Source organism: Odontesthes bonariensis, chromosome 1 (assembly GCF_027942865.1).
Source record: "Odontesthes bonariensis isolate fOdoBon6 chromosome 1, fOdoBon6.hap1, whole genome shotgun sequence".
Classification (NCBI taxonomy): Eukaryota; Metazoa; Chordata; class Actinopteri; order Atheriniformes; family Atherinopsidae; genus Odontesthes; species Odontesthes bonariensis.
Window position 1 is genome coordinate 10265002 of NC_134506.1, and position 115444 is coordinate 10380445.

At 40.9% G+C, this 115444-nt stretch overlaps 3 protein-coding genes across 3 annotated transcripts; 2 read left to right on the forward strand and 1 right to left on the reverse strand.

The window, feature by feature from the left end:
- Positions 1–47334: 47334 nt before the first annotated feature.
- On the reverse strand, positions 47335–73034 carry mmp15b (matrix metallopeptidase 15b). Its single transcript, XM_075469883.1, has 10 exons — positions 72040–73034; positions 62870–63018; positions 62307–62429; positions 61707–62014; positions 58617–58778; positions 58176–58372; positions 54908–55046; positions 52173–52323; positions 50461–50579; positions 47335–50178 (listed from the first exon to the last, which is right to left on the reverse strand). The coding sequence occupies exons 1-10, from the start codon at positions 72157–72159 to the stop codon at positions 49673–49675; spliced, it is 1974 nt and encodes a 657-aa protein (XP_075325998.1). The 5' UTR covers positions 72160–73034; the 3' UTR covers positions 47335–49672.
- Positions 73035–75908: 2874 nt separating this feature from the next.
- LOC142384148 (adhesion G-protein coupled receptor G2-like) lies at positions 75909–90164 on the forward strand. The gene is made up of 13 exons (XM_075470150.1): positions 75909–76067; positions 78391–78543; positions 78645–78777; positions 79476–79586; positions 80773–80883; positions 80984–81035; positions 81148–81242; positions 81447–81562; positions 81848–82116; positions 82203–82299; positions 82574–82703; positions 88501–88657; positions 89124–90164. Exons 2-13 carry the CDS (start codon positions 78392–78394, stop codon positions 89225–89227), a joined length of 1527 nt encoding a protein of 508 aa, XP_075326265.1. The 5' UTR covers positions 75909–76067; position 78391; the 3' UTR covers positions 89228–90164.
- A 636-nt stretch (positions 90165–90800) lies between these two features.
- On the forward strand, positions 90801–114261 carry LOC142384155 (adhesion G-protein coupled receptor G5-like). The gene is made up of 14 exons (XM_075470162.1): positions 90801–90869; positions 91348–91409; positions 91921–92139; positions 97221–97389; positions 98468–98633; positions 98846–98968; positions 99172–99291; positions 99450–99489; positions 103390–103484; positions 103574–103689; positions 103958–104226; positions 112434–112539; positions 112965–113293; positions 113408–114261. Exons 1-14 carry the CDS (start codon positions 90862–90864, stop codon positions 113518–113520), a joined length of 1935 nt encoding a protein of 644 aa, XP_075326277.1. The 5' UTR covers positions 90801–90861; the 3' UTR covers positions 113521–114261.
- Positions 114262–115444: the final 1183 nt, after the last annotated feature.

Sequence of the window (115444 nt, forward strand, 5' to 3'; positions counted from 1 at the left end):
CTCAAAAAGTATTTTTTAATTTTTTTTTAATTAGTTTATTAGTTTTAAATCCATAATTGAACAGTGTTTGTCTATGTTTGTCGCTCCTTTTTGTGTAATAAACTATTTGAATATCGTTAATTTGCTTTTGGAGTGCGTTATATATGCGTTATACCTCGGTTATATGAAATTTTATTACGCTTTTAAAGACTGTATCACATCTGTACACATGTCTTAAAACATGCAAAATGCATGAAAGAAGGGACTCACCTGTTGAGTAACGCACATTTCCTTATATGGAAAGCCTTGTCGTAATGGTGGGACGTTTGCACATCGGAATGGTGGGATGGCGGAATGGCAGTTGCCACCCGAATAACAGAGTGTAATTACAGCCAACGTGAATAACTAGTTTACGGTATTTACGCTTATCCTTAGCTAGCAGTTTTAAATGGGATTTTATGTCACCCGCTCTCAATCAGTGTAATTGTTGAAAGACCAAAGTCTTTTCAGTCTTGCATTGAGAAACATGTTTTGGAGCCTCTTGGTGATTTTCTGATGGAGTTTGGTGCAATCAGGTGAGCCATGACTAATTCTCGCTTTGAAAGGCAGGGCCGTCAGAGGATGCTCTTTTTATACCCAAACCTGACACCCTGACCTGTCACCAATTATTCTAATGGTTGTAGAACCTTCCAGAAAAGCATTACTTGCAAACCAAATTTCCTCAAATAGAAGCCAAGGCTTTTATTTACTTAAGGGTACCAGGCCTCAATTTGAGACTGGCCATTTTTAGAGGCAGGCCTTCGTTTAAAACCCCTTGTGAACGGAACCCTCAGTCTTGGGATGGCTTTTACTGCGAAGATGTGCATCCATACCATATGCAACGTCTTACCAGATTGATCCAGAATGGTTTGAAATTAAGAAATCAACCAGGGACTTTAACAATTGCTCAATCCAGTACAACAACATATTCAAAACACGTTTTTTCCCCCTCTAGCCCGAGCTGACTGCCACAGCCAGAATAAGAGGCTGGCCACTTTTGGTATTATATTATCTATTTTGCTTTAAAATGTGTTGCAGCGTCAACTAAAATCTCTATTTTTTCTCTAAATACAATAAAGTGCAGACACTGAAAGCCATTTCCTTTCTATGTGAGCCTGTTAAATAAATGTCAAAACAAATTGAATAATTTCAGTTTAAGTCTTTGTTGCATTGTAGAGAATTTCCTAACTTTTCTGGAATTAGTGGTTTGTGCAATGATTGACTGGTCCTTTCCTGCAGAGTGTTGTCGGTCAATTCTATATATTTTTAATTCATTTACTTTAATTAGCAGATATCTCTATTTTGATTTAACATTAAAAGGTATTCTTTCTAATCAATAAAAAAGTAACATTAAATCAATTTTGATTCAGTGTTCTGAACATGAATACACATCTATCTGAACTGCCTTTCCCATCAGCAGCTGCCTCAGTGATCTATTGGCAAGGCTTTGTGGCTGAGCTGTTTTTAGATGGAGGGCGTGTTACCGGATTTATGTGGCCAATGCAAAAACAGCTGCTGCCGTGAATAGCTAAATGAGGCCTCATAGTTAATATCCACATCCAGATCAGTGTCACACAGGAAATATTGTAGATAAAGGTTAAGACAATAGAAGGTGACAGCGGTGTGCAATGATCTTCTCAATACTCTAGTCTTTATCTTCTACTTTGACACATACACACTTAAAACACACACACAGACACACAAGTTTATTTTGCCAGCCAGCTGGCATTGTTCCAATCTGAGTCCATTTTGAGGCCTGTCTGCCATTTATGATCCCAGTTCATCCATATCTGTGTGTGTGTGTGTGTGTGTGTGTGTGTGTGTGTGTGTGTGTCTTCCTGTGGAGGACCAGTCCCCTGACGCAGATAGCCACATTTCCACACCCTGCTCTATCCGCACACCTCCTCATTCATCCCCATTCACACACTGTCATAGTACATCCGCCGCGCACATTTACAGGTTAGCCTGTTAGCTGAGCCTGCTGTTACTGGAAGGAAGCTGTAGGCGGAGCTTGTGTGTGAGTGATGATGAGGTTATTTAGGTGTGTATGTGACACTGTGAGTGTCTGGAAAAAGAAATTCATTAAAAAAAGAGAGAGGACATGCAACTGACTTTTTATGTTAGGCCTATTAATTATTTTCTTATTGCCTGAGAAACTGTGTCTTGTCAGATAGAGTCCATTGACAATGTATACTGTCTTTTTAAAGAGGTGGTTGCAGATTGCTCATATTGAATGTTGTTGGAAAATTGTTCAAATTAAGCTACCAACAGAGACTGGGTTTGGTTATGTGAACAAATTACAGGAAATTAGCAAAACATTAGCAAGTGAAAAAACAAACAAGTAAGCAACAGCTTCCTTTGCATCTCGAAGCTAGGATGAAAAGCTTTTTTTTTTCTTTAATGACGGTATTCATTATGTCCCTTCTGCCCGTCAGCAGTGAAACCCTTGTGGGTTTGTTGATGTAGATTAATTTTGGACTGTTTTTTTCACATCAGACAAAGAAACCAGGCTTAAAGATAATCTTGTCAGTGGTGTAGAAAAAGAGAGAAAAAGGAACTGTTCAAATTAAGTACGATACAATTTGATAGAAAGTCGCAGTGCAATACTAGTGTTCATAGAAGCAGTTGCCATAGGGAGTTTCTGTTTTGTGTATGTGTGTGTTTGCGTGTGTGTGTGTGTGAGCGGTATCATTTCGCATGTGGGTGGATGAATCCTTTTATAAATCTTGGCTGTTAAGTGGGGATGCGGTGTATAATGCATTTTGACAGTAATGGATGTAGCTGGGAGCCCAAAAAAAAAAATATAAAATCCCCCCACACACATATAAAAATCAATCGGAGCTTGTTATGATCCAGTATGCAGCATCTCATTACAAACAACGTTAACAGCAATCAGTCAGGTGATCAAAGCTCTGGGCTTCCTACAACAGCTTCCTCATTGTCTCTCTGGGGTTCGGTACAACAGTGAGTGATGAAAAAAAATGAGATGATATAGATACGGTACAGCAGCTGTAGACAGAAACAATTCTTCTTCTTTGTTTGCTTCTGTCGGTTTAATTTCATTACCAGGACTGAAGATGTCTGAGTCCATGTCGTCTACCCAGACGCTACTCAATCTTGTACTTGAAATTCTTCACTTTATGCCATTTCTCTCTATTTATTTGCCTAAGAACTACTTAGGCAGTTGTTTACGTTTTCAGAGTTGGTTTAATCCCAGTATTAATCATGCACAGGCTGCAGCTTTAAATGGGCAACAATGTTTAAGTCATTTTAGCTTGAAGAGAGAGTTTCATCACAATGAAAAATAAAACAGCTTTTAAATTTTTTTTATTTTTTACTTCAGTACAGAAAGCCTCACAGTGAAGAAAATTTTAAAAAGCATTAAAAAGGTGTCAGCAGGATAATTGTGACTTATTTTCATTCTAATGAAGCTAATAAGAGATTTTATTTTCCAAATGAATGAACACTAAAAAAAAATGTCCAATTCTTTTTGTGTTGATTAATTAATCACAACAGTATTCATGGTTGCCATTTTCAGCCGAATTGATAAGCTCCGTTTGCTGATACATTTACAGACATTGTAGGGTCCTTTAGTTGGCATTTAGAGATCCCGCTTGAAAAGATTGGTCTAAATCTCTCTTGCAGCGACGTTCATGTGTCTAGAAACCCCGATCACAGGTTCCCGATATGCACACCAGTGTGTGATTTGAGAGAAAAAGCACTAAGTATAAAGAGTGCAAATAATAATAAGAATCACTGTATGAATGTCTGTGTGAAAGAGTGAATGAGAAATACATTGCAGACATCCCAAGTCTCCCGGAAGTTCCGGGAGTCTCCCTGATATTGATAGTTCACGGATGCCCGCGAGTCGGATAAAATATCCCGGATTTTAGACTATGCGAGGGAGTGTTTTTTTTTTTTTTTTTTTCAATGCGAGTGAGAGCGTGCAGGCAATACAATAAAGGGCAGATTATAGTTCTGCGTCTATCGTCTTGACGTGTTGCTTTGCTCTGGTCGCGAACCACTTTTCATGTTATGGTTCTGCAACCTCGGTCTGGAATTTCTCGGGACGCACAGCAGTGCAACTCGCGAGAATTTCGGTGGGCGGTGACGAGAACTTCGGCGGCGCCGGCGGAAGTGTTTATTTTTCAAAAAAAAAAAAAGTGTATGCAAGAGATGGATTTGGAGTTGCTCGACATCGAAGAAGAACAGCTTCTTTTATTGGAGTTGGCGAAAATGCAAAGGAGGAAGCCACACAGACAACCGGAAAGGCACACCGAGGAGCAATCACAGCCGCTTTTGTCTGCGCACTTCCGTTGGTGGTCTGCGTGCGTCTGTCGCGTAGTCAGGATTTTTCTGAGGTGCACGACAACGCGCGCAGAACCTCTGCGTGGGGGAGTGGTCAAGATTTTGACGCTCGCAGACTCTGCGTCCCAGCGTCAGAGGCTTTGCGTCTGAAGCATAAATCAGCCTGTAGGCTAAGTTGAACGCGCCATCATTTGCATTTTATTTCTGTAGGTTAAATGCTGTTATAAAGCAAAACGTATCAAACATTTATTTGAAGTATCAATACACATTCAGTTACTAAGTTATGTAGGCCTATATCTAACTAACCAGCTACAGTATCTAACTATCTATATCCAGCCTGTCTAAGCCTTTTAAAAAATCCCCAATTCAATATCATAGGGGGGTTTCGAGCATCTCCCTGAAATGAGTTTTTGGAACTTGGGATGTCTGACATTGTAAAGCACTTTGTAGAACCTAGATAATATTAAAAGGGGGGATAGAACTGTGGACTATTTACAGAAGTGCCTCGATGGCGCTGAATCCACCCAATATTACATCAACTGCTGTGACAGCTCTGGCACAGGCAAGGCCGGTCGGAAATCTGTTTGAATATGACAGGGACCAGATACATTCGGCCAAAGCGAATGAAACACAAGCTCTTAGATTTGTCTGGTTTCCTTGCTGTGGGCAAGGCTTCGCAAAAACTAAATTACAGAGGGCATGTTTTCCAACAGATCCACCCCAGTCTTTTGAGTGACCTTTTGTAGCATAAGCAGCAGACATATATTACACAAAATATTTACTGTTTCCAAAAAAAAAAAAAGACAGATTGAGTGAGATTGCACCCTCCGGGATTCTTGCATCCATGGATTCTGTTCAGCTGCACTATTTCTGTTGATTATTAGTTGTGCCAGGCCTGCCGTCTTTATTATTCAAGAATGTTATTAAGTAGAAAGACTAATCCTCAGAGCAGCCAATTTGACAGCTGTTGAGTAAGGCACAAAGTTTTGTGATCTAAATCTGACTTTAGCAGGCAGAGAAGTTAGTAGTTTTCATTATCTTTTCCAACTCATGACAAGAAAGCAAAAAAGCTGGCTTGTTCGACGTATTTTTCCCACTTTCACATGGAAGGAAACTCTTAGGTTTGATGCTCCAATTGTCCAATCAAATCATCAGCATGGCAGAGTTATGTGTTAGAGGCAGTAAAAAGCAAACACTGTCATTCCGTCTGAATAACTGTGTGCTCAAGAGGATTTCCTCTTTTAATATTTGGTAGAAGGTTCCTTTGACAGCTTGCTTCATCTGGGTCACAAACCTGAGTTGAAAAGTGACAGGGAAGCTGGCAGCAAAAGTATGAGGCAGAGGAGGAAGAAGAGAACAAGAACTGTGCTGCTCAAGGACACGTCCTGTTTGTACTTTTTGTCACTCGTCCAAATTTCTGCACTTCGGAGCGTAAGTGGAAATAAATCAGCCGACAGTCCCGTGTGTGAATGAGAATCAGCCGTGTGTGTGTGTGAGATAGCCAGAGAAGAAGAACACACTCATTTGTTACCTTTGGGTCAGACAGACTGTAAAAAACCATTTGTCATCTTGGCCCCCATCACCTGCTTGACTCCTCCCCCTCAGTTTCCACTCAAACTGTAGTTCCATTCTCACCAAGTGGTGATTATAATGGGCAAACTGTCTCCGCTGGGTGACAATCACAACAGTGATCACTTTTTGTTTTTCTTTGATTGTCCATCTAAAAGTATTATTTCATTTTTCTTTCCTGTGCCTCCAGCCATCGCATTTGCTTGTTTATTCTCCTCTTTCAACTCCACATGCACCCCCCACCTCCTTTCTATGTATTTATTTAACTCTGTGGCCCAGTGTATTGTGGGGAATGCTAATAGGTTCCCACGCTCACAAGGTACTATGCAGTGAAGAGCAAATGGCTGTATGAGTGTGTGTGTGTGTGTGTGTGTGTGTAGGAGGCTGGGCGGTCAGTCCATGGTTCCATTAGCCTGATGGAGTTTCTATTAAATTAGAAAGCCAGCCTCTCTCTATCTCTGTCTCTCTTTCTTTCTCTCTCTCTCAATCACATTAGTGCGCTTATCTCATTTGTGGAGGCTGTGCAGGCGGGGAGGAGGCAGGGACAGCGAGGGGTGGAGTTATGATTTGAAAGTGGACATGAAGAAGGACAAGCCCTTGTTAAACTGAGATGCAGGGCAGGCAACTGATGTGTATCTAAAGTATGCATAGTGCATAAACGTGCATGGATTGGGCCTGCGTGTACACGCTTAGTTGGTAGATATGGACTCATGCATTATGAGTTAAATTTTGTAATTGTCAGGGATGTTTAAAAAGGAATTGGTCCATTAAGAACTCTCTGATAGATCTTGCAGATAGTTAATGGATGAAAGTAGAGCTGAGACAATTAGAGTGTGTGTCTGTGTGCGTCGTTCTGACGAATAAAGTCTCACTTCAGTGAGAGTCACAGCAAGAACTGGTTGGTTCTTACTTTAAAAATGGGCTGTTTTAGGATTTGAGTTTGGGATTGAGATATAAACAGGAAGATATGGTTTTAGACCAAGATAAAAATGAACTATTTCACCTTTTGTTTTAAACGAGGCTTGTCATTTGAAACAGTTGCATGTCTGTCTGTTAATGATTTACACCGTCGGAGAGAGGAGGTTCGACTGTCTTAGCAAAAAGACTCAAAATAGGAGGAGGGTATCAGAGATAACAACAAATTGGTTTAACTAGTACTCAGACAGTAATGTAAAAACAACTCTGCCATATTAGAGTGAGCCGTTGGAAGCATATCCTCATTCAGTATATATCACTCTATCTGCTTGCACAGCCCCTCTGTGTTGATGGCCTGGTGACCTCAAGGTGACAGCAAGACTCAGGGAAGTTCATTGTTCTCGTATGATGTTGGTTTGTGTTAGAATCAAACAACAAAAACCGTGTCTGAAGTAGTCAGGTCTGGATGAGATTTGGGGGCACCGCAGTTTTTCGTCCAAAATGAAGGGAAGTGCCTCCTAAATATAGTTTTATATTCATTAAAGAAGAGGGAACGTTTGGAGCTGCTTTAGTATTTTCATTTTTTACCACTTTATTTTGCTCTATATTTCAGAGTGACTGAGTGCGCTCTCTAATTCCCCTAATATAAAGATACTGTATCACAAGCTTTAATTGCAACATTGTCTGAAAGATCCATTGTGCAGAAAATATGTTAATCTATTGGTAGAAGCACAATATAATATTTGTTTTAATGAGTTGAGCTTCACATGAATGTAAAAAACATTGTGACCTAGTTAACTTGAAATAAGCCTTTTACAGCAGATATAACAGGTCCTAATGCAAGAGATGGCCATGTTTCTACTGTAGCCTAGAATGGACAAACATTATATGCAGGGGTTTTTCTTTTTTTTGTTTTCTCCTATAGTTTAAGGGGATAGAGGGAGACGAGGGGCCTTTGTCTGTTTGCAGTCCACAGCATCACCTACAAATGTCATTAGATTCTACTCCTTGCTCTTAAATTAAACTACCACTAACTAAGATTATTTTTTAAATACTATGATTTGATTATGATTTAAAGATTGTCATCATCAAACTTATTACTTTTGATCATTTTTCCTGTTGCTTATGTTTGTTGGGGGGAACTACTGACAGTATTTTTTCCTTTTGTCTTGACTTGGTTTGGAGGTTTTTGTTTGTTTGTTTGTTTGTGAAGTCCAACAATAACCAGCTCTTGTATGAAAAAAAAATCTGTATCATAATATATAAGACTTTTACTTAATTTTTCACTTTACATTATTTACATTTGTAATGAATTGGTCAGTTCTACTGCAGAACTGTTTATACTGAGACATAAGAGCGGCACGAGTGTGATCTGGATCAGGATGTTTACCAAAAATGCCGAGCTGTCTCTTTAATGAGAGACAGTTTTGTTTGTTTATTGTTGTTGACTAACGGGGATAACTGAAAATTACAATAACCCTCTGTGCAGCAGATAAGTTCTCATCCAAAAAACTTCCACAAGCTGCTGTGTGTTCTTTACTGTAGTATTATTTTAAAAGATTAGTTCTTGAGCCAGACGTGGCCATCAAACCTGCCGGGGGGGTCAGGCACCAGGTAGTTCCTTTAGTGTCAGACGGCAATATCAAAGAACAGTCACTGGCAATTCCCGTTCCTTTCATCTGGCAGCCATCTACATTTTCCTTTTATCCTCTTGTCTTAACATTGTGATGGCCATGCTCGCTTAGGGATTGATGCATTGGATTATCTTAGTCCTCTGAACATTATCAAAACTATGTGGACTATATAGTAAAGGCTGAACAACTTCACTCAGCCTATTTGAAATGTCCCGAAAGTTTAGATTACAGTAGAGGTCACGCAGTGCTGCGTGCGTGGACAACAGCAAGGGCACAAATTGGCTTTTGTTAATGGATGTAGTCTGTTATTTGAGAGTAGAGGATACTGCCCCGTGTCTGTGAGTGTAATCACCACCAGCCATCCTGGATGACAGAAGGAGCAACCGTGAGGGAACTTAACAAGAATTGTAGTCAGGCGAGGAGAGATGGACACGTGGAGACAGGCTGGCATGGAAACCTGTTAAACCGAGACAATGTGTCCCTGGAATGTATAATTATCAGTGTGAGTGTATGCGTGTATGCGGTTGTGTACGGGTGACAGTGAGCCATTAGCCAAGTTGAAATGAAGGTCTGCTTTAACAGCAACTATTCTAATAAGGACTGTCTTTGTCACAGACGAACTAATGCACCGCTGGCGTCTCCTGTGTCCTATTGTGTTTATGAACGTGTGCATGTGTGTTGGTGAGCACACACACGAATGGCTGAGTAAGGAAACATACCTCTTAAATTGTCCAAGGTGACGCTCGGGTCTCTATGTGCAGAGATTGTTTATAATGCACCTCTGGCAGAGGTAGGGTTTCTCTCCTCTGCTGAGCACCGTGAGGGTTGCACATATAAATCAAAAAGCATCGGACACAAGTTCACCAAAAACCTTTGTTTCTTCGTGAAGAAAAAACGTTTTTCAAGAATAATTTCTTCATAAAGTATTGCCTCCTAAAAAGTGACCTCATGTGCATGCACACACAGCTACGCGCCCTTATGCAAATACTCACATGCACATAGTTTCAGGGAAAAGCTTCTCACTGCTAAAGCACTTCACCACAGAGATTAAATTCCAAGGTCACATGTAGTGACCTCACTGCTTACCTCATTCGTTAAAGGTGATTGGTTAATGGTTACTGTAAGTCATTTTGTGCAACCTGTCTCAATAATTAACTTCTCTCTGTTCACTGTTCTCGTGTCTGTTTTTCCAGCCATTCTTTCCTTTGTTATTATATTTCAAATGCTTTTTCTAGCAAAGCAGATAATCAATTTGTCCTGCAGTTCTACTAGTTTTAGCTTTAAAGCCCAGTCAGCGATCACTGCAGCATTTAAAATGGGGGCAAAAATAAAGTAAGAGAGGGCCCGCTGCCTGAAATATCGGCAAAATATATCAGCAATACATTTTCTTGCTGAGTTCTTTATGACTGTGACCATCACTTAAAAATGGAATTTAGTTTTCATTACATGTTATATTGTTGAAAGAGCAATGATATAACTTGAGTAATTACTCAGCAACAGAACATGAAAAAGATATTTAACTCTTTCATTTATGTTTGTCATGAAACTGAGATCCATCATGTATCTTTAACCCCTTCCCACTCAACTTCCCACTTTGGCTTCACAGGGCTCATCCCAACACCTTGTGTTTTTATTGCACTTACAGTTATGTTGTCATTGTCAACTCAAGTCTTTATCTTATCTTCACCTCCGTACCAGTTCTTCTGAGCTCTGTCACGGACACAAATCCAGTATGAAAGAGGAGAAGGGGAGGGACTCACATGACTGCGAATGAGCTAAAACGTAAGGAATATGCACAAATTGGGTAAATAACAAAAATGTTAGACTTTCAATTCAGAACTGTGTTCAGAACAGACAGGAAACACTGGATAGCATTTATTTATAACATATTTGTGCTTGTTTGTTTATTTCAATATTTGTTCAATATTTTATATTAATTCATTGGTCAGTGAATTAAGTCACTTGTCACTGGAGGAACAGGGTATTTAAGAAATACACAGGGGATTGTGACCATTTAGTTGCAATGAATCAACAACATTTGATTTATACTGTAATCCAGACAAAAGATACGTATAATTTGGACTGATTTTATATATGCATGGTCTTGTATATCACTAAAAGTGTTTTTTTTTTGTTTTTTTTGCAGTTGTTGTTCTGTAAAGCAGCCCCAGTGCTGATTTGGAGCCTGGCTTAAAACCACTTCTTTCTGTTTCGGCCACCAAAGCTCTGGCTTCAGCACAGGACCACTGGCACAGACTTTTTGCCAGGCCAGGGCAAATATATGTTGGCGGCTGGCCGCCAGATAATGGAGACCAACCTGATCGACTAAAATTTTGTGACCCTCAAATTTCAAAAATCCAGAACCAGCGCAGCATTTGGTCCGCTTAATTAAAAAAAAACAGCAATAAGAAATTCAGTTCCAACATGGTTGTGATGTTAACAGTATCAGTGGTAGCACAAAAGCTGAGTTCTCTCTCATTTTTCTGCTGTTTGATATTTTTATGTAAGACTGCTGGGAAAAGAAAAGAAATACTGTTATGTGTTGTTGTTTTTGTCATGATTAACTGTCTCCCTGCACTGCGGTCCTGAAATCAGAAGACAGTGATAAGGGGGTTAAACATATGTAATGATGTGGTTCTGTCGTGGCTCTCTGACTGCGCACAGATCACACCAGTTTTACCTCGCATCACCGTGGAAAATGTTATACATGTTTAGTGTGTCCTCATGGTCATGGTCCCTCTGCATTGTGTTCTCACCCATGCACCCTCCAAGGGTGAAATAGGATGAACGGGTAATGAGAAAGTTAAGAACAGACAGACCCCTACTTTATGGTAACATTAGATGCACAGGGGAACAACAAGCTATTTTACAAAGGTTAAAAAATAATTCACTGGGCAGTTCCAGAGAGCACAAAGACGGTATTATCATTATCATTCAATCGATTATCCTCCTCTGTCCTAGCCCTAGTATTTTTTTTATGCGTGTGTGGTGTGTGTGTGTGTGGGGGGGGGGGGGATCTGTGTATTCTGGTGTTGTTTCTCTCAGGATCTCCTATCCATACAGGTCATGAGAATCAAACACAGTAGCACAGAGTAAACACACCTGGGGTCAGATGGGTGGAGGACATAGATTTTATGTGGTCATGGTCATTTTAGCAGAAAGTTGAGGAAGGGGTTCCAACTAAGTGTGTCACTTGTAAAAAAAAATGAAGTAGGGGCTGTTCTGATGAAAGATGTTTAAGAAAAGTAAGAAATTAAAAAAATAAAGACAGCAAGCATGTCTATCAGTTCAACTGTATATTATCTTTTGTTCATTACTGTGTACCTCCATACAAATGAAATAGCAACGACTGTCAAGGATTTATATTCTTTACAAAGAAGGTAATGATTAAACCCAATATCCAAGAAGATGCATCCAAAATACAATAAATCTGAAACAGCAAATACCTCTAGACTAAAACTGAATGCTGAATTATTTTTATTGTGACACAATTGTACAGACTAAACAAACAAGACACAAAGAGTTTGCATATTTTCAAATGCAATTGGACACCATTTGTCAGAACAAGGTTGGCTATTTCTTGATGGTTTCATTATTTGCTCTGAGTTAAGCTAATTATCTGTTGTTTATAGAGGACAGACAGTAACCATTTTTGCCATAATATGTTTTTTTTTTGCATTTAACCATCAAAATGGCCTCCACAGAGGTGATGACTGTGTAATAAAAAGGATTAATTTATCATTTCTTACCCTAACCAAACCCAACCGGGAAGTGACAAAAGTGTTTTAGTGAAGTGTTGTCTTATTAAAGGGGATGTTTTTTTTTTTTTTAAACCTGGACCTTATTTCTGGCATAAGATACGTTCATCTGCTCGCCGATAACAGTTCAGTGAAAGTCGGCGTCCCTCGAACGATATTCAGATCACTCGAGATCCGCGTATATCCATATAACGGGAGTGAACAGGGCATTGACAATACAGACTCTAAATAAGGCATTATCTGCCGTGTTGTTGTTATCCGGGGCTCAAGGGGTGCTGAAGGGGGCTTTCTGCACATGTGTGTAGTGAGATGACTTCATCGACACGCGCCGCAATTAGCAGATCCACAGCTTGGTGTCATGTTATTATGATGCTAAATGATTTCCTCTGGCCTTGTGGTTCATATTACACAGTATAGCAGTACAACATCCGTTAAGATACGCCTCAATTCAAGAGGATCTATTTAAGTGAAGTGACCCACTCGACTCACCCCCTTCAACTTCACCCCTCTCTTCCTCAGGGTTTATCTATTTTGAGATCTGTGGTACTTGATAAACCGTGAAGCCATTTTTACAATGTGAGAGAGCATACAGTTGATAGCCTGAGACCACACTCAGACAATACACCAAATTGATGGAAAAATACTCTATACACTCAAATACTTACATTCCCCTTCTCTGCAGTTGGATGATGTACTGCTGGTAGGCCATCGATCCCTCTTTTAGGAACCCTCTTGTTGGGAGTCATGAGTAGATCTAACCCAAGTTGTTAAAACAATCACCACAGAGTGTAACGGCTGCACGCAACGAAGAGCTCATTTTCAGATCTATGGGGCCGTAAACAAAATGCCAGGGTTGTGTTTTTTTCAGTTTTTAAGTTGGTAGTGACTTCAGATATCCAAATATATGCTCTCAAGCACAGAGGAAAAAAGGTTTTATCATGATACGTCCACTTTAAAGAAAATCTTCAAAATAATGTGTTTTACCTTTGCATACCAGGCTGGGTGTTTCCTACTGCTGCTTTATGCTAACCTTTCCAAATCGGTAAGGGGAAAAAAAGAAAAAAATGTGAAGAAGCTTGTCATATTAAAGCTTGAATTCGTTGTTTTATACCCACATATAGTGCCAGTAGAAAATTGTTTTTGACACAAACTAATTAAAATGAATGGGTGGGTGTGTCTACATTTTTTTTTACTGATATTGTATTCATATAAAAATTATGGTAACATGTCATGTAGCTCATATCCCGGCTGTGCTTGACGAGATGAGGGGAGGGAAATTACAGGATGGGTGTTATTCTGCTTGCCAGTAACTGACACCTTAAGTGTAAAAACTGATGGGCAGGGTGGTAACTAATATTGTTACACATTATCCTGTCGAACCACAGCCCATCCTTATGGCACAGGCACATGCACAGAAGCTACATGAACACTGCTTCCTCCAGCAGCACGTAGCCACAAACATAGTTGTAAGAGGAAGGAGGTGATGTCAGCTGAGTCTCTTCCTCCTCTACTCCAGTCCACCTCTCCAAGTTTCAACCACCTTTCTCAAACCTTTGATGCAAAGGTCCGTTGTTTATGTAAAAGAAGACAAATGACTTCTCCGCCCAAAACTTCCCTCAACATCTGTAACCAAGATAAGAGTGAACTTCTACCTTTTAAGTAATGGAAGGGATATAAAGAAAGAAAAGCAAATTAATCAATTTTTGAAAGAACTAAGTTCAGGGTGTATACAGGTATAAACAAGTTAAATTTAAGACTTTTTAAGACCTTTTAATACCACTTCTAAATTAAATTTAAGACCAAACGTACGATGGAAATACCAAGTATTTCCAAGTAAACACATTGACAGTATGGTAAAATGACAAATGACAATTGAGTTTAAGAACATCGACTAAATGTGTGTCATGCGAAAAGATCACAAAAATGTCATCACTGTCCTAAATTAAATTTATTACAATATTTTCAGAACATTTAAGTCCCACGAACAAATGCTTATAAAATCAAGTAAATATATTTAAAAAATATATATATATACTGTTCCTTTAGAGCAAAAAGAAAAATACATAAGACCCATGCAATCTTTATTTTCAGGAAAATTGATTTACGACTTTTTAAGACTTTTTAAGGACCCGCGGCCACCCTGTAAGTTAAATATGAATAGGAAAACATGGAAAACCAGCTTTAGCTCGACTATGACAGCTTCTGTGGGTCAGATGTTATTATGAGCAGCATTTTCGGTTCAGTGTACCTCACTGTCTGTGTGAATGTGCACTTATTGTATGTGTGTGGGTTCTATGTGTGTGCGTGTGTGTGTGTGAGAGAGAGTGTTGCTCAATCATTTACTCCACTCTACCTGGGTATGATGAATTGGTATGAACTGTGACCCCTCCAATAGAATGGCTAAGCTGAGTTATACCCCTGGGTACATCTGCCAGCTAAATCATTAAGCTGAAATGAATGTTGCTCCAGCATCATCGCAAAGAATTTTAATACACAGTGTTCAAAAACGAAATGGCTTTTTAAAGATTTGATGCAGCAGCTATTTGCTTTGAACATAAGCTGAATTGACTATTGCAAGGAAAGCAGAAAGCCATATTAGAGCAAAAACATTAAATGTGACTAAAGGCCATTCAAGTGTACAGATGTAGCCCTTGGTACAAATGCATCTTTGAAATGTGATCTGTTAATGTAGTCACATTAAAGTAGTATTATGTTGAACCTTAAAAAAGACAGGCCTAAAATAGTCAGTCAAAGCAGATTTTTATCATGATTAATTGGAACTTGATTTTATTTTATAATCTGATGAAATTATAGCTGAATGAAAACATGTTGTTTTTGTTTATGAAGGAGCTAAGGTTAGTCAAGCACATGCAAAGCTTCAAGTCTTAGTAGCCAATCACGTATTGCGATTGATGGATGCCTCCCGAATGAAAAACATCCACTTTGATTCAGAAACCCCTGCTCTGTTCTACAGAAACCTCGACCTGCTGAACCATAGAACATCCGTGATGCAACTTGATTGCTCTTCTGTTGAGAAAATGTTGTGACAGAGTAAATAAATTTCAAACACAGTAGTGAAAAGAGTGTAAAAACCCACTGAAGCTTTTGCTTCAGGCACTTTTACATTGGCTCAGCTACTCAAGTACCTCCCACAACTACACTTGGAAAAAAAACTAAATGTTCTTCACTGGGATTTTTTTTAAATGATGAAAGAAAGAGATAGACTGTTTCAAAACATCAACATAAGTCATTAATCTATTTAATCTTACTAACTTTGACAGCTTGCAAAAATATGAATGTGTAACTTTTGAAACAGGAAAAAACATTGGTCTCATGTTGCCACTATTTTATTGAAGCTAATGTTAGCTGAAGTGATCAAACATTACTGAGCACCCTGGTGTCTTTATCTATCTATATATATATAATTCACACTGTGTTAGTCATGTACGGACGTTAAATCCAATTTTTAGCAATAACTAAACCCAAATATGGTCATATCATAGACTCAATTGGCAGGCTGCTGATTTTATTGCTTGGAGGGCTGTATGCTGGAAAGACAACTACTATCATTTATACCATAGGGAAATCAGGTGATGAAAAGGAAGGATATAATGGTCTGACGAAGGTTATTGTCAGAGCAGCTGAGCTAATAGGAATCATTACATTAATTGAGGCCTTTCCTCATTTTGCTTGAGGACCTCCACTTTGACAGCCACTGGTCCGGAACCTTGGTGGTCAGATAATAACCCCCTGTTTCCCCTTCCGCCCTCCTCTCTCTCCACTCGATCCTCCCCTGCTTTCAACCTCCTTTTCTCCTCGAGGCTCTTCTGTTCAGTCTGACCTTCCCATCCATCACAGTTGAGTAATTTTCTCTTTGTGCCTTCAGAGGTCGTGCTCATTCCGCAGTGGCTCGCTCTGATATGTCCATAAACAATCTGTCCATTAATGCTAATAACAACAATCATTAGCAAACAAGCAATAGATACACATTAATGAATGACAGTCCAGCAATGCTGGTTATTATCGATGTACCTGAGATAATGAGCATGGAAGTAAAAAGCAATCAATCAGTAAATCAATGAAACCAGTGCTACGTATTTCACTTCCTGTATGAGATTGTTGGGATGAATTCAAACATCCTGCCGCTTGTGGATCTTCTTTCAAATGTGGTGAAAAATTCATCAAAGCTGAGATGGAAGTGTTTAATGGAAGCTTTATTGTCAGGAATCATGTTTTGTCAGGCTTTTATTTTGTTAGTCTCCTTTCTGCTTCCTCTGGTGTGGTTCCGGGGCTTCCTGCTGGGCGTGGTGGTGGTGCTGGTTGAGGACTCGTCTCACCTGCTGCAGGTACCCTAATTGTGCCTTTTCAAGCTCCAGTCTGCAGTTGTCAGATTGTTGCCGGATTGTTGCCTTACCTGAGCAAGCCGTACACTCACCTGTTCACGCTGAGCCTGTTTCTTGTCACTGCACCGCGCCCACCTTTGCCTCTGCTTCCGTCAAGTTAAGTCTGTTCTGGAGGGATTATTATCAGCCATGAAAATCCCATCTAAAAATGTTCCCAGCCACTACCACAGCCACTACTAGCATCAGTACTCTACTCACTTGGATTCTTGGATATTCTGGATTCCCTGCCATTATCCCTTCACAGACACTTTCTGCCCCGACAGATTATTTTGAGTTTGGTTTCTCCCAAAGGATCTTTAGTTCTCCACAATAAACATCCATTCTTTTTTACTTACCTGCTGTCTCTGCTCCTTTTTGAGTTCGACCTGTTTCACAGCTATTTGTAACATTCATGTTGCAAACAAAAATAATTAAAAAAAATGAAATAGTGAAAAAGCTGCAGGCAGGTACTGTATGTTAAGCCAATAAATCCCTCTGGGTTATGTACAGCACTGCAAAGAGATCATCTGTCTGGCTGTTTTGCTACTATTGCTCATTTTACAGAATGTTTTGGATCTTTTGTGTCCCTTTTGCCGGACCTTACTGTTTGTGAGGAATGTACTGTTAACAAAACAAGCCTAATCTAGCCTCACAACTTCCCACTAAGATAGCTAGCCAGCTTGTCATCTTTCGACTTAAAAAATGTTACGTTTTTATAACTAAGGCTGTAGAATTGAAATTCCCTTGCTCTGTTCCTTTCACGGAAAAAGCTTCAATTTGTCATTTTGTCGACATCATGTGTTTCCATACACATGATGATATCAGCTTTCTATATCTCACTAGTGTTTTATCTGGCCACAATGCTTATAAAGTGGGAGGTTGGAGGGGCCGGTGGAAGGCACAAACCTATGTGGATTCATTTGCATGAGATCGCTCGTTTGAGACTCAATCCTCAATCAAATTTTCTTCTCTACTTCCCTCCCACTCAAAATTCCTCACTTCTCTATCGCATCATTATCTGGAAATGGTTATTGGTAGGCATTAAAAGTTTATATTCAGGGACAGAATTTAAGTACATGCTTAGATTGACACGTTACAAAACACATGGTTAGATATACCCAAAAATAGGCGTGCTTACACATTTTGATATTCTTGCATCGTGATTAACATTATTCCACGTGAGAACTACCCAACAGAAAAAGCCCATGGATGCATTAGGATGCCAACGTTTACAGCCAAGGATTGTTACACTGCTATGTTTGGACAAAATGTGCACATCACACATTTTCTGATGAGACTGGGCAGCCAGCGCAGCGTTGACATGACATTACAGGAATGAAGAGTAAAATATGTATCCCCTAACCGGGCAAATTTGTAATTCTCGAGAAAGCATTAAAGAAAACAGTGTGTAGGATGGTTGTCAGACTTCTGGTCTCTTGCATTGAAATTGTTAGACTTGTCTCCCAACACCCCATCCTTCCTCCTAAAAGGAATATGTGGGAAAGTCAACAGCGTCAACCTTTAAGTCTAACTTAAACATCGTGATGAATGTAGCAAGGAGCTTCAATGTTATGGTGTAACGGGACGATGAATGTTAGCGTCATCACACTGAGACGTAAGCTGCATCTCTGGAGGAGAGCGAGTACAGAAAACATGAGAACTGGTTCACTGAGGGGACGGACAGCAGTAGCTTGATTTATAGACAACTCAGTGGGGGTAATGCGGTATGGGCAAAAAAGCCAAAATGGATGAGAATCTGAGCAAGGTTATACACTTTAAATGTTTGAACTGTTATCAATGATGCATGTCACGACTGTAAATTCTGCAGCAGCACAACATGCTCCCTCAGCAACTGAGACAGCCTGAATCCACAAAATATCTCCAAGCATCTCCAAGATCCTATGAGTGGTCCCTGCTTTAAAAAATAATGCACAAGAGTGTTTGTTTGTAAGTTTACTGTCTTCTATTTGAACTGGAATTCCAAAGAAAAAAGTTCATGGCATTATTTCCATGTCCTCCTATTTGCTTTTAATTATTTTGATATCATGCAAATCCAAAGTCAAACTTATTTCGATAAAAATGTCACATGAGTAGCGATAAAATGTCATAAAACTTTTGGTTTCCCTTCCAATGTCCACCTTTTTATTCACCATTGTATAGATGGTTGTAGCTAGTAAGTGAGTACAGAGTTTTCTAACAGATCTCCCTTTTTTTTTTCTACCTGCAGTCCACTTGTTGAGTAACAAATTGCCTCTGATTCTTGCCATTGATCCTCCCAGAGAGGGAGCGGTCGAATTAAGCTATAATGTCATTAACAACGACGAAGACTTTCAGTCATCATTCTGCTCTTGGAAAGTAATTAATCTTCTTAAAAGTGGCTTGATATGACTTAACAAGAGGTACAACCTTCCGTGGCCAAACCGACACACACACAGTACTGTAACAGACCCACCCATAAACAGAACAGGCAGCAAGACTGTACGAAAGACGATATGCCTGTTTACTTGTTGACCTTTCACTGAACTGCGGTCAGTCTACCACCCATGGCACAGTGTCTCTGTGCGTGGGCTGAATAGCTCTACATAATTACCCGACTCACATGATAATCCTCTGAAACACAAGAGAATCTCCACAGTCCAGCAGGGCAGGCAGATTGAATCTGATGGAGCTCTGTAATTTACATACACGAGGATGAGAGGAACAGAGGAATAAATATTCAATGTAAAAAGAATGTTTATTGTCTGATTTGTGTGTGAGAGATTGAGTCGGTGGCAGTAATTACAGGAACACCAACCACGCGAGAGAGATCAAGATGGAAGAATGAATAAGGGATCAAAGAAAAGGAGTAGGTTGCAGAAAGTAAGTGGTGATGATATGATAGACAGTTTCATCTCTACAGCAGAATTACAGTCTACAACTCACAAAGAACTAGGAAACACTCCAACATCCAATATTACTTCAGCCATTTGCCTATTATAACTTCTGTAACCTTCAAAGCTTTTCAATTCCATTTGTTCGGAAAAGCCTGAAACGGCACCTGAAAATTTGGGGTATTTCAGTTTGATTTACCAGCAGGCATCAATAGAAATATTTTGTTTGTGGAGCTGGAGCACACCGGGGCAGAGTTATCCCTTTCATTACAGCGTTGGAACACCCCAATTTGATCAAAAATAGATAAATAAATTGGGAAACTGTGTAAAATGAAAATGAGATGCATTGCTTTGCAAATCTGACAGATTGATTTTTTTATTCACAATAGAACATGGAAAAAATAGGTTGAAAGTGAGATATTTGACTTTTTTCTAAAAAAAAAATGGCTCAACTTGAATTTGATGGCAGCGCGTGTGGTTGTTTGTCTCCGTGTTGGCTTTGTCCGGGGTTTACCCTGCTTTTTGAAATAGGCTTAATTTTCCCTGTGAGTAAGATGAAGCAGGTATGGAAGAATTAGTTAATTAATTCAATGGCAGCAAAACGTCTCAAAACAGTTGGACCGGGGGCAAGAAAAGGCTGGAAAAGTCAGGGATTCTCAAACGAAACAACTCCTTTTTTTTATTATTATTTCTTATTGTGTGAACCCCACTGAGACAATATTGTGTTGGCAAAGTGTTGAAGCCAGGAGTGAAAAAGCGGTTTTTGAATCGGGGTCCTGCACACTTTTCTCTTATGTGGCTTGTTAAATCAAATTTGTTGAATGAAATGCTGGACAATGACAGCTGCTCTGATCTGGAAATGCTCATGAGTCATACTTCCTCCTGCCCCTTGCAGAAGCAGAAACTAAAAGACTTATTTGGTCTTTTTGATTGAAGGGCTTGTTGCAGTTGTGGATTTCTGATACAGGAAACTCAGTCAAAAAAGGAAAGCTGAGTTTTGGACCAAATACTTTACCAGTGTGATTCATTTACCCACTTTCCATGTAGAGAGCATACAATGAGCATTTCCTGTGGTCCAACTTTCTTAACATGTTTTGTGTGTTTCTTAAATAAATTTACCGTGTGACTTTATTTGTATCCGATCGTGTGTGTGCGTCAGTTGCACTCCTCTGCATCTTTGCACTTTGTGAACCTGGTAACTAGTCTCCCTGGTTACACTGACTCATTTCCTGATTGGTGTGATTGGGGGATGTGGGCCCACGAACATTTCCTTTGGGATCATCATAATTAGCTCAGTGTGGAACTCTGCCTGGATTACAGTGAGGGCACAGAACGAGAGAATTATCCAAAACAGAATGAACAAAAAAAGCACAAGTAAGTCAACAAATCAAAATAGTAAAGGTACGCGTGAAATATCAACTAACTGGCTGTAAATTCAGTAAAAATTAACTCACTCTTCAATGTCACTGCCACTGATTTGTAACGTCCTTCAAATGTACACTTTTTTTTTTATAATGACCCTTTCATAACCAGAGAGCGCATTTTCACCTTTTCTCTCGTCAAACATTCAAATTGTGTATGCTGACATTTTGAAAATAGTGAGCTGACCTTTAATCGTAGATTACACTCACTTTTCAGAATCATTTATCAGGGGCACAATTTAATTTTATTCTCTATGGCTTAAAGGCAACCTCATCGAGTTTCCGTTGTATCATTTCCTGAAATCGAGTAACTGAGGTTTGGTTTTAACACAAACTCTTTTTAATTCATGTCGTTCCATTCTATTTCCGACCTGTGGATTACCTCCAACCTTTTGAACACTTTGCTTCTGGCAATCTACTTTGTCTAATTGGTCTCTGAATAATTCATTTCAAAATGACATACACTCTATGTGTGCATGTATTTCCACAAAATAAACACTACATACTGTTCACTGACTGAACTATGAGTTCATGAAATTATATCAGCACGTGAAATGGAGTGAGCGAGAAGTCAAGAACAAGCTGCCAGTTTCCTCACAAATCTTTTTTGCGTGTTTGGCATGTCATTGCATAGACATGGAGGAACATGGAGGAACTTCCAATGGTGTGGAAGAGAGAGATGCAGAGGCTGAGGCAGACGTTCACCAGCTACTACCTAAACTTGGTTGTAATTGATTTACTATTGATATTTTTTGCAAAAACAATTGGATTGATTCGAAAGAAAAAGGTCAAACTAAATGGTAAAGCCGAGGGACGTGGAACACAATCAATAAGCTGATGTAATCATTAGCTGTATTTTGAAAGATTAATGTATAATATTGATTAAAGAAGCTTTAACGATATGTGACATGTTACATACACTGAGGGCAAAATACAAAGCGACATCTTCTTGGTAATGTCACTATAGACCGAAACAATAAGTAACCAACCTGTAGCTTTAAATAGGGCAAAGTTGGACTCAACTACAAAATAAATTGAGTCAAAAGCAAAAGACAGACTTAACTTGGATCCCATATAATAGCTTATAGATGTTGGTAAGAACTAACCTGTATGGATTATCTTCCTCTCCTTATGGGACTCTTTTTAAGTGAAGGAAGACCTTGCACTTAGCCTACTCCAAAAGAGACTTTCATGCACCAACACACATGCGTGGCTATTCCAGACTTCACAAAGAAAAAACCCTGTGTGTGTTTTATCTGTGTTGGTCCACAGCTCAAAATTTTGCAGTTTTATAATAAAGCCTCAAAACTTACCAAACTATTAAGCCTATTCTCATTCATTTCCCTACAGACATGCTGCCTCAGGCCTCCCATGTCTCCCTACACCCCATCCTTCCTCCTATAAGGATTATGTGGGAAAATCAACCTTGTACATCTCCATGTAGCAAGAAGTCTAACTTAAACATCATGATGAATTTAGCAAGGAGCTTCAATGTTATGGTGTAACGGGACGATGAATGTTAGCGTCATCACACTGAGACGTAAGCTGCATCTCCGGAGGAGAGTGAGAAGAGAAAACATGAGAACAGGTTTACAGAGGAGAGGGACAACAGTAGCTTGATTTATGGACAACTCAGAGGGGGTAATACGGTATGGGGAAAAAAAAAAGCTTCAGATGTTAAATGTCATCTTATAGCAATATGATTCTTGACCTGAAGAGGTGGCTCTCCTATGTTGTGCCATGTGCTTGTGGAGCTGTTGTTTGGTCTCTGCTATATAAAGGTCTGCACCCTCCTCGCTGCACTGCACCGCTCAGTTTGTGTTTGGGTGTTTTGTTCTTTGGGTGAACCAATCTGTGTCTGAGGTTGATCTTGGGTTTTAAGTGCATTGGAAAGTCAAGTTTGAAGAAGATCCTTCTAAGTTTCTCTAAGATTCCTGCCACATGCTGTTCTTTTTTGCTTCTCCATCAGTGTGGTTTGGTCCAACCGTCTTTGCTGATTTGATAAAGGCCCCGTTTGGATATCCACATGTTTGAAGAGCTTTTTTTGGGGTGCTGATATTCCTTCTGTTTTCCCTCAGCCTTGGTAGGTACACTCTCAGCCCGGTGATGTATGATTCTGATGACAACCGGTCTGTGTTCTAGTGGATGATGTGAGTGGAAAAGCAGGTACTGGTCTTTATGTGCGGGTTTCCTGTACACCTCAGTGTTAACACAATGTACACAGCACAGTTAAAAAAAGACAGCTTGTGGTCTTTTGCATCCTCATTCGTGAACTTGATGTTGCTGTCCACTAAGTTGATGTTCTTTTGTGAAAGTCTCCACTTCTTGTGTTTTGAACTTGACCCAGGTGTCATCAACATATCGGAACCAGTGGCTTGGTGTTGTTCCCTTGTATGAGCTCAGTGCTTTGCGTTCCACTTCCTCCATATAAAGGTTAGCCACAATGTTGGACACTGGGGATCGCATGGCACAGCCATGCTTCTGACTGTAGAAACAATCATTGTATTTGAAAAAGGCAGTGGAGAGGTAAAGGTTCAACAGGACACAGCTCTGATCAGGAGGGAAGTCGGTTCTTTCGTTCAGTGAGTCATTTTGCTGCGGCCGTTTCTTGACTGTCTCCACTGCTGCTGAAATCAGTGTGCAGGTAAAAAGTGAGGACACATCAAAGGACAGCACAGCTGTAAACTTCAATGGCAAGAACAAAATCGTCCGTCCAGAAAAAGTCAGACCTCACAATCGCTTGGCGCTATTTTTGCCTCCCTTCATATCAATACGTTCAGCCACCTGCCAATAGCTGCACCTGCTACGGTGTTTACTGCTCGGAAGCAGGGAGTGCTCGGTCTGCACTTCGGTCTGCACGGTTTACACAGCCCGTAGGGATACGAAGGTAGAGAGAAATAGCGCCAAGCGATTGTGAGGTCTGACTTTTTCTGGACGGACGATTTTGTGATGCGAATGTATTACTTGTCAAAAGAAGCAGCTCCTCTCATCCAACAGAAGCGTGTTGATGTGTATGTATTTGGCAGACACTTTTATCCAAAGCAACTTACACTCATATCCCAGGTAGTGTAAGGGGATCCTGTCTAAGGACCCCTACAGGAGGTAGAACTTTTTTCATGTCGGGGTGGGTCAGGATTCAAACCCCAGCCACCCACATTAAAGGTGGCAATCTAACCACCACACTATCCAGTCAGAATATGAACTGTTCAGAATAAATAAATCTGCAACTATTAAAAGCATGGCACATAAACAATCACTGAATTTCACAATAATCAACTACATTCTAATGAAAATGGAAGAGCTTTGGTGTATAAAAACACAACTGTCTAACTTACCCTCCTGGCAATCCACATATTCTTTTTGACTTTTAAGCTGGAGAGTTTTTTCAGGCCAGTAGAAAGAGTTTTGTTCAGTGTCTTGCCTAAGGACAATTCAATATGTAGCCCAGGGAAGCCGGGAGTCAAACCACCAACCTTCCAATTGGTAAGTGAGTGCTCTTCCTCCTGAGCTCCAGATGCCCCTGCCTTTTAAACTGTATTTTAACAGCACAACAAGAACAACACGACAGAGAAACTCTACTTCACATCTGGGAGCAGAAACAGCTCACCATCTCAACAGCTGAAATCCCTCCCTGAGAAGGTATGTGGAAAGAAATACAAGGAAAGCTGATGAAGGGAGGCAAATTGAACAATTGGCAAATGGAAAAAGGACTGCGTGTGTGGTCATGATATGGCATTTAAAGACGGTCAGTAAAGATTTTTTTACCAGATGGCCAGACCTGGACCACAAGACGAAACAATTAGCAGCTGGTCATCTGTAACCATACAGGTCCTTGGTGGTTATGCGGGTTCTCTTGCCGATGCATCTGTACACAGCAAAAAGTAGTCTTTCCCTTATGTTAAGGAGACAACCAAGTAATCTTAGCCTTCCGTCTAATCCAGAAGGCTTATTAAATATCAAATTCCATGGAAGAAACAGCTGCCACTGGAATGAGATCTCCCGTCAACATACAAAACTGAAAATAGAACAATACAATATGAAACTAAGGGGTCTGGAGGACATAACAGACAAGATTAAAAATCAAATACATCTTATGTTACTTCCCTCAATCAGCAGACAGAGCCACAATTCCAAAGAGTAACCCATTTCAGCTCAGTCAATTCACTTATTGCTCAAATTAAATTGTGGCATTTGAACGCAATGGCTCTTCACTCAGAGAGAGTGATGCATCAAAAGAAGAAGAGAAAACCTCGTTCTTCAACAGCGTGGAGCTAAAGGCCAGAGAAAACTGCATACACCCTGAAGATGAGACAGGTTTAAGGCTGGTCGTAAAACCTAAAGCTAATTGACTAAAATGTTTGCTTGGCTCAGTGTAATTAATGACGGATTGAAAGTGTGTGCAGTGAAAGTTACAATCATGACAATAGCAACAATGGTGACAATCAACCCAAGACAAGTGGTGCATTCTACATTTAAAGAACTAAGGTTATTCAAGTGGCCAAAACACAACGAAAAGCAGATCTCATATGTCCATGTCATGCAGCTTCAATTAATGGACAGCTCAATGAGCATCTTTTGGTTGAAATTACTTCAAAAAGTAAAATTTTCCATAGATGTCAAGACTAATAGAAGAAAAGAAGTTCTTGAACATGCATGTTACAGCAGTGAGTTTGATTTATTAGTTCTCTTTGCGTTGTCCCAGAAGCATCTTGTCAGCAGCACACAACCTACAAATTGTTTCAAGTTTGCAACAGTTTATATCAAGCATTAGATGCATTGAAATTACTTTGTGTAATTAGACCATGTTTCATCAGCCAAAGAAATATCTGTTTGGAAAAATATCTTCCAAAATAATTTCTAATTTATTTTTTTTTTCCTCGAGAAGATGATGTCATAACCGCATTTTTTTCAGCAACTAAAATGCAGTTGTTCTAAGTTTTGTTTCAGTTCAGACTGTCAATATACAAATTCTCTACCATAGTCGATGTTGAAATCCTGGCTGGTGTTCTTTGAGAATTTAGCATGATTAACAGATATGTTACATATATACAGTGTTTTTGTGAATTAAGTATTGAAGTAATAGGGTTTAAACTTGGGCTAAAAGTGGTCTAAAGTCAGCTGAGGATATTCATGAAAAACTGAAAACATGTTTAACTCATCACATATGTATTTGACCGTGTGTGTGTCCTTAGCCATACTAACAAGATTATATTCACTCAATAGCGTAGCGTAGACTTTACGGGGTACTAAATATGCCAAGAGACATTTTAAGACGTATTCAAAGCCCAAGCTTAAATAGTGGAGGGAAATTTACTTATGATGTACAATAGGCTACACACATTAAAAGTTGCACAATATGTTTGAATGAAAACACCAATGAACACAGTATTTCATCGATCAAAATGATTTTGGAGAAACAGTGTATAATGAGCAGATAGACAACACATGTGAAAACATTAATACAACTTCTTCAGGGGGTCTATTTTCGTTAGATATGCTAAGCTTAACGTTTAGCCTATCTAGCTTTAGCTATTTTCCGACTACATCCTGCAAATAGTTTACAATATCAACCTAGATGCTGCCTTAGCCTATACGTGCATTTTATGACGTTTAATAGCCATGTCACTTAATTAGGCTACACCAGACGGTAAACGTTACGTGATTAGCCTACCGTGGGGGCTGAGTTTCCCACTCATTGCTGTTGACATGGGGGTCAGAGTCGTAGCGTTCTCTGAACACTCTTCGCCACAAATCCTAATGAAGATAATTTGGGTAGTTTAGTCACCCTTCCATCTTGCTCTTTGCGTTCGTTCTGCTTCCACTTTTGTATTTGAAGGGCATGGGATTGCCTACTTATCGCTTAATCAACACACAACGCAATGGAACACAACACAGCAGAATGGGACAATCGCAACATGTGTGTGAGTGGGCTTTAGAATCTTTGGCAACAATATTACCCAGACATCCTTGCTATTTTTCGATGGCAAGATTACTTAACAAAATGAGATTCTTTTCATTCAGCAAAAGGCAAACGAGGCTAAATGAATTAATTGCTGTTGTTAAGACTGCGGATGCACGATATCGTTTAGATGGTAACGGTGTTTTGGGGGGATGAAAACGCAAGAAAGTAAAACCGCCCTCCAGAGTGGAATTCTTGAATTTTGAAATTCTGTCGAGTGGCTGTTCCCATAAATCCATGCAAATGTTCGTAATTACCCCCTGAAGAAGTTGTATTAATGTTTTCACATGTGTGGTCTATCTGCTCATTATACACTGTTTCTCCAAAATCATTTTGATCGATGAAATACTGTGTTCATTGGTGTTTTCATTCAAACATATTGTGAAACTTTTAATGTGTGTAGCCTATTGTACATCATAAGTAAGGAATCCTTGCGCCGCGCGTATCAGTAATTGTTAACTCATCACCTGCCGCGACCGGACTTCTCGGGACTGTGGGGGGGTTCATCCGAACCTCCCCTGCCTACGGGCCTGCCATGTCTAAGTATTTTTTTCTTCATTTCCAATGCCAATGCTGGCACTAAATCTCTTAGAATGCAGTGATACAAATGATGTCCATTCAGTGTTGAAGCGAAGCACTACACTGAGCACTAATCTCCAAATACTTGTGTTGAAAAGGCAAAGGAAAGTCCACACCAGCATCATCGTCAGTCTAGGTTTAAAACCGCTTCATCATTTGTTATATCAATGTCTGAACCATCACTAATGGACCAATTGTCAGGTTGCAGGTTTGGCAGGACACGGATGCGGACTCCAGAGGTGTAAGGCAAAAACTGGGTTAACAAAAGGCGCGGCTGAGCCGGAAGACAAAACTAGACTGTGCAATCAAAACATGAATATAACTGTGACAAGAAAAACAAAAGACTTGGCATGACAGGGCATGAAAAACCACTTAGCTTTGTCGTGGCGTGGCATGGAGGGGTGAAAATCAGAAAAAAGATTTCACAAAATGAAAGGGGAAACCTGGAAACTAAATACTGAACTGGGAGTGATTGACAAATGAGTGCAGCTGGGGACAATGAATGCAGGTGACGTGAGTGAAACTAATGAACTGAACATGGGAAGTGAGGGAAAAACAATGGCAAAACTAAAACTAAACATGAACTCAAAAACCAAGACATGAAACCTAAAACATGATAAAACATACAACTAAAAACATGGGCAAAACCCCATGGACGTGACACCAATTAAGTTTAATCGCTCATCAGAATGATATCACAGGGACATATTTGGGTTCTCATTGAAAGAGGGAGAAAAAAACAGACAACTCCATTCCTGTCGCACACTTGTCAATGTGAGTTACTCCACTGAGACATAGGAAGAATGAGATATAATTATTCATACTGAGGATGAGGATTCTTCACACTGACAAGAACATCTTACAAACAGTGCCTTGTTTCACACTTGAGGCAGAGACGTATAGTTGTACCGCTGATATGTGCAACATTATATCTGGCACATTCTGATAAATGTGACCAGTATCCAGCAGGGAAAACATCACATAAGCTCAAAGCAATACAAACATGCAGACAACCACACAAACAAAGAGTCTCACAAACACAAGTCATTGTTGTATGGAACATAATATCTCATGTCCTGAGGGATATGGGCTTCTCTGTAATTGTCATGATGAGAGAGGAAACCTATAACTTAGCCTTTAGTTTAGCTATATCTCCCACCAGACCACCACCTCTTGGGGTCTGAAGTTATCATGAAGCTCATAGTTGACATTCTTAACCACAATACTCATTTTAAACTTAAAGGGGAAGTTCGTTTTTTTTTTTTTAAACCTGGACCTTATTTCGTTCATCTACTCACCGATAACAGTTTGGTGAAAGTCGGCGTCCTTCAGAAGATATTTAGATCACTTGAGATCCGCGTATATCCATATAACGGGAGAGAACAGGGCATTGAAAATACAGCCTCTAAATAAGGCATTATCTGTCTTTATTTCACCAATACTTTAAGACGAATGAATAACTGAACGCGTACTATGGCACTGTTAGCTCAGAGCTGCCATGTTGTTGCTATCCGGGGCTTATGGGAGCTTTCTGCACAAGCGTCTAGTGGGATGACTTGATCGACGCACGCCGTCTATATTGGCTGTATAGGCTGTATTGTCTATGCCCTGTTCTCTCCCGTTATATGAATATACGAGTAATCTAAATATCTTCCAAAGGACGCCGACTTTCAACAAACTGTTATCGGTGAGTAGATGAATGTATTTCATGCCAGAAATAAGGTCCAGGTTTAACAAAAAAGGTTTAAAAAAAATTAATTATCCTTGAGTGTTGTTTTGATAATGTTATTCTAAAAACACAAACCTCAGGTGCTGGCTGTGTTTGCGGGGGGGGGGGGGGGGGGGGGGGGGTTAAAGACGAAGATATCACTGAGGCATTTTCCATTCAAGCATACTTCCCCTTACTTTTGTTGCATATTGTCAAACCTGCCACAGCTGCCACATCAGCCTCACTGCTCGGTAGCACGATTGCTGTCTGTCTGTACTCGATCATCCGCTGTAAGAGGAAACTACGAAGGAGAGCAGTGGGGAAGATGACACATAGCAAAGGTCATGAACCAGACAGTGCAATATGCTTCTTGTAGCCGACTGTGCCCCCAGGAAGCCAAAAAAAAAGACAATTTCCCATGATCTGTCTCCAGCTGCAGAACTACATTTCTAAGTCTAGTTCCACTTAAATAGCATCTACTCTCATTAAGAGCTATTTGTTTGTGGTGTGCATTATCCAGGAAGAGGTTTAATCCACGCTGACGCAGCTGCATGACAAGAATAGACAAGGACTGGACAGACGGCTGACTGACTGACACGATAAATGGCCCTATAAATCCACCACCACACCACCCACTGTTTATGTGTGTGTATCAGGGATATAAGTTAGTGGTCTAAATAGAGGTGGTTGCTAGCTTACTATCTGTCTGCATTCTTCGGACAGGCAGAACAACAAGACAACACAATACAAATGCCAGTGCAAACACATGCCACAGAGAATAACTGGGGTGGCAGCGAGGGCAAAGATGTACTTATAGTGGCGTCTGATTTAATTTTCACCCAGCACGCATTCTTATGTCTGTTGTTGATCATGCATTCCTCTTTGTTAACTGTTTCTAAGGTGCATTTGATCCCATCTCTGTTTTCTCACCTGCATACACCATGATAATAATAGTTTCTTCCTTCCTACCCTGCAAAAGTGAATCATATGCAGCCTGCAGATTAGTGCCATATTCGGTCTCATATTTCATCTTTACATTTGATCACTTCTGTTTGCATCCTCTAAAATTACATTGCTGCCCTAAATATCCGTCTGACTCATCTCTGTCATGAAGGTGTGAGTCTGTTAATGATAACTGTGAAATGGTTCAACTGTTGGTCATGTCTAGTGGTAATATATTTATAGTCATGTATGTTGTATAGTTAGTAGTGTGCCAATAAATTTGTATGCATATACATATATTATATATATTTATTAATTGTAAATCAGTTTAAATTGTAAGACAGCAACTGAAAAATATCTAAGGAGCGACAATATGGCATGATGGAGCCTAAAAGAATTTCTCACATGTGATGTGAGAGTTAAAACGTTTTATGTATGTATGCATGTGTCCTCTTCTTCTTTCGGCTGCTCCTTTAAGGGTCGCCACAGAGAATCATTTGTCTCCATCTCACTCTATCTCTGACATCCTCCTCTATTACACCAACCCTCTGCATGTCCTCCTTCATTACATCCATGAACCTCCTCTGAGGTATCCACTATCCCTCCTCTGCACATGTCCAAACCAACTCAACCTTGCCTCTCGAACTTTGTCTCCAAACTGCTCAACCTGAACTGACGTTCTCATTTCTAATCCTGTCCATCCGGGTCACTCCCAATGAAAATCTTGACATCTTCAGCTCTGCCACCTCCAGCTCGCCCTCCTGTCGTTTGTCAGTGCCGCCCTCTCTAAACCATACATCATAGCAGGTCTCACTACCATTTTGTAAACCTTCCCTTTCACTCTTGCTGCTATCCTTTGGGATTAAATCTTTTGTGATCCCACCCCCACCTTGAATCCATCTGTCACGCCACCACTGTCTCGCTGTCCTCATACATGGATGCTATATATATATGCTGTCTCTACTTTCCATGTACATACCACATTGTTGTTGTCATGACATGAACACATGTTTCTCTTTCTCAGCAGGTATCTCTGATCTGGTGTCATGGTGTTTAATGTTCCCTCCTTCCTGTCCTCTCAACCCCCAGCCGGTCGAGGCAGATGGCTGCCCTTGAGTCTGGTTCTGCCAGAGGTTTTTTCTTTTTCTTTTTCCTTTCTTTGTGCATACTCATTATTATTATCATGACTGTATTGCAATGAACTGGATTCTAATCTATCTATCTATCTATCTATCTATCTATCTATCTATCTATCTATCTATCTATCTATCTATCTATCTATCTATCTATCTATCTATATAAACTTACCAAACAGGTCTCTGAAAATTTCAAGCTAATGTATGTTGAGAAAGTATTAGATCCAAAATTTGGTTGGATCACAGACAAGCTCGGACACCTGATTCACAGTCTTGTCTGTAACTCCTCCTCCAGACCCTTCCACCCTCCGATCTTCACTTCTCGTGTGACAGTTTCACAAAATGCCCTGAGTGTGTTGTCCCGTTTGTCATTTTGGTGTCTATGCGCAAAAATAAAAAAGAGAAATATGTGTCCCAAACACTATTTCATCTTTTCCACACTTTCTTAACAGGCTTGTACATTTCAAAATTCTTGGCATGACTTTGTTAGGGGGATTTGATATTCACATCATATGTTATATTTGCAGAGTAACACATATATTTAGCAGGACAGTAGTCTGAGAGCTTAGCAGACATTCAGCATGTCAAACAGCCAGTCATCCACAATGTCAACAGGGGTGGTATGATCATAGTAATATTCACAATATTCATAGAGACCCATAAAAATGTTTTATTTTAAATGGGATTGTCCACTAACTGCTTGACAGGTGGCTAAAGAATACCACATGCAAAGCATTCTGAGGAAACATGTTGAATCTCAAGTTGTTCCTGACAGCATGCTACACCTTCACCTCCATGTGTGAATATGTGTGAAACAAGGGATGGACAACCACATTACAGTGGTACTTACATTCAGTGTTTTGAAGAAGCAAACTAAAGTGAAATTTGCAAAGCGGCATCTTTTTCTGGGATTGTTTGATCCACCAAATGTCTGTTTGAGGAGTTGTTAGTCATTAAATCCAAAATAAATATTATTTATAGCCGTTAACTCTGCAAGATTTGACGGAGGAGCAGGGCCATTGGGTGAGGGCACTTTTGTCTTGTGCTCCAGCGTGCACAGTGTGGCTGGGTGCAAAAAGAAACTACTAAAAAACACAGACATCTCATGAAATGTCAGGTTTGCATAATGGTCCAAAATGGATGTACACTGTGTTGTTTGAATAAAAGAGAAAAAAAAATGGCTCATTGGAATCGAAGCGTGTAATAACCGATCCTCTGTGCTGCCCTTCCATCCATGATTTTGAGACATCTTGAAATGAATTGGCACTTTTTTTTTTTTTTTAAATTGGGCTTTCTGTGTGACATTAAAGGGATAGTTCGCCTCTTTTGACATGATGCTGTATGACATCCCATATTTAGCAACATCATTTATGAACACTGACTTACCCCCTGCTGCGTCCTGTGAGCCGAGTTCCAGCTGAGTTTTGGCGTTGACAAAGGTAGTCCGGCTAGTTTTCTAGGGTCCCGAAAATAAAGCGTTTTGCTTCTCAAAACAATATGCGTTCAAAAGAGTAATACATTTGCATCACAAAATCGTTGTCCAGGAAAAAGTCAGACCTCGCATCGCTTGGCGCTATTTTTGGCTCCTGATATCAATGCATCCAATGTAAACTGTGCAGACCGAAGTGCAGACCGAGCAGTCCCCTGCTTCCGAGCAGTAAACACCGTAACACGTGCGGCTATCGCTAGGTGGCTGAACGCATTGATATGAAGGGAGGCAAAAATAGCGCCACGCGAATGTGAGGTCTGACTTTTTCCTGGAGAACGATTTTGTGATACAAATGTATTACTCTTTTGAACGCATATTGTTTTGAGAAGCAAAACGCTTTATTTTCGGGATCCTAGCCAACTAGCCGGACTACCTTCGTCAACGCCAAAACGAGGCTGGAACTCGGCTCACAGGACGCAGCGGGGGTAAGTCAATGTTCATAAATGATATTGCTAATATGGGGTGTCATACAGCTTCATGTCAAAAGAGGCGAACTATCCCTTTAAAGTCGCACACAGTTTCAAGGTTGATGCTGCCTTCCATTTGCCTCAGAAGTTGGCACTTGGAGACAGGGAAGGCATTGCTGATCACAGTCGATGTTTTGAGCACACATGGCAAAGCCAAAGCATCACTTCAGGATGTGCAGGTTTCCCTATCTGGTATTGTAACAGTAATAATATAGAAATAAAATGTTTTATAACATTTTAAATTCTTAACCGTCATATTTTCTTAAATTTAACTAACTATTTTTAATGAGTGATTAAATTATACAGTTTTAGAGTGAAGAAAGTCCAAAAAAAGAATGGAATTGAAAATGAAAACAGAAAAATTGATGGACTTGACTTGACTCCATGTTAGTTGTTTAAAACCAATCACCATAGAAAGATGGTTTTCTGTTGAAGCTTACTGTGGCTGCAGCTGTTGCACTGATAACTGGCAATATGCAGCAATTCCATTTGTGTCGGAAAATGTCAGAAAAGGCTTAATCTATGTGTTGAAAGCTGTTGCAACAGTCATTTTTTGACAAGAGAAAGAGATTAATGTGTACCAAATGATATTTGCTACCGGGACTAGGATAAGCTGATATAGCTGATAGTATGGTCCTCCATTATACAAGGAAGCTTGGGTCTGTTTGAATTTATATTAACCAATGTTGACACGTTTCCTCTCTCAGCTAAACAACATCAAAACACTAAAATAAGCAGGCTGTTTTTTTTGTTTGTTTGTTTCAAAAGATCTGAATCTCAGGGAATCAAAGGTCTTTTGTGTTTGTGACATCGTGTCTGCAGTTCTGACAGATGCTAAACTCTGGGCTGAGCTCAGTGCAGTAGTATACTTTGAGTGTATATTTAAAATTAAGATGGGACTGGTGGCAGACATTACAAGTTAAAACGTGAACTCTGTATAACGCCCACCTTGGGTTGATTACCAACCCTGAATGGATTTAAAAAAGCCACGTAGGTAAACTGCAGATAGACAAGCAGCCACCTACTAAGCCCAATCAGACAGTCAGGAATGCACCAAGGCTGAGGCCGGTGCCCTGAGCTGTGATGAGACAGGCTGGAATACTGTGAGCAGACAAGAAAGAAAAGGCACAGCGGTTTTTGAGAAAATGGGGTGAGAAGAAACTTTTGAACAGCAGTCTAAGGAAACTAGCCTCAAATCAGTCCGAGAAGCGTTTGACTACGTATAACTTAACTACAAAAAGCTCTAACACATTTCAGTTCATCCTTTTGATTTCTAATCTCAAAGAACACCAAAGGTATTGATTTTCCCTTATGTCGTGATTTGCATGTTTGAACGTTTTTAAGTCAAGCAAACTCAGAGAAGTTTTTCTCACACTAACTTACCAGCTTTCCTGTTTTGTATGTGTCAGTGAGCAGGCATCTCTGAAAACTGAGGATGCTATCTCAGGAATCCTTCTGGCCATAGACAGGATCTGATGGCGCAGCTGTAACGTAGATTGAAAAGACTCGACTCCCCTCGGCAGGGCAACGAATGAGCTGGAGTGACAGAGGGAGATGAAGCGAGCGCAGAAGTGATTCTGCCATGAAAAAGATGAAATAGGTGAGAATGGGAGATATGCAGCAGCTCGAGCTGAAAAGAAAAGAGTTCTTTTTCCATCTCTGTCAGCATGATGTTCAGCAATGTGGGAAACGAAGAAACCAATTTTGCAGAATAAAGTGGATGGGCAGCTTTTTGCAATCAGCTGCATTAGGCAATATGCTTTCCAAATTGATTTGGTTTTATCATCAGAAACAAATGAGTTTGGCCAAATAATTACTACATCGGTGCAAATCGATTTGCTCATGGCTCTGTTTCTCAGAATAGAAGCACCTTCCCTCAAAACGACTGCTGCTCCTTATAAACAGGATGTTGGCACTTCTGATCTATTTCTGCTGAGGGAACCGTGCATCTTCCTTTTTTGTGCCTTCGAGCAATCTTGCCTTGTGTTGTGTGGCAGTAGATACACATTAATGCACAATGTCAAACGACTGGAACACCACTTGATGGCACAGTCTGCTCCCTGGGGACATCTTTAGTTCCCTGAATACCAATCTTCGTAGATTTATGGGGTGTTGCTGTCAAAATGTTAAATATAGCACCTACAGGTGTTTTGATAGGAAAAGATTTTTGGCACATCCTCTCATGGAGTGAGATTTTTGAGAAATATGCCTATTTGCAATTTTTTGAGCTTCTCATCAAGACGAGAAGATCAATGCTCCTGTCATGTCAGTGAGCTGGCTTTTTTAAGTGGGTCCCACTTTATGATAAATTTATCCAATTTAGCTGCTCCTGCCTCCAGCTTAAAGTTGGGCATAAAGTTTTGCAAATATTGAATATAATAAGGACTTGTTTTTTTCACATAAAGGGCAGGTGGTGCTGGCAAGACACCTGGTGCATAAAAGTTCCTCATTTTCTCCCACAGACACACACGAGCCATTCATTCCTCTCTCCATTAGGCATCTGTTTGCTTTCTTCTTCTTAGTCTGCCTCGGTTCCTGCTCCAGCTGCCTGGAAAACATGACGGCATCTCCACAGTCTCTCCAGCACCAGGCTCACCTCCTGTTGTGTCCCCCACTAATGCTGCCTCTTGCAGGGCTCCACCAACCCCAGCTGGTACCTCCTCTGAAGGAGACACAGTCTCTCCTGATGAAGGTGCTGTGTTTGCACGTAGACGTGTGTTTTATGTGTGCGGGTGTCACCCTAACAGGTGTTAGACCGTCAGAACACATGGGTAGAGTACATTTGACTAATCTCAAATCCAGGTGCGCAGCGCATCTGCGTGGTTGTGTGTGTGTGTATTTTGCGATACCAGCTGAATAACCAACCATAAACACTTTCCACATACACCCAGACAACAAACACACCTAAGCCTTTATCAACAGCTACAGTATGTGAAAGTAAGAGCAGAAGAACTAATTCTAGAATTTGATATTTGAACCGTTTTTATTCATACAGACCAAAAAGACCTCCAATCCCCTCTTTATTAAACTTAATGTTATTACCAGTCTCGCTGGTACTGCAAGTTACTTAAAAATAACTCACTTAATAAGAATATTACTCCCCCCCCCCCCCCAACAATAATACCATCCAAAGCATTCAAAGCCACTTCAACCACACAACAAACTGGCATTTATGAAGGAGGAATGCAGGCACCTCACACACTCTTTGGATAATGATTTTTTTTTATCTTACCATTCGTTTTTATTTCTATCATTCTATCACGTTTTTTTAATTGTGGGTGCTGTAAATAACTGCAACTGTGCATCGTGGTTGTGCGAAATGTCTGTGAAAGACGAGTATTTAGAGATCATTGAGATTTTATGGCTCATTTGCTGCTTTAGGCTTCCAAAAGAAAACTGCTCAGGAAAACGGTCAACAAACTATGATCCATCTGTACATCTGTGTCTTCCTCTCGTTAATCTCCACACAAGGCCGTATACAGGCTATATGTTCATCCATTGCATATAACTACGGGGTTGCTGATCCTCCACCCACACCTCTGATGACGACTTTATGTGACCTGACGCATCTTTTTCTCTAATTTGTAACTTTTGTTAGTTTGAGTTCCGTAGGGCCCTTTGCTCTGAATTTACAGATTTGATCACTCCTCCTACCTTTTTTGTTGGTTATTTTTTATCATTCCGGAACTGAGACCACAAAATAAAATCTATTTCATCTTTCCATGAGGGTCTCTGTTTTACATTTGGTCAAATCTAACAAAGAAGAAACCTTCTTTACAGTTTTGTCATTATGCCGACTAACTTGTGTTACAAACAATGTACTGTTCTGTAAATGAGTGAAATGTGTTTTATAATCCCAGTTTCCTGCTCATCACCTGCACCATTCCGCCCTGCTGTGAAGACTGTTCTCTCGCACTAACGCACTGCAGCATTACCTACACAGACAGGTTTGTGCATGTGTCCCCTGTGATGTTTTGCTCATTAACTTTATTACTTCCCATCATTTTTATGAGCTTTCTTGCCAGTGGTTGTGATAACAGTTTTACCATCAACAGGATACCAGACTGTTTGCAGGTTTTATCTGAATACACATCCTAATGATTGCACGTAAGAGAGTGTAAACACACAGACACAGTTTTATTGTGCAGACTGATGTCGTTGAGCAGACGATGTTGAACACGGCGGCGACACAAGTCTTCCCATGGCTGTTTTGGTCGTCCTCTGTGGATTTTCTTACATAAGCCGGACATAAACAATGAGAGAGAGGACTAATCTTGCGAATGTGTCTGCTGCTCTGATTTTGTCTCATTTCTCCTGGGTCTGCAGAGGCCAAAGGTTCATAAATAAGAGGAGTGTGGGAAGTGAGGAGTTTGGTTGCCTTATGGATTCAGCTGCTTTGAAGAGTAGGTCAAAACTTTCTCTCAGGAAGAGAAGACAGTGAAAGTCCAGAGGAAAACTGTATCAGCCACAAAAAGCAAACAACAAGCACACATATGGACATTATAAATAAAGCTCATTATTATATGTTTAGTTTTATGTTTTTCAATTCATTATTATTGATCATATTAACATCAAAAATGTATTTACATCAGTACACACATGCTGGACAAAAGAAATAATGATCAAAGTTAACCAAATGATACACATGTCAGAGTGAACATCCAAGACGATCCGCACCATTACTAAAGTGTGTCCATGTGAGTGGAATCTGGACACCGTTTAAACATCACGTCGTCTGGCCCACTGGATGCTCCCTTAAGGTCTGGCAGTGAAAGCAGCTTATATGCTGCAAGTCATCAAATCGAAAGTCTGCTAATTATTTGGATTTTATAAGAAGGAAGGAACATTGAACTAAAGTCTGGGAAGCATTGATTAAATACCACACTCACCTGGTGAGACATTATGATGAACAGATGCCCGAGACTTTTTCCAACCACAACTGGATTAGATAAAAGACAATTAGAGCATCCATCCATCCATTTTCTATTCCCGCTTAATCCGTCTGTCGGGTCGCGGGGGGGCTGGAGCCTATCCCAGCTGTCATTGGGTGAGACACCCTGGACAGGTCGCCAGTCCATCACAGAAGACAATTCGAGCATCTATTTCCCTATTCATTGCTAGAGATTTCCAAATTTAATGTGAGGTTGAGATTGACGGCTTTGGTGACATCATATTGAGCGTGTAATAAAGCTGTAGTAGAAGACACCAACTCAACAGTAGGTCACTAACAAATGCGTATATCAAAGTATTAAATGAAGTGAAAGAAGAACCATCAAATGCATTCTTTTTTCCTGTGCTTTGGTCTTTTATTTAAAAATGTTTTTTTAAGCTGGCTAGTCAGTGCCACATTTATGGAAATTGCTATGCCCAATTGCTAATGGAGGAAGTGTTAAAAACTGTATTAGACTGCAATGAATTTTACTGAATTGCATCAAATCAAATTGAATCGTTCTGTTTAACATTGACAGGTCGTATTGTTACCCACGTACCTCGATATGTTTTGAATTGTCTTATAGTGAAGAGGATTTAAACTGTACCTCTCCATGATATGTCAATTTGATGCACATATTTGAAGTGGAAGAACAACAAATCCACACTCTGGTCATTTTATGTGTGTCTTGCTCATATATGTTCGGAGGTTATTGGCTGGAGGCTTGCACTGAAAAGAATTCAAACCACTAATCATCTGTTCAATCTTGTGGGATCAGATCCAGACCGGTAAACTGACCAATTTCAAGAAACTGCAACGCAAAGAAAAAGAACTTGAGAAGCTCGAAAAATACTAAGGGTTGAATTAGGAAGTAGAAAAGATGCAGGAAGTGACGGCAAGAGTTTGTGCCAGTGGTACTGGAGCAAGAAAAAAAAATACCTTGATGCTTTATGTAAGCAGATCAATGAAAAAAGTGCCATAGCTGTTGAGGTTTGGTTAACATGCGAAATTACCAAAGACAAAGAGTTTCCTTGAGATTTGAGGCTTATTCTAGGTGATAGCACCAGAATTTCCACAACTGCATACAATAAATCCATTTCCATGAATGAGTACTGATGTGTTTTAGCCATGAGCAACACCTCTGTCCATAGCACAATTTCACAAGCTTCAAGAGTGTTGTGGCGCTGACCGAAAGGCTGGCAGCCAGCATATCAAAACCCTCTGCTGTGCCAGTGTGTGCCAAGGCTAGCACCAAATCTGAAACAAGCTGTAACACAGCTGCAGATGTTACCTCAGCATTACCTCACTGTGAAACATCACAACAGGAGGAAGGAAGGGGGACAACACAGAGAGAAGGAAAATTATTACATTTCTGGTTTTGTGTTGAAGCATTTATGATCCATTACGTATAGTAAAGTCTTTTATGAGGCAAGTTTAGAGAAAGAGTATTGGTTTTCTAATATCATACTGTCCCACAGACACTGACCAAATGGATTGTTGTTTTGTATAACAATATTACCATTTTTTAAATACAATTTTTCATGGACAGTCTGGTTTTTGTTCTAATATGGACATGTACTGTAACCTTTCTGAATTTATGCTCATCTTAACACTTACCTGTGCTGCTCTTATCCTTATTGGTGTATCCCTTAATCTTGCAGCATTCCAAACCCTGTCCTCGCTCATTAAAGTTTCATCAGATTTAACCAGCTAATCTTGATGAGTTACTGTATACTGCATGAAAAAATAATACATAAGAATGCTGAATGCTGGAGTCCTTTGGATTAACAGAAGACACTGCTAACATTTACCTCATACTGTACCTATTTTACAATTTTCCTCATTACGTTACAATAAATGCTGTATGTTGTTCATTTTGCACTCGAGTGGACTAAGTGAAACCTGGTGTGTGAAGACACAGCTGCAACATGTAATAGAGACTGAACAGAGTTTATAAAAATAAAGAGTTTCAATTGGAAAATAAGGTCAGGTTATGTCTCATGGGATGCCCTCACAGCTGGTATCCACACATTCACTGATGCAGCCAATCCAGACAAAACAATGAAGTCCATGCATCATCTAAAGACTTGTACTGTCTTTGCAAGGCCTGCGGGAGAGCAAAGGGGCACAACAAGGCCCAAGAAATAGGATTTAAGGTGAGAGTACATGTGAGAATAAGAGGATTGGAGGGAGAATGTGGAAAAGGCTATCTTTTACTTTTTTAATGTGTTTTCATGCTGTAATCTGTATTGAGACCGTTCTTAAAGGTCCTATGGCATGAAAATAAATGGAGACTTTTATATATTTTTATAGGCTTTAGTGGTCCCCTAATACTGTATCTGAGTTTTTTCCCCAAAATTTTGCCTTGGTGCATAGTTACAGCCAGTCCCAAAAATAATCTTTCCTTAGGATCCTCAGAATGAGCTGTTTAGTGGGGGTGTGGCCTTACTTACGCCCGTGGTACCTTGCGCAAATGTTTTGTGAATCGCTATGGCACGTAGATGGCACGGCAGCCCTATGCCGTAAAACTAGCGAAACCTGTTGATATGAGCTTACTTTGACAATATGACAAACTAGTTACTGAACAACTCTCCTAACACAGTCAAACATCAAGCAAGTGCTACACAAGACACAGCAAAAAAGGCGTGCGTGAAGGGGAAAGCAGGAGTGAGGATTTTGACATTCTCAGCTGATTGCTCTGGTTTGCAAAGATGCACGTAGCGCGAGTCATTTCAATCAGGGGAAAGGCAGATATCATGCGCGCCATAACACCAACAGCAGGACGGCTATCAAACAACAAATATGTACACAACACTCGCGTTACAGTAAATGAGGTGTCCACTCGCATACCTCATGCTATTTACCGTTACATTAGCGACAGTGACCGAGCTATTAGCTGCAGAGCTAACGACACAGACAGACTGACCGTTTTGACTCTGGAAGCATGAATGAATCATTATCCTGATGAAATGCACTGAATTTGCGGATTCATTCTTCTTCAGGAAGCTTGAAGTAGGGGCTTTTGGTCTAAAATGAGCGAGCTAACCATCTCATGGCCATGCAAACACCTCCAACAGCCCAGTTGACAGAGATAAGAGCTTGCAGATGCTATTAGCTGCATAGCTAACCGTTAGCTGCTAACGATACAAACCCTTTCCTGTGGTAACAAGCTATGTAACTATACTGTACATACAGGAAAGCAACACAATAATAGAGCGTTAAATTAGTTACTCGGGAATGAGATCCTTCCCCAAGTAAGGGGGCGAATGGAGCAGGAGATTGACAGGTGGATCGGTTCGGTGTCTGCAGTGGTCTCTGCACCGGCCCGTCGTGGTGAAGAAGGAGCTGAGCCAGAAGGCGAAGCTCTCGATTTACCGGTCAATCTATATTCCTACCCTCACCTATGGTCACGAGCTGTGGGTAGTGACCGAGAGAACGAGATCGCGAATACAAGCGGCTGAAATGAGTTTCAGGGTGTCTGGGCTCTCCCTTGGGCTCGGTATTGGAACAAGTTCTGGAAACATTCGTAGGTGAAATATTTGGCGCACACATACACAAATCTCTTCGATTCTGTCGTCACTTTCCCAGAAAAAAACAAAATCTGTCCACTGGCTCTTTAGAGGTTCTGATGCAGGAGCTCTAAACAGTTTTTTTACATCCATGTACAGCGCAATGAGCTGGCCAAAGAGCTGTGGGCGGGGAAAGGCAGTTTATTGGCTCTGGGTGGAAACAACCTCCACGTCATAAGCGGCGGCTTTCCCGATCAGGCCTTCTGCATGGTCACATTTCCAAAGGCGGAGAATAATTTCCAGTGCATGGTTTAGGTCTATCGCCATTTTTAGCCACTGGGCGACCGCAGGCAGGCTAGAGGAACTCATATTAATGTTAAACAACCTTAAAAAGTGAAAATGTCATTCCATAGGACCTTTTAATGTAAACAATTGACCCAAATGTTGTTATTTTTTTGTGTTTTCTCAATGTTCACCTTTCAAAACAGGAGGAAAAAAGGATTTCATTTGTCTAACATAATATTGAGGGGAAATCTCTGTCATTAGAGTTGCTCTGTCTTATTAAAGGGTTGTTTTGAGCTCAAAACTCAGCGTGCTCACATTAATCACACCCCAGTTGAAAATGGCAGGGCTTATTTAGTTGAAATGATAGTTTTGGTAATAACAAAGCTAACATTAAAGCTATGACATTTAAGTACGCCACAGCCGGTTTGGACAGCACTAAAAATGCACAACAGGTGGGTGTTAATCAACAAAAAAATACTAATAGACAGCTCAGCACCTCATTCAGACATGTGCAGCAAGTTATTAACTGCAGCTGCGAACAATTAACATCCTGTCGTGCGTGCGTGCGTGCGTGGCGTGCGTGCGTGGCGTGCGTGGCGTGCGTGCGTGGCGTGCGTGCGTGCTCATAATGGAAGCATGTGTGTTGTGGGGCTGAAAGTGAGTTCATTTTCTACCTAGAGCAAAGAGATGACTGCAAACGATTACAGTACTCCACAGGGTGTACCTGGTGATAACTGTGGCATAGTACATTTAACAAGCAATCATCTTCACCAAACTAAACTTCACTTGCACACACATGCGCAGCAGGAAAGTATCGAAAGCATGTAAACACAGCAGAAAAGCAGGCCACACTCAAGCCCCATGTGCTCACAGGACATGCACCATTAAAGCTGTTTGTTTACAAAAAGGGCCGAGGTATTTAGAGAAAAAAACAAAACTAAATGGTTGACATGCAATGCATCTTAAAGTAGGTCATTATGAAGTTGGAAGGTCTGCTTACAGGTTGGCCTGTGGATATTGTTCGATTAGATAACCTGTGTTACACCTGGTTGTGGAAAACAATTCGACTTTTTTCAAATATTTTTGCTTGTTCTGCTTTTACAGCGCACATCATTTCTTTGTTGGATTTACAAGTTGACTCCATTTGCACCACGAGCTAAGCGTTTTTTTACATGTTGGAACAAAACCTCAGTTAATCAAACCACAGGTGAGTGAACGCAGCCATCGTTTCCCTCGAGGCCGCGAATCTCGATTAACATAATGACCTCATCCAGTCAGCATTGTCCACAAGTGGGGAAAAGGTGTGGCTTTTTGTGGCAACAGAAACAGAAACTGAGCTCAAAAATGCAAAATGTCTGAAAATAGAGAAAAACTAAAAAAAGAAAAGTTAGGATTTGCAAATCTTACAAACCAATCATTTTATTCATAATATAACATGTAAAGATCAAATGTTGAAAGTGAGACATTTCACAATTTCATGAAAAATATTTGCTAATTTTGAATTTGCAAGCAGTTGATATGAACACACCCCTTTTTGCAGATTGATAAACCTGTGTCCATCTTTAATCCTGAGAGACTCTGCCTCTCTAAGGTGCACTTTTTATGTGCAGTCATGTGACCGACCTGTTGCCATTTACCTGTTCCTTTAGCCTTTTCTTTATACAACAACCTGCTTTTCCAGGCTTTGGTTGCCCCAACCCATCTTTTTTGAGACTTGTTGCTGCCGTCACAGATGAGTTCATATTTTTCATGAAATTCTCAAATGTTTCACTTTCAAAATTCAACTTGCGTCTGTGTTTTCCTGTAAGTAAAACAATGGTGTATAAGATTTTCAGATCATCACATTAAGTTTTTATTGAACTGTTTTGGAATTGGGGCGACGTTAAACATTTAAGCTTTATGCTTCGAGTGATAACATGAACGGTTAAGTTGCATTATCAAGGGCTTTTGGCACTGATGAAAGACAAAACAGAATAACAACATGGATTCATGTTTGAGAGACTACAAGGGGATTCGATGTTGTCCACATCCCCTTAATTCGATGTTAAAAATGTACGAGGACTGTAGATATATTAATGCGGATACTTGGAGAGCTTTGATTGTAGTAGAGATGTCGAGACAGAACCGTGTTTCCTCCGAGACCTTGAATTGGCCTCAATGCATGGTTGAGCTGATTTACAGGATCTGACATGTGCATACATCTTTGGGTTCGTCATCCGAAAAACAGGACCATCCACACAAACTTTAAAGAACACATCAACCCGTTGGCGACAGTGATTACCCTGGACAACTGTGTCAGATACTAACCCTCCGTGTCTATAGCTTTTATCTATCAGCAGCATTCAGATTAAGACTTTCAGAACATTCAGAATTAACACTTGCAAAGGAGGTAAGAAGGTGTCACTTTATTTTGTTTTGTCACAAAAACATCAAATTAAAGTCTATGTCTGTGTGCTGCAATTGTGTTGTTTGGATAAAGTCCACAGTGGTGCTGTGAACAATGAATTTCCTCTCGGTATGACTGTTAAATTTCTTATAGGCTGTTCAAGCGACCTGCTAACTTCCTCCCTGCTCATGGGGCTTCCTGGCGAGCTGCCAGGCCCCCCTCTCCCCACCTCCCACTGCCCATAAGGCCTTTCTGCTGCCTGTCCCGTGTGAGACAGGAAGTTAGCCCCTCTGGACAGTGACCTCACTGCAGGAAGAGTGGAGGGCGTGTGCATTTTATGTGCGCGCAGAGTTGTATTTCCCTATTCCCCTCTGATAAGACAGAAAGCACTTTGCTGCTTCAGCTACTGCACAAAAATACTTCAAATGCCACTTTGAAGACTTTTCAGAGCAATTTTAATGTGTACATGTCCAGCATGGCTTGTTAACACACTCAACTAGAGGTGAACACACAACACAAATGTATAAAATCTTATACTTTCTAAAGAAAAAAAGCCCCACTAAAAATCAAACACAAAAACTATCTGGAATGTTATTAAAGGCAAGAAAAAGTGTATCAGATTTACAGAAAACAAAAAAATCTAAATCTGAAAAATGATTACAGACAAACAATATCCTCAGTTGTTGTGATGGGCAGCTGATTTTTTTTTTCCGCTTCATCTTATCCCAGAGAGGGATGTTGCTGAAGAAAATCAATGCGTCATTACTCAGGTGGTAATGAAGAAAGAGGTTCAAAAGGGCCAAATGTGAGAAGCCCCGTTCCACTACTGACAGTCAGTTTAGAGCTTGCTGCATCCGAAAATCTCTACTTTCTACTGTAGCTGCAACTAGAGGGAGACGAGTTTCTTTTTTTTTTTTGTAAGTAGCCTGCTCAACAGTTTTAACGTCAGTCTGAAAGGCAAAGAGTGCTGATCCAACACAGTCTTTTGTCCATTTTTTCTGATCCATTGCCGCAGTGACTGTTTGAGTTAGTCAAGTGGTGAGTTGAAATCAAGTGTCGATGGGCTCAGTGAGCAAGTTGAGATGCTTTCTGGGGAAAAAAAGGGAGCGTTTGGACAGCCCACGGTCCTTTGGGCAAAGTCGTCGTAATCCACGAGTTGACCCGAGTGAAACTGTAACAGAACAGTCGGGTTCCTTTTTTTTCTTTAATCCCTTTGAGTCCACTTAGTACTGATTTAGTTTTTCTTCACCGCGTTTGGGTTTCACAAAGCTCTGATGCAGATTTTTCAAGCTTGCAGTGATTAGAAATGACAGGGAGACACGGCATTGATGGTGGCAAGCTGAAAAATATGAAGTACAAAGTGTGGAGAGGGGATTAAAATACCTGCCTTCTGAATGACTGAGATTTTAACAAAGGTGCTCATTAAAGAAATGACAAAACAGACCAGAAGAGAGCCTGTGGTAAGAGCCAAAACATCAGGGCTGAGTCAGGAATGCTCAGCATGCCATGTTTACAGAGACGCATCCTGAGAGAGATGAAAGCTCAGGCAAAGTCAGCGTGTTCCAACTTTACCTACACTTACACTTCGAACTGAGCATATAAGAACTTCAGGATTTGAGAACATTAAATTTGACTGTCACTTCCTGTTTCCAAGTCTGCACTCAACCAACTGAAAGAAGCCCACAGGTACGGTGTTTTTTGAAGCAAATCCCTCCACGGCTGAACTGGGAGGTGGATCTAAAAACAGGCTCTGCTGTGTGAGGCTGCACCTCGGCCCCGGACTAGTTTCCTAACGGGAGGAGGGGGTGAGGCTCGCAGAGACAATAATGTGTTTGTGTGAGTATGTATCAGAGAGAGAGAGAAAACAGAGGGAGGAGAGAAGGAGTGGAAGAGAGAAGGCCATTGTTGTTGTTACGATCCCCTCGGGCTCCGAGGGCCGGGCTGAGTAGGGAGAGGGGGTGGGAGATTTACAATCAGAGAACAGGCCTTGCTGATGGAGAGTAGGGCTGATTAACCGAACACCTCAACACACACACAAACACACATCAATCAGCCTTGACAGATTTCTTTCCTCGACCTTTCAAATCTTCTCTTCCGCTCTGTGTCGAGACAATAAGTGGGATCAAATTCAGAGAAACCCGTCGAAGCCCGAAACTCCTAATCTCAGGGACAACAATCTCAGGTGCAGTCGACTTTCCAACCGAGAAGCGGTTCAGTTTACTGAAGAACTCCGCATACTGCTTTGTGCTCTGTGCTGTGAGTCTGCACTTTCTGAGCCTGTCCAGACGCTCGGCTGTCTGAGCCATCATTGATGTGCCTGTTGGACCAATGGAAGCGCAGGACGGGAGAGGACAGTGGAGACGAAGGCGGGGGTGCTTTTAACGCTGATTAGCTGCTCCCGCCAACCCCCACCCGCAAAAACCTCAATGATGAGGAGGTGAGCGATGGACACAGGACACCGTTTCCAAGCAACCGCAATCGACCTGCCTCAGATCAATCTCCAGACTTCTGGTGACGGCTGTTTCTGCTCTTCCTTTCAGCAGTCAGAGTCCTGCTAACTCTGTCTGTTTGGGGGTCTCACCTCGACCTGTCGTCACCTGTCGGGGTGCCTAACAGTGTGATGTGCCAGCCTCTCTGACGGTCACAAAAGAAAGTGGGATTATATCAATATAAATGCAGCCGTCTAATACAGCGATACACATGTTTTACAAGACGTAATGGGCCACATAAATATCTACAAGCGGAGCAATTTAGCAACCGTCCTGAAGAGGTCTGTCCCCTACTGAAAGCTAAAGTTTCCTCCTTGGCCAGTTACTGCTGTTGAGCCTGCAGGAGAATTTGGGTCACATGAGCTTTTGCCAGTTCTCTCTCTCTCTCCTTTCTTCTTCCCACTCCTCCTTATTCCTGAGATCCAAACTTTGCAAGCTCAGGGAGTCGAGGTCAGCCTCCTCCCCTTTGCCCGCCCCCCCCCCTCCTCACTTCTGCTGGAGGAAATTTAGAATCTCTTAACCCTCCCTGTCCACATCTGAGTAACCTGAACCTGGCAAGCAAAGCCCCCCCCCCCCCCCATGCTAGCTCAGATAAGCCTTCCTCCTATTGCTATCTGAAGTCAAACAACTCATTTTTAGAGCTGTTTTTCGACTTAAATCCATGACCGGATCGGAAACAAATGCTGTTTTTAAGACGGCTCCTTTGGTTTTACCCACCTGAGCCCCTTCACAACAGTTTAACAGTGTAGTCGTCATTTTTAAGATTCTTCAGCGCATGTCACCATGGCAGCCACTGGCTTCCATGTGAGAACAGAACAGCTGATTAGTGGTGAAGGACACCGTTTCATACAGACGTAATGGGGGGGTTTAGAAAATATTTCTTTCTCTCCTCTTGCTGCCATCCTTTCTTTGTTCTGGCCAGATGAAAGGCGAACAGAAAGTGTTTTGATTCTGGGAGTTAAAGATTTAGGTCAAAGGTCTCGGGGGGCACTTGCACACACCTGCTGTTTCTGATGAAGAGGATTAGTCTGCGCTCACATGAGCCCGAATGGCCCGAGCCCACCCTGAAGCAGGCAGGTACCCTGACAGCAGGAGCACAGGCAGATTCACCACCAGGAAGCCGTTTAGAAACCGCATAGGACATGAGCAGCACCCTGCCACTGCTCAAGTTTAAGGCTTTGGTTTGTTAGTCCCTCATTTTACAACTCGCTCACACAATGAGTGCTCCGTCTCCTGTTCCATTTCACAGTGAGCTGACTCTTTACATCGACCGTCAGTCCATCTCCTCTGCAGAACAAAGAAAAGGTCTGATTGTTGACAGAACAGAGGCACATTGAGAATTAAACCTGTAACTAAAAGCAAAGGGAAGAGGTCCCCTTTAAAGTCTGTTTACCCTTTTAGCCCGAGGGTCTTCAGATACTTTCCAAATAAGGTAAAGAAAGAAGGTAGACTCTGTTCAATTGTGTGGCCGCATGTTAAATAAGGAAAATCAGGCTTCAGTTGTCTCAGAATGAAAAGGAAATTACAATTTATTACAACTTGGATCTTATTTTCAAAGCCATGACTTCTATGGCATTCTGTTAAGATTGTACTCATAAAAAGTCATTGCTGATACTGTATGCAGCTCTTCAAATGTGCCTCCTCCAGATTTAATTTGCACCACAGTTTTGTACGACGAAAAGAACAAAAAAGGAGTAATGTGTTCAGCGATAAAACTTAAAGATGCCGGTGGAGCCCAGCCAGCTGCTTCCAGGCTTAAAGCTAACATAAGCTAACAGTCTGTAGCTTCATATTTAGCACAAAGACTTGGGAGTGGTACTGATCGTGTTGTCCACAAAGAAAATACACGGCCTGTCGTGCAGTGTTCACAGGACAGAGCTCAGCAATTACTTTGGGACTGTTAAGTTATCATTACCCCTGACGGGAGGTACTGTGCAAAAGTCTCAAAAGCCACCCCTCACTTGTTCATATACCCCAAGGAAAATGTTTCCACACAACAAGGGTTCATCCCTAAAGTTTGGACTTTCTTTACACCTGAATGATTCATATGTCAGTGTTAAGCAGTCAAGGTCCAAAGATTCTTCAGAAAGTCTGGAGAACTGCTGCTTGAGACCATTTTTAAAGATTACATGAAAGTCAGGCTGGTGCCGCAAGACTTCTGCGCAGGACTGCGAATGGCTAAATATAAGATTTCAGTTGTAATAATCTCTGCATCAACCTTTAAAGTGAAAATCACACCATAACGGGGGAATAATATCTGGGCTCATGGCAGGTCTTTACTGTAAACTACAATGTTGGGACCGAATCCAGCTATTCTCCAGCCCTCCTCCCTGTCACTGACATGCTATACTGAGAGAAAAGGGAGCAGAAATGATGAGGGGAAGGAGAGACTGTACCTGAAGCGCGGCGGACCGTCTGCAAATCTGCTGCAAACTGTTTGTACGACTTTCTTTTGTGGCTAATAAGATGACATGAGCAGATGTCAAGTTATCAGATTGGAAAAAGCCCCTGCTGAGATTAGGGGAAGAGGGAGGGTGGTGCAGAGACTACTGAGAGAATAGGACGGCCTTCCTGGTCTAAAAACAACAATAATAACAACCAAAAAGTCACACAGAATGAACCAAAACAAAACATGAAAAAACAAAACAATGTGCAAACTTCTCTCATATAAATAGACTGCAGTCGCCGCTTTGTAGAGCACCATGGGGGACAGGGGTGTGTGTGAATGTAAGACATATTTTATGCTCGCCGATGTATCAGCACAGTATCTGCATGGATCTACTACCACATGAACTAAGAGTTGCAGGAGCCACTGAGCACAGAGACATATGGATCACTGGGAAGAGGTTTGGGTTAGAGGAGGGGAGGTATCTAAAGTCCCATTCGAGTTCAAAGTCCAGCGCCTCCTGGAGTCAGGCTCAAACCCAGGCCTGCAGCGAGCGCTTGCAGTGCACCAGCAGCCGCGGCGCCCCTTTGCTCTGCAGCGTGTTGATGATGGCGTAGACCAGTCCAAGGATGCACAGCACCAGGACCAGGGGGATGGTAACCATCAGAATGTTCATGGTCCTCTCCTCGTCGTCCACCGTAAGCACCACGTCCACCTCGTTGGTGTCTTCTTCTCGACCCTCCCGATAGTCTTCGTCTTTGTTGTTGTCCGAACCTTTTCCCGTGTCTCTGTCCCCTCCGTCGCGATCTGTTCCGTCTCGGTCTTTGTTCCCGTCTCTGTCGCGTCCCGCGTCCGGGTTGAACGGTGGGCGGTTGACGTCTGGGAATTTGCGCCCGGAGTCTGTGTCCCGGTCAGGATCCAGGTCCACGCTGCAGCCCATGAAATCTCTCAGAATGGACTTGGGGTAGCCTGGTTCACTCTTCATACGGTGGTTGTCAAACTTCCAGTACTTGGAACCCTTATAGAAGAAGGTGTATGCTGAAATATGCAAGGAGAGCAGAAAACGTAAGTACATACATGTTAGTGTGAGCATTCTAAATGTGACAACATGTGTACGATCATTGCAGCAGAAAGCACTGCACATGTCAGCTCAGATTCAGCTCCCAGCCCCCCCCCCCCCCCCCCACACACACACACACACACACACGATGATGAGTGCAGGACCACTCCCTGATTCTTTGTTTCAGCCATATCTCTATCTACCACAGACACACACACACACACACACACACAGAAACCTCTCATCACGTCTCAGCTCACCCCCATCATCACTGAGGAAGGCCCCCTTGGGAGAAGAGGGCACCGAGGACCCCCAAACGCTGATTGGCTTCGGGTAACCTCTGTCCGCTGAGCGCGACTGCTCGTTGAAACGCCAGTACCTGCACACAGCAGCGGGGGAGGGGGGGGGGGGGCTCGTTACTGTTTATCAACCGTGTAAACAAGCATGGAACGGGCTTCTTACTGAATTCAGTTTATAGTGGGCCAACATGGAGTGTGTACAGCCAAACTGTTTCCTCAGAACATTTAAATCTGCTCTCAGTATAAACACACGAGCAAGCCGAAATGTGTACTGCGCTTACAGAGGGATGAGCCCACTGTGTGTAGAATTGTGTTATTGTTGGATTTGTATTCCACAGCAGAGCAGAGTCAGTTCAGTATGTTCACACATCGTTATGACCTTTTCAGGTAAGAAGCGTTTAAATAGAGCTTCTGCTCTTCCTCCTGGACAGCTTCACATGCACAGAGGAGTGTTGGGAATCTTAAAAGTCCAATCCGGACAACTCTTCCTCCGTAAGCAGGCGGTGAGAGCCTACAGTATGGGGCAGCCATGAAAATAAAGAGATTACGGCTGCAGAATTACAAAGGAAATTTTCTCTGATGTCTTTGATTGAGCTGCTTCTCCCACACACTGAGACAACTGCTGTGACAAAAGGTGGTGCACATACTGAACTATTTAGGTGGCAAGGATAGATAAACCACACCGAAGAGTGGGTCAAGTCAAGGTACACAGTACGATAGGAATCTGATTTATTTGCCTCACATCCAGATACTTGGGAATATAGAATGTCTTTTATAGGGCTCGTTAATTATTTAACGCCGATAAATATTTTATCACGCATTAACACAGGTTTTACTTTTTTTATTTAAAAAAAGAATAATAATACATTTTGGGGGGGGGGGGCTTTAATGGATAGGAAAGTTCAGAGAGACAGGAAGCAGGGGGCAGAGAGAGGGGGAACGACACGCAGCACAGGGCGGTCCGATGCGGGACTCGAACCGGGGCCAGCTGCAGTGAGGACTATAGCCTCTTATAGCCATGGACCATCCCTGTTTTATTATTTATTTTATTTTTGTAAAAGTCTGTTGCTCACAGGCTTTTATTTTGTAAAAGTCTGTTGCCGTCTGCTGCGGAATCGGAAAAGAAAGTAATCGGCGAATCTACCAAACATGGAGAAGGGTACGGAACTTTTACTCGGCCATTTTCATTTTAAAGTTCTTCCAGACGGCGGAGTCGACAGAACCAAAGTCATCTGTAAACACTGCCAAGTTGAATTGTCTTCTCAGCGTAGTAGTTCCAGTCTAAAATATCACTTAAAGGCAAAACACACAACTGATAGCAGCAAGTCATTCAAGGAAACAGACAGTGGAGCGAGGCTTCTACATAAAAACTACAGAAAGATGCTGATGTTAAAAGTGTGTTTGCACAACAAATGTTATGGCACTTTCATTCATATGGCAGCACATTTAAAATAAAGCTAAATGCTAAAAATGTTTTTGGGGTTTTTGGGCGATTAATCGTGATTAATCAAGGAAATCATGTGATTTAATCGTTGCCCAGCCCTAGTCTTTTACATTTGTTTCATGGAACCATAGATTTTGACATGGAGCTATGACATACTAAGATCCAGGTAGCATGTGAAAACCCCTGTTATTCACCATCTGTGATGCTGAGAGGTTGACGGCTTCCTTACCGATCTCCTTGAAAGAGGTAAGTGTACCCGGATGGCTCCCACCAGATGGCTGCGTCTATTCGGTCATACGGAATTTCTTGACCATAATCAACCAACTCCAGTGGATAACCCGGTTCAAGGTTTGCCTCCCTGAAAAGCCAGAATCTGTTTCCTGGATAAGGGGAGAGCAGAAAATTGCTTAACAACGCTTTTTCACACAGCCCTTGTGGAAAATAAGGGTTGGGACACACCCCATCACACAGTATGTAACATGTACACTTGGTTACAAACACGTCATGCAAATTCCAGAGTGGATGCACACATTCACATTCTGCCCATGTGTTTCATTTGCTGGCAATCTCGGCCAACACTCTCAGAAACCAAACCAGCCTTTCCGCCCACTTGTAAATTATAAGAATGCAGTAATGATTTGTTGGCAAGCAATCAAAAACACGGCAGGAGTGAGTACGACATCATTGACTGAGGACTTTGGGTTTGGCTTGTAATTATCCATCAGGAGTGGCTGGTCTCGTGTCAGGCGCAAGCAGATTTCTTGCTGAAGGGGAGGTTTTACTGTTTCTCAGTGTCAGATGGGGGGGACTCTATTCCTCCATTACATCTCTTTTTGGCTTCAATCTGCCTCCCCTCCAACCACCCATCCATCCACCCAGCTCTGGCCCCTTGCTCCTTGTTTGAAATGAAAGCACCACACTGCACACTACACATCTGGAGAGAACAAGAGATTGACGTATAGCTTCCCAGGGGTTCCTGCGGTACATAGCCCTTGTGTAAATTCTTCCGACTTGTTTCACAGTTTTCCAAGACTTTCCAGGAATCCTTCAATGACCAAAACATTTAATTCTTTCTTTCCATGTATCTCTTGTTTTTCTAAGGGGATAAAGATTGTTGTTTCTATGACAGCTGGGATACTTTGGGATAAGAACAGCGGATACAAATACAAGAGCTGTGCAGTTGACTTTAAGTCTGCATGTTACTGTATCCCAAGTTCTCCGTTGTTCTTTCTTCCCAAACCGGGATTACACATTATAGAATCTAAGGTATTCCAGCTATCTGATGTTCAGTACAAACACCATCCATCCACACACCCTTGTAACACAATAAAAGGCATTCTTGAAAGTAATCCTTCATCAGTGGTAGGCTGCCTTACCAGCTTGTATTCAGAAGGTCTGAGAGAAATTTTAAGAGGGACTTATTTTTTAACCATTATATCGCATGTTTTTCACCCTGAAAGACACTCTGTGAGCCTCTGTTAAAGGCCAAAGTCCTACTCTGCATTTCTAAAGAAAATCTGGATTCACTTCAAACTGTAACATTGTTTCTTTTGTCCAGGGTTAAAGTCCAGTTTTCATCAAATTCAGCCAAACAGACGAACAAATAGGAGCCAAGACAGATATGGACCTTTGCTCGAAACACATTTGGCAGTAATATTAGTTCAATCAGTCCAACATTTGGAGAATGCGGAGTGTTATCAGTGTACAATATGACGCCTACATGTCAGTCATCCAGGTCACGGTAATCATAAGAGCTTGAATAAGGGTAACTGGACTTCTTCTTAGATCTTGAAGACATTTTCACCTCTCATCCAGAAGGCTTCTTCAGTTTTCAACTGAGCTTATTCAAGCTCTTATGATTTGGTGCCTAAACTACATTCTGTAATAATAAAATAAGAATCCCGACACTGTGGCAGGGACATCGGTGCTGGCTGCTCAACTTCTTGGCTTTTAAAACATCTTTGGTCCATTTCATGAGAGCAGAGGCATGAGAAGACAAACAACTGCTGTGACTGGACTGCAAAGTACAGTTTACCGATCTGATTCATTTATTAGCAGCAGGCATCCCTCCACTGTCTGTACTGTATCTTCAGCTCTGCTTTTTTCTTACTTTCCTCCCTCCTTCTTCTTCTTCCTTTGTCTGATCCTTTCTTTATTAATGGCTCGCAGCCAAGTCTCACGCTGAGGGGCTCGCCGATGACATCATTCTCCTCATTATCAACAGCTGCCCCAAAGCCTGTCGCTCCCAGAGTCAAGCACCATTAAAGGCTGAGCTCTTCCTTCTTCATTCAACAACTTTATCCAGCGTTGTAAAAGACAAGCTGCTCTCAGTGACTCACAGGATAAATAATGGGCTGTGCCAAAAGAGATTTATACTCTGCATGTAGAATACATTATGCACTGCTGCTTTCTTCTGGAGGCGGGGCCGTGTGTATATCTTCAACATTATCTGCAAAAGATGGAAAAAGCTCCACAATCTGTTTTACTGCCACAATATGACAGCACTGACATGATGCTTTAAAATCACCATGAAGAAATATGCATTTATTAGGAGCAAAAAAGGAGAAACCAGATGGTGGATATATACATATATATCTATATATATTCATTTCATTCTTTTTCGTTTGCTTCTTTTGTAGCAGGAGGGCACATATGTGATACCGAAGGTATAAAAGCCATATGTGCCATATGCTCAGAAAATTGCAATATCTTGAATATAAAGATGAAAGGAATGGAATAAATCCACCTGAGAAAGCTGACGTGTTTTTACATAAGACTGATCGACTGGTGATGAGGCGTGAATCATGCAGACGCAGCGTAACAGTCCGACATTCCTCGCTCATCTGCTTTCCAGGAATGAGTAATAAATGATGACAATGCCAAAATTATGACTTGATAAAAAAAATGTCTCATATTGCAGGAGTTGTTCCCTGAGGAGCGCCGGTGTGACAACGTGCTGCTTACCTTTAAAGAAGACGAACCTGCCGTCATGTCTCTCATACGCAGCGTCTATGTCTCCAGGCAGACCCCTCCAGAAGTGACCGATGGGCATCGGGTAATTATCGAGAACCCTGTTCCTGCGCACCCTCCAGAACCAACGGCCCTGAGGGAACAACATGAAGCAGTTTTCACGGATGTCTTATTCTGTTGTGCTCTGAAAAAGCTTCAAATTGCAGTTTCTCTTTTCTCTCCTAATTCCTGACTGTGAATTCCAAGTGAGCCGTTCTTAGAGAAGGAAGGCACACCTCTTTGTTTCAGATAAAAAGTTATTCAAGTCTTCCCAATGTTATGTTCAGGAACATTATTTACTCTCATTATTTATTGTTAAAAAGAAGAGGGGGTTCTACATCGTGGTAAACATACCTTCTTCCCAACCTGTTTGAGACATGTTCTTTTATGTATTTTTAATGCTTCTTCCACTCCCTGCTGCAATTCTTTTATTTTATGTGAAGCACTTTGAATTGTTTTGTACATGAAAATGTGCTATACAAATAAATTTGATTTGATTTGATGTTACTGCTTTCAATTTCAAGACTCTGTGCTTTGTCCGAGGACACCTTAACACATGAAGGGTCCGGGGATCAAGCCGCTGCTCTTCTGATTGGAAGGCAGCCTTTTTACACCTGAGCCCCAGCCACCCCCACAGCAGGGCGCTGCCAGGTTAATAACAGCCGGTCTCACTCTATGGACATGTTTACAGCACAAAACGAGATAAATCGCCAACAGCACATTTTTTCAGCGTCACTCGATGACACTTTAGTATCGAGGAAATTCAAATCTACTCCACGTGCTGCACGCGGACATATTTTCAGCGGAAGTCCTTTGACTAATTCATCAGTGGAGAGTCAGAAGCAGTGCTTCTTGTCCTGGATAATGTAACAGTAAAATGCTCAGCGCTGCATCTTTCTGGCAAGCACACCTTGTTTCGTCCTTCACGCAGGACACCCTGGCAGACAGACAGTAAGCCGCGGCACGTGGAAAAGAACAGATTGGACAAGAGTTGGAGAGAGGTGTGAGAAACAGAAAAGGACTCTTGGTTTGTGAGGTCTGACAGACCCAGGTGTCAACGGGATCAGAGCCGAACTGTCCATATTAGTCCTCAGCAGCACTGACCAGATCTCAGTGTGGGAGCAGCTCTGCTGCTACATCCTGCCTTCTGCTCTCCAAAGAAAGAGAAACATTCCTGCAAAATCACAGCCACTTTCTTCTTTTACTGGACAGGATTGCACAGAGAAACAGTGGTACTGATGTGCTGCGGATTGCTCCCGCTCACATAACTGAAGCGATTTTGACTCTGCAGAGTGATAGCAGCATAGCGCAAAGTCTTTCAGTAATACGTAGAGCTTCTGAGTGTAACCGTGAAGACATCAATTTCAAATTGGCATGGGGACTATTTGAAATTGAAGAGTACAGAGATAACCATCTCAAGCAAAGCCCCGGATCATAATAGAGCAAAGAGAGTCAGCACTAGTTGATAAAATCGTTGCTGCATTAACTGTGAACCATCAGTCTGTTTTTAATTAAACATTCATTTAGAAAAGAAAAAGAGAGAAAGAAGTCGTAAAAAAAGACATGAAGCTGCAGCATTTCAAGGCATTGTCCTGTTTGGATGGGCAGCTTTGAAAAGTTCATCATTAAATCAGTGTTACTGTATATGTTCACGCTGTAGTCCCCATCTTTCAATGGAAAGTAGCTAAAGCCCTTTGTTGGCCCCTTACAGCTATTGTTTAGCACGGTGACAGCAAATGGAACGTTTCCCTTTACGGATGGTGTCAGCTATAATATGGTCCTGATTTCATAACTGCTAAAAACAATCACCATACAGTATGCACAGTAACAGATAAACACTGTGCTGTGGTTTTAGCTACATTTACACGTCAGTGATCACTCAGGAGCAGAAATTTTTCCTCTCACATTCATTCATATAAATATGAGAGCAAATGCAGGTAGGTGAACCTGTGGCAGGAAAGCAATAGTTTATACTCGTTAAGGATGGCCAAAGAGCACAATAGATTTGTAGCTAGGGCTTTTTTTCATGAAAAAAAAAAAAAGCTCAGCGGTCAGAAAAGTTAAATGCAACAAGGTTGCAGCATGCTTGTCAATCTGTCAGGCTGTACTCAAGCTCCATCGTGTCGTTCAATAAAGAACAGAGTGGATGTACTGTTCACTGTGTTCCCAATATAAGTTTGGCAAGTTGAAAAGCTTTTACATGTGCTCGACAAATGAAACTTTCCTCTTGATGACAGCACCAAGGAGTTAAAATTCTGAAGTCATAAAGATTCATCCTTTGGGGGATCTTGAATGACAGATTAATGTAGTTCAAATAAGAAATTCGGGAATACAGAGTCCACTGGCAGAGATGAGACCCCTGAGCACCGATATAACTCTTTGACCACGTGCAGCACGTGTCCAGTTAGCTGGATCTCAGCTCTTCTAAATCCTGGGCACCTTCAACCACACTTACACTCTAAGATATGCAGTGATTGATCTGTGAGCTCTTCAGTGGTATCAACACTGGACACCACCTCTGACCTTTCCCACTGAAACAGACCATTGCTCATCCTTGTGCTGCACTCTTTTCTAGACTATCAGCACAGATGAAAACACAGAAGAGGGAATGGAGTCCTAATTGTTGCTGAAATTTCAGTAAACTCTGAAAGCAGTCCCACAGACTTCTCACTTCCCTGAGACTGAGCAGTAAATGCAACTGCCATGATTACTAAAAACAGATAGCAGCTGGATAATGACAGATAACCACTCGATTTTACTGCATAACATCCACATTACCCAGACTTTACAATAAATAATGAAACCACACTAGGAGTAAAAACAGCCGACAGCAGAATGATCCGTTTAAATATTGGCAGTTTCGAGCTAAAAGCTGAGCAGCTAACAGCTCACTGCTGCTTAACGCCTTTTAAAAGTTTTGTAAAGGTCCAGAGGCTCTTTAAAGCAAACACCTGACCACCCCCCACCCTTTTAACAGTGCTCTATCTCATAAAAGAACACCAGCCCTGTTGGTTTACAGTTCACAGAACCTGATTGAAAACAGACCACTTGTTGGCCATGCACACACCCTTTGTCTTACACTGATTCCCAACTAATTTACTGATGCGGTTAACTGGCTGAATTTCCAAGCAAGGACACACACTGAAAACAAGCCTTTAAGAAGATAAACTCGTGTTGGATAAAATTAGAAATGCCCCAACTTCCTGATCCTCGAAGCATTTACCTTGAAAACAAACATCTCTCCTCGCAGCAAAGCCACTGTGTCAAAGTTCCCTTCGCAGATATTCGGCCCGTAGTGATCTGGCCTGTCAGTGGTCCTGGGGCGGTCAGGGTGTCGTGGAGGTGCGTGCGGTGGCCTGGGCGACGGGCGACGGGGTGTCACTGTGGGCAGGGCCTGGGTGGGGCCACCGTCTGGCTGACCTTTAGAGTGAGAGTGAGTGGGTTAATCTGACTGGCTGTGTTGAATATAAAGCTTTCAGTGCTGGTACAGGACACAGCTTTACGATGTAATGCATTTTGACACAGTATGTACCATGTATTTTAGGACATGAAACTTTTTTTTTTTTCATACTATTAATTTTTCAATGCAAATATTCGAAATAATCTTAAGAAAACAGATAATCTTTTTCGGTTGGGAAAAAAAGATAACAGAAAGACATCCTACCGTAGATCTGTTGGATGCCTCGACGGTCATCGTCAGGCAGCTGGAAGTTCTCAGTCTCCATCCATTGATAGAAGGGAGCCATTATGGCCAGCGGGTTGTTGGAGTGCTCTAAGCCCAGGGCGTGTCCCAGCTCGTGGATGGCAACCAGAAAGAGGTCATTACCTGGATGAATAAGGGACAAGTTAGAGGAGGGGCACGTTGTCATTTTATTTTAATCATTAAACTGGGGGCTTCTGAGTTTTGTCAGAGGAAGAGAGAGAAAATGCATGGGACTGCGCATCTATTAACGTATTTTACATATATTACAGCTGCAAGTGCTTGTCCACAAAGAGGAAAATTCATATGGATCTGTGTGAGACACAAGTTAATGACTCAGAGAGATTGTTCATTGTTCTCTAACATATCTCCAAAACTCCACAGTGACACATAAATCACCCACAGGGATGTCACTGACAGCTGATAGAAATCAGCATTCATTCCAGTGACTTCTCACCAGTCAAATTATAAATGCTGTCCACTGCCACACTGACTCAATAAGAATACAGCTGTGACCACTGCATCAACTTCCTCTCAGACAAAATAAAATACAAACTGGAGACTTTTTCTTAGTGGAGTAAAACCACAGAGTTATGTTTTTCTGTATATTCATATAAGTTCACCAGCACACAGCTGGGTATTTCCCCTCAGTCAATACCTCTTTGTTGTTGTTCACTCAGGGCCGTGATCTAAATGAACTTTGAACTCGCAAGGCCATTTTCTTTGCCCCTAAATGAGCCAGACTGATCGGTCAGGTTTGTGCTCGTGACATCGCGCTTCTGGGGCACTGATGTCACTGCTGTGAATGCAGAAGAAGGGGAAATGCTCAACATGCCTGTCCTTGTGCATCTCTTCATTTCCTCTTTGAAACACGCGAGGATACACCCCCCCCCCCTCTCCCAAACTTCTGTAATGTAAGTCACATGAATGTCCTCATGGCCTGCAAAGCTGCAACCAACACTCAGGGGGAGAAAACAGCAGAAGGGAACATGGAGTCCAACAGATAGCAGAGGATGAATGAGGAGAGAGTGAGCACTGACAGCAGATAAAGAGACCTTTGTGAGGTAACCGTGACAACCATTCAGCTGGACAGGGCAAGAGTAAACTTCAAAAGTCTTAGTACAGTTGGAAGTTCAGCCAAAGCACCAACTGCTAATTCTGGCTCCACAAAGTTTGTCCGTGATCTTTTCTTCAAACTTTCTGAAGTTTTGTTCTGGTGTTCAGCACATTTTACAATTTATTCAGCAGCGAAAGGAGACTCCCAGAATACAAAAGACAGACCAGGGCAGCACCTTGACAACCGAAACGCACTTTCCAAGTTTGCTGTGCCTTTTACCAGTAACTTACCGACAGTAAGTTTCATCCGAGCACAAAAGCCTCTGACCTTTTTCTGCGACGTCGTTTCAGCCCGCGCGTTTGAGGTTTTTGGATAAAGTATAAAAGCTGTTTGTGTTAGATCATCTGGAATAGAAAGGCTGATTAATCACAATGTGCGTCACAAGGTTAACACCAACAGTCTTTGTCACGAGAGAACTGTCGTTTACTGAGACGGAGGTGAAGGAAAGAAAAAAACGTCAAAGAGTGGATGAAATGGATTTGTCCTCTTTACTTCTTTATGTGTAGCCACTGATTGCTTATATAGTCTGATTCAACACTATTAAAAAGGAGGTCTGAGCTCATTTGGTTTCAAGGACACCTCGGTACGGCAGATGTTTTGTCATGAATACTCCTCTACAGGTCTAATTCAAACAACTTTACTGCTTTAAGGTAAACTGTGGTCGTTGGTTTCAACTTTTTAACAAAATCACCAGTTTGTCATTATGTTAACAAGATATCAAATTTGAACACTGAAGAAGATAAAACTCATGAATGCTTGGCATGTTTTCTTGGTAGTTTACTACAATCGTCAGCCAAAATTGAATAAAAGCGTTACAGACTCTGAGGAATTGAAAACATATACATATGTGCAGCAAAGCGGCCTGAGCCAGCGGCTGGATCAAGTAGAACGAGCTGCCTCAGCTGAGAGAACAACAGAACGTAAACTTTTGCAAAATGTGACCTGGAGGGTGGTGAGCAGGCCCTAATTAAACAGAGTCTGCGCCTGTGTGAACTTTGTTTCTAACTAAAGTCAAGCGCACATTGTAATTTGGTCGTACTTTGCTTTTAAGCTGTGTAAGCAGCGTGGCGCAACAAGGGGACCAGTCTACAGACCTTTCCGAGCGGAACGCACTCCCACTTACTGTGGCATTCCACCATCCCTGTGATCTGTCTTGAAACACATCCCACACACAGCTGATCACACAGATACAAACAGACAGTCATGCGTACACACACGACGTTTAGCCATTTGTGTCTGCAATCTATATGCAGATAACAGGGCGGGAAAGCTCATTGTAAAAAAAAAAAAAAGAAAAGCAATCCTCCTCCAGGCACCAGAGCCAAACAGATGGTCTAAATGTTAACTTCTGTATAGTTTTAGTTAAACATGTCAGCATGCAGCTAGAGTTATGGTTGAGATTCTCACACTGATTGAGGTTATTTCGTAGAACTAAAAGAAGGTACAGTTTAGGCAGAGACTGAAATGTCACCAAGAGCCCAACTTTTCCCAAAGATAGGCAGAGTAAGCACAACCTGACAAATGAGCGATTATGTGGCTCGCTGAACCATGGCAACATTTTGCTGAGGTGTGGAGTGCCATGGGGACATAGTGCTCTTTTTATGCCAAATGTAGCAAAATGTTCAAACGGGTTTTTAAATACGGCTAAAATCCGCTTAAACCCTACAATATCTTCACAACCAGTCGAGTCAAACGCCAGATGTTAGCAGGAGAGCTGTATATAAATCTAGTTTTAGCCCTTACTTCCACCTTCGGTTTAGAAAAATAACCATGTACCATAACATACTGTCGGTGTGGCTGCACACACACAAACACAGATGTACTTCTCACATCCATCCACCTCGCACCTTTCTTTTGAACTCTAAAAACGTATCGTTTCTGTGGAACGTTACCACTGAAAACCCTAAAATCCCCACTGCAGTTCTGTCTCTATTTACCTTGCACATTGTGGTTCCCTATGGTCCATGGTTCATCAGAGTCAAAATGTGTGTCCCCTCCCATTCCAGGTCCAGGGAAGTAAGCGTGAGCGAGGAAGCCCCCCTCCCCATCAAAAGGAGAGCTGTCTCCATGAAAACCCGACGCGAAGAAGATCATGATGTCGGGCTCCTTGCGGCGTCCATATTTGATTTCCTGGTAGGGGATTTCGTCAAATGTCAGTGGGGTGACCTTCTCCCAGACTTTAAAGGCTCGCCGGATGGCCTCATACGAGTTATACTCTCCAATTTTGGGAGTGTAGTTCTGAATACTATGACAACAAAGAGAAGAAGAGCAAACAGATCTCAGAGGCCAGTGAACTGCAGTAGGCTGTTTTTCATTTTCACACTGTTTCAACAACATTGAATTGACAAAAATCTCAACAGCTCCAGATCAAGGAATTGTTTCAAGTTTTGTGCTCGTACAGAATATACAATGGCAAAAAGCCATTACGACACAAAGTTGATTTACTTCAAGCGTCAGCTACAAAGAGATATTTCCGCCTTCTGTTTGAGGACAAAAAGTTCTGAAAAGAATTTGTATTAGACTTTGTTTTTGGTTACCTGTAAGTGAGATGGCTCTTGTTCCATTTATGTCCAGTGAGCGCGTAGCGTTTCCGCCGCACATTGGTTTTGATCTGCCCTCCAAACTTGTCAGGCACACCACAGCGGGGTCTTTTCATGGCACTGAAGGAGTTGAAAGAAGTCAGAAGCAGATGAGAGGTGTGTGTTTGAAGGATGAAGCTCCCGAGAGTGAAAATAGGGGGGGGGGCATGATGTTAGAGCCCCTGCTGGGAGTCAGCGTGCTTCTTGTTGTTTGGTTTTAAATGTACCACTGTGCTGCTTAGAGCAGCCACACTACTGACTGACTCTTTTTAAACAACTGGGGAGAATGTGCACTTTTCTTAGCTGCTGTTTCTGAGGAAGAGGGGAAAACAATGTACATTCTCTTATACAACAGCTGCTTTGATCTTTAGTGTAAGACTAAACACTTGAAAATGTACTGTTCAACTTAAGCTTGGAACCCAAAATGGTTTGATCAGCCATTTACGGGGTTTAATGCACATGGTTTTTCATCAATAAGGGCAGCCATATGTATAAACGTATTATAGTTGAGCTCCACTGACCTGATGGTTTGAGGATCCATCCGTCCCGTGATCTCCAGCCCGTAGAACCGCTGCATGTCGCTGACGGCATTGGACAGGATCTCAGCTGATCGCATGGTCGACATCTGTCGGCTGGCCTGGGGCAGGTAACCGTACATCTTCAGCCATGACTAGAAACAAGAAGAAAAAGCAAAGAATTTTATCAAAACTATCTTCTACTCCTTTCAGCCGATACAGACGTGTTTTGCTCTGAGCTCAGCGGGACAAAATAAAAGACTTGTCAAAAATGTACACTTCAAAAAATCGGAACAAGCCAAGGAAACTGCAGGCAGTACATCCCTAAAAATGGCAGCGGTATTTTTACTAGAACGCGGGTAGCTTGTGATGATCACTGAGGACCAGCTTCTGTGATGTCATGTCATGACAGAGATTTCCCCTGATACTCCGGTTTCCTGGGAACACTGCTCACACGTGAATGGGCCTGCATTTAGTCATTTGATTATTTTTTGAAAAAGGGAGAGTGCGACGCTCACACGCATGCGACTGTACTGTGGGAACATGTGAGCGGTTGGGCTGTGGGGGTGGGGGTCGATGACAGACTCGGGGGAGAAACTGTGATACTCGACCCGATCACGGATGACGCAAAGTCTATCCCACCTGTCATGTCGAAACCCAATATCGCAAGCACTCCCTCTCACATAGATACTCCACCTCATGGACACACTCCTTGTGGTGCTGCAGAAAAAAAAAACGTGCGTCTGAGTAACTTTGTGCAAGTTTCAGGAATCACGCCCTTCTTTCACAACACAAATTACTGATGAATGTCTGTATTTACTGACCCACTCCTTTAAAGCCATGAAACAAACTCGCGTCTTTCATTTTATCTCTCAAACACACGTCTTCTAAATAAGGAAGAAGGAAGTATCTGTGCTGCATATATTTCCTTTTTCTTTTTCTGTTTCTATTTTTAAGGTTCAACAACTTGGTCGATGTCGTTGTTTTAATGAATGAATGATGAATTTATTTAAATTAGACTTAACGCCCCATCAGGCAAGTTAGTGAGGGTGTTTCCTACACAAACAAAACATTTCCAAAGTCCAAGCTAAGCCTTTCATTTTCTGTTTACTCTCTTCCTGTACATACAATAAAAAGGTCAAAGGGAAAAGCCGTATTACCCATTTTTTTTATTTAAAATCACCTCCCGATGAGAGGAGCTGACACACCAGGATACCAACACTTCTACCGGATGTGAATATCAGCCAAGCTCGTGACATCCACCCTAAAGTTCACATCAGCCTGAGTGCATTTCCTTCAACATCAGATGAGCAAGGCTTTGCCTGCATGTGTCCTTCCTCTTCTTTGACCCGTCCTTACATTGCAACTGTGATAAATTATCTGAAGCACACGATGCCCGATCAATCAATCAATCACTGCCAACAGCTGAGCTGAGTCTGACAGGTTTGGATGGCATCTCATCTTTTGTAATCAATTAAGACGGTGAGATGACCACAGCCGGCCCTTAGATAAATTGCGATTGCTCAAGCAGCAACTTTTTCTGACATCATGAGGTTAAACATCAAAGTGGCCTTTGACAGTTTATTCAGAAATATGAAATTTGAAGAAAGCAAAATGTTAAACGTTAATATTAGCGTTACTAAGAGCTGTTTGCACTGCATCAGAAGTGTCCATAAACTAAGCTTTATGGCCTTATTTTCTGGCCTTTGATCAACAGATTTTGAGTTCATGCATAATTCCAGGCGGATGTTTATGTCATGTAATGAAATTTGAAGTGAGCATCTGAAACCAGGTCAAATAAGTTCCTTTGAGGTATTCCAGGGATGTAATATTCACAAGAATGGGACATACATCAGAAACGTGTTGCCTGCGGCCACATCTGTCAGCAGTTCAGAGGTGTGTTTCACTCAATCAGAGCAAAACATTTCTTTAAATTTCAGCCCGAGAGCACAAATCCCTTTAAGGTACAGGGCAGCAAAGCTAAATCCTTAGGAGTCTATCTGCTAGTCATTAGGATTCAACAGGGTTTGGGCCCTCAGGCACAGCAGAATTTGGCCAGAGGAGACTTTCCGTGCCAGTTCTCCCAAACACATTTGAACAGACAGTCGTATATGTGGTGAGCGCTTCATCCCAGCAGTGTTCAACAGCTCTTTACTCCTTCACAGGTTTCAATAATGTGAAAAAGAAACGACTCTGCTATATGCACACTGATAAATGTCTTGTGTATGAGAAGAGCTGTAAAAAGATCAAAGAAGACTTTACCACAAGACTCTCTTTATCTTAACCGTTTTCCTCCCGACGCAGCAGTGATGCACTAACTATTCTGGCTCTGTGTGTGTGTGTGTCTGTGTTTTTGCAGGAAGAGGTGTAGTGAGGGCTGAACTGGAAGTGACCCCGACCCACCTCTGCCTTTAGATAAGGATACGTGCCTAAAACGTGCCGACACAGGGTCACACACACAAACGTGCAAACACTCCTGTCTCTCATACACAGAAACTCACAAGCCCAAAGCCAAGGCCAGGGAGACAGGTGGCACGGTCAACAAAGCTCAAACACCTCCTGCATAAATGCCTTTTTCTGTTTCGGACAGAGTGTGAGAAAGCAGATGACAACAGCAACAAGACCTGACTAAGTGACAAATGTACTGAAGAATGTGGCAGAGCATGAAGATTTACCTACTGAAGCTCCACCAAACATGAATAATTCATCACAAAAGCAGGATGTAAGTAATGTCTCCATGACCCGATGCACACACAGAGCTGCAGCTGCTGACAGAATGAAATGGAGCTTTCCTGTGTGTCTCGGCACACATCAGTTCAATGGTTTCTCCTACTTATGCCGATCCTGCTACCTGCCGTCGTGCAAACAAATCAGAAGCACAAGTTATTTACTGCACTGAAAAAGTGTTCACTTCCCCCTCCTCCCCTTTTTCAAAAATCTAATTTTGTTGCATGAGAACTTGCTGTTTAGATGGTCGTACTTGTTTAGACGTGTGAATCTTTGGTCGCCTCTTGATTCTACTCGAATAACCTGTTTCACCTTTTTCTATTTTTCTAAAGAGGTCCATTGTGGGGAATGATTGAGGAAATCATTCTGAAATTGCTCCACAGTTTCTAAACATCTTTGCAGATTGCAGAACCTCTACTGATATTTACTTATGAGAGACTCTGCCTCTCTAAGGTGCTTTTTTTTAAATGTTACTGTTACTGACTCGTTGTTACTTGCAACACGATTCTTTTTCTTTTCAAAGACGTTGAATATTGAATTATCTAACGTACAAAATAGCATCAAAATATTCTGAGAATCTGAAAATATGCACAAGGGACAAAATCAACATCGAATGGGCCTCCCTTACATGTCTGAGAACACGGTTCATAACGGCCATCCACAAATGCAGGCTAAAACTCGACCTTGCAAAGAAGAAACCATATGTGAATATTGATCCAGAAACGCCACTGTGATCTCTGGACTAAAGCACGATTAAAATGGACAGAGGAAAAGTGGACTTAATGGACGCCGCGCCCTCTGGTCGAAAGAGGAAACGGACCATCCAGCGTGTTATCAGCGCTCAGTCCAAAAGGCTGCATCTCTAACGTTGGGGAGGGGGTGAATGTGTGCATCTAGAATCATACTTCAGACAAGAATGGGACATTTCCGTACTGTCGGCAGAAGAAGAGGGGATACGATAGCAAACATGGGCCTGTCCCAACTTTTCAGAGACAAGCTACAATATTTAGTCCCATTTCTATGTTTTCTATCTTCTATGGCGTCTAAAATATCGGTCGACATGATTTACAAATCATGACACTATTGTTGTTTACGCTGCAACTTTTTTGGAATTGCGTTTGTATCTCGGTAATGTGTAAAGTAACGGTCATTCCGACAGGAAAATGCTCTCACTCTGCTCTTTGATCAGCATCCCCACACATCGACAACAAGGCTGCCAGGTACAAGGGCAGAGCTGCAGGGCTGTTAGGAAGATGTATGGAAGAATGTGAACCCCCACCCTCCTCATCTTACACGGTAAATCACCTCCCCTCATCAGCTGGGCTGAATACAGAACAACACGAGGAACAGGACGGGGCTCGTGTATGTATGTGTGCGCGTGCTGGGCCTCTTCTATTAAATGCTCTTTCAAAGAGTCCTTGAGCTTACCTGCCAAAACCAGACCCAGCAATATACAAGGAGTTGTAAAACCTGCCAGTGTGGGACTGCGTGCATAAATGTGTGTGTCCACCACAATGTCAGCCAAGATACTAACAGAGCTTTTATTCCGAGCCTTGGTCTGCTGCCATGAGTTCGCGACGGAAGCCTTACTGAGGGGACGGATAAGTGGATGGAGTCGTGAAAAAGAAAGAGAGGCAGACAGAGACCAAGAGCAAAATTTAATTTGTTCAGTTTCAAGATTTTCCCACAAATACACGTGGAGGAGTCGCAGAGATTAGAAATGCTGCTATTTTTTAATGTAAGGCCACCTGATATATCGAGATGAAATCATTAGTACGGTAACGTAAGGTGATCAACAATCAACCCTATCAGCCATGTGTTGCTTTTTCTGATAACTGATGGATCGTTTGGTTGAAGTGTGTAACTCTACCTTAAGGGTCGATTTAATTCATACTTAGATACATGGGGTAAGAGACGATTCACGCTTCGGTACGTGTTTGATCATTCTTGTTTTACTCCATTCTTTCCTTTCATTGACAAGTCTCTACCTCAGTGAAGGTCTTCAGCAATAAATACAGTAGTGCAATAGATGCTGAATTACTGATTGCATCTGAACTCACCAATTTGTGGCTAAGTTGTGGTCGGATAAACTCTTGAGTATCCATGTATTCATTTTGTATGTTGTTGTTGCTGGAGTTAGCTGTATCCAGGGATTTATCGAGACATCCCATCGGACGGGTTTCTGATCGGTCGTGCTAACGTTATGCTTAATCGATGCTCCATGGACACCCGAGGTTCATTTCTTCTTATAAAATCCAAATGATTTACAGATGTTTGATGTCAGCTAAGCTCATCGGACATGTTTTATTAGTTTACCTCACGCGCAGCGATGATCGGCGTAATATTTCACCGATCTGTCCAAAGGCCAGGCCAGCTGATTAGCTCTTTAAATGGTGTGCAGACTTCCGCTCGGTGCAGACCCACTACGATGGTTGCTCTCGAACACTGATACTGAAGCCTTAGTCGACCAGATTTTAATGGTAAAATCAGGCCATTGAACGTTTTATGATGCATCTTCTTCAATCCAGGGCTCTGCGTACTGATGTCATTACATCTTCAGTTTGGATTCATATCGGTCCGTTTTCACACCTCATTACTTCATCCAATAAAAAGTTAAACGTTCTTCACATTCACAGGTCCCACAGTGTGAAATACCTTGTTGTCTGCCAATCGTTTTGACGTTTCAGACAATTTATCTATAAAACAATCTAATGAATAATGAAAACAATGATTGCAGCTTAAATCCACACAAAGATTCACAAAAAAGCTTAAGAAATAAGTAAAAGCAAATGAATAAATGCACAATCTCCTTAATCTATGCTAAGTAATAGTTAGTATGCCCCATCAGGGTAGCAATGACGGCCTTAGGGAGGCATGGTGAGGGTCGGTCACATGAGAGCTGGGGAGGTGCGGCTGAGAAGGATGACGGCAGATAGGAGAACTGAGGAAGCTGTCTCGTGTAGCGATAAGTCACCAGAATGCAGCGAGAAGTTAACGTCCTCTTGTTACATTCACTCTTATCTACTTTAACTATAAACTCCACACATTCAGTGTGTTTCGTCGTGTCCATGTTTCTCTCTGTGCTCCCTCATCATTCTCTCCTAAGCATGATTTCACTCTCACAGCTTTCTCTCTTCAGATAAAAGGGTCCATTGTATTTCCTGAGATGCCTCGGAGTCCCTGGCTCCAAGTTAGAGAACAGCTGTCACATTCAGCCGTCACATGCTGCGCAGCTGAGACCGGCCGCCACCATCCACCTTAACACTCTTCCTCTTTTCCGTCACACTTCTTCCCTGTAATTCATTTATTACAGATTTCTCTCTGCCGATACTGTGACGTATCCCTCATTTAATGGAGGCTTCGCAGATTCTGCTCACACACACTCTAATAGTCCCTCTCTGTTCCCTCCATACTTTTAACCTCCCACTTTACCCTTTTTTGTCCAGACAGAGTAGGAGTTGAGATTTTAGGCCAAATCGTGGACTGAGGAGTGAGGATCAGACCTCCAGACAAAATATTTCACTATGTGAATAAACTGCATGCTGGGTGTTTGATGTAGTTGTAACACAATCCGATGCTTTCTGGTTTGTTTCAAAAACACAGACCGCTTTAAGAGTTTATTCAATTTTCGGTGTTCACTTCACCTGTTTATCTAAGAAATTATCTATAAAAAAAACACCTTATGTCCATATCACACCTCATTCTACATCTGGCTGTTTCGGGTGAAAATAAATTCCTCACAGACTGCAGAGAGACATTCATCTGACACACACACAATATGACAGCTAGTGACGTCAAAATGGCAGGTTTTTCCCTCCCACAACCATAAATTAACGAGTGGCAGGCCAACAAACAGTAACAAATTCCTATTTCTCAAATAACACTCAGTTTTAACACCAAAGTGAAACTGTATGCGACCAATACACACAAAGTGTCAGCAGAAGAGTTTGCCTTTGGTGTTTCCTTTGTTTTGCTTTTTCATGAGTCACATTTAATGTCACAAACGCACCAGAAAATAGTAGCATAGTTCCTCATTTTTCCCTTTAATCTCACTCAATATACTGACTGATCGATGTTCAGGTGCTGTGCTGTACTGCGCTGAATGAGGAGGGAGGGATTTGTTGGCTACGAAATTAAAAAAGTACAAGGTATCCTTGGGAAAGCTGGGTTAATCAGTGTGTCCATGTCGTCGCCACGTTGCCGTCAGTGCCGATCAGAGCTGAGTGCAATGAATAACCGTCACTACTGCAGAGTCAGTTAAGGAAAAAGCCAGATGTTAGAGGGTGTTAGTTGGTTTGTTTACTCAGAGTGAAGGAGGTTTTACAATCTTATCAAACAACTCCCACCCTTTGCCATCAAGGGCCGCTGCTTATCCTCTAACTAAGTTACTAGTTATTGCTGCTCCAAATTAAAAAATAGTTTGAATTGGGCAACAGGTGCTCATTGTATTTTCCAGCATCAATATTCTTTTTGTTTGGGGAGTCACTTGTGACATCGCAGACTGTGGACGCTACTGCACAGGTTGGCACAACAGGGAAATTTAGCATATCCTAATATGATGCAAGAAAAGCTAGAAAACTGCACAGAGCATAGTAAACACGGTTGTTCTGACAGTCTAAAGAGATGTTTTGTCCATGGAGTCCATGGACAGTCTGTTATGCCATTTTCACACCAAAATCAGGGCGTTTACACTGGCCACCGCAGTGCATTCAGGAACAGTGCGGTAGCCTCACTGCCTGCCAGGGAACAAGCCTTGAACTACAACGACATGAAAGTAGGGCATGACACTGTATTCTTCAGGTTGTGTTGGACCACAGGTCCTGAAAGTCGTGACTTTTTGAGATAATTAGGGTTAGATTATTCATTTGACTGGACCACAGACACTAGCCCCACACAGCAGGACTGATTGTAAGCTGCCAGCTGTCTTGCAGTCAGGTAAAAATCGATGAATCTGGTCTCCTCTTGTCTGTGAGTGGTTGCTGTCAGTTTCAGAGTCGCCAAGTGAGACAATCAAGTAGACAAAAGGAGAAAGAAAGAAAGGTTTGCTGTCCTCACCACGCGCCATCAGTGGATGCAGAACTATTTACCAATTAAACCCTTTTCCATTTCACTAAAAAGCCAGATGCTAGCGAGTGTAAGTGGGTTTCTGGAATAGCATAAAAAGGGTGCAATGTTCTGACTGAAGTTGACAGGCATGACTTCTCAAATCAGTCATGCAGCTTGAAGTTCCCTTTTCTGGAACAGAAACCTTCAATGAAGTTGAGGTGCACTTTGTTCAAGATGCTCACAATAACGCAAAACTGTCTTCTGCGCATACACGCACAACGTGGGTCAGACGTGCTGTTGTCACTTCAGCAACGAGCGCTCAGAAACGCCCCATCTATCCACACTTTGTGAGGAGCCTTCCGTCTCAGAAAGACAATTGAACACAAACCTGTGTTTGCGCACATGTGCACACACCAACGCTACGATGACAGGCAAACAGAAAATGCTGCAACCTGACGGACAACCTGACCCACAGGTCACTGAGACTGTAATGCAAGCTCCTCTCTGATGACCTGGAGGTCTCTCCATCTGTCAGTCTGTCTGTGTGTGTCTCCACCACTAATCTCCCTCTTATAGGCCGTCAATTATCAGTTTTTGTCTCTCAAAACAAACAAGTCAGTAAGATCACTGCTGGACTGATGCAACACCAATTCAGGAGGTGTTGGTTCAGGCTGCAACATGATATTTTGGCATCTCAGGCCACACCTACATAAACATTTATGTCTAAGGGTGTCCATATTGGCTAAGAGTAAGAGATAACTGCCCAGGAGAAAAAGCTATATTGTGGGAGAAATAAGTCAGCTCTAAAAACAGTTCACAAAGATTATAAACATATCGTATGAGTGAGCTCGCGGTAGAAAATCACTACAAGCGTCCATGAATATGACAGGACTCTAAAGGTCTAGCTCAACGTTTGTTCAGGAAGGCAAGAACAAGCTTAGCTTCAACACGTCCAATCCCATGTGAGGACATGCATGCTGTATGTGATAATATCTGAGAATCAATGTCATTCTTATAAAGTAGTTCAGTAAAGAAGAAAGAGTGAAACAAACTCCAGGAACTCTTCGCTAAATTGGCACAGCAGTAGATGAAGTCTTATTATTTTTATTTTTTAAACTATACACCTGCCAGCTAACATGCCAGATACATGCTGTAATCTGTGCCAGTAATATAAAACAGGTGTTTGCCTAACCCCTCAATAGCCCTATTTCGTTTTAAATCATACCATAAGATAGTCATAATGTTAAACTGTACGTTGGAACACTTGCTACTGTGGGCAGTATTTGGCATTTGGTTTATTTTCTGAGTGCAGCGCCAGAATTGTGCAAGCTGTCGTCTGTGACTTAAGCGGCCTCTGCTCTCATTTAACTTCGGCGGTAATATCAGTGTCGTGTTTTTTTTACCTCTGCGTTGAAGGAGCTCTCATCCTCCGCTCCACGCGCTCCAACCGCACACAGCCACAGAGCGAGCAGGGTCCGTCTCCAGAGCAACCAGAAGCAGCTGTCTCGTGAGGTGGAGGCCATCGTATGCGTGTCGTTGAGGGAAATTAGCCGTGGTTCGTTGTGATTAAAGGACAGCGATGTAATACGGTGACGAAAACGAGTTTTTTTTACTCGCAATATTGCTAAATTGTGCGGGTCTAACGCTCTATTCAAAACTCTTGGGTGAACTATTTCCGAGAGCAGATTTTTCTTGAAGAGTGCACTTGCGTCCTTCGAGAGAGCTCCATCACAGTTTCAGTCACATTTCAACGAACCTCTCTTAGTTGTCTTGGCCCGTGTGAGAGCACGAGTCCTACACGGCTTTTCTCTCCGAAATGCTTGTACTTTAGAGTCACCTCTCTTTAAGGTTCTCTCTTATCTGAGACTTACACGAGGGAGAGTACGTTTAGTTCAATTTACATCAAAGTTGTCTCTGAATTACTAACCTTGAACTTGCACGTTACAAATAAAAATCAAAACAAGCACTTTACACCTGCCCAGCAATGGCAACTACAAAAACACCGGGTTTGTGAGATAAATACTTTGGTAAATTACTTACTGCTAACATGTCCTATATCCAATGAGGCAAAAATACCTTCATAATAATGCCCGAAAGAAACGCCACTCAATTCACCCAAAGTTGCAACAGATATCGATAGCGCAAAGGTCACCACGTTTGACGGACTCTTCCAGCTTTAAGTAACAAATTGTAAGCGAATAAAACTACGCGACATTTCGTTTAAGACATATTTTTGCGGTCCTTCTACCCTTTGAGTCCAGTTTTCCCTTTTCCCGGGGGGTATCCTCTTAAAAGCCGGCTCTAATAGAGTTGCCCTCGGTCCTGTCCTCAGACAGGGTCTGTGTGGTCACCCTACCGGAGCAGGTCGGACAGTGAAGCGTCGGTCTCACTGTTTCGGTACCCAGAGTGAACACAGTCTGAAGTGTGAATCTTCCAGCGTGCAATGACACAATACTAAAGATGTTTCCTGTTAGGACTTTCAAAATAAGGTGTCTAACTTCAGTCGGTTCTGACTGAAACAAAAATGAGTGAGCCTTTAAAATATGATGTTAAACTAATATTATGGAAGTTTTTCTGTGCCATCAGAGTTTGAAGATGTTTTTTTTTCCACTGAATTTTTTTTTTCCACTGTTGGTTTTTCAAATTTAAAGTCTGATTTTGATACTGTAAAAATTCGATATTAGAAATTCGTATTCAAACTCTGATGGCACAGAAAAACTTCCATATAATACAGACAGCTATTTTTTCTCTCCAAACAAAACCTTATGATGGTTCCGTTATAATTATATATTTACAACACATAACTAAATGGCCCATGGAACAAAATGAATAGCTGGTATGTTCAATGTTTTAAACACTTCACAAAATGAGTTAAAAGTAATGAAACTGAAAACGAGATAGTTTTCTTCATAAAGATGCATACGTTTCTCCCCTTTACCTGTTATTTTGATGTCAAACAATTTCAGGTATGTACGTGACCACCCTCTCCCTGTTGCGGTTCCACCACAGAGTCCTAACTGTACATCTTACTCGTGATGTAAAAACTAATACGATATTTGAATTAAAAACCCAATGTGATAACAATGTGGTAACTACTCTCAGACTTCATCAACCAGTTGGAATGCTTTTTAGGCTGAAGGAAGTAGCTACTTGCATAACGGGTATGGGACTCACTGAAACTCATATATGAGTGATGACACTACGGTCAATATACATGTCTGGGATTAATATTTTTGGTTTATGATATGATAAAGTTTTTTGCGTTCATTTCCATAAGTGGTGGACCTATGTGGAAAGCAGATATTATGATAGCAGGAGATTTGCTTTGAAGTGTTGCTCTGGCATTTCACCATTTTAAGAGCTACAGGTGATTGGTGTTGCAGCATATGAGCAAACAGTCAGAGCTCTTTAAAGATGAAGAGGTGCTACAATACTACTAGTAGTGCTCAATTTTTAGGTAAATTGTTGTTGTTTTTTTTGTTTTTTTTTTCAAAACAGAAGCTTCAGAGCATGCAGTAAATGAATGATTGATTGTTTCAAACCCAGAGCTTCATTGTAAGTTTGCACACATTTTCAATACCCACTTAATCTGATTTCGGGTCGCGTAGGGGATGGAGCCTATCCCAGCTGCCATTGGGTGTACACGCTGGACAGGTCTCCATTTCATCACAGGACCACAAAGAGACAAGCAGCCAGACAAATTCATTCGTAAAGACAATTTAGAATCACCACTTAATTGAATATGCTTGTTTTTGGCCAGTGGGAGGAAGCCAGAGGACCCAGAGAGAAGCCACGCATGCACAGTGAGACCATGCTCCACACAGGAAGACCCCAGCCAGGATTCAAACCACGAACCCTCTTGGTGTGAGGCAACAGTGCTAACCACCACACCACTGTACAGCCCTAAATGTAAGTTTGCACAAATTAGACCAAAATAGGGCTTCAAACCTCAGCTTTCCTTTGCCTGGCGCAACAAAAGCAGCACTTGATCAGAAAACATGTTCTTAAAAGTAACATTGTTATTGACTGGAGGAAACTTAAAAAGCTTAATTTTCTCTGTTCATCATAAGGAGGATCAGCACTTGAATGAGGGTGAGAAGCGCCTGCTGTGTATGTATGTCCCTCTGCTTCACCGGCCTCTCCATCTCCAGGTGATCAGTCTTTGGCAGTTTGTTACCGGCACGATCAATCCCCAAGGGATGACACCAATCAGCTCTTGCACTCTTAATAACGTGACTTGAAGTGTCTTGGTAAAAGCCAGCTAAACACAGGGAAATCCGCAGCTAACAGGTCTCATCCTGACAGATTTTAGTCCTGTGTTAGAACCAATAACTATAACAGCAACATTTGTCTCCCGACAAGAAAACTTTGTAACTCACAGCACACGAACCCGAACAAGCACTGACAACTAGTAGCACACTATGCAGATTAACAGGGAAATATTCAAGGTCTCAAAATGCACTCAGTTCCTGTTTTGTAAGATCTAGCATATCCATTTTATATTGCTGTGTCTATTCATTCTAATTAATAGTTGTCTGCTTTTGTGTCTTTGTGCTGTGTGGACCACCAGGCTTGAAGGCCACCTGCATGCTCAGCCAGTAAACCACTTGATGGATAAAGCACAAAGTGCAACACACCCACACCAACAGCCACTGCAAAGCATGCACAATACAGCTCGGTCTATAAACACAAAATGTATGGGTGTGTAGTGGATTTCAACTGGTTCCTTGAATTCATGATGACAATACCAGCTCCATAGGGCCATATCAGTATGTAGCAACTTTTAATAGTGGAAAAAAATGTTAACAGGCATGGTGAGGTCACCTAAACAACAGCTTTGCAATACTTAATGTCAGAGCGCGGGGGGGGGGGGGGGGCTTACACGCATTAATACAAAGTTTACAATACAAATCAAGATTTTCATATGCTATCCAAAATTGCACAAAAAAACCCAACACATGTCAACATGTAAATACAGATTCCTCCAAGCTTGTGCTTTGTTGTTCAAACTGTCATAAAAGGAAAAATCCCTGTGTAGACAACATAAAACTGGAGGTTTAGTTGTTATCCCCCGTGATGTTTTATAATGTATCACTGCCCTCTGTTGGTGGGTGTGGTGACATGCTGTTGTAAGCATAGTTCTGGGAAGTACAGATTACCAGCTCATGATGTTGACCAGTAAACTTCCATTATAGATAAAGCATGACTTAACCTGAACTGAGCCTTCGTATGTAGCGTTCATGGAAGAGATATCTATCTAGATATTTTGCCAGCTCTCCAGATGACTCCTCTTTTTCTCTCAAAATGTCATTTGCATGTTGACTCAGGTAGCCGTTAAATATCAGCTGGTGTCCTTCTGCACTGCTCCATTCGGCTGTACTCTTTACACATTTAACATGAGATAATAACAAGAACTCAGCAAAACACAAAGGTAAGATATGATTTTCTTTATGGCCAAACCACCCAATTTAGATAATTAAACAGGTGCTGATATCAGACAAGATATATAGCTGTCTCTTATTTAATTAAGTATAAAGACAGGAGATGTGTGAATATGTGCAGTGTTGTATTCTAGGTCATGATCGGTACAAGTTGTGAGTGGTTGTGCTTCTAACTGTGCCCGTCTTTTGCATTCTGTTCTAAGAAGATCATTCAGATTCAAATCTAAAACATTATCTTTAGGGGAAAAAGGGCATTTCTAACTGATTAGACTTATTTCATCAAGACCAATAAATCTACGAGGATTGGGGAACAACCTTGGTTATACTTTTGCTGTTAAATTTTTTGTTAGATATGTTTTAATTCTGATGTGATCTCTGACTTCATGTCAAGTTTATGTGCTGCAACAAGATGAACTGAAATTTCTTACCCTGTGACACATTTACTAGTTTTCTGAGGTCCTTAAGGATTATTGATTTTATTATGTAAAGCACTTTGTGCTGCTTTTTTAGTATGAAAGGTGCTATATAAATAAAGTTTGATTTGATTTGATTTGATTTGATTTGATTTGATTTAACAGCATTACTATTTCTAAACTGTAGTATGTGCAGGTCATGTAACCAGTTCTTTAACCTGAACACCAATAAAAGCAGGTTACAAACTACAGCAAAAGCCAACATAAGAACCCAGCCACAATTCCTCCCCTTGGTCCCAAATGTAAGGTGGCTCTTTTCTTTAAGGGATCAAGTAGTAATGGTCTTCTTGCTTTTCCACTTGGCTTTGGGCAAGCATTTGGAGGGCTAGATGAGCATTACTCCTTAATCTCTAAAAGAAATGGGGTTCTTGGATGGAAAATGGGGGAGGAAATTGTGATGGAGCCAAACTGTCTTCATAGGGTGTTGACTTATTATGACCAAACAGACAAATTAAATGCTCATCAAGTCGATGTAATTCTTAGGTTCTACATATCAGGGCATTAAAGAACTGAACTAATAGCTAAAAGAAAATTGGGCAATTATGAAGTATCAAAGTTAGGTAAATATAACATGCCATGAACAATAAGACATGAGATATTGTATGGTGTCAATAGTTTCATAAAAAACTAAGCCAAAATCTAGAAGCCCGTGTAAAAAACAAAGTATTCTAGAGAAATTAAGAAGAAAAGTAGCAGAGGGTGCTGCTAATCAAATGATCTTGTTACTGATAAAAAGTGTGGGCCCCTCTAAAGAAGCAGAAATTTAGCCGCTTGCTGGTTTAGAATATTCAGATGTGTGTTATCTCAAAGCCAAGCAGGAACGACATTGCTGCCCATAAATCTTGGAAGGGTTATTAGGCATTAGGTTATCTGGCCATTTCCAAACAATCTGTCCATCATTCTACAGTGCGAAAGATTATTCACAAATTAAAAACAGACGTTTGAGAGCTATATCTCAGATTCCACAGGCCTCAGCCAGCAATGTTAAATGTTAAAGTTCATGACAAGAACAAATAGAAAAAGGATGCACAAGTACGGCTTGTTCACTTTTTGTCTGAAACAGGAAGCAAACGTAGTCCGGAGTTGAGATCGTTACAAAGATAAACTTGCAGTTCAGGTTACAGAACAATTGCTGTTTATCCAAAGTTTTGTCAGCTCACCTAAACTTCCAACCTCCCCTTTACAAATATGGAGTCCATCCTACAGCAACTCCAACTCTAAATTTCTGTCACAAAACACTTTACTTATGATCATGGAGGAAATACGGATATGATAATAAGATGAAAGCTAGCTCTGCGTCTAAAATAAATAGCTTACATTTGCTCTTTGTTGGCTTCCCAATGAAATATAACACAACTATTAAAACATTGACTGAGGATCTGCACACAAGATCCATCCATCCATCCATTTTCTATACCCGCTGAATCTGTCGGTCAGGTCACGGGGGGGCTGGAGCCTATCCCAGCGGTCAATGGGCGAGAGGCGAAAATGTAAAACAGTGTAAGAAAAAGAAAAAAAACTCAATTAGTCCACAAAACACATATGAAAGACACAAACGTCTTCAAAAATACGGTAATTTATCATTAATATGATCATTATTCATTTATTATTACATTGTCAAATCAAGATTGATAATTGACTTGGAGCTTAATTTTCCAAAGCGACACTGTTGAAGTTTGCATGCCAAGTGAACCGTGTGGATGTCTGTAGAAGCTCCACTTCAGGCCCCTTGTGGAGCTGTGAATGAGGAGAATTGTCCACACCTGAGAAGTCTAGAGTTAGAACCATTCTACTCTATTCTGTGGTTTTTGTGTCCAAATCCCTTCTCTCCACTTGACAGGATGAAGTACTGGGTCCTCTCGTGGCTGGTTCTGCATGCCGTTACTCAGGAAAACGACGCTCAGATTTGTGTAGCAGGTCAGGTTCCTTTTTCAACCTGTGCAGAAGAATTTCTGAATATTTCGCGTACTGGAAACCCTACTGAAATCATCAGGTAAACATTTTCATTCTATATCAGACAATATGTTACAGAATCAATGGAAGTCTCTACATCGAGATGACTTTTCTTAATATTTTCTCATTCTTTTCCACAAGAGCCTTATGGTCCCTGGATGACTCTATGAACAGACCAAACATCGACTTTTTTTCTGTCTCTGGGTTTTTGGGCATCACGCACTTTCCCACGACTCGCTTTGACGGCCTTGAAATTTTTGCCAATAGGAGTCAGGTAAAAAAGAAAAATGTTTTCATTTATGTGTCTACCATTTTGGTCAAGACTGAAATATTTTAAGAGCTACTGGATGTCTTATTCTGCATTAATGTGCAGACATACAATCATGTGAAAAAGAAAGTACACCCTCTTTAAATTGTAAGGTTTTATGATACATTAAAAAAGATTACATAAAGCTCCATAAAACCTTCGAAGTGAAAGAGGGTGTACTTTATTTTTACACAACTGCATTTTGTTTTCAGATGATGAATACCTGAGACTGTGGTGGATCCCTGTAGCAAATAACATATTGTTTTGTTTAATAGTAAAATATTTAAGATATAAATGGCTGCAAAACACAAATTTAAAAAAAATCTTTCTGAAGCATTCATATCTTCATTGGCATCGCAGTATTGATTACTCATCCATCCGTTATTATGTTATGTGTTTTAGTCTTTAATTCATTTTTATTCTTTTTTATGTTTTTCTTCATTGTTAGTTTAATAAACTACACAGTCCAAGGCCAGCTCAGTGTCACTTTGGTACTAAAAAAGTGATTCACCAAAGATAACTTATAAGCTAGATCTTTGATACACAAATGACTGTCCGATTTAGTGTAAATGTTCAGGTGATGTAGGACACAAATGCAGCTTAATGGTGGCATTATGTTGTGGCATGCATTTTCATGCAATGTTTCTCGCCTGTTTCTGTTGTAGATAATGATAGGAATGCCTGTACCGAACACCATACTGAAGGTTGCCCTGCCAAAGGAGTTGGACCCCCCATGGCCCATCATAGTATTTTGCACATTTACCCTACCAACAAAGGTTAGAGACTGAACTTTGTTGTGTACACTTTTGTAGAAAAAATGTGATGAGCACTTTAATTTTGCATTTGCATAAAAGTTACAGTTATGTGAAAACAAGAGTCAGTCAAGACCTTAGGGAGGCAATCGTTGCTGCCCATCAATTGCCATCAATTGACCATGGACTCCTATGTATTCCAAAGTATTCTAGAATCAAATGAGAGGCCACCTGTCCAACAAATACAGACTTCTGTGCATAAATGAACGCCAGCAAACGTCAATGACCTGAACTCGTCTTGCAAAGAGGAGTGGGCCAAAATTCTTTTAAAATGAAAAAGCGAACACTAAAGAACGCAAGTTGCAAGTGCTTTTAGCACCGCTGTTCCCTGGATAATGCGGGACAAAGAACAACTCCTCAAATTCACATTTCACTAAATTCCACAACAACCATATTACACCAACCAGTTATGTTTTCTACGTTTTTTAAACAAACCATTCATTTGGGATTTGATCATTGATTTGAATTTATTTAATAGACACAAGTGCGAGGGACTTTATTTTTTCCCATCACCAAGAGTAAATCAGGGGATTTGTAAAAACTACTCTGTTTTGTGACGTTCACAGTAGCATTGTGAGAGCAGAAACTCTCAGAAACACAAATCCTTCAATTTTCCAGCTTGTTTTAAGGTTTGGTAAAAGGACAGAAAATTTTAGAATAAGAGTCAGGTAGGTAGAAGTTTTGGTTAAAGTTGGAGTTGGTGTTCAGGTTGTGAACGTATGTCAACCGAGTGTCACTTGAAGGCATGCATACAAAGCTGTGTGTGGGTGTCTGTTTAAGTACTTTACTATCGAAACACAAGGTAAGGTGTCGGTTTCTGTCAAAAAGCAACACACTCCAACACAATGCTGCAGAAGTAGCTGCTCTTAAACATTTTGTATGTTTCTCCACTGATGACATGGCAACATTTAAATCAGTTCACATTTAGAGATGTTCTATCTAAAGAAGCTGTGTCCATTCATAAAGCAAAACATTTTATAATATGGTAATATCGCCATATCAGAATTCAAATGACCCCAAGCAGCGTAAAAAGGATCACTGTTTTTTTTTTTTTCCCCGTTGTAAATATAGTACAATTGTGCAAATTTTAGCCAATCACTGTCTTGAACAAACTGTAAAATCAACTGATTGAATGCATTTTGTACTGTAGGATATTTTTGGAGACAGGCTTTATGATGGCAGACTGGTTGGTCTGAAAGTTCGAGGAAAGAACATTTTTGGACTTCAGACACGAATGAACATCACCATGAACATCACAGACGTAACTACAACTTAATTCCCTTTAATCCTAATCTCTGTAGAGTTATGTTATCACTGAATGACACAGAAAATGGACAAATTTGTCTTTTTTCTAACTAAAGTTGCCGATAACCCAAAAGCTCCAGTGTGTGTTCTTAAATTTTTCAACCAACAGTGAGTATCAAATATCATATCTGTCATGAGTAGTATGCATATAAATAATTCTTTAGTTATACAGATGTACTTCAGCTGTGGCAACATCGTAATGGCTCTGCCTGTCTGTTAGATTTCAGCAGTAATGGCTGCCTGACCCTGTGGGAGCCTGGTCAGAGTCACATCACTTGTTCCTGTGACCATCTCACACTGTTTGGTGTGCTCATGGTAGGCCCTGTCTTTTGCTTTGTTTGTGAACTTGAGGGGACTGCCTCTGTAATGTAGCAGCATACAGCTTATGCAAAGTTGCTTGAAATATATATATACATCCTGTTAAGTTAAATAAATGTACTGTGAATATATGTTGAACATTTATGTTCCTGCAGCTGACAGAAGCTACAGGAAAGTCTGAAAGTGTTCTTTTTTCCACAGGTGTCTGTTTCCCTGTCTCCTAAAGACCAGGAGATTTTGGAGTACATTAGTCTCATTGGCTGTAGTCTTTCTCTGTTTGGTCTGGTCATCACTGTTTTGCTCTTCATCACAAATCGGTAGTATATTCTTCCCTTGTGGATGACCTTTCTCCCAGTCCCAATGTCCTTGATTCCTTTTTTCTTTTTTATCGTTGCTTTCCTCTTCCAACATTTGTTCCTCTCTTGTCTGACTTTTGCAACTGTGCTTTCCTAACAAGTATGTCCATTTGTTGCCTCTTTCTTTCCATTCCTTTAACTCCTTCAACTTATATGAACAAATTTTACCTGCAACAACAATATGACCATATTGGTCGGCACAAAACGCCGTCACTCACTACAGATCATATCTTCTTTGTCCAACAGAGAACTCAGAGGAGATGACTCTAAAAAGGTCCACATAGGCCTCGTAATTGCTCTGATCCTCCTCAACACACACTTCCTCCCCAGTCAGTGGGTGGCGACAGTGTCCTCCCCAGGACTTTGTTTCTATATGGCTCTTTCTCTTCACTACTCCCTGTTGGCCACTTTCAGCTGGATAGCCTTAGAGGGATTCCACCTCTACCTGCACTTTGTTAAAGTCTTCAACATCTACATCAAGAGCTACCTGCTCAAGGTCAACATAGTGGCCTGGGGTAAGTGGCATCATCTGCTTAAAGACGTTCAGTGACGGCACCCATTAGTTAAAGAATCAGTTCCTTACTCATCTCTTATGTTTCAGGTGTTCCTGCAGTCATTGTGTTAGTGGTGGTGATCACAGACAGAGAAACATATGGTCGTGTCCCTCTGGACATATCTAACCCCAACAGCACAGAAATGTAAGGGAAAAGCAGGAACAAATGTCCAAGCATGTACTATCTAGACTAATAATTCACTTTTTGTTACTACATCTTTTACATGTGTGTTTGAGCCTGTGAGTGATTGAATATTCAACTAAAACTGATAAACACATACACACACACACATACAGTATTTGGCTATGTTTGGAATGATTGAATCTTCAGTCACCCGATGGGACATTACTAAAGAATACGTTTAGCATTTTTCAGTGTATGATTATAAATGGTTTGTTTGTGTTCCCTTTCTTTGTAGATGCTATATAACCAATGACGTGGTGAAGCATGTGACTACATTGGGAATGTTTGGCTTGGTGTTCATGTTTAACATGAGCATGCTTATGGTGATAGTCAGACATGTTTTGGGTGTCTGCCATAAGAAAAAGGTAATCATTTCTCTTCACGTTATGTTTGTGAACATGATACAACGATACATCTCTTGGTATTCTAACTCTTTATTCATCTACATATCTCTTGAAAATACAAACATGAACTGCGTTGTTACCTTCACAAGATTTATTTCTAAATTCATCATTATTTTCTTCATCTTCATGTAAAGATTATATTGTCTTTTGAAAGTTATACATTAATCAGTGTGTTTGCTTTTGATACTCTCCCATTCATGCCTGTCAAGTGTGTGTGTCTTTCATAGAAGAATCATTTCAAATGCCCAGACCTAACCATACAGCATCTGCAAACAAAAGGGAATTTTAGTTTAGAAACTATTTGTTCAGATGCAAGGGAGTAACTTTGATTTTGACATTGGTGGGGACACAAAAGTGCTCCACGACAGTTTTTTTTTTTTTTTTGCATTACCAATCATAAGTTAATGGCATGCAGATGCTATATATTAACGAGCCATCCAAATGTTTAGGGAGTTGGTCTTTAAATCACAGGGTTGCAGGCTCAAATCCCACGATTAGGCTACCTCTGTTTACACCTGGAGTGACCTTGAGCAAAACAACTAACCCAACATTGCTCCAGAGACTGTAACCAATAATGTGTTCTTATAAGTCGCTTTGGATAAAAAAAAGTCAGCTAAGTGTTATGTAATGTAACTCATATAATGACAGGGTATCTGCACATTTTTTAATCAACAAATTTAATGACTTTTAAGACCTTTTTAAGACCTCTAAGAATAAAAATTAAGACCATTACCACGGCAAAAATATATATAAAAACTACACTCTAGGCTGTTCGGTGTTGAGAAAAAGTCCAGTGTGAAATGTGTGCTTCAGTGATACTGAATCAGTGTGTCAACATGATCGCATAAGATTTGAACGCACAAGGCAACACCACACACTACAGGACAATCGTGCCCAATTGTCACACCTCTGCCAAGGAGTGTGTTTTCGCTGCCGTTTGTCTGTCTGTTTGTCTGAGGCTCTGAGTCTGAGCAAAATAAATCCATAAATGAACCTAATTTTCGAGTTATGTCTACTGTGCTTTTACAACTAGCAAAACAATTTTACTACCCAAGTTAACTTAAACCAGAACTTTGGACAACTCACGTGAAGCACAGACTATGGACAGTGACTTTGCATTGCATAAACCACACGACAAGTGTCTGCAATCTAATCAAATAAATAAAAACTAGCACAGACCGCTCATACAGTCAATGGCATGTACCCATAGAAAAAAATACACACTCACACACATATCATACAACCTGACTATCGGCTAACAACCATGATCAGTAACCTACACAAACCCAGACACATAATGGCTCGGCGGCCAGCAATCGGATAAACCAATTAAGTGAATCAATCCTGTGAAAGAATGAAAACAAGTGAATGAAACCTGCACTCACCCATTATGAAGTTAACTCTGCCAGCCCCATAATCTTGCCCCTGCTCAGCCAACTCCATGACGTCGGGTATGGTTGGTAACATTACGGCGGCTAGCATTAGCAACGAGGGTGCTAGGCTTGCTAAATCGGTAAGCATTAGGCTACAGAAGAAAGCAAGTCTTTTTAGTTACATTATATTATCATCTTTCTTCTCGGCTATAAGTTAACCTTTGTTTACGGCCACTGGCCCTAACCTGACGCGCTAGCTGTCAAATCACCGGAAGTTTTCACCGGAAGTACTGGCGCACACACAAAACGTCAGCAGTCGCCATTATTGTGCACAGAGCGATAGAAAATCGTCTCTCCAGACATATCTTTCTTTCATTTCGCCCAGATGAAATTTAATGCCACTCTTCGAAAATCGGCGAAATTTAAGACATTTTAAGACCTTAAAAAAAGTATTTTTTATTTAAGACTTTTTAATACTTTTTAAGGATCTGCGGAGACCCTGAGTAGGGGGCTGAATATTGGTAGGGATTTGACCCTAGCGTCCCTACCCAAAATTACGCCCTTGTTCAGATGAAAGATGGATTAAATCTGACCACAGTTTCCTGCCCTTCAATCAAATGCAACAGCGTTGTCCTGAGCATAAGCCAATTCTCTTGACACTCTTCAGTTTGAATCCGCCCATTCTCAATGTTACCCCACCAACCTGCTGTCCATGTTGGGTCTGGTCCAAAACTGATGTTGGGTTCTGTGTCATAGGAGAGTTCTGTGTAGCAGTGCACTCAGTAAAATGTTTTGACACCTCCGTTCTTCATTATAGTAACCGCATTCATATGCACACATTATTATTGGCACACAATTTGATATCACAAGCCAATCCCTGCTTTTCCAGTCCACATATGAACATTACTGTCAGAGCAAGTGAAGAGTTGGACCCTGGAATTTTGTTTTGTAAAAAATTACATTTCAGTACCCAAAAAGCGCTTGTTCATGTGGACGACAGGTGCAAACACATTTAAAAATCAAGAGAATCAAATTACCAGCGCATGTACAAGGCCTCAGTAGATGGATTTCATCCTCTGTACCAGTTTTAGTATCACCTTTGCAATGTAAATTATCAACACTACACATATTAGAATAGAATAGAATACAATACAATACAATACAATACAATACAATATAATACAATACAATACAATACAATAGAAAAATACTTTATACAATGGGGAAAATTCAAATTAGTCAAGTAGCTCAAAAAATGATTAATATTTACAATGATTGTATATTAGGCAACAACAACAATAACATAATACTAATAAAATACTACTACTAATAATAATGATGATAATAAATGACTAAATAAATATATTTGAGAAGAACTCAGCAGTCACTGTTAAAAAGCCTTATGGCTGTGGGAACAAAGGACCTCCTGAACCTCTCAGTCCTGCAGCGCAGAGAGATGAGCCTCTCACTGCAGCTGCTCCTCTGTCCTGCCAGGATGCTGTGGAGAGGATGTTTATTATTCTCCAAAACAGAATATAATTTCCACCTCATCAGTTGCTCCACCACAGCACTGAGAGGGTCTTATCCTTCTGCCTACAACAGAACCAGCCTTTTTCACCAGTTTGTCCAGGCGCCTACAGTTTCTGTCTGTAGTGCAACTCCCCCAGCAGACAGCAGCATAGAACAGTGCACTCTCAATGATAGTGTGATAAAACATGCACATCATATCACTGCAGACATTGAAGGACCTGAGCCGTCTCAGGAAGAAGAGACGGCTCTGGCCCCTCCTTTACACTGCTTCCATGTTGGCAGACCACTCCAGTTTATTATCCAGCACCACCCCCAGGTATTTCCAGGTCTGAACAGTCTCTATCTCCCCTCCATCAATGCAGACTGACTGGTATGGAGTTTTAGATCTCCTGAAGTCCACCAGCAGCTCTTTGGTCTTGGTGGTGTTCAGGAGCAAACTGTTATTTTTGGTCCAGCTATAGAAGGACTCCACAAGGTCCCTGTACTCCTTCTCCTGTCCACCACGCACACATGCCACAACAGCCGTATCATCAGAATACTTCTGTATGTGGCAGGACTCTGAGTTGTACCTGAAGTCCAATGTGTACAGGGTGAAAAGAAAAGGAGCCAAAACAGTACCCTGCAGTAATAGTCTATAATCCACGATGTCAGGGAGGGGGCCACACCCATACCTAGATGCTTGGCTTTAGTATGGGAGGCCGTATGGTGTTGAAGGCACTGGAGAAGTCAAAGAACATGATTCTCACATATGAACCAGGCCCATCCAGATAAGCACATGCTCGATGCAACATGTACAGAATTGCGGCTTCCACTCCTGTGTGTTTCTGGTAGGCAAACTTGAGCCTCAGAAACCTGCAATCTCATGCAATGAACAAGGAGTCTCTCCAAGGTCTTCATGATATGAGATGTCAGAGCCACCGGTCTGTAGTCATTCAGCTTCACCAGTTGCCCTAATTTGGGCACTGGTATGAGACAAGAAGTTTTCCACAGCACCGGGACTCTTTCCATCTGAATGCTCATATTGAAGAGCCTCTGAAGAGGGACTGCTAGTTGACCAGCACAGTCCCTCAGAAGCCTTGGACAGACTCCATCTGGGCCTGCGGCCCTCCCTGACTGAAGTCTCTTGAGCTCAGCTCCAACCTCCTCTATAGTTAGACACAGAGGTTGTAGCGGCGGGATGGCGACAGGAGTGATGTTGCTATCAATCATAGAGATGGAGGTGGGGGTGCAGCTGGACAGAGGAGGGCTAGTGGTGTACTCCACCTTAGCTCGACGTAGTGTATTTTTAAGCTCCTGTTGTACACTCCACCGCCTTTCACCATCACCATTCTGGAACGCCCTCTTTTTCTGGTTCAGGAGGTCTTTGATGTCACTGGTGATCCATGGTTTATTATTTGGATAGCACATTACAGTCCTGACTGGAATCACAGTGTCCCTACAGAAGTTAATGTAGTCTGTGATGGTGCTGACCCTCCTGTCCATGTCAATGTCCATTTCGTCTTCCTCCAGCAGTACAGCCCAGTCTGTGACATCAAAGCAGTCTCTCAATGCACCACTCACCTCTGGTGACCACTTCCTGAAAGATCTGGTAGTAACAGGAAGTCTTTGTACACACGGTCTGTATGTGGGTTGTAGATAGACCATGCTGTGATCAGATCTACTCAGTGGTGGAAGAGACACTGCCCTGTAAGCCTCCTTCACGTTAGCATAGAACAGATCTAATGTCTTTTCTCCACGTGTTGGACAGTCCACATACTGTACAAAGCCAGTCAGGCAGGAGGATAGAGAGACATGGTTGAAATCCCCTGTGATTGCAATGAATGCCTCAGGATTCTGGGTCTGTATCCTAGCAACGGCGTAATGGATGACGTCACATGCCGTTGTAGGTGCCGCCCTCGTTGGAATGTAAACAGCGATGACGACTGTATATGGGAACTCTCTGGGTGCATAGAACGCACGGAAACCAACTGACAGCAGTTCAATGTCTGGACAACAAACTCTCTCCTTAACAGTCACATTGCGGGGGTTTACCCATCTCTGATTAAAGAACAGTATAACACCCCCGCCTTTCCGCTTACCGCCGCTCCTATTCAGGTCACGATCCGCTCGTACGGCTGTGAAGCCGGGAATGTCCACACATGAGTCTGGTGTGTTGTCGTTCGGCCAGGACTCAGACAGACAGATCAAACTGCTCTCCTTATACAGCTGTTTGTTTCACACAAGCGCCTCTAGCTCATCACACTTGTTTGGTAGTGAGTTAGCGTTTCCCATAATCACCGAGGGCAGAAAAGGCTTGTACCAAAATGCATCCACGGTACAGCTTTTTAGATTAAAATTGAATGTTTAATTCCGTGTCCAATCCTTGACAGTCAAATCAAATCAAATCAAATCAAATTTATTTGTATAGCACATTTCATGTACAAACAGTTCAAAGTGCTTTACATAAAATAAAGCACTTTGAACTGCCAACAGTTCTTCTCTTGTGTACACTGCTCTAGTAGCAGTGCACATTGTCAAAAAATTTAAAATAAAACAAAATGTAAATAAAAAGCAGATCACTAAAAATCACTAAAATGTTTAGATAAAAACTAAAAATGACATATAATCATATAAACGACAGGGACAGGGACATCTGGGTTTCTCTGCTTAAGCTGCTGCCCCCGCGACCCAATCCCTGGAGAAGCGGAAGATGATGGATGGATGGATGGCATATAAACGACGAACAAAATTGAGAGCTACACAGACTTGCTGCCGATAAGGCCGGCACATAGCAACCGAATGTTATAAAGTGATGTTCATTTTTCAAGTTGACCTAAACCTTCTGTGTGTTTGTGTTTTACTTCATATTTTCCAAGTTTGGGGAGAGTGAACGTGGTACAACCAGGAACAAAATATGCCTCTTGCTGACACTCATCACTCTGCTAGGCATTACCTGGGGCCTGATCTTCTTCTCATTTGGCCACCTCACCACTCCATTCCTCTACATCTTCTGCATTGCGAACTCACTGCAAGGTCTGCACAACTTTTACAATGTGATCACCTCCCGTCTGTGGTTATGCATCTGTAAATGTAACTGACCGGGTTGGAAGAGTCAAATACTGCATGATACCGTTTTTTTTTTGTGGGTAAGTGGAGAGCTCCATGGGCATTGGAAGCAGTAACTGCAGTCGTCATTGCAGATTTAAGTTACAGCTTTGGTTTAACTCATAGTACACCACGGTGAAAGATTCACACGGTGCATTAAGTTCAGACAGAAGTGGAACCTGGCAAGATTACTCAACCTCAAAAAAATAGTTTAAGGCATTTACATTGATGACATTGAAAGATGCAAATTATCAAGAGAAAACACTGTGCTTTTTCATATGGCAGGTGTTGCAACCTGACACTGTTATATTGTTTGTCATTGGTATTTGCATGATCCTCACTTCCCGCACACTAAACTTTTGCTTCACTTCCTTCTCTTCCTTTTCTCATACAGGTTTCTTAATCTTCGTTTATTTTGTGTTGGCTTGGAAGAAGATCAGAGACTCAGCTACTGAGTCAAACACGGAAACATTTAACACAAACAACCCACAGAAGTAGCATGCCACTCAGATCCACACGTGAAAGCTGGAATAGGGAGGTTGTTATGGGCGTATTCATTGTTAGGACAGCTTAGTTATTAGTTGGAAGGTTTTTTTTAAAAGTTTTTTTAATAAAGATTTTTACATTATTAATGTTGTGAAATGTCAAAGGGAGGCATTAAGCATAAGCACGTCATTTAGGTCATGCCTGCATCCACTGCCAGTGGACTGTTGAGAGGTGAAAGGAAACACTACAGTAGTAGATCTTTTGCTTAAACTTTTTTTCCTGCATTGTGTCCAGAACTGATCTGAATTTTACAGCTTCACTTAAATGGGAGTAAAGTTTCTCTTCGAGCATGGATTCTGTGGGTAACATCTTCAGCAGTGCAGTCCATTACTATATACTGTATTTGAAATACTTTATTGTGACTTATCTCGTGTTTTTTTTCATCTCCTTTATTCTTACATGAACAGTTTTTGTATGTATTTAGGTATACATGAATATTCTGCCATCTGTTTATGATTTTTGTCTTCTTTTATTGTTACTTTAGTTCCCAAATTTTCCTGCTGAGTTTCTTTTTTATGGACTATTTAGAAGCGGCACTTCTGACTTTGATGTTTTCAATATAATGCAATGACAATAAATGCTTTCTAATGATAATACTTGCTGATTACTATCAATACTGTGTGTTTTTCTGTCCACTTACAACTGCTACAGCACTACGTTTGTATTCTTGATCCTGAAGCATTGTCCAGTTACAGACCTGTCTAACAAATATCCATCCATTTTCTATGTTTGCTGAAACCGTCGCTGAATCGGGTCGCAGGGGGGCTGGAGCCTATCCCATTCATAGGCACCCTGGACAGGCCGCCAGTCCATCACACCAATTAACCTAACATGCATGTTTTTGGACAGTGGGAGGAAGCCGGAGTACCCGGAGAGAACCCACGCATGCACGGGGAGAACATGCACACAGAAAGGCCCCAGCCGGGAGTTGAACCTGGAACCCTCTCGCTGTGAGGCGACAGTGCTAATCTAAAAAAACATTTTATTGCTAAAACTTTTGAGAAATAGTTCTTTCTTCCTAAGCAGCTTATTTGAAAAGTCTGGCTTTAGAGTACTCAACAGCACTGAAACTGCATTCATTAAAGTCACAAATAGCCTTCCTATGGGCTCCGATTATGTTTTTTTTACATTGCTGGTCCTACAAGATCTATGAGGAGCTTTCTATACGACTGACCACAGCATTTTGCACTCAACTTGCTCAAAATGTTTTTCAACCCCACCAATTCACTAAAGCTTGTGGTGTTGGGGTGCTGGATGTGAACAGTAACAGCTGGAAACAATACCGTCCTAATTCCTCTGCACAACATGATGTTGCTGTATGTGATCATTTTTCTTCTTGTCAGACCTTGTTTACTGCAGAATGATGCCACAGCTCACAGCACTCTCCCTTGTGCTAGAAATAGACACATTACGGGTGTCATATTGGCTCTAAAAAGAATATTTGCATAAAACAAATACCTCCCATAGAACAGAACACAAGAAGAACTTTGTTTTGTTGCAGATAATCATCAGCTCACCCAGCCAACACATCTCGGGGATATCTGGTCTGTCCGGTGTACTTCAGAGGAAAGAGTTGCTCCATTTGAATGTTTTTGTAAGTGTTTGTGTTTTTTTTCCTTTTCTTTGTTCGGGTGATTTTTTTTTTGGCAGCCTTCAGGCGTACTTTTATCAAGAAAGAGAGTGACATCATGTCATGTTGGTCAGTTTGTATGAAGTCTTTTAAGATATATTCAGATTTCCTTTTAAGTGCAGTTATGTGAGGTTTGTACTTCTTACACTTAATTTCCGGAGTATTATGGATTCACATAGTGTTTGTGCTCGAATTAATTGAAAATCTTTTCCTGTTTTAAAGAACACAAGAACAGGCAACTTTATTTCCTATACCTTTGCAACTTATCTTAGAGGTTTAAAAATGAAGAGTAACCTTGAATTTGTGTTGATTATGTATCATGTCCAGGTTCAAAAGAAAATGTGCCTCGACTTTGCAAAGGTATTTCCATAAAATGAAAACAAAGTCTAGATTGAATGAATGATTTGTTTTTTCCTTTTTTCTATTCATTCCATTCATTCAGAAAAGGAACTATGGTTAACATACTGCTCTTACTGCTGCTGCATGAATCACTGGCTGAACAAGGTAAGTTGTTAGTTTTGTTAGAGTTTGATGAAAAAGGACAAAAGAGAGCAGAATTGAACATTGGAATGCTATCGTATGATGGGATAAACTAGTAAAAAAGTTGATAAAATCAATAAATTGATTGATTGATTGTTGGGGACTGCACAGTGGTGTGGTGGTTAGCACCGTCACCTCACAGCAAGAGGGTTCCAGGTTCAACTCCCGGCTGGGGTCCTTCTGTGTGGAGTTTGCATGTTCTGCTCGTGTATGTGTGGGTTCTCTCTTGGTACTCCAGCTTCCTCCCACTGTCCAAAAACATGCATGTTAGGTTCATTTATGTCTCTAAAATTGTCCTTAGGAGTGAGTGTGAGCATGTGTGTGGTTGTTTTCTCTTGCCCATTGACCACCGGGATAGGCTCCAGTCCCCCTGTGACCTGATTGACGTATTCAGCGGGTAAAAAAAATGGATGGATTGATGTTGATTATGTTAGTATGAAAATTTGAGTTGTGTTTTCTTCCTTTTTTTTCTTAGTGTGTATCAACATTTCAAACTATGACCTTAATATCGCTGCAACCAATGGGGTCATCCTCGATGAAAAGAACAATATTGTGAAATGCGAGAACGATTCTCTTCCCTGCCTGTTTGTATGCACCTACGATAATGAGATGTGGTTCAATGAATCATCTGCCTGCTTGGCGGCTTCTGTGAAGGGAGAACCTCTCACTAGATTTGAGTACGACATACACACATGTAAGTAAACCGCCTCTCACGTAAAGTTTAGCCTGCGTCATTTTTAGAATAGGATCAACTTTAAGTTGTGGCACACAGTGGGACAGATTTATTAATGGGTTTTGCCAGTGAAAGTCTTTTCTGTCTTAAAAGACTGCAAAAAGTCCTTTTGCATTAATTATTGTTGGAATTTACCATAGAGCTGCACTAAAGATTAATGGTGGAAACACTTGGACGTAATTATCTTTTTAGCCAATCTTGTTGCATTTGGATGTGAATCGTCAAAGCCACTTTAAATATATATATATATATAAAAAAAAAAGAAGGCAAGTACTCATTCTACCTGGGCGGTAATTGAAAGCAGCAATTAATTGGAATGTCAAATGCGTTAGCATTGCAGAGGCTAACAACTAGTTTCTCTTAGCTGGTGACCCTGTGGATTGGAGCTAATTGGGGGTCCTAGCTAGCCTGGCTGACGCGTCCACAATCTCGATGAGATGGTGGTCTGGGAACTAGGTGTGCATTTTCTCGTATTTGAGGCGTGGTTTACGAATGCCTAGAGCCGTTTATTGGGCACTACGAATGTCTATCAAATGACGTCAGGTATTTCCCATGCTGCTTTGCGCGCGATTCATAGCCAATTGTATCACTTATACCAGATGACGACAGAAATTCGACGAGGAAGAAGAAAAAAATGGAAAATAAAAGTAAACTTGCGCTCTAAGCTACTTAAATTGACAACAAAGTAGGCCTATATGCTATATTCTACATGAATTTTTATGTTGTAGAGTTGTGAATTTATTTTAATAATGGAGAAATTGAGCAGCCTTGCTTTGTTGTCTACAGTAGTAGCTCAACCCTCATCTTACTTTGAAGCTCCCAGAAGTGACGTCGACGTAGCTTTAGCAGCAGAAAAGCTATCAGGCTTGTGTTGATGATAATAATAAACTCCTGGACTATGTACAAACTTCCAAATGCATCGTTTTGTGAGTACAGACCATATTTGTACTACTGTAGAAGTTTGGTTTCATGACATGTGATTTTAGTGTGGTAATTTTGGAGATACTGCCAGGGTCCGTTAGCGCTTGTACTAAGCTATTCGGGATAACTCAGTAACTCAGCTGATGTTCAGCCAAGATCGGAAAAACTTCGGGTGGGCTACTTGGCTGGATGTCACGGTTCAAATGACCCTAGGGTGAATCTACTCCGAAACACTTTCTAAGGCTGCATTGAATGGTAACGTTGTGTCCGCTGTCATGTTGAATTAACACTCTACAAGCTTCGGTGTAGCGCATAGACGTCGTCATCGTCTTGCTGCCGCCGCCCCCCCCCGTTCTGTGATTGGTTCCCAAACTCTGGCAAAAATAAGGGCGGTGGTTTCCAGGCTGACTTTGCAGTGAGAATGAAATCGAGCGCAAAGCAGCATGGGAATTCCCAGGCTAGGTCCTAGCAGCGAAGCTGCAGGAACCCATTGAGTTAGTAGCTTTTCCTATTATTGATCAATTTCTGCTGCAATTGAAGTCTATGGCAGCCCCATGAACGCTATGGTAAAAAGTTGTGAAATTTGGCACACGTAATTAGCCAAGTGCCAAAGCCAAAGTCTAGAAATTTCATGCCCCAAGAGCTTACTCTCTAGCGCCACCAACACATCAAAGTTCAAAGTGCATTCAGCCTAATAACTTTGGACTACTTGGTCCAAATTTCACAAATGAGGCATCGTTGGAATTCTTGGATCATGACGAGTCCAACGCACCCTATGACGTCAATTTGCGTATGCCTAGATTTTCCGCCATTTTGAATTTTATCAAAAAGCTTAAAAAAAGCATTTCAGGTAACACAGATTGTCCAATTTTCACGAAACTTGGCACATAGACTCTTAAGACCAATCCGCACAAAAGTTATTGTGTGGAATTTTTAATTAGGCTTCCGATTTTCCATAAAAGCCAATCAAACTCGAGGTTGACGCCGCCAAACCGGAAGTAAGGCCATATCTTGGCAACCATTTGATGTTATGATGTCAAACTTACAACACAGACTCGTGACTAGGACGGTAAGAGGCCAACGAAGTTTAGTGACGTTTTGCCTATAGGTGGCGCTATATGTAGCAAAAATGCATTTTTGCTCATATCTTTGGGCCCCTTGGTCCAAATGTCACAATTGAGGTACCAATGGAATCTCTGGATGCAGACGGGGTGAACGCACCTCATGACGTCATCTGCGCCATCTTGGGTTTTCCGCCATTTTGAATTTAATCGAAAACCTTCAAAAAGCATTTCAGGCCACTGAGATTGTCCAATCTCCACGGGACTTGGCACATAGAATCTTCAGACCAAGCCGCACATACATTATCATGTGGATTTTTTTATTTCACTTCCGTTTAACCGCGGCAGACAATCAAACTATGCGCCGACTCGCAAATGGGACATTTGGCCGTATCTCTGCGATGCTTTGATGTATCAATGCCAAACTTGCTGCATGGACTCACGACGCCTTCCTGAGCAGCCCAAGCCTTCCCTATTGTGCCATTCTGCTAGGACCCCTACATCGCTGCTTGCAGCTATATTTCAATTAGCTTTGGCATGCTAGTAACTAGAGCAATAAAAGATTCAGAAGGCTTTCAGCTTTGGTATAATGGTTGCCAGGCTTTCAATGCAAAGACCCAGCCTATCCGACCTGAAAATCCAACTGAGGCAGTATCCGATCCAGTGAAGTCAAGTCAAGTCAAGTCAAGTCAAGTCAAGTCATATTTATTTGTATAGCACATTTCATGTACAAAACGATTCAAAGTGCTTTACATAAAATAAAAGCATTGCAGCGGGGAGTGGAAGAAGCATTACAAATACATAAAAGAATAGAAAGAGAAACAAATAAGATAATTAAATATCTCTGCTTGTTTTTAAATTAATTTTAATTATTTGATACTTGTTGTGTTGTACATGAAATGTGCTATACAAATAAATTTGACTTTGACTAAAATTAATTAAAATGATTTAAAAACAAGCAACAGTCTAGATAAGTTCAAAGATACGGTGCAGATTTCATGCAGACACATGAGAAAAGAAATGTTTTTAACCTGGATTTAAAAATGTCTACATTTGGTGAAAGTTTAATCTCCACTGGCAGTTTGTTCCACTTGTTTGCAGCATAACAGCTAAATGCTGCTTCTCCATGTTTAGTCTGGACTCTGGACTGGACCAGCTGACCTGAGTCCTTGGATCTAAGAGCTCTGCTGGCTTTATATTCTCTGAACATATCACAGATGTATTTTGGGCCTAAACCGTTCTGGGATTTGTGAACCATCAGCAGGCTTTTAAAATCTATTCTGTCACTGACTGGAAGCCAGTGTAAAGATTTTAAAACTGGTGTGATGTGTTCAGATCTCTTAGTCCGGGTTAAAACTCTAGCAGCAGCGTTCTGGATGAGCTGCAGATGTTTAATATCCAGTTAAAAGAGCATTACAGTAATCGAGTCTACTGGAGATGAATGCATGGATGAGTTTCTCCTGGTCTTTTTGGGAGAAAAAACCTTTAATTCTGTTGATGTTTCTGAGATGGTAAAAAGCTGCCTTGGTGACAGCTTTGATGTGGCTGCTGAAAGTCAGATCTGAGTCTATCAACACTCCGAGGTTACGAACCTGGTCAGTGACTGTAAGGGCCCGAGTCTCAAGATATTTACCAATGCTGACCCTCTTTTTTTTGCTACCAAACAGAATGATCTCAGTTTAGTCTTCATTTACTCTCTCACTCTCTCATCCAGGTGTTTACTTCCTCCAGACACTGACAGTACGTCTGCTGGGCTGCAGCCGTCCGGTGACAGAGACACATAAAGTTGTGTATCATCTGCATATCTGTGATAATTGATTTTAAAGCTCTGTAATATCTGAGCCAAAGGGAGCATATACAAGTTCAACAGAAGAGGTCCAAGAATTGACCCCAGTACAATAGACAATTCAATGAAACTCTGCGTTTACTGCCAGAAATTCCGTCATAAATACCGCCCAGGAAGAATGAGTACTGGTCTTCTCATTTGCCAGTTGCTTAATTCTGACTGTGCCTTATACAAAAACCACAGTACCTATGTGTGTATCAGCAGTGTTTGATGATCTCAATTCCAACATAGGTTTTTGATAATCCTGTAAATGTGCTGCTAAGGTTTTATTAAACATGTTCCAAGTTAGGTGTTGGTTTTAGCGCTCCTCTTACTAAAAGGTGTGTTCGGACCAAAACGTTCCCTTCTCAGAAAAGGCTCTCTGGTGTTTATGGGGACTGCGGAACTCCTTGATTTACAGTATATCTTAATGTTTTGGGGGGGGTTTACCCCTAGTTGTATTTTCATCCCAGAGAGGAATGCTAAATGGTGATTTCTTAAATTGCTCATTGATTTAATTAACTATTTAGAAGCTACCTTGAAATTGTTCACATGAGCAAAATTTCACCAATGTCTGTTTTTTTTTTTTACAAAATGGTGGATTCTTGTGTTGCATTGCATTTTCAACCAAGCCCTGTACACTGATGTAATCTGGATTAATCACAGCATGGTTGCATCACAGATGGTTCCTTTCATGTGGAAAAAGCTCCTTCTCAGAAGTAGATACAAGTTTAAAAAGACGATACAAAGGGAAAACCAATAACTAGAATTGTCCTCACATCCTAAGCAACAGACACACAAAAAAAAAGTTAGGGAACTTCTACCAATAGTTATAAATTCATGAAAAGTTTTCCATGGTCCCAAAGCACCTGCTATGGAACGCAGATTCTCAACCAACTTTATGACCAAAGGATGTAAACACAGTCACAAATGCACTCACGGTGTGATAATGTTTGTGAAATAACACATGAGGAGCTGTGCTGATAGTACAATGAGCTAACTGGTCTTCTTGTTTGCACTGATGCAGTAATTTGCATTGCTCTTGGCAGGGTGTTTGTCATTATTAAAATGAAATGCTAACAACCCCTTTTTGCACTTGCTTGTAATTATGGCTTATTGTTGATTAATGATGTCAGACAATGTTTAACTGCTAATTCAATGCAGGCACCACAGGTAGCCGACTCTTTTTACAGTGCAGTTATGTTTCATCACCTAATCATTATATTACTTCTCAGACAGCAACTGCTACCAATACATGTGCATAAACTCTACCATCTTGCCACTAATACACACTCTGAGTTGTCAGGGCTGTGGCGCGGAAGAAATGATGAAACTCTTCTACATAAGAAATTCATGTCCAGAACTCTTCCGTACCAGCCATGAAGTCAAGAAGGCCTTTATAAAGTAAGTGTCGGTACTTGTGGTAAGTACAGTCCTGCATGCGTGGAGAGACTACGAGATCTAAAAGTGGCTAATGGTCAATCACTCTTACAGCAGCGGCACCTTTGCTGATCCTACATCAGCAATTGCTGATTCCTCAATGGTCTCCCGCTGCTCTCAGGGAAAACGGCAAAAGCCACTTCTCACTAGCAAGTGCCCCCTCTCAGTGGCTTGCCACTGTGGACTGCTCAACAGCCTGTTACATCAATAATTCATATGCTAATTTCATGCCAACCACTTGACTTTATTAAAAAAGGTGCCGTAGGTCTCCACAGAGATATCCACACGGTGGACGTGAAGCACGTGTTTGAAAGAAATATATACTTAGCCATTGCTGTGGTCTTTTGTAATTCCTTGTGATGTGCTTTTGACACATGCTATTGTTAAATAATTTCAAGTAAGCCTGTCTTTGCAAAAGACATCGTACAATTATGATGAATGCATAGATGGATACTTTGATGTTACTTTTTTGTCGTTGTGTTGTTTTGTTTAAAATTTGCTTTCAAGGAGGACGCTCTTTAGATCCGCTTATATCCATATATCGGTGAATCGGCCGATGTCCCCGTTCATTCCCGTTATATGGACATACACGCGGATCTAAATAGCATCCGTAGGACGCCGACTTTCACCAAACTGTTATGAGTAGATGAACGTATTTTATGCCTGAAATAAGGTCCAGGTTTAAAAAAAAAAAAAAAAACGAACTTCCCCTTTAAGGGGTGTTTTTGATGTAACAGGCTGATGACCAGTCCACAGTGGCAAACCACTGAGAGGCAGTGAGAGGTGGCTTTTGCCATTTGAGAACAGAGGCAGACCATTGGGGAAACGGCAACTGCAACTGTAAGATCGGCAACGGCCGACCATTCGCCACTTTTTGATGTCACACTTATTGCAGGGACTTCCATGAATAAGTTCCATAGAACTTATATTCAGGGCTCTTTCTCAGAATCATTTGTAATAACTTCAAGAACGTTTCTGCTGATAAGTCTGTTTGTTGATAAGGTTCTTCAATCTTATGTAACAGCCTTTTTTTCCTCTGTAGAGCTGAAAAACATATTATCCACAGCATTATGAATACATCCCAGCTTGAGAACACAAGTCATGTGAACCACAATCTGAAGGATGTCTCAATGAAAGTGGTCAACATAAGCGATGATGCTCTCAGCTGCACAGGAGCCAGCCCCACAATCAAGATAGAAGCTCATCCGGTAGATGATGATGTGGTGTTAAGAGGGAATAAGAATGATTTGGACTGTTTGGCATTAAATTTTCTCTTGTCTTTTTTACATTTACAATATCAATAGTACTTTGGTTGGGTTGATTTCCTGATTAGGGTTATAAATGAGCATAGTTGTTTTTTTTGTGTATGGAGGGAAGGCAACAAAGTGCCCTTATGTCCTTTTTTCATTTCCACTGTTAGCTGCTGCCCCAAAACGAGTCATCTCTTCCTGAAATTTGGATGCCAGTAAATACTTTGCGCACCATCCCACAGAAGGAGAGGAAGATTGGATTTGTCTGCTACATGCAGCACAGCCACTTTCTGGTATATTCTATATTCTACATACTCTTGTATCTTACCCACAGTTTTGACATCATCATGTTTGAATGATTTACTTTTGAAATTGAGTCTTTGCCAGTATGGATTCTTAATTCATATCTATTTATTTAGAGACACACAAAAACAACCAGACACATGTAAAGCCAGCTTCTCCCTGCATCTCTGCACTGTGACTTTCCCCATTTCAGTTTAACAAGGAGAATATCCAATCAACAGTTCTGAGGATAGAGCTTTCCGGGGAGCGACGCCTGCAGAATCTCAAGTCCCCAATAAAGATGATTTTTAGAGACGTTCAAACAGACAAAGATGTAAGTATGAATGTTTTTGCCTGTATGTTTTTAGATCTTAATGTTAGTCTGTGTTGTCATCAACTGCTGGCTTAGGAAATGAAAGCAATCATTTGTTTGAATGAGCAGTGTGTGACATTCTTAAACGTAATGTAGCTCTCTATTTTGTGTTTTTACAGAATAGATCACACTTAGTGTGTCACTATTTTGATGAATACGGTAAGTGTATGTCATTTTTAGCTGCAAATGGATAGATGTGTCATGTTTGCTCATAATAGATATCCTCCTCAGGTCAATATACAATTTCATGTCTTAAAGGAAACAATGAGAAACTCAAAAGAAAATTATGTTCCTTCACATCTGAAGAACCTTGCCTGGAAAGGCAAAACATATAAATATGTAAAGGCCTTGTGTCCCCGTTCCAGCTAGAATGTTCTGCCCCTTCTCAACTCTTCTGTACTTCATCATCTCTAAAATGATGTAATAAAAAAAATTCCATCCTTTTAGATATAAAAGTCTGGATAACCGAAAGTGTCCTACTTTTGAATCCAAGCCAAAACCTTAGAAAGTCTCTATCCCACTGCATTCTTACTCTGGATGGCATTACCTTGCCCTCTAGTACTACTGTGAGTAGTCGTGGAGTTATTTTCAATCAGGATTTGTCTTTTAACATTCATATTAAATAGGTCTGTATGGTGGCCTTCCTTTTCCAGTGAAACATTACCAAAATTAGGAATATGTTTTCAACTGTGGAAAACTAGTTCAAGCATTCATAATACCAAAGTTAGATTGCTGCAATGAAATCTTAACTTCAAACTTAATATCCTTCAGTTGACCCCGAATGCTGCAGCCAGAGCAATGACTGTGACCACAACGAGAGATCACATTTCTCCTGTGTTGGCATCTCTAAAGTGGCTCCTTACTTATAAGGATCTTATCGTTCCCTATTTTCCCACTGGAGATCTTCGCTCTTGGAGCATAGCCTCACCCATGGTCCCCAGAATTTCCAAGTTCAGAGTGTGGAACCTGCTCCCGGTCTGGGTACAAAATGTTGAAACCCTGTCGGGTTTTTAAAAGACAGGCTACTTGTTTGAACATGCTTATATTTAACCCACTGATCATTTTATGGCTACATTTCTTATTAAAATCCATCCATCCATCCATCCATTATCTTCCGCTTGTCCGGGGATCAGGTCGCGGGGGCAGCAACTTGAGCAGAGAAACCCAGACGTCCCTGTCCCCGGCCACTTCCTCCAGCTCTTCTGGGGGGACCCCGAGGCGTTCCCAGGCCAGCCGAGAAACATAGTCTCTCCAACGTGTCCTGGGTCTTCCCCAGGGCCTCTTCCCAGTGGGACGGGCCCGGAACACCTCACCAGGGAGGCGTCCAGGAGGCATCCTAACCAGATGCCCGAGCCACCTCATCTGACTCCTCTCGATGCGGAGGAGCAGCGGTTCTACTCCGAGCCCCTCCCGGATGACCGAGCTTCTCACCCTATCTCTAAGGGAGAGCCCAGACACCCTGCGGAGGAAACTCATTTCGGCCGCTTGTATTCGCCATCTCATTCTTTCAGTCACTTCCCACAGCTCGTGACCATAGGTGAGGATAGGAACATAGATTGACCGGTAAATCGAGAGCTTCGCCTTCTGGCTCAGCTCCTTTTTCACCACGACGGGCCGGTGCAGAGCCCGCATCACTGCAGACGCCGCATCGATCCGCCTGTCAATCTCCTGCTCCATTCGTCCCTCACTCGTGAACAAGACCCCGAGATACTTGAACTCCTCCACTTGGGGAAGGATCTCATTCCCAACCCGGAGAGAGCATTCCACCCTTTTCCGGCCGAGGACCATGGTCTCAGATTTGGAGGTGCTGATTCTCATCCCAGCCGCTTCACACTCGGCTGCAAACCGCTCCAGTGAGAGCTGAAGGTCACGGCCCGACGACGCCAACAGAACCGCATCGTCCGCAAAAAGCAGAGACCCGATTCTGAAAAAAAAATTATGAACAGAATCGGTGACAAAGGGCAGCCCTGACGGAGTCCAACATGTCCGACTTACTGCCGGCAATGCGGACCAAACTCTGACACTGGTCATACAGAGACCGAACAGCCCATATCAAGGGGTCAGGCACTCCATACTCCTGGAGCACCCCCCACAAGAGTCCCTGAGGGACACGGTTGAACGCCTTCTCCAAGTCCACAAAACACATGTACACATGGGCGAACTCCCATGCACCCTCCAGGATCCTGCCGATCCTGCCAGGTTCCTGCCAGAAACTCTTTGAGGCCGTCTGGAAATCATTCTCCATGGCCTCCCCGAACTCCTCCCAAGCCCGAGTTTTTGCCTCAGCAACCGCCAAGGCTGCGTTCCGCTTGGCCTGTCAGTACCCATCAGCTGCTTCCAGTCCCACTGGCCAAAAAGACCCGATAGGACTCCTTCTTCAGCTTGACGGCTTCCCTCACCACTGATGTCACCCAGCGGGTTCAGGGATTGCCGCCATGACAGGCATCGACCACCTTAAGGCCACAGCTCCGGTCGGCTGCCTCAACAATGGAGGCACAGAACATGGCCCATTCGGGCTCAATGTCCCCCACCTCCCCCGGGACATGGTTGAAGCTCTGCCGGAGGTGGGAGTTGAAACTCCTCCTGACAGGGGATTCCGCCAGCCGTTCCCAACAGACCCTCACAATACGTTTGGGCCTGCCAGGTCTGACGGGCTTCCTCCCCCACCAGCGGAGCCAACTCACCACCAGGTGGTGATCAGTTGACAGCTCTGCCCCTCTCTTCACATTTTATGGCTACATGTCTTATTAAAATCTTTATATGTTTATATTTTCAACAATTTTATACACTTTCTCGCCTCTAGTTTTGGGCATAGATTATATTCGACTAACATTAGTCATGTCAATTTCCAACCAACTGTCTTTAAAATGCACAAGTTTGGTGTACATCACGTGCTGTAGATATGCTATATGAAGTTTATGAAGCATGGACAGGACAACATCCTAATTTGCTGCAAGGACAAGAAAGCTTTTCGTGAAAACAGTTTTGGTTACTTAGGATTCTTTGAATTTTGAAAATAGATTACAGTGGAAACCGCTTATAGTGATCACGTTGGTCCAGAGCCAATTTGAAAACTATAAGCGGTTGATTACTAAAACCGAAGTTGCATTACAGTACAGGTATTTCACTTATTTTTTATGGAGAATATAATCTAAATGTCATTTGTATCGTTTTTCAATAAGAAAAATTAAATGAAACGGATAGCTTCAGCATTTACTGAATTTTATTATCATGCAAGTTTAATTACAGTACTGCGCAGTGCGCAGACATACTGTAGGCTAACTCAAATACAGTACGTAACTTATTCTCTGCTGTGCCGCCGGTGCATTTTTTTTCTTACAAGTCAGAAAATAAAGTTTGAATTCAATCCGCCTTTCAGCACCCCTGCTCGGATCTATGCTCCTCCGTGCCGGTGTTCTGTCGATTTGTGCTAGTTGGCGTGAAAACGAAACTTAGAAAATCGGCTCGGCGCATGCGCAAAACCACAAAGTAGCAATTCTTGACAAGTAGGAGAAATCGAATGAACACCGGCCTCCATCTTACAAGAACCAGCCTGGAGCTTCCAGCGATCACACGCGCATTCAATCCGCTCTCCAGCACCCATCCTCGGACACATGCTCCTCCATGACTTCCTTTTTCCAGCCATGATTGCGCGCTTGCTGCCCGGTGTCAACTCGTTACGTTAGCTAGCGAGGCAGAAGCAGACGTCCAGAAAGGAATCAATGGAGTAAAAAATAAAATAGCTACACGTAGTTTTAAAATTATTTTTGCACATGTTTACATTCATAAAATGGCCAAAAATGAACATTATGAGCGGATTTCTAGATCACTATAAACAAATTATTTAAACAGCATTTGTATAGAGATGATTCCGTCCCAAGCCTTTTGATCCATATAAGCGGTTGATTACTATACCCGTGACCACTATAAGCGGTTTCCACTGTACTTCAGTTTGAAAAGGTGTACAGAAACAATGCATCTGCCCATATATAAGTTCATTTATGAAAAATTTGGCTTAGTTTAAGAAGCTAACTTGCTGTATGTTCTTTCTGGTTTCAGATTGGGCCTGGAAAACAGGTGGATGTAAGACCCAAAACAACGAAACCAATATCATTTGCAGCTGCAACCATACAACAGCCTTCGCTGTCCTGCTGGTAACAAGAATGAATTACACAGACAACAAACAAACAATAAGTGCTGTTTGACATTTTTCTATGATCTTTCCCATATTTTTCTCATGCAGATTAGAGAACCTATTGCGAAAGCCCACTGGGAAATATTGTCATACATAAGTTATATAGGCTGTGGCCTATCAGCTTTCTTCTGTGCTTTGTCCCTCGTGACATATGTATTTAACAGGTAGGTACACACCCTTTAAATGTAACACTCGTGTATATTTGTGAACTCTAACAGTGGTGTGCCCTTTAACTTCCTCATACAGCTTTGTAAAACTGATTTAACCGTCACCTGTAGAGCAAACAAAGTTAAACTAATGAGTTACAGAGCTTAGATATCTGTAATTAAAGCTCATAAGGCAGCAGTTGCACACTAGGAAATGGTGTCTTATCTTACCTGTGGACTGTCTAGACATACATCATCACCGTATGTTCTCGTTTCTCCTCCTCAGGAACCACAAAATGGACTACTCCATTCCTATTCATGTCTCCCTGAGCGGGGCCTTGTTTCTGCTCAATACAACTTTCTTGCTGACTGAGTGGGGAGCCTTAGTAAATTCAGAGTGGGTGTGCGAGTGTGTCGCAGCGCTCATGCATTACTCCCTGCTCTGCTGTTTCACCTGGATGGCCATAGAGGCATTTCACCTCTATCTACTGCTGATAAAGGTGTTTAACACCCACTACAAGTACTACCTGCTCAAACTGTCTCTTGTTGGATGGGGTGAGTTCTGCAATATTACATGCTAATGTTACTTATCAGACGCTTGGTTTTCTTTTAATTTTTTTACTTGCATCAAAAATATATGGATAAGAAAGGTGAATGGAAATGGTGGGAAAAGGTTTATACACTTGCTTAAGGTGGTTTTTAGTTGTTTTGCAATTGATACAGAAGGGAATAGATACAACTTAGTAAATTGTGTCTGTTTTCGGGTGCTCTAAGATTCCATCCTACCAATCCAGACATCCTACCGAGGCTTCGTCCACAAGCGCACAACACAGAAATTTCATTTGCAGAGTTTAGAGGATACACCTATTTAATCCTACCCTTAATATCAGTTTAGGAAAAGCAGTGAGTTTTAATTGTTTTCCACTTCACTGAAATAAATATTTGATTTTTCTTTTCTGATTTTCTATTTCTAATCTTAGTTAAATTTTCGAACTGCATGAGCATAAAAATCGTTGATTTTGTGAATAGCGAAGTCTTGTCTGAGTCCTTGACTAACTCAACCTATTGATTGTGGCTTATCTACATACATCAACTCTGAGGGGGTTAGTTTGACTATCTGTCTCCAGTTTCCTCTTGTGGATGTCAAGTTGTTGTTTTATTTTGTCTTGAGGTAAGCGTTTAGGACAACTACTTCATCTACTGAATTGCAGTTGCTTGAAACGCAGCCTATACTGCTTCCTTATGGTGACATTACACAGATTAGTTTGTTTGTTTCAAACCACTCACCTTCTTTTAATTTTTCTGTAGACTTTCCCAAAGATCGCTTCAGATTTGTTAAACTAGTCAAAGAAAACCAGGCTGGTGTTTGATACCAATGAGGGAGCCATAGACATTTATGAAAAAATGATAGTACAAGTTAAGGATTCTATATGCATCCTCCACATAAAAGAACTTTACAGCTAACTTAAAGAAAAAAATTGCAAGTCCCCTCGAACTGTTTCTTAACTGCTCCTGGCTGCGTTTTTGACAACAAATGAAGGAAATGAATGCAGAGACAGGACGAGTGTTCTGTGACTGAGATAACCCATGCAATTGATTCGGTATGATAGGTTTGACCAGCACTCTATTTCTGACTTTTCAGACCATTTACATTCAGATCACTCCACTCACCTCTCTTTTAGCCTTTTCACAGTTAATGATTGCACTACTGCTTCATACTAAAAGATCTGTCTTATGAGTTCTTCTCTAACAATTTTATGTTCACTAGTTATTGGTGAGCTGCACGATACTCACATGAGTCACATGAGTCTTAGTTACTCTTACATGTCTGATAAAGTGCAATTTATAGTGTAGGATGATTGACAGTACATGCATCCAGATTCAGGCACTTGTGAAGACTGATTCATTAATGGGAAAAAAAAATATTCCACATCCAGTTGGTTGGTATTCTTGAAAATACAAAAACTTGCTTGGTTTGTTTGTGTTCTTTTTTGCCATTGTCAGAGACAACAGTTAAAGCAATATTGTTATGTGATATTGTAGCATAATATTATGATTACGTATGATTTTTGGGATGTTATTATGCATGAGTGTAAGGTAATTGACAGTATCCTTGGAAATGGTTGAATTTTATGCTGTAAATGTCTTAATAATTTTCTGCCATTAAAGGCAGGGTAGGGGATCTTTTTCTGGAACATTTTTTTACATATTGCTTGAAATACTCTTCACACCCTCATTGCAACCAATTAATTAAAAGTTTTGACACAAATATGAAAAGTTTTAGTGGCCTCTAGAACGTACATCTAGGAAAAACAGTATCCAATCATTGTGAACGGACCGTTCACAATGATTGGATACTGATGCCGTCTATCAAACTGCAATCTGCTCCTCCCTCCCCCTCCTCCCCCCTCCTCCCCCCTCCTCCCCCTCCTTCCCCCTGTGCGCGTACCCTGCTCAGTGAACGAAGCTTGGCAGGAAGCTAAACAAGAGCCAGCTTGGCTAGCACCTACACTGTAAAAAAACGGTAAAAGCTCTGGCAGCAAAGATTCCAAACGGATACCGTAAATTTACAGTAAATAACTGGATCACAGAATTACATACAATAACTGTAAAAATACAGAATAAATTTTACAGTCAAAACGACTTAAAATACAGTATATTATAGTTGATGAATGCCATCATACTGTAAAATAACATACATTTTATGTCAAAAAACATTAAAATAAGATAACTTTCAGATTAATCTCTGTAATTTTGCGGTATACATCATTTATTTTAGGAAACAGCCCAGTCCATCTACAGTAATTTCATGTTAAAATACTATGTTTTCCATGTACAATAACAAAGTTTTAACATATAAAAACGAACTAGGTTCATAAAACTAAAGGTAAATGTCTGTCCATTTACAGTATTAATCTGTCATTTTAGAGAATTTGTATATAAAAAAACAACCATTAGGCAGTGGAAAAACAAGCTAAATACATTACAAATACATTAAAAATAGCTACATTTAAGGTCAGTCCCTGTAAATTAAGGGTATTTTAGTATTTTTTTCATGGAATGGCCTCATCTATCTAGAGTAATTTCCTGTTTAAATATTGTTCTTTCATGTACAATGACTGAGAAATAATGTATAAAAATGCTATAAATGCATTAAACCAATGATAAACGTTTGCCCATTTACAGTATTATTCTGTAATTTTAAAGAATTACAAGATTTAAAAATGTTCATTGGACAGTGGGTAAAAAAGCAGAGTACATTAAAAATACATCAAAGATCGCTGTATTTAAGGCCAATCCCTGTAAATTAAGGGTATTTAGTAGTCATTTCATGAAACCGTCTTGTCCATCTACACTGATTTGCTGCATAAATGTGGTTTCCCCAAGTAAAACAACAGTGACACATGTATAAACTAAATATGCATCTTTAATCAAATAGGAATTTCTGCACATTTACAGTATTAGTTATTTCAGTGAATAACTAAAAGAAAGAAAAACACAAGCAATCTCTGTAAATGTAAGGTATTCAGCAGTTACTTTATATAATTGTTCAATATAGTGTTTTACTTCCAAAATCGATAGAGCCACTTCCGGTTGACCCCTTCAACACCAAACTCAGGCATTCGAGAAAATGGTGAATGAAGAGCAAGATGAAGCTACGTCCCTCTATATTTCGTATATTTAATTTGTGATGAGCTGCTTATTGCACAAATGCGATGCACAACGGCGCATTCTCAATCGCGGTGTTTTTCTTTCCGATGGCGACTACAACAGGGAACCGATGGCGACTTACGGTTCCCGACCCCTGTTCACTTGCTGGGCTGCTGGGGTCTGTTCACTTGCTGGGCTGCTGGGGTCTGTTCACTTGCTGGGCTGCTGGGGTCTGTTCACTTGCTGGGCTGCTGGGGTAAGATTTGCTCAAATTAAAACTTTAAACATGTCAATCACAGATCTCGATAACACTTCTCTTTCCGAAATAGATTCATGCAGTTATATACTGAGTTTTACAGAGAAATAAATATGGTCTTACCTTCTCCAGGTCGAAGTCTGCTTTTTTACAGGCATGACATCAATACGAGCAGCTCGCACACACATATGGAGAAACAGGAGAAAAAAGGTCAGCCTGGCTCTGTCCAAAGCTAATAAAAGCTCACAAATTAACATGTACCAAAAATGTAATTTATCTATAGTCATCGTAGTCTTGCTGCACCTCTGGTGGTAATGACAGCCAGTGCATCTCCCCTGAGACAGGTAGCAAGTATGTCCATCTGCACAGGCTTTAATTGCAAGCTCGAATCTAGTTTTATGGATTGGAAAAATGTTATTTGTCCTTACCATCTCCAAGGAAATAGGACAGTAATTCCACTCAAGAGAAGCACAGTCTTTGTTGTGTCTCATTGGGTTGAGTAGTCATTATCACTGGGAGTCATCCTCTATCATATGTTAAATATATGTAACCCATCTCCATTGTATGTCTCTGTTGTTTCCCGAGTTGGAAAGGAGACGTATGAGTCAGGACTGGATCTCTAAATCTTTACTTGGCAACTGCGGTGACAAACAGAAACACAGAAATCGTGAGCTGTGTGTGAGCTAGAAAAGGCTTTTTAACTTAAATCTTACAATAAAATAATCAATTTAGTACAGTAAAATTAAATTACAAGAAATAACATACACTGGTCCTTTAAACAGGTTAAGTTTCTGCTTTCAATGCTTCAGTATTTAAAGTTCTGCTTTAAAAAAAATATATATTCAACATTTAGGCAACCAAACTTAATATGGTAACCTAAAAACCCACATTTCACTATCTCAGTTTAACGTTTAAATCCAAATAGACTAATATCACATTCAGCAGGCATCTGTATAATTTAGCATCAACAAACTTGTACAGGGCAGAGCCAGAGATTACCAACATTATTTTAAACACAAACAAACAAACATCTCCACACCTGGGGCGATAGAAAGAAATAAACTTTTATGGTGAAAAAACAGAGCAGACTCTTGCGAGGGAACAGGCTAATGAACAGGCTAATTTAGCATGCTAATGCTCGAACAAAACTAATTAAACAAAACAAAAAAAAACTTGCAGGATGAGTGGGACATTACACAGAGCAGCATACAGCAGTTTGATTCATATCACGGATAACAACTTTTATGAACATATATCAGCAAAGAGCAACACAATTGCGACTAACATCTGGCCATGTTAGAAAAGGTTTTGACCGAAAGCGCATGTTTACAATAAATACTTCAGCTGTCAAATAAAATGACCTGGTTGCCATCAGTCACTTAGTCTCAAAACTATACAAAACGATAGTTATCTGCTAACAGGTTATATAATGGTAACAATTTATCAGAGGGATGCTAACGTTAGCTTCAAGGCTGTCCACTCAAGGTATGAAAATGAATTAAAATATCGTTCACATGCGTTATCTGGGACACTTACCTATAAAGGCGTTTGGTTGTCCATTGCGGGTGTCTCATACTCCTCCTTGGAGATCATGAGCCCAATTCCTATTAGGGCACGTCTCTTTCATGTGATTGACTCATGACATGCCCGCTACGAACCTGTTTGATGGAGCGTTGTGTTCTTCAAACTTGGCCGGTTGGTCGTTTTGGGCGGGACGAAGCTAACTGGAAATAGGCGCCAACTTTGAAATTTGAACAGAAAAATCTGCATAGATTGATTGCATGAAGTGAATGAAGTGGGTTTCTAATGAAAATAAATACATAAATGAAAATATTTTATTTTTATTATATATTATATACACACACACATTATTATTATTTAAAAAAAGGAAATATTGCAACTCCTTCTCCCTAACATATATATATATATATATATATATATATATTATCATTATTATTTTAACATTATAACAAACATTCTGCATACAACTGGTACACAATGAGTTGTTTTTTTTTTTTTTCAAATGCAGTATCTTTACATTACACATGACACTCTTCCTCAGTCTTTTACTTTGAATCAAAGTAAAGGACAACCATACGTATTTATATACACAAATAAAATTATGTCCAGGGCATAGTAGTTATTTACATTCTACCATGCATTTTGACCAGTTAAACTGACAGAGTTTTACCAAGTTACAGTGTAGTGAATATAGTCAAATAAAATATAAGGGGAAAAAAACAACTTCTGTAGCTGTGAACTAGGGTTTTCAGCTTAATAGATACTGCTGTGCAGAAGGCAGGAATACCAGGTTTCACAGGGTGTTTAGAGCACACTAGCATGATTTGGCATCAGATTCAGACAGCCAAGATTGAGAAGAAAGACTTGCATGTTATATTTCTGGATGTAGCAAATGTTTACTACAGTGCCTGTAGTGGTTGCTCTTAGACATGCAGAGATTGTGGGTAATGTGCAAATAGGCCGGGGAGGCTTGGGGCTTGGCCCGGGGAGTAGAGCAGGTCCCAAGGAGAAGAGAAAGCTAGTTGCTGAGCAGGTTCGTAGACAGGAGGAAATGTTATGGGGCACAAAGGCAGTGGCTCAGGCTAAGCAGGGACGGTGGTTGAATTGGGAAGGTGTAGAGAAGAAAAAGCTTAGTTGGAAAGAGCTGTGGAGTATGTAGGAAAGGAGTATTAGATTTTTGATAGGGGCAACATATGAAGTATTGCCATCTCCCCAGAACCTAAAACTCTGGGTAAATGGAGACCCGTTATGTTCATTATGTTCAGGTACTGCAACTCTAGGGCATATTTTGTCAGGTTGTAAGGTTAGTCTGTCACAAGGCTGGTATACGTGGCGACATAACTAAGTATTAAGAGGCTTAGCTACAGGTATTGAAGAAAAATTAAGGCAACTAGACGAAACACTAATGAAAAGAGGTTCCCACCTGATGACCCCAATGATATGTTGGTCAGCACATTGGTCAGCACTATTATTACAGGTTAAAACCTGTAATAATACGGAATTCTTTCTGTAAAACTGCATTATTTAAGGCACACGTTCCGTAAAATAACATTTTCAATTGTATTTCTTCAGTAATGAACAGTTAAAAAACATGAAATCACTTCAAGTAAATGCTAAGTAACCTGAAATTTTGTGGAAATAACTATAGATTTCTGTAATTTTATATACATTTCTTGATTAAAATTATTAGGAAAGATCTGTAAAATTACATCACATTTGATGTAAAATTACATTTGAATATGAAAGAAACATGTTAAATTACCTGTAAAAAACATTGAAATAATGTATATTATATTATTGGTCATTATATGTAATTCTAAAGGTAAATATTGAAATTACTACTAGTATCCGTTAATTTACAGTTATTACATTGTTTTAAGGAAAATGGTGATAAACCCGTAAAAACATACAGAAAATTGTATGTAAAATTAAAGATAAAGATGTACAAATACAATAAATTGTCATTAAAAAACATAATATTAATGTAATCTTACATTACGGATAATTAACTGTAATTTTAAACATAAAACCTAAAATTACTAAAAAATATCTGTAAATCTACTGGAATTCCATTGTTTTATTGGAAAACAGGAAAAATCTGTGAAAAATTACAGAATATTTCCTGTAAAATTACATTTTTTTTACAGTGTAGCATTATTTAACGTATAGTTAGCATATACTAAGTACGGCAACGATCGATGCTTGCTGTCAGAACAGCGCTCGTGCACCTTCGTGCTCGTGTGCGTTCATGTACTCTAGAGGCGTGCCTTCGGGGGAAAAGTGAAGAAAAGGGTTGGGACTTTTTACCGGTGTATTTTCAAAATGCAGCTTCGCTGGACTCAAAATCCAGGATCTCCTATCCTACCTTTAAGAACACCTTTTAAAGAGATTCTGTGCAAACTGAGTCTCCCAGCGAAAGAAAGATTAAGAGGTAAAGGAGAGATCTAAGTGTCACCTTTAAAGAGTTTTTTGAACTGGGGATAAGTCAAGGACTTTTTAAACAGTTGGATTGACTGCTATAAATTGAACATCTCAACTTGATAATCTAATAGTGATTAGAATCTAACACTGGTCATTGGAAGGTTGGGGAGATCCTCTACATGGCAAATATTTGCTCTTCTCCCGCCCTCATCTTGAGTAGAACCTAGCATAGCTTTATCAGCCCCCTCCCCCTGTTTTTCTAAACTGAGAGTGCTCTGGAGACGCTAACTGCTCATAAGAACTCTATCCAGATCTATTGAAAAAATAAAAGAGAAAATGACTTAAGAATCATGCAATTGGGCTTTGGAAAGTGAAGCCATTGCAGGAGCGGCCAGAGGAGCAATAACTTTGTAAGAAACATTGTGTGAAGAAAATTCTCTTCAGGTCATAATGATGTTGTCGGCATCAGTGTGCAGGTGTTCCCTAAGACTATAAATCAATCATTTATTAGACAGTAAGACAGAGGTTCTAAGACAATTAGAATCTCTGTTAATATCACAGTTTATGTACCTTATGGTAAACACTGCTAATTAAACTAACGCTAACTTTAAGGTAACATAGTCCACAACCTATGAGGTCACAGTGGGAAAATCCAATGTTTATGTACGTTTTTTGGAAAAAAACCTTCTGGGCCTCTTTTTCACCGAAAGTTACAGAACCATAAGCTAATTTGAAAATAAATGGGATCCCTTCACTTTGTGCACATGTAATTGTTTTTATTAAATTCTATATTGTGTGTACTTTATATATTGAATCTGTCTTATACAGATTGTTCTTTTAAATAAATGTTGCACATTAATACATTAGTTAACATTGTGTCAAACCTTGTCTGTGTGTGTATAACTGCGGCTAGGGTTTCCTGCTGTTATTGTAGCAACCTCTTTGGGACTGAAAGACTTCAAACAATTCTACGGCGTTACCCACTTGTCTATGTCTGATACCAACCAAACCAACGCAATGTAAGTACTTTTTGATTATTTTCCTCAATACCATGAGCAAAATGCATCTGAATATGCATTCATATGAACCCAAGTTTATCCATACTAAATTATGATCTGATCTATCCAACAGCTGAGTTGCAGTTTGCTTCTTTTGTCGAGATCATGCATTATTTTTGTATGTTTTTTTTTAATTTTTAGAACAACATTTTGCATTTCCTTCTCTTCCCAACTTTCTCTGCAAAAAAATGAATGTACTGGCTAGAGTTTTCAGCAGTATGATTATTTATGTTGCATGTTGGGAAACTCTGACATGTGTTTCTTTATTTAAAGTCTGCACTGGATAATATGAAAAGAGAGATTCTAGGGGTTTTACGGCAGACTGACTAACAGCAAAGATCAGACTTCTGTTGATCTCAATCTGAAATTCCCACTGTGTCTTACAGCTGCTGGATCACAGATGACTCCTTCTTCTATTCAGTGAACCTGGTATATTTTTCACTAATATTTATCTTTAACTCGGGCATATTGATGGCAGTTGCCTCTCGCATTTGTAAAATGAAACAAGTCTTGAAGAATAACTCAAAGTTTAAAGCTGAGACCAAAGGAAAGTCATGGGGAGATGCGCAGAGGTTCAGTGCATCGTGCAAGAGTGGCCTCACTTTGCTGGGTATTACCAGCCTGATGGGGACCACCTGGGGCCTGGCATTCCTGGGATCTGGATTTGTCAACTACCTGATCCTTTACCTTTTCTGCATCCTCAACTCCTTACAAGGTCTGATGTCAGTTTGTTTATTTGGTTTGACTTATGCTTGTATGAAGGTTTTAACAATTTCTTATGTGTCTCACATCAGCCCTATCTCAACTATTCATGTGTCTCTGTGCCAAGGTTTCTCCATCTTCCTGTGGATCTGTCTCTCAACCAAGAAGCAGAGGAAGAGAGAGATGGAGGAAAAACTGTGTTCAACTCCTATGAGGACATCAGGAGTCAAATCAGAGTAGATGTATCTTTTTTTCCACTTCTCTGGATGGATCCATAATGGCCCCCGTTTGCATAAGCAGAGTAACAATAACCCTTTGATTGTGTTAGGTTGAAATTTTCTGTTCTGTAACTGTAAACGTTTTGTGAAACTTTTAGCATTTTCAATGTTATACATAAAATGCCTTTGAATATATAAATCTATTGTTCCATTTGGTCTGTTAACTTTACCTTGAACTGTGACTCATGAAGTTATAAAACAGAAATTCTTTTATTTTATTTTATTCTATATTTAAAGAAAATGTAATGTCTATTGCTGTATAATATCATTAATTTTTTTTAAATTTATTTTTCAAATAATTTTTTTTTTTCACACAAAATAAAAGTTTGTATGATTACATCAATGAAAACTATGTATCCAGAGTAAAATATGCTTACCATGTTGGAAAAAAAGCCATTGTTATGATTGAACATTGTTTTTTTCTTTTGGCTCACAGTGACTGAGACAAGGAATCATTATGATATTTATTCTGATAATCATTCTGATATCTCTTTTAGTTTTAATGTACAAGATTGTTGAAGTTTAACCTTTACAATATACACATATATGTACTTCATTTATGTATATTTCTCACTGAATATTGTGTGTACTCTTGTGTAGTACCTACTGCTTGAACTGCTGCCTGCTCCTCTGGGTTTATTTTCTGGATTGAATAAAGGTTAAAAAATAACCAAAGGTTGCTTTGAGAATGTAGATGTTTCCAGCTACTTTTCCATGAATAGTGTGACTTAACTCTGCTCTGAAAACTTTTTGTAGTTCATTTTCCACTGTTGTAGGAAAAGACAGAGAGATGTTACGCAAAACTTCCTCGAGTGTAGAGACAAGCTTGCAACCAACTCCGAGTATAGAAGTATTAACCATCACAATCGTGCTCTTGGTTTACAAAACACGCTCTCTACTTTGAAGTTAATTTAAAGGGGAAGTTAGTTGGTTTTTTTTTAAACCTGGACCTTATTCATGATAACATTTTGGTGAAAGTCAGCGTCTTTCGGACGCTATTCAGATCACTCGAGATCCGCGTATATCCATAGAACGGGAGTGTAGTGACTGTGAAAATAATGGAAAAAACTTTTGACTTAAAGGTGACCAAACTAAAAATAAACATAACTCAAATAGTCACTTGACGCACTGTGGGTTTCTGGTTTACGCAGTACAAAAAGGTCCAAAACGTCAAAAAATGTAGATCATGGATTTATTCCAAGTTTGCAGGCAAAACCAAACATGCAAGCTTCACAGGATCCCTTCCTGCCTCTCCTGCTCTGATTCCCGCACATGCTCTTTCTGCCTGATTGCCTCACCTGTTCTCCCACTGATTGACTGGCTGAACAAAAAAATACAATTAAATTAATTACTAACCAATTAATCCCAAACAACTAAAATTAAACAAAAATACTAATTATCAACCAAAAACTAAGCAAATAATATAAAATAAATCTAAATTCTAAGACTTAAATAAAAATAGAGAAATAGCTCCTACGGGGAGAGAACAGGACATTGACAATGCAGCCTCTAAATAAGGCATTATCTGTCTTTATTTCATCAATACTTTAAGACGAATGAATGACTGAACACGTACTATTGCATTGTTAGTTCAGAGCTGCCGTGTTGTTGTTATTGGGGGCTTTCTACACCCAGTCACTTGGGATAAAGTTATCGCCGCGCGCCGCTGCAGCACAGCTTATTGACTCCGTGCTCTGTGACGGTCGGCTATCTGACACGGAGTTAAAAGTTATTTACTTATCAAGCAAATGAATTCAATGAAAATAAAAAAATCTATGCATGTGTGTAGGCTACTTACTCAATCAAAAGTTAACCGTTTAATTAAGGGACACGGAAAAACGTCTCTACCACAGCTCTGTTGATCAAAGCAGAGAAATCCTCGAGTG

Excerpts from the sequence above, each read along its gene's own strand:
- mmp15b (XM_075469883.1), bottom strand. The coding sequence starts at position 72,159 with ATGGCCTCCACCTCACGAGACAGCTGCTTCTGGTTGCTCTGGAGACGG. Across the intron at positions 58,779-61,706 it reads AGGGAACCACAATGTGCAAG|GTAATGACCTCTTTCTGGTT; the intron begins GTAAATAGAGAC and ends TTATTCATCCAG. Across the intron at positions 50,580-52,172 it reads TACCTCTTTCAAGGAGATCG|GTACTGGCGTTTCAACGAGC; the intron begins GTAAGGAAGCCG and ends TGCTGTGTGCAG.
- LOC142384148 (XM_075470150.1), top strand. The coding sequence starts at position 78,392 with ATGAAGTACTGGGTCCTCTCGTGGCTGGTTCTGCATGCCGTTACTCAG. Across the intron at positions 79,587-80,772 it reads CATTTACCCTACCAACAAAG|GATATTTTTGGAGACAGGCT; the intron begins GTTAGAGACTGA and ends TTTGTACTGTAG. Across the intron at positions 81,243-81,446 it reads CACTGTTTGGTGTGCTCATG|GTGTCTGTTTCCCTGTCTCC; the intron begins GTAGGCCCTGTC and ends TTTTTTCCACAG.
- LOC142384155 (XM_075470162.1), top strand. Across the intron at positions 97,390-98,467 it reads GTCAAGAAGGCCTTTATAAA|AGCTGAAAAACATATTATCC; the intron begins GTAAGTGTCGGT and ends TTTCCTCTGTAG. Across the intron at positions 103,485-103,573 it reads CAGCCTTCGCTGTCCTGCTG|ATTAGAGAACCTATTGCGAA; the intron begins GTAACAAGAATG and ends TTTCTCATGCAG.